We start from the raw sequence: 123,563 nt of genomic DNA on the forward strand, positions 1-123,563 counted from the left end.
AAGCCTATAGCAGTAAAACTATAAAGGTGGCTGAGAGTAACATGAGTCACTAGTTATAATTTTTGTCAAAAAGAAAAGTTTTAAGCCTAGTCTTAAAAGTAGACAGGGTGTCTGCCTCACGGACCAAAACTGGGAGTTGGTTCCACAGGAGAGGAGCCTGATAGCTAAAGGATCTGCCTCCCATTCTACTTTTAGAGACTCTAGGAACCACCAGCAGACCTGCGGTCTGAGAGCGAAGTGCTCTGTTAGGAACATACGGGGTAATCAGAGCTCTGATATATGATGGAGTTTGATTATGAAGGGCTTTATACGTTAGAAGAAGAATTTTAAATTCTATTCTTGATTTAACAGGAAGCCAATGAAGGGAAGCTAAAATTGGAGAAATATGATCCCTCTTGTTGATTTTCATCAGAACTCTTGCTGCAGCATTTTGGATCAGCTGAAGGCTTTGAACTGCATTTTGTGGAATTCCTGATAGTAAAGAATTACAATAGTCCAGCCTTGAAGTAACAAATACATGGACCAGTTTTTCAGCATCACTCCTGGACAGAATGTTTCTAATTTTGGCAATATTCCGGAGGTGAAAAAAGGAAACTCTGGAAACCTGTTTAATATGGGATTTAAATGACATGTCTTGGTCAAAAATAACACCAAGATTTTTTTACTTTATTACCAGAGGCCAGTTTAATGCCACCCAGATTAAGTGATTGGTTAAGAAGTTTATTTTTTGAGGACTCTGGCCCAAAGATTAAAACTTCGGTCTTGTCAGAATTTAGATGCAGGAAATTTAAAGTCATCCAGCTTTTGATGTCATCAAGACATGACTGCAGTCGAAGTAATTGATTGGATTCATCAGGATTTATGGATAAATATAGCTGAGTATCATCAGCATAACAGTGGAAATTAATCCCATGCTGTCTGATAATTTTGCCTATCGGAAGCATATATATAGTAAATAGAATTGGTCCAAGGACTGAACCCTGTGGTACTCCACAAGTGACCCTAGAGTTTGAGGAAGATTTATTATTAACATGAACAAATTGGAATCTGTCTGACAGATAAGATTTAAACCAGCCTAATGCTTTCCCCTTAATCCCTACAGTATGTTCAAGTCTTTGTAGGAGAATATTGTGATCAACTGTATCAAACGCAGCACTGAGATCTAACAGGACAAGTATAGACACAAGTCCATTATCTGAGGCCATGAGAATATCATTAGTGACCTTCACCAGAGCTGTTTCAGTGCTATGATGAGCTCTGAAGCCTGACTGAAACTCCTCAAGTAGGTCATTACTTTGTAAATGTTCACAAAGTTGATTAGCAACTACTTTCTCAAGAATTTTAGATAAGAAAAGAAGATTAGATATAGGTCTGTAATTTACTAACTCATCTTGATCAAGAGAAGGTTTCTTAAGTAAAGGTTTAATAACAGCTACTTTCAAAACCTGTGGTACATATCCATTTACTAAGGATAGATTAATCATGTCTAAAATAGTGCCACTGATCAAAGGGAATATGTCCTTAAACAACTTGGTTGGGATTGGGTCTAACATACAGGTAGAAGGTTTAGATGAAGCTAAAATTTTAGATAGCTCAGAAAGCTCTACTGCTTTTTAAACAGTTCAAACACTGCGCAGATTCTAAAGATTCCTCCAATGCTGCCTCACTTACTGAGGACGAGGTAATCATGTTTGGGAGGATGCCAATTATTTTATTTTTAATGGCATCAATTTTATTTATGAAGAATCCCATAAAATCATTACTACTGAGAGCTAAGGGAATGGATGGATCAACAGAGCTGTGGCTCTGGGTAAGTTTGGCAACTGTACTAAAGAGAAATCTAGGATTATTTTTATTCTCTTCAATTAATGATGAAAAATATGCTGCTCTAACTCTGCAGAGGGTCTTGTTATACAACAATAGTCTGTCCCTCCAGATTAAGTAGGATTCCTCTTGGTGTGTAGAGCGCCATTTTCTCTCCAATTTCCTAACATTGTGCTTCAAGGAACGCAGCTCTGAATTAAACCAAGGAGCCAGCTTCCTGTGAATAATCACCTTCTTTTTCAAGGGAGCTACATTGTCTAATGCAGAACGCAATGAGGAAGTCACATTGTTAGCAAAGGTATCGATTTGTGAATGGGAAGAAACAGCAATGCTGCCATCTACAGGGCATTTCTGCAATACTGAGGATATTAAGAAGGGGACAGACTCTTTAAGTTTTGATACAGCATTATCCGATAAAAATCTACTATAATGGAACCCTCTTTTGGGGGTGGAGAATTCAGTTAGATTAAACTCAAATGTTATTAAAAAATGATCAGACAGGACAGGGTTGTGAGGAAATACTGTTAATTCTTCACAATCAATGCCATATGTCAGCACAGGATGACTCATTTTGACAAGATTTTGGTCACAAATGTAAATGTTTCAAAAAAAGTTGTAAGCATATTATCCACTGACAAAATTGTGTACAAAATCCAATATGAAATGAGCAACTAAAATATCACAAACTAACTGCCCCGTATTTGTTCCCTGAAATGATCTGTATAATAAAATTAATCTTGTTTTTTGTTTTTTTCCAAGTAGCTAGAATAAGACAGGGTTTACTGTCTGCACCCCGTCATCCCTCAGCATTGAATAATGAACCACTCTCTGGTGATTTATTGTTTAAAAACCATTTATTTATCGCACAGAACTTTTGTCCTGCTCTATGTAGGATTTGAAACCAGCAGGCCAGTCGGTCCCAAGGGACCGACTGGCCTGCTGCTTTCCCTTGGCGGCCATGATGGATGGTGTAGAAGAACAGGACGTGTTCCCGGAAAGTTGAGCATCTTGCAGCAGGTTAAACAGTATTCAAAAGGTAGTTGCTTCAGAGGCTTTCAGTATGACAGACAGCCAGATGGAAGCTGCGGAACAACACTTCTTTTTATGCAGAGGTGTAAAAATGTCTTTGTTCTTAGATGAAGTATGATAATTGTGCACTGATGCAAAATTCAACACATAATTACTGTAAAGCATTAAAAACTGAGGGTTTTTTACTCCACGACAAAAACTGCTTAGTACACTTCATATAGCTACAGACACAAACCTACAGTAAAAAAAGAGCTTTATGTGGTCACTACTGAAGGGAAACCACAGAATGAGTCATGAAATGATTAACACATGTATTAGAAAAGATTCATCAGATCAGTCATGATAACCAGTACTGATTTTTTTCCAAAATAAGAGGATTTTTTTTTTTAATTAATTTGATAATAAGGATTTTCAATCACATTTAATCATTGTTCAGGCACATAGTGTTGTTTTTTTACACTTTCACATAAAAAGGAAATCTCTTGTCTTAGTTAAATTGGAAGAAAGGTTCTTTAAGGGGGCATCTCAAACACATTAGTGTGCTTCTTCCTGTCTTTGATCAGTCCTGTGATGGACTGGTGAGCTGTCAAAGGTGTACCTCACCTCAAGCTCTCACCCAACGACTGCTGGACATAGGTATCAACAGACATATGCAACGTACTGAAATAAAGTTTGCTTCCATGGCTTTTTGACTTTGATTAGGTTTTATAACTAGGCATGGTGTCAGCTCACAGTTGTTTAGGGTTCTGTAAAAGATAGTCTTCACTGTTGAAGCTACAGCAAACACATGGTGCTCAGCTGCCATTCATTTCCCATTAAGTCATATGATGCACATTTTGACGAACTGTTTTTATTTATTGTCTAAACAGGATCAAATTGTGAGTGAAAATAAAACCAACAATTATAACTGTCATTAGGCCTTGTTGTCAAAGGTCCATTTCTCAGGATTAAAGGACTTATACACAACATATCTATTAGAACAAACAGATAGAACCACAAAAATAATAGTCTGAAAGAAATGGAAATAATTCAGTATCCCTGTTCTATTTATTATTACTATTATTATTAGGCCCGAGCAGCGAAGCGCTGCGAAGGCCTATTGTTTTTTCTGTGTTGTTTCTTATTATTATTTTTATTCTGCCCCCCTAAAGAGGGGCCTTTTTGGGGGCTTTATCATACTCAAAAACTCACCAAACTTTGCAGGTGCATGGTGACTGTTTAAAAATTTTGTATTTTAAGGTCGTCACAAAAATCAAAAGAAAAATGCCTCAACGGCGCCACCTAGCAATTTTCAAAGGACCCTTTGCTATTCACTTACTTCATCGTAGAGACATGAGATTTGGTACAGTGGTAGAGCTCACCAAGACGCTCAGAATTTACAATTAATGTCATAGTGCAAATATCACAGGAAGTCGGCCATTTTAGATTGAATGTCTGATTTTGACCCCATTTTTGACGTGTACAGCAGTGGTATTTGATCGAACTCCTCCTAGAGATTTTGAGCGAGTGGCTTGAAACTCGGTCAGTCTGATCATAAGGCATGGCCAATTAAAAGTTATCAAAACGGTGAGTTTTTGAGCTTGTTGAAGGGGCATTAGCAGGGGTCAAAGTTCACCTACTCGCCACAAAAAATAAAACTGTTATATCTCCTACACAGAAACACACAGAGACACCAAACTTTCTGTGATTGATCATCATCGGGTCTTCTTTAATATCCAATGGTCAAAGGATGACATCACTTAGGCCACGCCCCCTGACAACAGGAAGTGTCATGTTTTGCTGTAAACGGTCGCTATGTTACCCCTCTGAGCTAATCAACATGAAACTATGTCCAGAGAGAGAAGACATGTTGTTGTGTTGTGGATTCCAGCCCCAAGTGGATTTGATGGAGCAGGAGAGCGTGGCGGCGTGGTGAAGTGTCCTCAAACGCTGCTGCCATATGTTTGGCTCTGAATTCCACATTTTTGGGCCGAGCTGCTTAAAACTCACTTGGATGCATCCTTATCCACCCCCCAACAGGAATCCATAACAAACTTTGGTGGGCATGACCTAATGCCTCAACGGCGCCACCTAGCAATTTTCAAAGGACCCTTTGCTATTGACTTACTTCATCATAGAGACATGAGATTTGGTACAGTGGTAGAGCTCACCAAGACGCTCAGAATTTATAATTAATGTCATAGTGCAAATATCACAGGAAGTCGGCCATTTTAGATTGAAGGTCTGATTTTGACCCCATTTCTGACGTTTACAGCATTGGTATTTGATCGAACTCCTCCTAGAGATTTTGAGCGAGCGGCTTGAAACTCGGGCAGTCTGATCATAAGGCATTGCCAATTAAAAGTTATCAAAACGGTGAGTTTTTGAGCATGCTGAAGGGGCGTGAGCAGGGGTCAAAGTTCACCTACTCGCCATGAAACACAAAACTGTTATATTTCATACACAAAAACTCACAGAGCCACCAAACTTTCAGTAGTTGATCACCACTAGGTCTCCTACAATATCCAATGGTAAAATGATGACATTGCTTAGGCCACGCCCCCTGACAACAGGAAGTGTCATGTTTTATTGTTAACAGTCGCTATGTTACCCCTTTGAGCTAATCAACATGAAACTGTGTCCACAGACAGAAGACATGTTGCTGTGTTGTAGATTCCAGGCCCAACTGGATTCCATGTAGCAGTGCGGCGTGGCGGTGTGGCGAAGTCACCTGAAACACCGCTGCCATATGTCCAGACTTCCATAGGATATTGACAAATTTAATAAAAAGTAACTTAAAATTACCTTAAAAGGACAACATTTTTAAAAGTCAAAAGGCTTATTTAATGCTTTGAGAACATCTCTTCTATTCGGCTACAAAATCAACCAAAACAGGATGATCTTTTAAGCTATAAGACCATTTTTAAGATGTCAACACATAGATTTTAAACTGGTGGGTCGCCGCTGCCTCCGGTGGCCAAATGCATCGCTGCATCAACTGATCTGCACCAGTTTAATCTCGTCATGGCAAAATTATTTTTTCTCTTCATGTGTGGCCCTAGTACTCCATCATAAGAACACCGCTGTCGTTACCGCGGGTCCTGGGGGGGAAAAAAAAAACGCTGCTCCTGGGGGGAATTTTTGATTATGCTCACGCATAGATGTGTAATACTTCTAATTGCAATTCAGACAGGCGCAGACTGCACCGTGCAGTTCATTTTAAAGAGGCAGTTTTGGCGCATATTCCGATAGAAATGGGCTGCGGGGAGCCTAAGTGTGTTGTTGTGGGCGTGTTTACCCGCTGCAGGTAACCGCTGTGAAACAATCAGAAAGATTTCCCCGATTAATAACATCTTTATGGGGCGCTAGACTTATTGTTACTATGTGCTGCTTTACCAGTTCTCTCTCTCTCGCTCGCTTGCTCGTCATCGGACAAAAATCAAACTGCTTCGTGTTTGTATTTGAAATTGTGCGTCAGACTCAGATTTAGAAGTGTTGTTACGACGTTTGAGCTGTAACTGCAACCGTTATATATATCTTGTAACTTTACTGAATTTGCAGCTTAAGAAGATTGGGTTTGACAGACAACACCAACTGTCCCCCCAATCCAGTGCACACAATACCACAACAGACCTCATCACGCTCTACAGTACATCAAGAAAACTAAATCAACTAAAACAAGTTCACAAGTGCACTTGAAATGAAGTTAATCCATATTTGTGTGTCAGGGTGTCTAAGCACTCTCCAGAATTTGACATCTCAGCAGAACCTGTAATAATTATAGAAAGTAACGTTATAGTTGTTCTGCCTTTTGTTAAGACAGCAAGGAATTCATGTCGTGAATACATTACATAAATAAGATATTAATTAATTCTTAGTCAGAGGAAATCCATGGTAAAAACAGTTAGAAACGTTTTGGGTTCATATTTAATCAGAGTGAGACATCACAACTTTGTTAGATCTCTATGTGAATTACGTCAGATAGTGAGTGCTCTCACATTAAAAAAAGATCTTTGACGTATTTTGCTCTGGTTAAAAGCTGCTTTTCAGCTATGAAGCTAGGGAAACTGCTAATGTTGAAGTTGAATTTGTTCTACATGCTTCTGCCTTGGAAAAATATTTGTCTTTTTACAAAAACAATGTTTAAAGCCAGATTTGGGAACAAAGGTTATTCAGACAACGCAAGAAAAGGAAGCTTTGTGTGGGGAACTTTTGTCCTAGCTGTCTAGCTGCATATGGCCCCAGGACAGCACAATAGTTTTCTTGAAGTATAATTTTGGAAAAGTAGAAACGAGTATTAATTTCAAAAGGTAGGTAAAAAAGGAAAAAACTTTTTACAAAATCTTAAAATGTTGGATATTCGTTATTTTCATCTTGCTGTGAAAATTGGTGAAATATTATAATTTTTGATGCTTAGATATAAAATTGCAAGGCAATTACTAAAATTGCCTTTTGTTGAAAATGTTTTTTGGCATGCCATACTTTACATTTATAGGTAGCCTAGATGTGCATAATAAAAGAGTGGAACTAAAAGCTGGTCTAAATTTTTTATGGAGCTTTAACTTGCTAAGAGTAATAACGTTAGATGACTATATCTTTAAAATGAGATAACTGTCTCAAAAAATGTGATAGTTTACTTGGTCTGAAGAGATGATGCAATTCAATGTTATTTATATAGCGCGCCAATTCATGAAATATGTCATCTCAAGGCACTTTACAACGTCAAAATCAATCAGATTATACAGATTGGGTCAGATTATACACATTGGTCAAAAAAATCCTATATAAGGGAACCAGTTCATTGCATCAAAGTCTTGAAAAGTAGCATTCTCTCTTGAAGAAGCGTAGAGCTACAGGGAGAGTCGTCTGCATTGTCCATGGCTTTGCAGCAATCCTACCTACTGAGCAAGCATGAAGCGACAGCAGGAAAAAAAACTCCCCATTAACGGGAAGGAAAAACCTCCAGCAGAACCGGGCTCGGTATGAACGGTCATCTGCCTCGACAGACTGGGGGTTACAGAAGACAGAGCAGAGACACAACAAGACAGACAAAAAAGCACAGAAGTTCTACATTAGATAGTAGTAGCGGGTGATCTGTCTTCCCTGGATGATGCCACAGCTAACAGAACGCCAGACCAGGTGTGCCTACTATGAAGAAAAAAGAAAAATCAGAAAGTTAAAAGCTGAAATTACAACAGTCATTCAAAATTGAAGAACAATAGACCCTGATGTCCTGCAGTAGCCTAAACCTATAGCAGCATAACTATAGAGGTAGCTCAGGGTAACATGAGCCACTCTAACTATAAGCTTTTTAAAAAAAGGAAAGTCCCAAGAGCCAGCTTCTAGTGGAGAAGTTCAAGTATCTTGGGGTCTTGATCACGAATGAGGGGAAGATGGAGCGGGAGATCGACAGGCGGATTGGTGCGGCGTCTGCTGTGAAGCGGGCGCTGTACCGGTCCGTTGTGGTGAATCTGCACCAGATTTTTTGTGAGTCGTGGGGGAGCGCTGCCGAACACGTTCGTGTAAATCGCCCAGTGGACGGGCGGGCAAAATGCGTGACAGCATCTGCGGTGGCGGGCGGACGGCGGTGCGCAAATCCCAGCGGTTGCCAATAGGCCAGAGCGGCGCTTTGCTGCGAGGGCCGCTCATCACCGCTTGCGGTTTTAATTATTATTATTATTATTATTATTATTATTATTATTATTATTATCATTATCATTATCATTATCATTATTATTATTATTATTATTACATGCTTCAGACTAGCTGATAGCTTTGCCAAGCCCTGAGATAACACTGTCTTCATTCTCCAAGACTTTTTGTATGGGGTTGTTTTTGCAGGCCAGATTTCCCACCTCAGTAAATGTGTTAGGTACTGTAATTATATGTGGCTCTACCTAGTTGACTTTACTCTGATTGGCTACAACCATATTTGGAAAACTGGTCCAACACACCCCCACATGCCCCTGTTCCCTCTATCCACGCCTCTCTTCTTGGTGCAACACTCCATCACAAATCCATTATTATGGTATTAAGCCTAGTGGAAGTATTTGTGTTGCAGGATGTCGGCCAGTTGATGGCAAGCTGACCAAAGGTTTTAACCTGGCAGCGCCATTCATCATCCACACAGTGGGACCGAAGTCCACGGTCCACTACGGCAGTGCAGCAAACTCACCGCTGCTGTTCAGACAATGCTGATAAGTTGAGATGAGAAAGCATTTAGAAATTAAATAAACCTCCGGGTACTGAAGTTTTTTTCAAAATCAGTTTGTTTGAAAACGTTCAGGAAACAGCTTCAGTAAAGTGTGCTGAACATATAAACATAACACAGTCTCATATTAGACCACGGTGAAGTTAGTTTTAGGTTGGATATTAGACACTCGCGTTACATGGCTTCGGCAGCGAGGGAGCAGACAGCCCCAGATCAGCCTCCCTGTATCGGAATATCCAATATCCAACCTAAAACTACAGCAGTTCAAACTGGGGTTATAATTGTGTGGTACCTCCTCATAAATGAACTTAAGCCACTCTGATTCTCTCATCCTTTGGGAGTAAGTGGAAACTTTCATCCATTTCTATGCACCCTTGGACATAACAGCTCCCCTTTTTAGTAGCCATCCTCTGCTTGAGTGGAGCAGTCAGACATGCTAGCATGACTCATGCCCATAGCTCTCAACTCTCACGCATTGACCGTGTGACACACGCATTTCACTAACTCCACACGCTCACACGCAACACATGGCATTTCACACGCAAACATGGAATTTCTCCCGCATAAAAATCACAAAGCCCGTCTGGGCTGCGGACCACAAAACTCCGCCTTCTGCTGAGCTGTTTCGGCTTCTTTCACAGCTTGTGGCCATCAGTAATTCCTGCTGCAGTTTGTGTTAACAGAGCAGCAGGAAGAGTGATCAGAGTTATGAATAATTTTAGTCTTAACCAGCGGTGAAAGTGAGCCGGTAAGGTCCTGTACCGCGTACACAGGAGGGGAGGAGGCGGGGGGAGAGCTGCTGCCAGATGACCGGTTCATTCAGAACCAGTCATGACTGCACGCAGGATCATAAAACAGTTCTGCTAACCAGATGCAGTTTAAAACGCCACTTAGTCTGTTTATAAGTTTCGTTTTTATTAATTCTGCATTTTTTAACTACATGCACCGTATTTCTGTGCCTCAGCGCTTGCTCCTCTCCCCCCTCCTTTCCCTCGGAGCAGGTGCTTTTATCACCGTTCACCATTCAAAACGTGAATCACTACGTTTAATTCCCTCACATCGGTAGCAACGTCTGCCAGTTAAAGTCAATAGGAGAGCTGTAGCTGTATTTCATGCTATTTTATTTTTAACAACATAGAATCAGTGGCGCTTCAGTGGGCTGCTGCCTTGCGCTTTAATTCAGATGCGCACTTTTAAGGGTAATTTTAAAGAACTTGTAACATCAGGGGCTTCATCTCAGATCTGTCAGTACCCCTATTGCCTTTAGGAGCCCTTTACAGTAATTAGTTATGCATTTTCCCCGCTGTTTATCCCTCGCACGCAGCGCACGGGGGTAAAATCCGCCCACCTCACCGCCCAGAGCGCACTGACGAGAGCAATAGAAATTCGTCTGATCAGCGCGGCGACTGACTGAGAAACCTGTCGCTGTGAAAGGTGATAATGGTTATAAACTGTAACAGTCTAGAAGTGCATTGAGCTGAAAAGAGGGAGACATCAGCAGCTGGATCGTGCGTAAAGACGCAGCGTGAACCTCTGTGTGCTTCAGTGTTTCTGCTGTGCTGAGGGGAAATTGTTGACCATAAAGGCTTGATGAAACTCAGCCTGATTCACCAATCAGGTTATAGATTTACAATGATAAACAACCCATAGATGAATGTGTAACAGTGTAATAATTTGGTCAATAACTTAAAACTACTTAATTTTATTCAGTATTATTTGAACAATTGTGTATTTTTTTATGTCTTAATCCATTAACTGAACAATAAAGTATTAATACGTCTCTTTCTCTTTTTAACACAAGTAATACATGTCTACTTCATTGTCTGGGGGATAAAAATGAGATGGAGGTGACTCCACCGGCTCTTCCAGGGTCTGGTTAGCCCCGCCCCCAAAACAAGCCCCGCCCCCAAATTAGCATAATCTCACTCTTAACTTTTGATAAAAGTTGAGAGGTCTGCTCATGCCATTAATTAGCTGCCCAATGTATCGGCTGAGGGGAGGAGGGAAAGGGAATGGGGGAAGACTGTTTGCTTGTTGGTTTGCTCGAATTGGAGAATATGAATTATGTAGAAAGATAACCTTTGTGGGGCTGCACAGTTGTGCAGTAGGTAGCGCTGTTGCCTTGCAGCAAGAAGGTCTGACCTTGGGTCTTTCTGCATGGTGTGGGTTCTCTCCGGGTACTCCGGCTTCCTCCCACAGTCAAAAAAACATGACTGTTATGTTCAGACCAGCTGACAGCTTTACCAGAACCGGGGACAACACAGTCTTTTTGGGCCACCCCTCTACACCTGCCGCCACCACTCACACACACACACACACACACACAAACACACACACACACACACACACACACACACAAAAACACACACACACACACACACACACACACACACACACACACACCAAAAAAGTCAACTTAACTGTATACTTCAGTTTTTAAAAAATATTTACTAATAAAATCCCTCAAGCCTTTGGAGTCGTCGTCTCTTTTTCTCTTTTCTGTCCACCTGTGATTCTTAGTTTGCAGCGGAACAAACTTTTAAAGTTGCAGCCAGCCGTTTTCCTAATGGTCAAACCATTTTATGTTGAGGTGGGGGGAGATCTAATGGTAACCTGACTCTCGCCAGCTGTATGTCGCTCCGCCTAGCTTCACTCACATACATCTGGGACACCGCCATAGGAATTGCCTTTATTGAAGGCTGGGCCTTATCAAAAATCCTTGCATATGATTGGATAAGCCACTTGTCAGTCATCTTTATCAACGTGCTATTTCAACCACTCACACCGAAGCTAACCCGTGACGCTGTGAGAGCGACACAGGAAAAAACAAAACTTTTTTTTTTATGTGTTTGCGGCTCTAGTGGCATGAGTTTTATTGACAGTGAGCTGACAGGAAGAGAGGGGAAGACAGGCGGTAAAGCGCCGCGGGTCGGAGTCGATCCCGGGCCGACCGCGTTGACGACTAAAGGCGTCCTAATATGGTTTGCGCTAACCGCTCTGCCGCTGGCGCGCCCCAGAAAACAAAACTTGCCAAATCCGGTCGGGAAAAGGGCAAAAACATAGTTTCCACCAACAAAAACCTTCAGAGCCGTTCTCTGATGTTCTTTTAATGAAACAAAATTAGGTAGATTGGACAACACGGAAGAAATAGCAGCATCAATGTTAACGCTTGCTTCCTCCATGCAAGCCGCCATTTCTATCTGAATCAAAACAGTCTAATGTCACGGTCGCTTCTCCACTACGTCACATCTATGTTATTGGCCTGGCTTAAAGGAACAATGTTTTGATCACCCGAATGAGGGTGAGAGTTAAGGTGACGATTGCCCGGAATTAATCTTATAGCTGTGTTGTAAGTTTTTGAGAGTTGGAACCTAAGGCCTCCTCCCATGTTTAAGGTTGTTTTTTCTATTTTAACGTAGATGGCTTCCTTCACGCCCCTTTCAAACCATCTGTCTTTTTTTCCCAAAATGTGAACATTTTGGTCCTCAAAGGAGTGTCCTTTGTCCTTAAGGACGCATGGCTCAACACAGGAGAGCTACCTCCTCGGGACAAGACTCTGCTGTCCACTTTAAGGACAAAGGACACCTTAACTCTTACCCTCATTCGGGTGATCAAAACATTGTTCCTTTAAGCCAGGCCAATAACAACCCTAACGACTCCTCGTTACAGAGGAGTGGACCAGTTTTGGTCCAATCTGCTGGCTTAATGGCTGTAACGACCGCCCATTACTAAGGGGTGGACCTGTTTCGGTTGAATTTGCATGTTATCTAAGCCATTACAAGGCTTTTGTTTTGGTAATGGTATAAAGCTCGTTACTCCACATTACTCCAGACTTTTTTAATTGAGAAAGCTTCCTGGAGAGGAAGCGAAACGTCTTCACTACGGAAAACAAGTCCAGTTGCTTTGTTTTTAATTTTTTTGGAATGACCATGACCTGAATGACTGAGAATCTTCACCAGCAAATAACTTAATACCACCTTTACAGATGAACATTCACTGAAAAGAAGCATAGGAGCAGTGTTCAAACTGTTCTACCATGGTTTAGATGGGAAGAGAAGTATTGTAGGAGTTATCTTGAAGGAGGAGTTTGTCAGGAATCTTCTGGAGGAGAATAAAGTGTCACACAGAATGATGAGTTAGAGCTAGAAATAGATGTGTTCATAGGTGTGTGAATTTTGACGTAAACGCTGCATATGGTAATGAAACATTCTTCCCTGTGATTCCAAACTGTGACCACCAGACCAGCAACTCAGAGAACAATTTCCCTGATGGAAATGAGAATAAACCCACATGCAAGTGCAAAAATAAATCATAAGCCAAGTACAGCCTGAACAAGCGAAGATAAACATATCCAGAAAGATGACACAGAAAGAACCTACATCAGATTTACAGGAGGATTCACCCCAGATCTCAGCAGCACAAAAAGAGGATTCCCCTTTAATTCCCACAGCGAATCCAAAACCGCCATCCCCACAGACATCAGTCCAGGCCGCACCCACCTCCCCTTATCCACATGCTGTCTCATAAAAAACAACATCAGCTACCATAACTATGCAGATGACACACAGCTCTACATCACCATGTCATCAGGTGACTATGAACCCATTCAAGCACTGAGTAAATGCTTAGAAGAAATCAATGCATGGATGTGTCAAATTTTCCCTCAATTGAATAAAAACTAAAAAGTAATAGTTTTTGGACCGATAGAGGAGTAATCAAAAGTTAGCACACAGCTTCCGTTGCTTCAGCTAGAAACCACCGATCAGGCATGAAATATGGGAGTAGTGATGGACTCAGACCTGAACCTCCAAAAGCATCCAATCACAATTACTGTCATGAGTTGGGTTTTGTTTTCAGACTTTTTGTTCATTCCCCACTCTGTTAAGTAACCTCCCAGCCAACACTCAACACCTTTATTAGATCCAGGGATTGAAGGTAGGCTTTAGATTGATTGGGTAAGGTGTAATGCGTCTCTTCCTGTTTTCACTGCTGCATTCTGTGTGGTGTTCCAAACGCCACCGACTTGATCCTTAATTCTCTTTAACATCTCTGTTATTCTAACAATACATATTTTCTGTTTCTGCACTTTCCAATTGGGAACTCTTAATGTTTCACATGATTTTACTCAGCATGGTATGGGGTCACTAGCTTAGCATTAGCACCTGTTGCTTCTCTAAGTCTGTGTCAGATGTTCAGATATTCCTTTCCTTTCTTTTCATAGTGTATTTAGTTTTAATTGTATAATTAAATGGTATTGTAATGAAAAACTTATTGGCCTGTTTATAAATTATCTACATTAATATAGCTCTCAACTTCTATGGAAAGTTAAGCATGAGATTATGTAAAAATTTCGGAAGTAGAGGTTTGACTTGTGTGGAAAAGTAAGAGAGGAGTGTCTACACTTTATTGTTCAGATTGTGGGTTAAAACAGAAAATTACACAAAATTGTTCTCCCACAATCGTTTGGCTTGATGGGTTGAGTAGTTGTCTTACAATTGGAAGGTTTTGAGTTTGATTCCAGCTTCCCCTTGTCACATGTCGATGTGCCCCTGGGCAAGGCACTTAACCCTGTGTTGCCTACTGAGCTGCGTATCGGTGTATGAATGTGTGCTCGTTAGTGAAAGTGATTGGGTAAAATGTACATAGCTCTAGTGTACAGCACTATGAGTGGTCAGTAGGACTGGAAAAGCGCTATATAAGTTCTGTGCATTTAATATTGCACCTTCTCAACAAGTAAACGGCTCTGTGGTCATTTCCAGATTTCTGATGAAAATACAGTTTGCTCTGATGCTCTTGTCTGCTGCAAATAAAACTCCACCTTCCTGAATCCATTCCAACTGTCTGCTCTATTCTTGTAACATAAGTTTTGTTTCCAAATGTGACAAATAATCACTGAATAAAGTTTAGACCAAAATTATTCATAACTGATTGCTGTTTCTTTGCGGCCCTGTTAAGACAAACAGCAGCAGGAATTACTGATGGCCAGCTGTTTTGGGTGTGAAAGAAGCAGAAATAGCTCTGTAGAAGGCCGTGTTTAAAATGAGCTCTGAACGAAACAGTACTGTACACGGATCATCCACAGCTCATATGGGTTATGGTATTTTTTTGCGAGAGGAATGCCATGTATGGCGTGTGTGCGTGTGCCGTCAGGGAAATGCGTGTGTCTCATGGCCATTGCGTGAGAGTTGAGAGCCCTGTACATTAACTGACAATGTCAAAAAATGTCATAGAAAAAAAATATATATACTTTGTAATATTGTACTTATTGTATATATAAATACTTATATTGTATATTCAGTTATTCACCACTTATCCTAGCTGCTACAAACAGATAACAGGTAGCTGTAAATGACGGTGTCTTGGTAAGATCGGGCTGTGGTCGGTGGGAAAAACACACTGACTACGTTATGAGCCCGCTGCCACCGCAGCAGGTCAGCAGAGCTGTGCTGCTCTGAAAAACTCAGGGGCACATTTTCAAAGTAGGCTCACTCTTGATGAAGTAACTGCACTGATGTCCACTTTCTTGTATGAAAACATATTAAAAAATGTTTATGCCAAATTCATATAGGTATAAAGACCATAAATTTCTGCACTCAATTATCCCTTTACTGCTGCTGGTGGTACAATGCATTGGGAGGCAGCTAGCCGGCCCACATCTGCTGAAGGATACGTTGATGCATCCTTGATAAAATGCAAGAAGCAAGAACGCATCCGGGCACTTTGAGCATACTTGCTTTGATGCGTACTCAGGGTTGGGCCACCAATGATGACATTTCACAAAGACAAGGGTACACAAGTACAGAAAAGTACTCATATTGCAAAACAGCCCAAGTTTTCACTTCAGCTTCTGCAGCTGAAGTGAAACCTTCAGCTACAGGCAGGGGCACACCAATAAAAACATGCACACTTGGGCTACACTGACCAATGGAAAGGCATTTTCTAACGTCCACTCTGACCAATAAAAAATGGCTGTTTTCTCCTCCCTTTAGATGGTGCCCCTCAAGTTTGGAGACAAAAAATGCATAGAATGTTATCTTTAAAAAGCAATTTGAAAGTAATGCAATTTGTAAAACTTGGCCTAGAAAAGGCTTAACTTCTGCATACACATTGTAGTTTATATAAACTTGTTTTTGACAGAAGTATTTCAAAGTTGCAGCTATATTGGAAAAAAATGTCTCTCATAGGTCTGGAGTTCTGGCGTTTTTAATGTTCTATCTGAACTGAGATGATTAACAGCCGGTTCAGGTCCCAGTTTTACAAAATGGCCTTAATGTCTAGTTTAGGTAACATGCCATTAGTTCTTCTCAGTTCACTTATCTTTAGGGTTAGGGTCAGGGTTTATTAATTCAGAAGTAAGTTCAGTTGGTAAATCAATCTTCCTAAAACTGACTGGTAATGATCCACATGATGAATATCTGTGGCACATAACAGGGGTAAAAGTGGAAGAAAAGGGAGGCAGGAAAACTCAGAGGAAGGGAAGTGAGGCCTCATCTGTGGCCAGGACAAATGGCTGGGCCTGTCTTAGTGGAGAGTTGGGACCGCTGACTCAGTCCTTAGCTAACCTTCAGCAAACCGATCCAACCTGGATATTAATCATCAGTAGGCAGCATCATCTCTGTGCTGATCCAGGTACGTCTCAGAGGAAGAGACTGCAACGATTGCTGTCCACAGAGACCTGGGAGACTGCTTTTTACCCATCATGCCATCCTGCTCCTCTGTGGCACTGGCATTATTAGCCCATTTACTTTAACACCTCCCCCCTTTTCTGAATCCTTGAGCACTCCTTAATGTTACTCTGTCCTTGTCCTTCAGCCCGTCCTTTCTCATGTCACATGACTTGCCTGCTATTACAGCGAGGAGCTTTCAGGTCTTTACAAAATTGTGATATGAAAAACTAAACTCAAGAGCATAAAAAACATCATCTTGTTAAAAAACTATTAGGCCAACATGTTAAAGCTACAATATCTGTAGATTTAAATTTGAGTTACACTTGCTTTAATAATAAACTACTAATAATATAATTATAATTGTTCTTTACCTTTCAGGTAGTTTAACAAATGTCCTCAGTTATTGCCTTTTTAAACCTTACAGTTAGTCTCTTTGCTCATTCCTCACATGCAAAGAACCTCTAGCTTAGTCATTTTTTATGGCTTCGGTGCTACAACTTCAGTAACCCAGGAAAGAGCTCTGGAGGCTGTGGAGACCAGTGATGGAGCTTCTTGGGAGGCTGTAGATGCAGTCAGTGGCTCTGAGGACTTTAACAAGTGGAATCAGACAATGCTGAGGTAGCCAGTGAGAAGTCAGATTGTCCTCAGTTCCTTTGTATCAGTCAGGAATCACAACTACATGCACACCCTCTTAAAAGAACTCAAGCCTCTTATACCCTAGCCAAGAAAACTATGAGGACGCACCAAAAATTTGCTTTTGGGTATTCCTGCTTTGCAAGTGTGATACATAAGAAAAATTCAACACGTACGTGTAAACATTTGAAGTTTCAACAAGTGATGCTCATATGTGTGCATAGAAAAGAAACAACTGCCAGGTCAAAATTAATTCCTGACAACACCAATCTGGAGATTTTGGGTGAATGCCACATAACTTTACTTTTAAGGTGAGCAGCTTAAATCCAAAGAGTCAAGGAAATGGTTTGTTCTTACTTAGCCTGTAATTTTTAAACAATTGTTCTCTCTTTTAACAGACAACAAGATAGTATTTAATGTTCCAATGCATGGAATTTGGTGTATTATGAAACCTATCTTTAAACCTGTTTAGGCTGATGACTTTGAGTACAATCTTAGTTTACAACCAAAATAAATTTAGCAACGAAAGATGGTTTGGTCTGGCACATCCAAACAGTGTCTAGGACAAGTAGTAAAGAGTATTTCCTTAGCCTTAACTAAGCTAAAACAGCACTGGCCAGATTAAAGCAGGTCTTAGTACCGTTACTGTCTTCCTTAGGTCTATTCCATGTGGCAACAGTGTCAAACGCCCATTTGACCGTTTTAGCTCACCAGTGGGACAAGTTCAGCTGAAAACAATATGCACAGAAAACAGAAGAAGCTAAAACAGCAACAATTGCGGTTAAGAGAAAATATGAAAATTGGAGCTTTGATGTATCCCAAACATCCAGTTCCCAACACAACATATATGTATATATTGTCTTCTGGCTTATTTAGACGTATCTGTGAAATCACTTACATGCTCTACTTACTGCTCCAACAAGATTGTTGTTTTAACTGGTAAATTGCATGTACTTGTGTAGCGCCTTATTAAATCTAACGACCCCAAGGCACTTTACACTAGAGTCAGTCGTTCACCCATTCACACAGACATTCACACCCTGACCGTGTTTAGCTATGTTTGTAGCCACAGCTGCCCTGGTGCAGACTGACAGAAGCGAGACTGCCATACATTAGTGCCACGAGGCCATCTGACCACTGCCAGCATGCAATGCCCAAGGACACAATGACTGAGACGGTGGGAGCTGGGGATCGAGCCAGTTACAGGACAAACTGCGAAGCTCTTGCACCACTGTCACCTACAAAGTAAAATGGGATCCTTTACAACCGAGTAGACAAACAGGTGGGGCAAAATTATCAGGTGGGATAAAATTATCGACGTGTGTTTGTGACAATTTAATGTAATTTACTTAGGACTTTATTGCAATGGCATGGAACTGAAAAAACTGACTAGATTTTACTCAGACTGTTTAAAAGCATTCTACAATTACTAAAACTTTAGTAAACTCAATGTTAAAATTAGTCTTCTTGTTTGTCCTGTAATCCACCAGTTACAGGACAAACTCAATACCTCCAGTGTCACTAAAAGAGAAGGCAAATGCCATGGTTTTAAGGTGTTTGGCTCACATGCAGGACACAATCGATAGGCAAAGAGCAGATTTAAGATGTTTATTTAAGACACTCAGGTGAAAAGAGGAGAACGAGGGGACGAATCACGATGTGGCAGCTCCAGTGAGAGAGGTGACGCCAAGACTTGCTCGATCACAAAGCGTGCGAACCGGGCTGGGGAGAGTGGAGCAAAGTAGAACTCAGCAGGGCTCTCTTCGATGTGGTAACCAGGTGACCGAGTGACAGGTAAGCTGGTAGATGTCTGCTCTTGTACGTGGGCGGGGAGCCCGAGCAGCACCACTACGGCGGCAGGCAGGAGGAGCAGCTGGAAGAACCAGGGTGAGTCCAGAAGAACCAGGGCGAATCCAGGAAGGGGGGTCTCTCGCCCGGCTTGGTAAAACCAAGGGAGTAAGAGGGTAGACACTAGAGCAAAATCTGAGCAGGCAGGGATTCAGGGAGCTGGTCTTCAATGCACGGAACCAACCCAGGTGAGCAAATCCAACAACACGACGAACTGGAGAAGGCAGGAGACAAAGTTAGATCCAAAACGGGGATTTCAAAACCTCACAGGTACGAAGTTCGGGTGACAGATCTTTGGCCACAATGAGGTAACACTCTGGTGTCTTTCAGCTGTCAGAGCACTCCTGCCAGAGAAAAGCAGCCGTAACGAGCCGCAGGTGCGGGCCATGCCCACCTGTCAACAACAATCACCTGTCACAGAGAGAGAGAAGAGAGAGCCAGGAGCACTGGCAGAGAGCTGCACAGCACTGCCTGCAGAATCCTGACAGCAAAATACTAGAATTCTTTCAAATTATTTTCAGCCGGAGCTCAGACAGCTTGCTTTAAGCAGCTAGTTTCATTTTCAGTGTATACTCACCAAGTACACCGAAAGTATAATGCCCTCTTTTTGAATCCAAGATTTCTTCCAAGATGCAGTCTTTTACTCAGCAAGTGAGATCAAGGTGTTCATGCACATTTACTCCCCAATGCAACTTGTTGAGGGCTGTGGGTAAAGAGAAAAAGAAAGCTGCTGTGCGCCACAACTTTGTAGCTCTATGACATCTTTTGGATTCCAGTTGTGAAACTCTTCCATCCTGGTAACTTTCATGAAAATGGCATAAGATGTGCATTCATGTTACCAGTCTTTTGCTCTTTGGTGAAGTTCAGTCCTCTCTCTGCTCTTTCACCCACTTCTTGTACACCTGAACAGGGTGGATGGCTCTCCATTTCTCAAGCTCGGGTCCTCTACCAGAGAATGGGGAGCTTGAAAATCCTTTGTAGTATCTCAGCTGTTCCTGAGATTGTGCTCTTCTGGACTGAAATGTCTGATGTTTCCCTCAGTATCAGTTGGAGCCTCTTCTCCAGAGTGGGGGTTACTGCCCTGAGGGCTCCGATGATCACAGGCACCACTGTATGTGGAGATGTATGTAGTGCCCTGTACATACATACTATATATATATATACACACTCACCGGCCACTTTATTAGGTACCCCATGCTAGTAACGGGTTGGACCCCCTTTTGCCTTCAGAACTGCCTCAATTCTTCGTGGCATAGATTCAACAAGGTGCTGGAAGCATTCCTCAGGGAGTTTGGTCCATATTGACATGATGGCATCACACAGTTGCCGCAGATTTGTCGGCTGCACATCCATGATGCGAATCTCCCGTTCCACCACATCCCAAAGATGCTCTATTGGATTGAGATCTGGTGACTGTGGAGGCCATTTGAGTACAGCGAACTCATTGTCATGTTCAAGAAACCAGTCTGAGATGATTCCAGCTTTATGACATGGCGCATTATCCTGCTGAAAGTAGCCATCATGGGTTGGGTACATTGTGGTCATAAAGGGATGGACATGGTCAGCAACAATACTCAGGTAGGCTGTGGCGTTGCAACAATGCTCAATTGGTACCAAGGGGCCCAAAGAGTGCCAAGAAAATATTCCCCACACCATGATACCACCACCAGCAGCCTGAACCGTTGATACAAGGCAGGATGGATCCATGCTTTCATGTTGTAGACGCCAAATTCTGACCCTACCATCCGACTGTCGCAGCAAAAATCGAGACTCATCAGACCAGGCAACGTTTTTCCAATCTTCTATTGTCCAATTTCGATGAGCTAGTGCAAATTGTAGCCTCAGTTTCCTGTTCTTAGCTAAAAGGAGTGGCACCCGATGTGGTCTTCTGCTGCTGTAGCCCATCTGCCTCAAAGTTTGACGTACAGTGCGTTCAGAGATGCTCTTCTGCCCACCTTGGTTGTAACGGGTGGTTATTTGAGTCACTGTTGCCCTTCTATCAGCTCGAACCAGTCTGGCCATTCTCCTCTGACCTCTGGCATCAAGAAGGCATTTCCGCCCACAGAACTGCTGCTCACTGGATGTTTTTTCTTTTTCGGACCATTCTCTGTAAACCCTAGAGATGGTTGTGCGTGAAAATCCCAGTAGATTAGCAGTTTCTTAAATACTCAGACCAGCCCTTCTGGCACCAACAATCATGCCACGTTCAAAGTCACTCAAATCACCTTTCTTCCCCATACTGATGCTCGGTTTGAACTGCAGGAGATTCTCTTGACCATGTCTACATGCCTAAATGCACTGAGTTGCCGCCATGTGATTGGCGAGCAGTTGGACAGGTGTACCTAATAAAGTGGTCGGTGAGTGTATATATATATATATATATATATATATATATATATATATATATATATATATATATATATATATATATATATATATATAAACAGGGAGTATATACCAAGGTAGAGTGGCGTGATGAGAAAGAAGACAGGTGGAAGTATAATCAAATTAAGTCATTAATGATAAAGGTAAAGAGCTGAGGGAAAGAGAGAATACTAAGCTGGGGCTGACAGGGAGAAACACAAGAGGAAATCCGACTGTCATGATGCAGCCTGATGGCTGCACTCTGGACATTTCCTGCCTCCTCCTTTCCCAGCGCAGCCCTGATTAGGATCACCTGTCAGGCTGCAATTAACTATGACTGGCTCCACCTGTTCACACCTCTTTATATACTCACCTAAGTCTGTTCCTTGTTGCTGGCTTGTCTTCAGTCATCCGAACATCAAGCCTGTCTAGTTCCTGTCCGTCTCCAGATCCTGCTCTGTCTGCTCCGGGCCGTTCTCGTCAGCCAGCTCCTGCACCCTACAACTCCATACAGGTAAACTGACTCTGGTTCTCATCATTCACTACCCGCTGTTGCAATAAACTCTCGAAGCCAGCTCTGTGTGTGCGTGCTGTGTCCGGGTTCATCCAAGACAAATCATGACACTGACCAAATAAATAAGAGAACCTTATGAGGTAACCAAAATATATAAAAATTGTTCACAAGTGTAAGAACTAATAAACAAACACTAAAGGAAAAATAACTACAGCAAGCATGCTCCCGAGGGCTGTTTCTCCCGAGGGCTGCATTATAGCATTTAGTCAAGTACTATTATTATTTTAACATTATTATGGTAGCCTGTACTATTATCCATGTGGGTATTGTCGTTATTCAATTGTGTTTTTGAGGATTGCTGTTGTTCTAAGTTTGACAGAAAGACCTTTAATAGAATATTGCATGTGTTTAGGGGATAAGATAAATGCCTGATAAAGAAGCAAAGGTATTGTCAATCAAGTCAGGCAGGTGTTACAACATTTTGCATGACCCATCAGAATCAGTTATTCTAGAGGGTGCTGTTTTGCTGACTCCTCCAGAACAAGTGCTACCCCTCAAGTGCTCAGACTCGATATTCAATCTCACACCCCCAAAAGGAAAAAACTATACAAACCATAAGGCCCGGTGACTTAATCGCTGTTAAGGAAAGTAATATGTAGTAATCGGATATTACATCTTTTATCATGAATAGGTAATTTCATTGCATATCTGTCATGGTGCAGCCTTGCCTGTTGCACCATGGACATTTCAGGGCACTTTCAGCCTCCCATACAGCTCCAGATCCCATGCTCTACTAATCACCTACACCTGTCAGCCACTATCAGCCAGCACTCAGCACACCTGTCAGCCTCCCTATTTAAGCTCCCTGCTTTCAGTCCTCCCCTGTCGGTTCGTTCTGTTGGTTACTGTTTTCATCTGCTCATTACTGCTTGCCTACCTTTTCCTTGCCAGCCTGAATTTCCTTCGTCCCCGGTCCTGCAAGAATTCACTTTGATGTTCTACTGTTTATCCAGTCCTGCAAGTATTCACTCTGATGTTCTGCTGTTACTCCGGTCCTTCAAGTATTCACCCTGACGCTCTGCTGTTGCTCGGTACTGCAAGTATTCACCTGCCGAACTGCCAGTTCCTGCCATCGCCATCCTCCAGCCCGGTACAGACTGTTGGTTTATCGATCCTCCACTATCTACAACCTTCAATAAACTCTTTAAACTAAGCTCTGCTTGTGTGTGGTTGTGTTCGGGTTCATATAAATCATGACAATATCAGGTATCCTACATGAAGTTCTTTCAATTTGTTCACATTCTATGCTTAATGTTTTAAACACAATGTTTGTATCAATCATTAGTTCCCCTAATAAAATGTGTTATGAGGTGAACATTGTTTTGCAAAGGCTTACTGGTGACAAAGTTTCTTCCCTCTGCAGCAGTGGTCTCAAACTCATATCCTGGAGGGCCGGTGTCCTGCAGCTTTTAGATCTGTCCCTTGCCCTACACACCCAAATCAAATTCAGTCAAGCTCTTCAAATGAGCTCATATTTGAATCAGGTGTGCTGAAGCAGAGACATGCCTGAATTGCTTTAAGGAGCTAAAAGATATTTACTGTAAAATCAACCTAGATCATTCTTGTTTGTCATCTTGGATGGAAGTAAAATTCCCTATAAACAATCGCTCCTCTCCTTTCAAAACTAGAGGAACTACTTCGGTTCAGAGTGTAGCCTGTGTTTACTTCCTGGTTCCATGCAATGTGGAATGATAGTTCCCAGGCTTCCCAACACAGAGCACAGCATTTGGCATTTTATCTTAACAAAAGGGCAGCAGTCTGCTAACATGGAAGCCAGTTGGAGAAGCAGACCAGAAATAGATCAGAATTCAATATCATATACCTATACTGTATGAATAAAATTCACAACAGCAACACACCATTTAAAAAAAGCATATTAGATTGTTGTTAGAATGTGCAGGTCAGCTGGCTGGTGTCCTCACAGACATTTGTAACACCTGGCTGGACCAAGCCAAAGTGCCAGCATGATTCAAGTCTGCCTCCATCATTCCGGTGCCCAAGAAACCTCAAGTCACCTCATTTAATGACTACCAGCCTGTTGCACTGACTCCCATCATGATGAAGTGCCTTGAAAGGCTGGTAAAAGAACACATTGTCTCCAGACTCCCCCTGACATTCAAGAGAACGAAGGAGATCATCGTCGACTTCAGGAAGAACCGGCCTCACCACACTCCACTGCTCATCAACAGCTCAGCTGTGGAGGTGGTTAACAGTACCAAATTCCTGGGGGTGCACATCACAGACAACCTCATTTGGTCTGTGAACACCACGTCACTGAGGGCACAGAACCGCTTTTACTTCCTGCGAAGGATGAGGAGAGCCGACCTGCCCCCGCCCATCCTCACAGCCTTCTACAGAAGCACCATAGAGAGCATTCTGACCAGCTGTCTCTCTGTGTGATGTGGAGGCTGCAGAGCCTCCGACTGGAGGAGCGTGAGAAGAATGGAGAGGACAGCAGAAGGGATCATCGGTGCTCCTCTTCCCTCCATAAAGGACATTTCATCTTAGCACTGCATGTCCTGAGCCCGTGACATCATCAGTGACCCCTCACACCCCCCACCATGGACTGTTCTCCCTGGTGCCCTCTGGGAAGAAGCTTTGCAGCATCCGCTGCAGGTCCACCAAGTTCTGCAACAGCTTTTACCCTGCTGCCATCAGACTGTTGAACTGTTGAAGTCTAAACAGGGCTCTGCATCACACATGCACAGAACTGAATTTTAAGGCCATTTCACATCATTATTTTTCACTGTCAACGCTGCTGAACTTTTATTATCCATTTAAATTTAAAAGTACACAACTGAACATTTACTGCACTTTTGCACCATTATTATTTTGCACTGCCAACATTGAACTTTTCAAATTAATGCCTTTTTGCACCATTATTTTGCACTATAAACATGGTGGAACATTCTTCTGCACCCTTAAAACAACGTTTTCTCCTGCACTTTTACATCCTTATCACTGTTGGACTTTATATTGTAATGTTATTTTTATTTCAATTGCAATCTCATTACATTGTCGTAAGCTGTATGCAACGACATTTCGTTTTGTATGCACTCTATGCATACAAAATGACAATAAAGTTTGTCTAAGTGTCTAAGTTGTGTTTGGCAAGCTGTTGGACCGATTTAAGCCACAAGATGTCAGTATTACTTATAGCTCCTTTAAACCTGGCCTTAGATAGTTGCATGTCCTGAGCCTGGTTTGGCCTTTGAGAAACGGATAGTCAGGAGGCACTGATCACAATTAAGTCAAGCCTGGCTTTATCTCTTATCCTGGATTTCCAAATTCTGCTCTTGTGAAACAGCCCTCTGGTACATCACAAGATCAAGACACAAACATGCATAGTTCATGACACAGTCCTTGGAATTGGTGTTCTGCGATTCAGTCCAACATAACTGAATCAAATGGCTGAGACACTTATTTTTAAGATATCTCCTCATCAAGTTCTAGAGTCCGGCTAATGACCCCACCATTTGACTCGTGTGTTAGTGTAGCACACGAACATTGACATCTAGTGCTCTGGTATCCCTGGATTTGATGGCTAATGACATAAAAGTCCATGGCTATTTATAACAAAGGTCATAGTAAGTCAACGTACATAAACATAACCTTTCCAAAAGCCAAATGGAACATCCTAAATATATCTGGCTGTAGTAACAAGCTGTTAGGAAGCTACTGCTCTTTAAAACAAAACAACAAATATAGCTGTTTCACTAAACATCCATATGCTATTGTAGTTGTGGAAGACCAAAGTAGGAGGTAGGCTAGACAATCTTAAACAGTAGATTAGTAAAATGGAAAACTTCCAGGGATTAAAGATCAGGGACTCTCACCCTAACTGGCAGGTAAACCCATGGATTTAAAAAAAGGCTGACTAAACTGATAGCTATTTAAGCTGGGGTGGTGATAACTGAATAAGAGATGGATCATCAGGAACTAACAAATGTAATGGTCAAAAACACTGTTTAAACTCTCAGCAGGAGAAATGGTGGGATAACAATAAGTGAACAGAATATGGCTGGACATGAAGACTACCAAAACACATGTGCTATGGCTTAAGCAAACATTCAACTCTGCGATACTACTTGTTTTACATGGGAACTCATTATTTTTGCCCACCACAAAGATTTCTTAGAGAAAAACATAATTCTATTTATATAAAAACTAATGCATATCAGACACAGAAAGTTAATTAAATATCATTAAAAAGTAAACCCATAATTATTCCCTGCCAAGAAAAAAGAACAAAACAAACCTTGTGTAAGAATCATTGAACAGTAATAGCTTTACTTTGTTAGAGTTACAATTTGTAGATTTTTTGGATAGAGACCTTTATACTTGGACACAGACGTAAATTGCTCATATAGAAACAATAGCTTAGCATTTGGTGTCAAACTGTTTAATTTATTAAAATTCAACCAGCCGACTGCATTTCTACCAGTTATGACAAAGTTATGATGAATCTTTTCGGTTTTCAAAAATAAAACAGAAAACTCTGTGACTGTGACTTTTTGAAAGCAATGGCATAAACAATCTTGATTTACTCAGCTCAGACCTTGATTTTACCCCAAAATAAAACACTTCTAATTAAGGAGTGTGGTCTGTTGACCAAAGATTTAACTTATATGATAGGTTAAATCCTTGGCCAACAAATAATATTGCTTTTTTAAAGGCCAACATCAATATTAAAACATCAGCGTAGCCAATAGCTGATATTACATGCTATTTTTTGTGTTAAGCTCTTAAGTCAGGATACAAACTTTACCAGTTTCATTGTTTCTGAAATATTTATGTACTAATAGTGAGTTGAAGAGAGAGGAGCTGCCTGCAGCGATACCTTCTTTATCTCTGTGTCCCTCTAGACATCTGGTGGTGCAGACAGTTTAAGTGACCCACATGCATTTTGTTTACAGATCTGCTCAGCTTCACACAGCCTCAGATCAGTTAGAGCTTTTTGCTCCGTGATGTTCTATGATGTCTATGCTGTATTCCTCACAAACACATCCAGGGTCTCACCATCCTTAGGATCTCAACCACAGTTTTAAGGAAAACAAAAAGAAAAATATTGGAATATTTATCAGTGGCTCTGATATGTTGGGCTACCTCTGTTCATTCATGAAACCAGGCATCGTCACTGTGATGTTATATATCCCAGTCGGCTTGAATAGCCCAGCTGAAACAAAGAGCTTCATTTGTCATCATACAGATACGTGTTTAATCATGAACACGTTCTGATTCAGTCCATTCTTTCACAGCCGGACCTTTGTGAAGTAAAATTTTGACGAAAAATCTATTAAAAGCCTTTTAAACTTGTTTCTGAGCATTGTAAACCCTTTTTTGTTATGTAAGGAATTATTATATGGTTCCAGATCTTAATGCAGTTATAAACCTTAATATGGATTTGATTTGTCAACCTGATACATAAATCACACAAACTTTATGTCAGCCCTCAACTGGCTTCTGCCAGAGGTTTGGCTAGATATTTGACTACATCATCAGAATTAAGCCAGTAACATAATCATCTTTTTTTCCTTCATTCCAACATTTATTTAAAAAAAATCAGTCCTCTGTATTTAACCCATCCCGTAGGAAGCAATGGGCTGTCACTTTGCAGCTCCCGGGGAGCATTCTGGAGCTAAGGGTCTTGCTCAGGAACCCAGAGTAAGAGACGGTGGGATTGGAATGGGTAACTTGCAGCCTTCCTAAGACGCAAGCGACCTGCTCTAACCACTAGGTCAGCACTCCCCATGAATCAGACAGGTTCATTAAAACTAGTTGGTTTCCTGTCAAGTATTCAGGTTTTAGGGATAGTTCATTAATTTTCAGCACGGTTGTGGTCAGAGTCATTCTGGTAGCTCAATGTCAGTCTGCTTTAATGGTTCCAAGTCAGTTTTGTCATGAGTTTTGGATCTATATCCTGTTAGCAATCAGCTTGTGCCCAAGGTTTAACACAAGTTACTGGAACGGCGATTTCATTGTCCACACTGAAGCTGGTTTAACATCAACTGAGAGGGATTGGTCCAAGAAAGAAGTGTCTGCTCCATAACTGACATTTTCAGGTTTGAATTAATTTTGCAACTCCCTGATTTTATTTGGAGAAAAAAAGTGTAAGAGTCAGATGAGACAAGATTTGATATTTTTCCAGGATGACAAGAAGAATGTTTAGAGGAGTCAAGGTCAGGCCTTTAAAACTATGAACACTACCAACTCTCAAGCCTGGTGGTCACATCTTGTTGAGGATTTGTTTTGTTGCCAGTGATACTGGTGTATTGCAGTAGAGGGCATAATTAAAATGGACTACCTCTAAGTTTTTGAATTTCCCCTCAAATTCTCCTCATAGATGGTTAAAACCTGGACACAGGTGGTTGTTCTAACAGGACAATGATTACAAACACATATCCAAACTGAGTTTGGAATGGATAGAAGAGGGTGACCTTGAGCTTCTGGACTGGTCTTGACCTCAACCCAAGAGATTTATATGGACTATGGTTAAAAATCATGTCCATGTTTGAAAATCAGATTCACTAATTCTGATTGGTGTATCACACATTCCATCTGAATGAGGCCAAAAGCTCACTGTAGTTTTCAAAAAGCATGTGATTTCTGAACAACTTGCTAAGTAACCTTTAACCAGACGCTGGTGGGGATGTTTGCATGTATAAGAGTCTTACTGTCAACATTTCGACATAATCTGCCATAAATTCAGATTTGCAGCTCAGATTATACTTTAAAAAAATCACCACAGTTGTTTGTCATTTATCAGTTGACTGTGAATAAAGCATGCTCCTCTGTGCTTGCGCGTAGTCTGTGTTTCTCTAAGACCGCAAGAATCTAGAGCACATAGCAGTATAAAATGTCATGGGAACCAGACTGTGTGGGCAATTTACTAAATTACATCTTTTCTTTGCTTTCACAATGTTCTCCTTTCTCTAATAACTCTATAAATGTCTCATCACTGCTTCTGGTCATTTTTTGACACGACAAAGAAAAAAATCCATTCATTGGACTTCATCAAATCTCCTGGTAAATGAAATAAAGTCACTGTTTCCTCCGGGCTGTAGACACCATAATTCAACCAAGCATGAAACAGAAGTCCAGACACCTTGCTCCTTGGCTCTGATGGTGGCTCACAATTAGTCTGCAGGAATTAACCTCAACTGGCACCGGTTTCTTCTCAAGGGAAGGGCAACCAATCAACATCACAGACCATTCTTTGCTGTCCTCCTTGTCACTGTCAGGAAACCTGGAGAAAAAGAAGCAGCATTAGGGGGGAATCACTCACCATGTTTGAAGGGATAAAATTGGCAATACTCTATACTAGTATACTTTTGTTTTATTGGTGTAGGACAGGGGTTCCCAAACTCTTTTAGCCGCGCACCCCCTTCAGTGTCCCAACCGGCTTGGCGCACACCCCCAACCCCCAAGAAGAAAAAAATCTGTTGCAGTTACATAGATACAACCATCATAAAAAAAGTTGTGGGAATAAAATTAGAACATAATTTAAATTAAATTGTAATAAAGTTGCGACATCCACAACAGAATCCTGAGGATTTTGCAGGTGCATCAGTGGCTCAGCCTGGAGCAAGAGAAAGAAAGAGACGCTCAGATCGGTCACACCTCCACAACCTGAAACGTCTCTGAAGCAAGGAATTAAACTCTGATGATCTACCTATGTGTGTTCTCGCTTAGTTTTTTTCGTGCACCAGCTTCTTAATCTGAGTCTGACTCACGATTTACGTCGCAAAATACAAACACGAGGAACTTTGATTTGTGTCCGATGACGAGCGAGCGAGAGAGAGAGAGAGAGCTTTGATAGAGCAGACCACAGTAACAATAACAGAGCGCTCCATAAATATGTTATTATTCAGAGAAATAAAAACTTTGACAGCGGTTACATTCAGCAGGTAAACACGCCCATAACAACACACCTAATGTCCCCTCAGCCCTAACGCCGGTTAGCCCCAGTCTGAATACGCGCTAAAACCGCATCTGTAAAATGAACTGTGCCTGTCTGAATCACAATGACACGTATTGCAGCTCTGTGCGTGAGCATAGTCAAGAAATCACGTCTACCACTCCACCCCCCCCCCCCCCCCACACACACACACACACACACACACCCGCTGCAGCGGAGGCTGCAGCGGGTGTGGGCGAGTAATGCGCTTAAGTGCTTGAAGAGGTTCAGAGTCACGGCACCATGAGCAGCGCAGTTTGTAGGCGCTTCGCGATCGGAAGAGAGACTGTGTCGCTCGATTTAATCTTGTAAATAAAACTTTCGGCCCCAATTCAATTGTCCTTCTACTGACGTACACGACGTGAAGCTAGGAAAGAGCCGGAGAGACATTTATCACTGACATTGACATTTGTCATTGGTTTGCAATTCACTCGTCTGTTGCCTCCAATTCCCTGATTTCAGCCAATGGGGTACCGCGCACGTGACGTCACCGTCTCAAGAGCAACGCCCCTTTTGCCGCTTAGGTAGGGCATACAGGAGAGAACGCATACAGGAGAGAACGCACGGATAACGGATATGACCGACTTTACAGCCGTTAAACTTTCCCAAGACGATGTCCCAGGCACACGGTTTACTGGTCGCACTGTCGAAGAACACACCAACCTTCAGCTCAAACGATGGCTTGAGTGTCGAGGGCTTAAAAAGACTGGAAAACTGGCCGAGTTGATGAACGGTAAGCTTTGTTTTTTTTTTCCTGCGCGGCGATCATGGCAGCGTCGGCCGTTTTTTTTGTTGTTGTTTGCAATCACCGTCCAGGAATGGGTATATGTTTAATGTTTGTCTCATTTGAAATGTTTTTGAGTAAGCTATCCTGGTAGCAGGCTATCATGTTAGCGCCTGCTACCATGATAGCCTATATGCTGTCATGGTAGCAGGCGCTACTTTATTAACATGTCGGCCACCAAAATACTCTTACCTTGACTTGATGTCGCTGGAATTGGGTCAGGATGTTCTTCGGTTGTGCCCTTTCCTCCGACAAAATGCTTGCTACATATGTACTTGAATTTGGTAACTTTTTCCGGGTTGAACTGTTGTGTAGGCCGACCGCCCCGGTCCCAGCGCACACATTTCTTCTTGGCAGTCTTGAAGAAAACATCCTTCATATGCGGCCGATCAGCGTACCTCGAGTCGCTGTTGCACGTTCCATAGCAACAATGTTTAAAAACCATGGTCTTAGATTTGGAAAAAGCAGTCGTTTTACCGAGTAAAAGCAAGGGTAACGCACAGCTCTTTTACAGCAAAACAGCGACGGGTTTCCGGAGTTTGCCCCACTGCCTACCACGTGATGTGACGTCATCGTGACGTTGTGTTTCTAAAAATAGCTCGCGCGCGGTACCCCATTGAGCATATTTGTGAGAATGAATGAAGTAGATGGCACAAGTTGGGTGCGCATATGAAGCACCACGCGTAGAAGAAGATAAATTTATCTTAAAATGAAGCGTAGAACAAGACTTTTAAAAATAAATAGATTTTGATGTCAATACATTTTATTTATTTATAAAAGTTGCTGTTTAATCTTAATTTTCACAAAGGAAATGTTTATTTACACGTCTTTATGGTGTGGGGAAAAAACAAACTGCCATTACAGATTTCAGCTCGCGCACCCCAGGGTGCAAGAAGCGGATTTCAAACAATGCTCCTTTCTCTTAGCAACATATTATGAGAGCATGTTAACTGTTTTTTGTTTTTTTGGTTTGTTTTTTTAAACTTGCTGGCAAGTTCTCCCTCCCCAAGCTAATTCCTTCAAATAAGAAAGCTCTGAGCTGATTTCCAACTCTGTTAAAGATCGATGATCGGATGCTAAGTGGACTCTGGTACTAGAAAATCTAAGGGGCTTTTCAGAGAAGACAAAGGGATCCTCATTTTTTTCCAGCCGACTAAATGCGGTTTTCAAAATTTTTGCTTCCTGAACTGAAGTAAAACTGTGCCACCCCGAGACCCAACATATGTGCTGCTTGTGTCTCCAAATCCAATCTGAGAAACCTTTCCAGTGAGCATAAGACAGCTATACGTAAATTCATTGTTATTATTATTATTATACATTTTTTTGTTACATTTTCTAGCTTGGATAGAATAAAGTAGGTTTTAGAAGGAGGACGGTCCTAAACCGTCACGGTATGCTTGATGTATTGCGCTGTTGCCACAGACTATGAGCCAAGCTTAATGCAAATTGCGGATGTGAAGTGTTTCAGTGTTTTCGTTTAAGGCAGCTAAAGGAACCTGCTGACCATAAGTCTGTCAATAGTACAATTTTACATGTCTTGAATGTACTTGAAATAGCCCCGGAACTGAATCCAGGGCCTGTAGAGTCACAAATACTTTGTATTCCTTGCCCCTGTTGTCAGGAACTGATCTAGTGAACCCGAATTCAGCCACTCACAGAGCCACATTTTAAGAGTTTTATTGAAGGATGATGGGTTGTGGATGATGGTAACCAGAGGGCTGTACCAGGCTGGAGCAGGTGGGAGATGACGGCAGGAGCAGGCGGACGTGATGGAGACAGGCGGCGAAGCCAATAATGGGGGCAGGACGATGACGGAAGAGGGAAGAAGGCCGGCGCAGGGAAGGTAGACAGAAGGGAGAATGATGACGAAGACTTTCCGGCGGGGATGATCAGACTGAGGAGGGTTTATGTAGGTTGGTGGACTGAGTAACCTTAATTAGAGGCAGGAGGTGGAAGTGATCTGGGAAAGTCTAGAAGTGTCCAGAGAGAGGAAGGCCAAAAACTGAACCCTGACATCACCCACTCCTCAAGGGCGGCTCCCAGACGACCTCAAAAAAAGGAAAACGACAAGTCCAAAATCCAAAAAAGTACAAGCCGGACAGGGTGGGCAGAGGGAGGCTCAGGAAGGAGGGCTAGAGTCCAACACAAAACAACCCAGACGGGGCGAACGGAGGGAGGCTTGGGATGGTGGGCCAAAGTCAAAATGAACAAAAGATCAGGTGGCCGACCCGGAGGTAGACACCCGGAAGAGCTCAGTAACCCGCTGGGGACCATTGAGAGGTTCGGGAGTCGACTGAGGAGCGCTGGAGAGCTCAGGTGACCACTGGGGAGCTCTGGAGACAACTGGGGGAGCTCAGGAGATGACTGAAGACCAGAAGGAGGCCCAGAGGGCGACCCCGACGAGGTAGAGTCTGAGGCGGCCAGCAGCGGAGCAGGGCCTCAGGAGGCCGGCGAAGCAGTAGGGCTCTTGGCGGCCGGCAGCGGTGACTCCATCCACTTTAAGAAATAGATGGAGTCAGCAAATTCAAGTGCATATGCTAGTTTTGTTGTCACTCAGGAAATAGTGAGGCAAGGGAAGCCGTTCCCAGATGGAGAATATATAAAGGAATCTTTCATTAAGATTTCAGAACATCTATTCACGGACATTAAAAACAAGAGGGATATGCCCCTTGCTGCAAAGACTGTTAAGGACAGAACCATAAAAATGGCAGAAGACATCACCAGACAGCAAATTAAATACATCAATTCAGCTGTGGCTTACTCAATTGCTTGTGATGAATCTAAAGACAAAGGTGATATTGAACAAATAGCGCTGTTCTGCCGGTATGTAAACTCTACTGGGCCACTAGAAGAAATTATCGAGTTTATACCACTAAAAGGCCAAACACGGGGGGAGGACATCTGTGAGGCTGTCTAGATAAACACCACCTACATGGTGTCGTGGCTACAGAGTATGACAGGAGCGCACAAGTGCTTTGTGGCTTTACTGCAGAAGTCGCTGGACAGACAGTTGCTGACTTTTCACTGCATCCTGCACTAAGAGGCACTGTGTGCACAAATATTTCCTCCAGATTGCACAGAAGTAATGAACGTTGTCATTGAGATGGTGAACAAAATAACAGCGAAAGGTTTAAATCACTGTCAGTTCCGTTCGTTACTGGAGGAGCTGGAAAGCACCTATTCTGGTCTCCTGCTGCACAACAAAGTCCGGTGCCTGTCCAGAGGCAACGTGCTGAAACTCTTTCCGGCGTGTCTAGAAGAAGTGAAAACCTTCCTGTGGTAGCAAAGGGCTCTCATTTCCTGAGCAGAAACAGCAAGACTGGATGGAAAGGGTACACTTCTTGGCAGACATGACAGCGCTGAACACAGCTCTTCAGGATAAAGGACACACAGCCCTGCACATGTTGGAGGAGTTTTTTGCCATTCGAGCGCAAGTTGACAGTGCTTGCCAGAGATTTACAGAAAGGTACACTGTCACACTTACCCAGTTTGAGAGAGTTCAGAGAAGCTCACATGATGAATTTGGAATATTTACATTCTGCAGTGATCGCAATGCAAACATCATTCGGGAAACGATTCAGTGAGTTCAGAGAGGAAAAAAAAACATTATCCTTCCCTGTCACTCCTCTAAGCCTCAATCCATCCATTTTGAATATGACAGCATTTCCGGGGTGAGTCCACCTGATCTTGAGATGGAACTGGCTGACATAGCCGACAAAGACATGTTGGTGTTCAAGCACAAGCGCTTGACAGCGGACCTTGAAGATGTTTCACGTCGGAAGGCTGGGGTGAAACACAGGAAAATATCACACCATTTGTGATATTTTCAATCACAAATGGTGTGATATTGAAAACCTCCCCAAACCAGACAAACTTTTGTTCAAAACTTGAATGCTATCCCCAACATTTATGTCACCATGAAAAAGTATGCACTTGGAGACCTGTTGATCTTTGGATCCACATATGTGTGTGAGCAGGTGTTCTCAAACATGATCTTTATTAAAAACAAACACCGCACACACCTCACAGATGACAGCTTACAATCCTGTGTGAAGATGAAGGTGACCGCATACAGCCCCGATGTGCAGACGCTGTGCGCTGAGGTGCAGGAGCAGAAATCACATTGACCAAGTATGATCAGTATTTTATTTTCTATTATTTTGCATATATTCATTTTTTTATTGTTCAGTAAAATAGACATTTTATTATTCAGGTTGACGGCTGACTGCACAGCGGCAGTAAAAGGATGACAGCACGCAGAGAGGACGGCAATCTGTTTGCTGCCAGTGGATAATTTAAGTTTGGCATTATTTTTTTTCCATTACTACAAGGACTCAAATAGACATTGAGTATTTTACTTAACCTTCAACCCAACGTCTATTTTTCGGAGTTAAAAATGTTTCGTTGCATGCAGAAATGTTATTTCATTTTCTCTGTAGTCGTTCATTGATTTCATAAATGTAACACTGTATAGTTTGTTTATACATAGCACAAAGACAAAAAAAAAACCTGTTATATGCAGTGTTATTTCATTTCAAACTTCAGAATGAGAATCAGAATCAGATATACTTTAATAATCCCAGAGGGAAATTACTGTTTCAGTACAACCGCCATCCGTACAACTGGGGAGACGATTTACTGAGGCCATACTGCCACAGGGCGCTACCTGTCATGATTTTAGGTTCTGTCTTAGTTTTGAATTATGGAATAGTTTGAGTTTTGTTGTGGTTTGATTTTGTTCTTCGTGTTATACTATCTGTTAGGGTTCTGTAAGCTTTTAGCTCAGTTCTGTTCACCTGCCAGCTCACTCCCCTGTCAGCAGTCACCAACCTATCAGTTCACTTCTCTGTCAGTCACTTCCCTGCCTCTGATTAGTTCCAGCTGTTTCCCTGTAATTAGTTTTCACTCCATTTCACCTGTGCACTTCACTAAATAGTTCTGCCTCAGTCTTTAGTTCTCCGCCAGATCATTAACGAGCCTTCGGTGAGTTTTGTTCAGCGTTCTTATTCTGATAACCTGTTGATATTACCCGGATTGCCTTTTTGACTTCTGAGCCAGTCTGACCCCTGAACCTGATTTTCCTGCCCTGTACTATTGATTACCTGTTTCTCTGACCTGGACCTGCCTTAGGATATTTGGAGTTTTTGCCTTAGCCTTGACTGTACTTTTGCCTGTTTTGGACTGCCTTTCGTGTACCGGATTTTGGACTGCCATTTTGACCATTGAGCCTTGCCTGTCCCTGTTTTATTATTAAATCCTGTTTTTTTTTGCTTATACCTCGCTTGTTTGGTTTGAATACTGGGTTTGCCTGATTCTAGTTAATAACAGAATGATCTGGCCCACCTAAAACCTATCGCCAAACGAGCTTGTAGAGGTTTTTTTTTTTTTTCTCTCCCCTTAAATTTTTTGCCTTTTTTTCCCCCCCTCCACAAACTATGGCTTTGGAGGGTTCCAGATTGGCGTTCTGTCCCCCTGGTGTCGGTCCCAGATGCCATCTCTCCAGTAGCCGCAGCAGCAGTGACTCGCTGCCTGCTCGGAGCCTACGCTTGGGAGGGCTGTTTTTAACAAATTCAGGTTCTGCTCAGAATAGTAGGGATCACTCACCCAGCGACACCGCTGTCGGCTCTGCCCATGGGTTTTATCCTGACCCAACTTTGTTTTTGGAGGTCGAAGCGGAGGTGGTGCGGGATCTTCGCCCGGATCTTTTTCTCTCTCTCCCTCCGGAAGAGGAGATGCAGGGAACGCTGTGGGCTCCGCCGATCGCCGCTCTACCGAAAGAGTTAAACCTCCAGCAAGTCCTGCCGTCCTGCCGTCGGAGGAGGGGACGGAAACCTGTGGGTCGCGCCCTCACCCGTTCTGTTCGACCGACAGGCGAGCCAGTACCGCGCCCGTCCGTTGCCACTTCCTGCCCAGTGGATCGGAGTCCGGTGCTCCCCAGAGCTGAGCAGCCCACAGCGCCTCCTGGTGGCGCCCGTGATGCTGAGGATCTGGCTCTGGAGAACCAGATAAGAACTTTTGCCCCTATTATTAAACACCTTAGGGAGGCTCTTTTCAGGCAGTATTCAGAGGAGCTGGAGGCTAAATTAAAGGAGGTTGAGGGGCACTATAGAGCAGCTCTCCAGGCTTTCTATAGTAGACTCGATCCTGTCCCCAAGGGTCCAGCCGACGCCTCGGCACCTGCACCTGTCCCAGAGGACCTGCCCTCTACCTCAGCTCCAGTGCCGGCTTCCGGCAGCTTTAAAGCAGCACAGTCTCCGCAGCCGGCCCAAGACGCTGCAACCCGGGAGGGTCCGCAGCTGGCCCAAGACGCTGCAACCCGGGAGGGTCCGCAGCTGGCCCAAGACGCTGCAACCCGGGAGGGTCCGCAGCCGGCCCAAGACGCTGCAACCCAGGAGGGCCCGCCGCCAGTCTGCGACGCTTGGACCCAGGAGGGTCTGCCGCCAGTCTGTGACGTGGGAACCCAGGAGGGTCCGCAGTCGGCCCAAGACGCTGCAACCCAGGAGGGTCCGCAGCCGGCCCAAGACGCTGCAACCCAGGGGGGTCCGCAGCCGGCCCAAGACGCTGCAACCCAGGAGGGTCCGCAGCCGGCCCAAGACTCTGCAACCCAGGAGGGTCCGCAGCCAGCCCAAGACGCTGCAACCCAGGAGGGTCTGCCGCCAGTCTGCGACGTGGGAACCCAGGAGGGTCTACCACTGGTCCACAAGGAGGGGGTTCAGACGAGCCCTCTTGCAGGCCGCAACGACAAGCGGCGTCGTGGCCCTCGTCCAGACGACAAGCGGCGTCGTGGCCCTCGTCCAGACGACAAGCGGCGTCGCGGCCCTCGTCCAAACGACAAGCTCCGTTGGGGGTCTCGTCCAGACGACAAGCTCCGTCGGGGTTCGCGCCGAGAAGACAAGCACCCAGAGCACCATGGAGACTGGGAGATCTCCAGACATCTTCTGAAGCTCTTACCCCCTCACCTTTGGCTTGACAGCCAATTTCCCAAGTAGCTGACCAAGCTCTCTGTGTCGGAGGTTCTGGAAGGGTTACTGATGAGGTTCTGGGTGTTAAAGGGTCTGGGAGCATCTGAAGCCTGTAGCCAGGTCCCGTCTGAACCTGAAGCCTATAGCCAGGTCCCGTCTGAACCTGAAGCCTGTAGCCAGGTCCCGTCTGAACCTGAACCTGAAGCCTGTAGCCAGGTCCCGTCTGAACCTGAACCTGAAGCCTGTAGCCAGGTCCCGTCTGAACCTGAACCTGAAGCGTGTAGCCAGGGGCCGTCTGAACCTGAAGCCTGTAGCCAGGGGCCGTCTGAACCTGAAGCCTGTAGCCAGGGGCCGTCTGAACCTGAAGCCTGTAGCCAGGGGCCGTCTGAACCTGAAGCCTGTAGCCAGGGGCCGTCTGAACCTGAAGCCTGTAGCCAGGAGCCGTCTGAACCTGAAGCCTGTAGCCAGGGGCCGTCTGAACTCTGTAGCCAGGCTCCTCCTGAACTCTGTAGCCAGGCGCCTCCTGAACTCTGTAGCCAGGTGCCTCCTGAACTCTGTAGCCAGGCGCCTCCTGAACTCTTTAGCCAGGCGCCTCCTGAACTCTTTAGCCAGGCGTCTCTTCTAGCTCTTAGTCCGGCGCTGTCTCTAGCCTTTAGTCCGGCGCCAGGCTCTGTTCTCTCTCTCTCCAGGCGTCGGTTCCTGAGGGTCCTGTTCTGCCGATGGCCTCCGAGGTTTCTGCTCCGCCGACGGCCTCCGAGAGACCTGCTCCGCCGCCGGTCTCAGAGGTTGCTGCTCCGCCGCCGGTCTCCGAGAGACATGCTCCGCCGCCGGCCTATGAGAGACCTGCTCCGCCACCGGCCGCCGGACATCTTTGCTAACCGGTCCTACAGGACACCCGCCGGATTACCTGTCTCTCAGGGGTCGTCCGCCGGGACGTCCGCCGGAGAACCTGACACGCCGAGGCCGTCCTTCGGGACGTCCGCCGGAGAACCTGACTCGTCGGGGCCATCCTCCTGGACGCCCGCCGGAGAACCTGACTTGTCGGGGCCGTCCTCCTGGACGCCCGCCTGAGAACTTGACTCATCTTGCTTTGTTTTAGTTTGTATTTGGACATTTGTTTGACTCTAGCCCTCCGTCCTGCACCTCCCTCCACCCACCCGATCTAGTCTTTCTTCTTTGTCTTGCTTTAGGCCGTCTGGAATCCGGCCTTAAGGAGGGGGTTCTGTCATGATTTTAGGTTCTGTCTTAGTTTTGAATTATGGAATAGTTTGAGTTTTGTTGTGGTTTGATTTTGTTCTTTGTGTTATACTATCTGTTAGGGTTCTGTAAGCTTTTAGCTCAGTTCTGTTCACCTGCCAGCTCACCTCCCTGTTTTTACCCTATTAGCTTGTCACTCCCCTGTCAGCAGTCACCAACCTATCAGTTCACTTCTCTGTCAGTCACTTCCCTGCCTCTGATTAGTTCCAGCTGTTTCCCTGTAATTAGTTTTCACTCCATTTCACCTGTGCACTTCACTATATAGTTCTGCCTCAGTCTTTAGTTCTCCACCAGATCATTAACGAGCCTTCGGTGAGTTTTGTTCAGCGTTCTTGTTCTGATAACCTGTTGATATTACCCGGATTGCCTTTTTGACTTCTGAGCCAGCCTGACCCCTGAACCTGATTTTCCTGCCCTGTACTATTGATTACCTGTTTCTCTGACCTGGACCTGCCTTAGGATATTTGGAGTTTTTGCCTTAGCCTTGACTGTACTTTTGCCTGTTTTGGACTGCCTTTCGTGTACCGGATTTTGGACTGCCATTTTGACCATTGAGCCTTGCCTGTCCCTGTTTTATTATTAAATCCTGTTTTTTGCTTATACCTCGCTTGTTTGGTTTGAATACTGGGTTTGCCTGATTCTAGTTCATAACACTACCATTATTCTGTTGACAGATAGGCGCCACAATAGGGGGAGGAAAAAACACATATTTCAAACTTTATCTTAATACAGAATACAGTCTGAGATATCAAAAACCTCGGCACGAGAAGCACAAATAAGACGTGACGCATAAAAGCAGAAAGGTAAACATTGGAGACTAGTCGCATGTAAGTTCATCTATTTTTGTGAGCATCAGTTATGTGTGTCTGTTTGGGTGAAGTGTTTATATTTCCGTGAACACTCTCTAGAGGCTATTGTCCTTGATGTTATCAGCTGACCAACCATTCAGAAAGCATCCGCAGATGTCAGCGGGGGAGGAGGGAGCAGGGGATAGCTCTAAGCACTCTATGCTATAACAATCCGGGAGTGTTAGAGATAAGCTGCACTGACATTCCCGTCAGCTTTAAGTCTTTGCTGGCTCCAAATGGCAAATCCAATATTTCAAATTTGTTGGGCTTTTCCGCGTTTCACTTCCAGATTTTATCCCATCTCCCCTTGAGTTCAACTACCAAGCCAGTCTGTGTACCAGCACATCCAGCTTTTCGGCTCTGCTCCTACAACATCCGGGTCTGTTCGTTCAACGCCTTAGTGATCGCGTCATATGCAGCTGGTAGACTGATCAAGGCCAAATGGCTACCGACGTCCGCTGTATTTGCTGATACATCAAAAATCCAGCAAACCCATTAAGTAGAAATTCAAGTATCACGAATCCAAACATGTGTACGTCTCCATGTCCAGCACTGACAAAGTCGAAAGACACACCGCTTTACATCCAAGAATATAGGGTGTATCCCATGAGATGAGTCAAATTGAGACAGGAAGGGTCCCCCTTTCGCTACCTACCAGTCAAAAAAATGTGATCAATAGCATTGCGAGACCAGTTTACCAGATCCATTGTTTTCAGAGTTCGGGTGAAATGAAGTGCTTAGCAAGACAAGACATAGTAGCAGAAGCAGGAGAGGGGGGAGGGTGGGTGAAGAGCTGGAAGAGAGACAGAACAGAAAGGATTTTGTGGCTCCCAGTGTTTTCTTTACTGTGTGAAACACAGACATATATACGTAGACGCCTCATTGGGCACATGTTTGCACGTCGACGTCACCGCCATATTGTATGTGGCAGAGAGTAGTGAAATTTATATAGATTAATTGATAGAGATTGGTAAAACAGAGAGCTATTGTTTGATGTTTCTCGATATAGATGTGTGTATATAGATTTTGAGGTATTATAAAAAAATAGGTGTGTATTAATATATAACTATATGTCCAGATTATATATATATATATATATATATATATATATATATATATATATATATATATATATATATATATAGAGAGAGAGAGAGAGAGAGAGAGAGAGAGACAGAGAGAGAGAGAGAGAGAGAGCCCAATAATCAGCCCTTGTCGCCGCTTTTTATGTACCAGAGAGTATGAAGAAAGGCCAGATGTATTCTTCTCAAGATGTCCCAGGAATACACCAAGTCTGCCAAACATTGCTGCACTCCAGCCCCCGATTACCAAGTAGGTCAGAAGGTCAGGCTTCCCACTGAGGACTTACCCCTCCTAGTGGAGAATCGCAAGCTGGCTCATCATTTTATGTGGCCATTTCCTATTTTTAAGGTGGTGAACTGAGTGACTGTAAGACTCCAACTTCCATGTTCTATGAGAATCCAGTCCAGTTTTCTCCAGTACCGTTTTGAGCCTTCCTTGATACCACCCAATTCATTGATGGCAAGCCCATCATTACTGTCCGCCGCCTCCTCTTTTACCAGAAGAAGGGGTCGTGGAGTTCATTACCTGGTATAATAGAAAGGATATGGACTGCGGGAATGTTCATGGATTCCAGCCCCGTTCATTCTTGACTCTTATTAAAGATTTCCATCGTCATCACCCCGATCAACCCAGAGGTTCGTCAAGAGCAGGACCTTGGGGGTAACCCTGGCTGTTACTCTATTCAGGTGTATAGAGTAACGTGTGATTAAGTTAATTGACTGCACCTGTTTACCTGTCTTTATATTCTGGTTTCCGACAGTTTAATGCTGTCCGACTATTGAAAGCCTTGATGAGTAAGTTTTACCATTTTTAAGAGCCTGCCTTGCCAAGATCATGACCTCATTTTTGTTTCTGGATTTCCCTGTTTTTGCATTTTCTTGGTGTGTACCTATGGAATACATTTGCTACAATGCTTTGGTTTAAAATATGTGGTGAAACTAAAAGTGCACCTCCCAGCTTAGTTAAAAAATTCCACAGAAACTTACAAGCGTAAAAACAAAAGCTCTGATGACATCTGAAAGCCACGTCTTTGTTAACAATAAAACATCTGCTTGTTGACACAAACTTGGCTGATTTTCTGAGCATCCTAAAGAAGAAAATAGTTTTACCACACTTTGCTGCTCTATAGTGCCAGATACAGTTTTCATTTATCAGCATATGTGTGTAGGTTGTCTCATTTTCAGTGGTACAAGCCACAGCTGGGAGTAAAGTGGTAAGCAGGCGGCCTTGTTTCCGACATAATTGTTTTGTGATGAATTGCAGCTGGTGATGAGACACAGGCTCTGTTACTATTTATTTCACATCTATATTACAACAAGCTCAAAGCAGTCCCATTAATATTAGAAAACTTCCCTCATTTTTAATGTTGTTTTCTTTTGTTCTTCCAACGGGGTGGTTTGAAGAAGGAAGTTTTTTATTATTATTTATTTTTTGGCTTATTTCTTGGTTTAAATAGTATGCCTTTTGTTTGTTTTTATGTTCTTTGTCCTCACTGGAAATAGTTGGATATGTTTAAATTAATTTTCATAGTAAAAAGGGAATAAAATGATGAATTTGGTTTCATATTTATACATTCCAATTGGTGCTACATTAAAGGGCTATTTCACTGTTTTTTGTTTAGACATCTAGACTGCATTTCCATTTCAAACTCCAAAATACCTGGACTGGACCAGTATAGCCTTACTTAGGTTGTTCTACAGTAGACAAGTCTAGCACAAACTGTGCAATTTCATCACCATACTGGACTCGAACATGTCACACTATGCTACCGCAATAGGAACTTCTGTTACACTGCATTAAAGATCCCAATGTGCACAACGTGTTGCTACAGCAGATTCCCATCATCCATCCATGTTGTTACACTTATCTGACATTGGATTGAGGGGGTAACAGGTCCAAGAGGGACACCCAGTCAACTCTTAACCTGGTGACACATTCCAGCCATCCCGAGCTACAGGGGATATATAAGGCCCTTTTACACTACACGTTTTTAACCGAGCTGAGCCGAGACCAGTCCGAGCTTGGATCAGTTAACCAAGCTGAGACGACTGTTCACACACCACACTATCCCGGTTCCTTGGTTGCACCTCGCCTCCTAGTGACGATCTGCGGTACTGCTGCTGTCTGGGATTGAAGGCGGGACCGATCAAATCAAAATGGCAGCACCGGTAACATTCAGGATGTTATGGTTAGACAGAGTCGGCTTTTGAGACGTGGATAAGACAAACAAACGTCTAATAAGGATTTACAGACGCAGGAAACAACGACAGAAGCTGAGGTTCATCACACTGCTAAGCAGAATCATCACTGGAAACCGTGTGGCACGGTAAGGAAGCTAGTATTATTATGAATGTCTGAAATTTGTCTGAATGGAGTGTGAATCGGGACGTGCAGCCAGACACGCCGGAAAAACCGTGGACAGTCAGCTGACTGTAAAGGCATGACGCGGTCTGCTCATGCGCTCTTCGTTATCAGATAACGGGATAAAAAAACCAGTCCGAGACCTGCTCAGGAACTGGTCTGCAGTTAGCGCGGTCCGGTTATGTTTAGCGCGGTCCGGTTCAGTCTGCTGACCGTTTAAACACAAGAGTTATCTCGGTTACCGAGCTCGGACTGGTCTCGGCTCGGTTAAAAATGTGTAGTGTAAACGGGCCTAAACATTTAGGTTTAATGTATTGCCAGAAAACTTAATGAAGACAACAAGAATGGGAGTGGTGCAGAAGCGGGAGTCATTCGGGATGGGAGTGGGAGTAATTTTACCAGGAGTAGGATGGGACAGGACTTTTTTTTCTACTCTGGCCCGGTATAGGGACGGGACACAATTTTTTTCTGTGCGAGTTGGATTGGACAGGAGTGAAAATCCAATCCCGTGTCACCCTCTATTTTAAACTACAATCAGTCATTCACAACCTGACGTTGGTGAGCTATGTATGTAGCCACAGCTGCCCTGTGGCAGACTGACAGAGGTGAGGCTGCTACACAACCAGGCCCCCTGACCACCGCCATGCTGCTTCTCTTGACTAATTTTACTTTTTATTACTGCTTCAGTCCTGTTGCTACTTCTATAATGCCATGGGCTAACACAGCCTTAATATGTTGTTTCAACTGTTGTTTAATTCATTGTTTATAAAACTTTGTTTCTTTTAGGGTGCCACTGGCAAACAGGACAACAGATGAAATCTAGTGTTTGGCTAATTGCATGTTACTGGTGTACTGACATCAATATGCACTGTCCTGATAAATACAGTAAATAAATAAGCTGACTGTTGACTAATGAGTGAAAGCAGTGTTAAAGCAGGTCTATATGACATAACAGGCCCCCTGCTGGACATATACACATACAATTTGCTTACCAGGAAAACATTTGTTTCTGCACCACCTCAACCACCCAGGGACATACACCAGGATCCTTTTTGTGAACTTTAGCTTGGCCATCAACACCGTTAACCCAGTTATCGTCCACCACAAGCTTACCCACAGTACCGGTGTCTGTCAGTGGATTACCTGCTTCCTGACTGACTGATACGGCTCATCTTCCGTACAAGAACTATTAGTACTGGGGCCCCCTAAGTGTGCATTCAAGCTGCACACATCCTCTCTCTGCACCTTACCGGATCGGCCGGTGAAGCCCCTGAAGTTTGCAGATGACGCCACTGTCTTTAGTCTTGTCCAGGACAATGACGGAAAGGAGGTGGATTTTCAGTCTTACCTTCAGGTCAGTACTTAAAAAAAAAACAGCCACTTTGCAATAAAACAAAATGAGCATATTGCACTACCTCAACCTGCTTTTATTTTTGTTATTTTCTTTATATACAAATGGTTGTACATATACTTACGTGTGCATACTGTTCCTTCTATCCTTTAAAGTTTACATATTTATACCAAATGTCTGTACGCTGTCAGCACTTGTTGTTTGTGCACACAATCTTGGCCTGTCATTGATATGTTTGCTTTTCTTCAAAACATGCACTAGCTGTTTAGCTAGTGTCAAAATATTTTTTTTTTATCAACAATACACAAAATATTGAAAGTAGTTTGTATTGATGAGATTAGGCCTTTAAAGCATTGTTGTTGTATTGGATTCTATTAAATCCCCCCCAGCATAAAGAATGGCCAGCACATGTTCAACTTAAGTTTATTTTGTCCTGGACTGTGAAAGGATCTTAAGTTCAGAAAAGTGTCAGCACAGAAGCTAAATGAAAGCAAAGCTCATTCTACGTAAATTGGTTTAATAATATTCCAGTTAATTACAAACAAAATGTGATTACATGTGAAGCAGAACAAAGTTGTAACATTTGAGTCAAACCATTTTAGACTGAAATGAACTTTTGCAATAGCTAGAACGATAAGGTTTAGATAGAGGTACAGAGTCTGTGAATGAATCAAATCTTGAACTTTATATGACCAGACAATTTTGAGAAGAATTACATCATGGAAAACTATCAGTCAAACTGGCTACAAATATTCAGCTGCACAGACAATAGTAGCGCTTAAAGAGGTTTGGCTGATGAAAAGTGCTGCTTGAAGAGGACCCAGAATCACTGGTAACAATTATCTAATCATCACACAGGAACTGATGGTCATCTTCCTCTAAAGATGTTATTATGCATTTAAACCGAGGGCAAGATTACATCTTTGATTGAAATTGAGCACAGATGGGGGAAAAGAGGAGAATTTTCCAACAAATACCTCATTGATTCATCATCAATAATTTCAGGTAGCCAATAAGAACATGGTGGGGGCTCTGGGACCTAGTGCAGGCCCTGCGACACTGTGACTTGGTCGGAGAATCACACTACCCTACATTTCACCCTATGCCTTCTTGGCCAGGAGGCTGCTGCTCCTGTGCTTCACTGACAACCTACCTCTCTACCATATGGCTGCCCTGGGGCAGCTGTGGCTTTCCGAAACTAAGTCCACTGTTATGCAATTACACCTATTAGATTATGAATATTATTAATTATAGTTGGAAATTGTAATTGAATAATATATCATTCAAAATCAAAGGATAGCTAGAATGAAAATTCTTTCAAATGGTTGTGATCAAGGGCTATACGTTTGCAATGATTAGCACTGACAATTGGTTTATTAATGAAGATTTATTAAGCATTTATTATTAACTTATTTATACTGGAAAAGGGTTATCTAACCAGGTACTGACTGAGTTAGACTTGTCCAGCAAACGTTGACAACTTTAATCATAATTGCAATTCAAGTTTTAATCATTACTCCTTTATCACAAGCCAATGAAAATGTCTCAGTTTATTCAGGTATTAACTCTTAAAGACCATTCAATTCCTGACTCAAAATAATCACAAACAATTTCGCTAATTGGTTTTTATTAAACTGATAATTCCCTGTTACAGTAATTATTCTACTTAATAAACTACTAGAAAACATTACTCACTACCGAATAGAACATGGAAAAGAAAACAAATGAAAATAAAAGTCAATCAAAATTGATTAATTGAGAGGTAGCAGTGTATAATCACTTCACACTTATTTTCTTAATTTAAATAGCAGCAATTCACAACACACGTCATCACAAGGCACTTTACAATGTCAATTGAATAAAATCATACAGATTGGTCAAAAAAAGTCCTATCTAAGAAACCCCCATCTTAACAAGTAGCATTCACTCCTCCTGAAAGCACTTAGAGCCACAGGGACAGTCGTCTGCATTGTCCATGGCTTTGCAGCAGTCCCTCATATTGAGCAAGCATGAAGCAGCAGTGGAAAGAAAAACTCCCCTTTAACGGAAAGGAAAGACCTCCAGCAGAACCAGGCTCAGTGTGAACGGTCATCTGCCTCAACTGCTTGGGGGTTAGAGCATTTTCTTCATGAAATAATGAAAGACGGCAAAATAAATATAGGAAATTTATGCAATCACGGCACTGAGCAACATATATTTTCTTCCTTTTCTCTTTGACAAACATTATTTTGATTTATTTTTTCTTGTGGGTGGTAAATTTTTTCCTCTTAGAGGAGTCTTAATGTACAAAGTTTGAAAAACACTGGTTTACTGTTTCCATTGAAACCGCTGGACTTTTGTTACAACATTACGCATTCATTTAAATCAGCCATTTTCCTATTAGGTAAGTGAACAATGTCATTAATAGAAACAATACATTCTGGTTTCTGTGCTCACACAAGAGCAGTATTTATGTAGTTCAAAATATTGAATTTATGCGCCTCCCATTTACTGTGATTAGTGGCAATGTTTAGATGATAACTCTCGAGGAGGTGAATTTAAACCATATCAAGAGGAGTACTTCATATTTGGACCCAGCCGTTTTTCCAATCTATTTAGAGCTTTGCTTGATCAGACCCTCAGGGCATAAACTCTGATGTATACTATATCTGATGATACAGCAGAATGAGATATCTAAATATAGTAAGACACCACTGGATTAAGTATGTGGAAGCACTTTTTTATGAAATACATTCAGTCAGAATAATCAGATATACTTTAATAATCCCAGAGGGAAATTACTGTAAAAATAATTTGGGCTTGATGTTCTGGAACGATCCTGGAACCACAATGAGTCATGTATACTGAAAACAGGAAACTGCTGGAACACCAGAGAAGTACGTTTTTGATCAACATTGACTGAGACAAGAAAGAAGCTCCTGCTTTAAAACGAGACTTCTGAAAATTAGTTTTATGGTCAAAGTAGACTTTTTTAGACAGTTTTGTGCCATGGGCGATTAAAGCCATGATGGGTTGGAGATGTTCCAGACTGGGTGCTTGTTAGAGTCCTTCTCCTGTGACATTTCTGAGGCTATCTGATGAGGTGGAATAGGATAAAGACCCTCTTTGGTGCAGTGCAATTCTGCTGCCGTTGGCTTTTGTGGGTGACTGGCCACCGGGTTGCCCTGTTTGCAGGACTGACCTGCTCTGGGTGGCGCTGTGTAGGGCTTTTGGTACAGTGCACCTCTACCTCTCTGTTCTGTGGGATGCTCTACTTCTCTGTGTCTGTGACTTGGCTACCCTGCTGGGCTGCACAGGGGCCTCCAGGAGATGAGGTTCCCTACCCTTTGCTACTCTTGGGGTTGAACATGACTAACCTTAAACCTAACTCACACCTTAGTCCTAAACCTAACCCCTAACCAAGCACTCCCCTGCTTTGGTCCCCATGAGGAGCATTCAGTCCCCCCAGTACAGTGGTTTTTGGTCCCCATAATGTAACAAAGAACAATAACACACACACACACACACACACACACACACACACACACACACACACACACACAATAATACAAAAGGCTGAATATAGTGCAAGTTTTGTGAATTGACTTATCAAGACTTGAGTGCCTAAAATGACCCCTGACCTAACTTCTTCAAAAACATGTAAGCAGCTGCGTTCAGGGAGAATGCGGTTTCACTCTACCCTGGTTAATCAAGGTCAACACTTGCGTGTTTTCTGTGTGAGCCTGTAAATGTTTGGGTTTCAGATGCTTGTATTACATCTGCTCTGGTCAACCGAAATAGCAGAGTGTAAGAAGGAGAGCTTCCCTGGAACATGTAAACAATCAGCTTCACCATATGGTGTATGCCTTAAATGCCATGAGAGGATGTGTGAAAAAAGCCATGGAGAGGATGCATAACTGAACAGATTTTTTTGTCATTATTTACAGAAGGTAAAAAAACAATGTCTCATCTTCTGTCTATGGGACATTGATGACAACTTTCTACACAAATCAACATTTGCCAAAACATGAAAAAACACAGAAAATGTCATAATTAACAGTTGAGGCCCAAGATGGAACTTCATAGATTGGATGGATGTCATGTTCTTTGGTTTCAACAGAAGCTGATAGAACGAAACTAGAGAAAAGCAGTACAAGATTATTCGTAAATCTTACTGAAAATGGTCTTGTGGACTGTTTCTCATGGTCACATTCTCCTGTCTGAATCATACATTCATTGCAACGAAATTGTATCCTTCTGATCCTCACGAGCCATTACTTTCATGCTTTTATACTGAATCAAATTGAAGCTGGGGAACTTTGAGAAAAAAAAGACAATATTTCTAAACTGAAAAGGACTGAATTAGCTGACCATGACCTTGATAAGGATGGTCGTGCAGATGTGTGTAAAGCTCAGTATACATTAATAACAGCAAAAGTTGACAGGTGTAAATTATTTCTCTCAGGCACAATTCTCTTCTCACCGTGGTAGTCTTCACTCTGCCTCCTGGTTGTGTACAGGTCCAGCCTGACTGATTGACCAGGAGGTTGCAACTCTCATCATCCAAACATGGAGCCATCTCGCACCACTGTCGACTACTGATGATATGAACTGTGGAGAAAAAGAACAGAAAGGTGAGCTTATTCATTTTCGCTCCTTAACTGTAATCTTTTCACACATATCCTGATGTCACAAATGTTCAAACACAGAGAAAATCATATATTTATTTAAAGTTAAACCTAAAATGATTCATACCCCTGAAACATATTAGGTTTAAAATTATTTTCATTCAACCAAGTACTTTGTTTCTGATAGGAAGCAGTGCGTTTGTAAGAATGTAAAATATTATTTGAAATAGTGCTGTCAAGCAATTAAAAATTTTAATCGCGATTAATCACATAATTTCAATAGTTAACTCGAGATTAATCGCATATTTTATCTTTTTATTTCTTAAAGCCTATTTGGGCATTTTAATGTGCAATTTTGCAATAAATGACACTAGTAAAAAACATGCTTGTTCGTGCTCCCAGTTTTAAACACACTTGAGAACAACATGCAACAACACAACATCTGAGTGGGCGTAGGGAGGATCGGGGTCTTTTCCACACCCCCGTTCTCCGATTGCGGCACGGAGTCTGGGGCCTGGAGGAGAAGCGGGCCACAGGGTCCGGGGTCTTGGCGGGTGGTTGCTGTGGGGTCCGGGTGGCTTGCCGGGGCTGGGGCTGATGCCTCTGCTCTCCCCAAAAAGCGGTGGGGGGAAGGGGTGGCTAGGGTAGGAGGGAGAGGGAGTGGGCTTATTAGGTATTTAGGGGGGAGGGGGGTTCTAGTTGGGTGGCCTGAGCTACCTCTATAGCATAACACTATAGAGGTAGCTCAGGGTAACATAAGCCACTCCAACTATAAGCTTAGTCAAAAAGGAAAGTTTTAAGATTAGTCTTAAAAGTAGACGGGGTGTCTGCCTCACGGACCAAAACTGTGAGTTGGTTCCACAGAAGAGGAGCCTGATAGCTAAAGGATCCGCCTCCCATTCTACTTTTAGAGACTCTAGGAACCACCAGCAGACCTGGAGTCTGAGAGCAAAGTGCTCTGTTAGGAACATACGGGGTAATCAGAGCTCTGATATATGATGGAGCTTGATTATTAAGGGCTTTATATGTTAGAAGAAGAATTTTAAATTCTATTCTTGATCTAACAGGAAGCCAATGGAGGGAAGCTAAAATTGGAGAAATATGATCCCGCTTGTTGATTTTCATCAGAACCTTGCTGCAGCATTTTGGATCAGCTGAAGGCTTTAAACTGCATTTTGTGGACTTCCTGATAGTAAAGAATTACAATAGTCCAGCCTTGAAGTAACAAATGCATGGACTAGTTTTTCAGCATCACCCCTGGACAGAATGTTTCTAATTTTGGTGATATTCCTGAGGTGAAAAAAAGGAAACTCTGGAAACCTGTTTAATATGGGATTTAAATGACATGTCCGTCCGTCTTCTTCCGCTTATCCGGGGTTGGGTCGCGGGGGTAGCAGCTTCAGTAGGGAGGCCCAGACGTCCCTCTCCCCAGCCACTTGGGCCAACTCCTCCGGAGGAATCCCAAGGCGTTCCCAGACGTGCCCGGAACACCTCACCAGGGAGGCGTCCAGGAGGCATCCTGACCAGATGCCCGAGCCACCTCAACTGGCTCCTCTCGACGTGGAGGAGCAGCGGCTCTACTCTGAGTCCTCCCCGGATGACTGAGCTCCTCACCCTATCTCTAAGGGAGAGCCCACTCGGCTGCGAACCGCTCCATTGAGAGCTGTAGATCACGCCCTGATGAAGCCAATAGGACTATGTCATCTGCGAATAGCAGAGACGCAATCCTAAGGCCACCAAAACGGATCCCCTCAACACCTTTGCTGCACCTAGAAATTCTGTCCATAAAAGTTATGAACAGAATCGGTGACAAAGGGCAACCTTGTCGGAGTCCAACTCTCACTGGAAACGAGTCCGACTTAATGCCGGCAATGCGGACCAGACTCTGACACAGGTCATACAGAGACCTGACAGCCCTTATTAAACGGTACGGTACGCCATACTCCCGGAGAACCCCCCACAGGATCCCTCGGGGGATACGGTCAAATGCCTTCTCCAGATCCACAAAGCACATGTAGACTGGTTGGGCAAACTCCCATGCCCCCTCCAGAACCCTGCTGAGGGTATAGAGCTGGTCCAGTGTTCCATGGCCAGGACGGAAACCGCACTGCTCTTCCTGAATCCGAGATTCGACTATCCGACAGACCCTCCTTTCTAGAACCCCTGAATAGACCTTACCAGGGAGGCTTTAGAGTGTGATTCCTCTGTAGTTGGAACACACCCTCCTGTCCCCCTTTTTAAATAGGGGAACCACCACCCCAGTCTGCCAATCCAGGGGAACTGCCCCCGATGTCCACGCAATGCTGCAGAACATCCAGAGCCCCACAACATCCAGAGCCTTAAGGTACTCAGGGCGAATCTCATCCACCCCCGGGGCCTTGAACCGAGGAGCTTTTTAACAACCTCGGCAACCTCAGCACCAGAGATGGGAGAACCCGACCCAGAGTCCTCAGGCTCTGCTTCCGCAATGGAAGACGTGTTGGTGGGATTAAGGAGGTCTTCGAAGTATTCCGCCCACCGAAACACAACGTCCCGAGTCGAGGTCAGCAGCACACCACCCCCACTATAAACAGTGTTGGTACTGCACTGCTTCCCCCTCCTGAGACGCCGGAGAGTGGACCAGAATCGCTTCGAAGCCGTATGGAAGTCTTCCTCCATGGCCTCTCCGAACTCTTCCCACGCCCGAGTTTTTGCCTCGGCGACCAGCCGAGCCGCCTGCCGCTTCGACTGCCGGTACACATCAGCTGCTTCCGGAGTCCCACAGGCCAAAAAAGCCCGGTAGGACTCCTTCTTCAGCTTGACGGCTTCCCTCACCGCTGGTGTCCAACAGCAGGTTCGAGGGTTGCCTCCGCGACATGCACCGACAACCTTGTGGCCACAGCTTCGACTAGCCGCCTCAACAATAGAGGCGCGGAACATGGTCCATTCAGACTCAATGTCCCCCGCCTCCCTCGGGACGTGTTTAAAGTTCTCCCAGAGGTGGGAGTTAAAGCTCCTTCTCACAGAGGACTCTGCCAGACGTTCCCAGCAAACCCTCACAGTACGTTTGGGCCTGCCCAGTCGGACCGGCTTCCTCCCCCGCCATCGGAGCCAAGCACAGAAGTCCAACAACAAAACACCACTTGAGTTCAGACCAGGTGGGCCATTCCTCCCAACCATGCCCCTCCAGGTCCCACTGTCATTGCCCACGTGAGCGTTGAAGTCCCCCGGCAAAACGAGGGAGTCCCCAGGAGGGGCACTCTCCAGTACCCCTTCAAAGGACTCCAAAACGGGTGGGTAATCTGAACTGCTGTTTGGCGCTTAAGCGCAAACAACAGTCAAAACCCGTCCCCCCACACAAATGCGAAGGGAGGCCACCCTCTCGTTCTCAGGGGAAAACCCCAACATGCAGGCACCGAGATGGGGGGCAACAAGTATGCCCACCCCAGCTCGGTGCCTCTAACCAGGGGCAACTCCAGAGTGGAAGAATGTCCAGCCCCTCTCAAGGACACTGGTTCCAGAGCCATGGGTGCGTCGAGGTGAGTCCGACTATCTCTAGTCGGAACCTCTCAACCTCGCGCACAAGCTCAGGCTCCTTCCACTCCAGAGAGGTGACATTCCACGTCCCAAGAGCCAGCTTCTGCAGCCGAGGATCGGAACGCCAAGGTCCCCGCCCTCTACTGCTACCCGTTACACAATGCACCCGACCCCTTTGGCAGTGATGGGCAGTAGCGCCGCTACATGTAGCGAAGCTATTAGTTAAACTACATTTTCCAGTAGCTTGACCGTAGCGTCGCTGCTTTATGAATCAAGTAACTTTCCTGTAGTGACGTTATTTTTTTGATCAAGTAGCGACGAAGCGTCCACAAACGCTACAAAATCCAGGACATAACTAAGAAATGAAACCAGGTTTGCTATTTTGAAACAACATTCAGAGTGAACAATCAATCTGAGTTGTTGGTTGGACATGTTCATGCGCGAGCTTCTACTTTACCTCTCCTGTCTGTATCTATCAAAACATGCGCATGCATGTGGCAGTGAAACTTATGGCAAGCCGATTAGGCAAATACTCGCCCTTACAATAACGTGCAGTTCCAACCCGTATTTTCCGCGAGTGCGCGTTTTTTACGTCACCGCGCGTTTCCAGCCAAAACACGCGGTGACGTAAAAAATGCGCGGTGACGTAAAAAATGTGCGCTCGCGTAAAATACGTGCGGTGGCGTTAATAACGTTTGGTGGCGTTTTTTGCATATTATATTATCAGGAGGTTGTCTTTTATGTGCTCAGCCACTAGATTTAAAGGTGTTTTACCCAATAAGAACACTGCAGCACCAGACACAACCAGGAGGTCCTTGATCGTTGGGGAAAGGCAGAAAGAAGATGCACCTTCCTTTCTGATCCTGTCTAAATCCTGCTTAGTTCAATAATAAAGTCTGATATTACACAAAACTCACTCTGCTTGTTCTCCCTACTTATGCCCTTGGTGCAGAAGATAAATTAAATCTTTAACAGAAATGTTATTATTAATTCTGAAAATATTATCATGTGAATATAAATACAAAGCATACAGAAAATGCAGCTTTATTAAGTGACCTGGTTTATTTTATTTAGCTTTTAATTTCTTTTCAACATTTAGTTCTACTACTTGGCTTGTGCTTTGGTAGTTTCATGTTTAAAATGACAAAAGAAATATGAAAAAGCTTATGGTGCATCTTCTTTCTGCCTTTCCCCAACGACCAGGGACCTCCTGGTTGTGTCTGGTGCTGCAGTGTGTTCTTATTGGGTAAAACACCTTTAAATCTAGTGGCTGAGCACATAAAAGACAACCTCCTGATAATATAATATGCAAAAGCGCCACCAAAAGTTATTAACGCCACCGCACGTACTAGGCCAATAACCTTTTTGTTTTATTTCTAGCAGTAATTACTTCAGTTTGTATTTTATTATGCTGCTCATAAAGCAATGTCTACACTGTGTTAGGTCATTGGCTGATCTTTAATAAATGTTTTAACCAGTGTATCAGACTCATGTTGAATTGATCTGACATTAGGTTGGTACAACGTGAAGTAGCTTCTGATGTAGTTAAGCTACTTTTAACACATTTGTGTAACTTAGCTTGCTATATTTCTATAGGTGGTAGCTTTTGTGTAGTGAAGCTTAATTTATTGTTGAGTAACTGATAGCTTAGCTCACTACACTGGACAAGTAGCTTGCCCAACACTGCCCTTTGGCCCCTCCGACAGGTGGTGAGCTCATCGGAAGGGGGACCCATGTCGCCTCTTCGGGCTGAGCCCGGCCGGGCTCCATGGGCAAAAGCCCAGCCACCAGACGCTCGGCAACGTGCCCCACCTCCAGGCCTGGCTCCAGAGTGGGGCCCCGGTGACCCGCGTCCGGGCGAGGGAACACGAGATTCAATAATTGTATTCATCATAAGGGGCATTTTGGGCTGCGCTCTGTCTGCGCTTTTGTCTGTAAATGACATGTCTTGGTCGAAAATAACACCAAGATTTTTTACTTCATTACCAGAGGCCAAGTTAATGCAATCCAGATTAAGTGATTGATTAAGAAGTCTATTTTTTGAGGACTCTGCTACAAAGATTACAACTTCTTGTCAGAATTTAAGTGCAGGAAATTTAAAGTCATCCAGCTTTTGATGTCATCAAGACATGACTGCAGTCGAAGTAACTGATTGGACTCATCAGGATTTATGGATAAATATATCTGAGTGTCATCAGCCTAACAGTGGAACTTAATCCCATGCTGTCTGATAATTTTTCCAACCGGAAGCATATATATAGTAAAGAGAATTGGTCCAAGGACTGAACCCTGTGGTACTCCACAGGTGACCCTAGAGTTTGAGGAAGATTTATTATTAACATGAACAAACTGGAATCTGTCCGACAGATAAGATTTAAACCAGCCTAATGCTTTCCCCTTAATCCCTACAGTATGCTCAAGTCGTTGTAGGAGAATATTGTGATAAACCGTGTCAAATGTAGCACTGAGATCTAACAGGACAAGTATAGACACAAGTCCATTATCTGAGGCCATGAGAATATCATTGGTGATGTTCACCAGAGCTGTTTCAGTGCAATGATGAGCTCTGAAGCCTGACTGAAACTCCTCAAGTAGGTCATTACTTTGTAAATGTTCACAAAGTTGATTAGCAACTACTTTCTCAAGAATTTTAGATAAGAAAAGAAGATTAGATATAGGTCTGTAATTTACTAACTCATCTTGATCAAAAGATGGTTTCTTAAGTAAAGGTTTGATAATAGCTACTTTAAAAGCCTGTGGTACATATCCATTTACCAAGGATAGATTAATCTTGTCTAAAATAGTGCCACAGATCAGAGGGAATATCTCTTTAAACAACTTGGTTGGGATCGGGTCTAACATACAGGTAGAAGGTTTAGATGAAGCTAAAATTTTAGATAGCTCAGAAAGCTCTACTGCGTCTAAACAGTTCAGACACTGCGCAGGTTCTAAAGATTCCTCCAACGCTGCCTCACTTACTGAGGACGAGGTAATCATGTTTGGGAGCATGCTAATTATTTTATTTTTAATGGAATCAATTTTATGCCCATTCCTATTTCTTTTTGTATTTTTTTGTTATTGTTTTTGATCCATTGTATATATGAAGATTCACTGTATATAACTGAATGCACCTTCCCTACTCTGCACCTTCTTGTATGAGCCGATGTGACGAGTGAATTTCTCCATTGTGAGATCAATAAAGACTATCTTATCTTATCTTTATTTATGAAGAATCCTATAAAATCATTACTGCTTAGAATTAAGGGAATGGATGGATCAACGGAGCTGTGACTCTGGGTAAGTTTGGCAACTGTACTGAAGAGAAATCTAGGATTATTTTTGTTGTCCTCAATTAATGATCAAAAATATGCTGCTCTAACTCTGCGAAGGGTCTTGTTATACAACAATAGACTGTCCCTCCAGATTAGGTAGGATTCCTCTTGGTGTGTAGAGCGCCATTTTCTCTCCAATTTCCTAACATTGTGCTTCAAGGAACGCAGCTCTGAATTAAACCAGGGAGTCAGCCTCCTGTGAATAATCACCTTCTTTTTCAAGGGAGCTACATTGTCTAATGCAGAACGCAATGACAAAGTCACACCGTTAACAAAGACATCTATTTGTGAATGGGAAGAAACAACATTGTTGCTATCTGCAGGGTATTTCTGCAATACTGACGATATTAAGAGGGGGACAGACTCTTTAAAGTTTGGTGCAGCATTGTCCGATAAAGATCTACTATAATGGAACCCTCTTTTGGTGGTGGAGAACCCAGTTAGATTAAACTCAAATGTTATTAAAAATGATCAGATAGGACAGGGTTGTGAGGAAATACTGTTAATTCTTCACAATCAATGCCATATGTCAGCACAAGGTCTAAAGTATGGAGCCAAGAGTGCGTCGGTTTATGCACATTTTTAGCAAAACCAATTGAATCTAGGATAGTTTTAAAGGCTACACTAAGGTTATCACATTCAGTGTCAACATGAATGTTGAAATCCCCCACTATGATAACCTTGTCAGTGTTTATCACCAAATCAGAGACAAAGTCTGACAACTGATCCAAAAACTGAGAGTAAGGGCCTGGTGGACAATACAAAACAACAAACAGAAGAGGTTTTATTGCTTTGGAATTTGGATGAGGGAAACTGAGGGTTAAATGCTCAAAAGAACTGTAGTTATTAATTGGCATGGGACTAATTAATAAATCAGACTGAAAGATGGTTGCCACTCCTCCTCCTCTTCCCACAGATCTGGGAATGTGGAAATTTTAATAATTGGAGGGAGTTGACTCATTTATACTAACGTAGTCCTCTTGTAGCCAGGTTTCTGTGAGACAAAATAATTCAATCTGATTATCAAAAATCAATTCATTAACTAACAAAGTCTTTGGAGGGAGAGACCTTATATTTAATAGACCACATTTAATTGTTTTATTTTTTGGTTCAAGGTGAGCCGTATTGATTTTTATTAGATTTTTAGGATTTGTTCCTTTTAGATCAGTTTTTGATCTGTTAAGTTTTGGTCGTGGGAAAGACACCGTCTCAATAGGGTAATGGGTGGGTAACAGTACAGAAGCTGCAGAGAGGTGTGTTAAACTACGGCTCTGCTTCCTGGTCTGGACCCTGGGTTGTCAGCATTTAGGAGAACTATGAAATCCGGCCAGATTCCTAGAAAGAAGAGCAGCACCATCCAAAGTGGGATGGACGCCGGATCAGACCAGGTTTTCCCCAGAAAGTTCGTCAGGTATCAATGTAGCCCACGTCGTTTTCAGGACACCACCTAGACAACCAGCGGTTGAATGATGACATGCGGCTAAACATGTCATCACTGGTCAGATCAGGCAGGGGACCAGAGAAAATTATGGAGTCCGACATTGTTTTAGCAAAATTACACACCGAAGCAACACCAACTTTAGTGACCTCCGATCGGCGTGACCGGGTGTCATTACCGCCAGCGTGAATAACAATCTTACTGTATTTACGCTTATCCTTAGCCAGCAGTTTCAGGTAAGATTCTATGTCGCCGTTCTGGCCCCTGGCAGGCGTTTAACTATGTGTCTCTAGTGCATGGGTTAAAGCAAAAATAATCAGTTTGACTGAAAATTTTTTCGAGTCAGCCCATATATTCCCAGGACCATTGAAATAATGTCACATTAGTTACCTCATTTGCTTATTGTGCGAAGTCAACTTTAACCAAATCTGGTAGTTTTACAATATGCAATGACCATTCTTGTAACTCTCCCACCATTCAGCTTTAGAGCCTTGCCATCATACTGGACAGCCCTCTCCTTCACTACAGCACCTTACTGGCTGTAAGCTGTTCAAATAATTGCCTGAAAATTCAATGGCGCTGGCAGTTTTCGACAAAATTGTAAGAAAATGCCACAATATTGAAAGAGCTTTTTCAGTATGGGATATGCGGAGAGCGCAAAAATAGCATACTTGAAGAATGCTTAAGAAATTTGCAAAGAATTTCGGATTTACTTTCTGCCGACCAGTGTTGGGGGGTAACGCGTTATAAGAAACGCGTTAGAGTACTCTAATTAGTTTTTTTCAGTAACGAGTAACGTTACTGAACTAACGCGTTAGTTTTGCAAATTCAGTAATCAGTAACTCCGTTATTTTCCAAAATAAGCACTCGTTACTCCGTTACTTTAAGAATGTCCCTCGATAAGGAAAGTGAAGTCCCTGCTTTTCTGCATTTAGTCAGATGCGGCTGCTTGCGTCTGTACCCTGCTCTTTGCCTCTGTGTGTGTGTGTGTGTGTGTGTGTGTGCGCGCGCGCACCTGTGTGTGTAAGCTACTTGTGTTTGTACCCCGGCAAGATGACCGAGAAGACAGCGTTTGATTCTTGGAGGTACATTATTTTGAGTTAAACAGCGAAAAGGACAAGAACATGGGTCCGGCAACACCGATGCGTCGGCGCATGAGTTGAGCTCGTAGAGCAAAACCTGTGTCGATGCGCGTGTGAGCTACATGGCCGATACAGGAACTGTTTTGAACTGACTGAAGCGCCAAACTGTTTATGTTCCTTCTAAACTGCGCGCGTGTGCATTCTCGCACAGCATCTGGATTCAGCGCGCACAGCAAAGTTATGCTGCACAGTTGTTTTAGAAAAAACGGCTGATCTACACTGAGTAGAAAGCTGCAACTCTGAGCATTGTCAGCCAGGCCCGTATTAAGACAATGTAGAGCCCCTGGGCACTATACCTCAAAGCCCCCCCCCCCCCCCCCCCCCCCCCCCCCTTACCCGTGCTGTCCTCCGGTCAAAAACATCAGACATAATCAAGGGGATTTCTTTACTAATTACTAACTTACACAACTACATGTAGGCATATGAGCAGTGAGAAATATTCAAATATCTCTTTTTAAAATGTTGAAATAAAAAAAATCTTGATTTATTTATCATTTATCATTATTGTGACATCAGTGTTCACAAAACGAATAATGCATGGTCTTTCAACAATTTCAAGTAAATAATATAACAATTTATGAAAAATATCTTTTTAAAGCATGTGTCATGTGGTGCCCCCCCATGGTTGGTGCCCCTGGGCACTGGCCCACTGAGCCTTATGGATAATCCGGCCCTGTTCTCAGCATGTCTGTTTTCAGAACAGATGATATTAGTCAGGTAACTAAACACAGCGCCCGACCGACCATTGAACGTGAGCATGAAATAAAATTCCGATCACTGGAACGCAAATAACGTGATTCCCCATGTCAATGACAGGAAATAAGTTTGGAATTGCACATGTCCTGCGAGTAGAATTAGAAATATTTAAAGAAGGCATATGGACAATATTAAACCATGAGAAACAATGCCGTTGCTGCTGAAAACCGCAAGAGAAAATTTTTGAAAAAGTCAATGCATGCGCGATATGAAAGTTATGTGAGGGGGAATTAAAGCTGCTTTCACCACACTTCACTGTTCAACACAAAAGGGGGAGTATGTGTGTGTGTGTGTGGGGGGGGGGGGGGGGGGGTTGCATTGAAATGACATGGCAGCTAAAAATTTGTAAAAAATAAAAATAAAAAAGCCAGAAACGAAAAAGTAACGCAATAGTTACTTTTACTGGTAACTAGTTACTTTTATAGTTGAGTAACTCAGTTAGTAACTCAGTTACTTTTTGGGAGACGTAACTAGTAACTATAACTAATTACTTTTTCAAAGTAACTTGCCCAACACTGCTGCCGACACACACAATGCACTGAAAAACGGCTTAGGGAAGCTGAAAGCGCTACTATCGACTCATGTCCAAGCTGGAAATAAGAAATATTCCTCAGCCCGGGCCAGTTCAGTTAATAACCAGATGCAGTTTATATACTGTGGTAAAGCTATCTGCCTCTTCGGAAATTATGGTAAAGCCAGCTAGCTCTTGATTTTGAAATGCTAGACGGCACAATGCTTTACAGCATCCTCCTTTAGCTCCTCTGAAAACAAAACCGCACGCCTCCGGTGTAGGTACCTGGGGTCCGTTCTTCGTACGTTGCTTAAAACATCCAAGATCAAATGAGACTGTGGCCAAAGAATGCCCACAGTTTTTCTCCCAGCAGAACAAGAGCTTTTAAAAGAAGGTTATGCCGAATTTGAGTCAATTAAAACGACAGGTAACACCTCAAAGTCTGCTACAACCAGGAGAGAGGGCTGGCAAAAAATAGCAGACAAATTAATGCGTAAATACTGTCCATGGTAGATGTTTCTATCACTTTCTACAGTATGTATTTTTGCATTTTAATAATTTCATAAGTACTTTGTTCACTTATGTCAGAGCTTCCATGGGAGCCACTAGAACATAGGGAAAAAAGAGAAGTACAAGAATATTCTACAAAATGATAGCCTTTAATTATTATACTGTATTTTAAAAAGCAACTTCTTCCTCTTTTTTAAAAGCCACTGTTAAATTATGTGTTTGTCTGTTTTTAATAGCCACCAATAAGAAGGCTGAAAAAAATCGGGTTCAATTTACTTTTACATGTTTAACCCTTTCTCTTTTTTCTTTTTTTTTTCACAAAATGACTCAAGGTACCATCTGTTCCCTATATTAACGGCATCTTCAACAAAAGAAAAAGTATTTTGACCTGAAAAAAAAATACAAATTAAGAAGAGAAATTGAACTCCACAACGTGAAAAGGAGAAAAACTGCACTAGAGATCGAGTTGCTTCAAAAGGACCTTCAGAGTAAATTCTAATACACCATTTTACACAGTAGTATTGCTGACTTTACATAACTATCTCTTACTGCAGGCAAAAGATGACTTGCTGACTTTTCTTTATAAATAATTGTTTAAATAAAACAACAGGATCAAAGCATTATTTGTTTTGTCTTTTATTGAACATTAAAAAAATGGTGTTCCGCAATTCTGTCCCTTCCTCTGCCACTAGGTGGTCCAAGTGCACTGGCTAGACACAGACTTCCCTATCTCCTCCGCTACGATCTAATCCTGTTTACATGAAATAAACCTGCTCGGGAGCAGGCTCAACTTTGCGCACATGTTGCTATGACAGCAAGTCCGGGATGAGTTTCGAAGAACCAAACGATCCAAGATCATGCCAAATCGTCAACAATGAAATCCAGCTAACTGAGTTAGCGACGTACGAAGAACGGACCCCAGATCGACTCAGGTAGTCAAATCGGCTCGGGGGGGGGGGGGGGGGGGGGGGGGGGGGGTGGCTGGGGGACCTGCGCTTCCCGATTACGTCATTATTTATTATTATTAACATCATTTTGGAATGCTTCTGTGGTAGGCTGACAATTTAATCGGCAATTTTGCAGGATCAAAATTACATCTTATTTCCTTCCTCCAATTTAAAAAAAAAAAGTTGTGAAGGGAAACTAAACCATAAACTCTTTTCATTTTTAATAAAAGTCTGCAGCCATTTTATCACGGCATTCATCACTTTAAAATCAATAACGTGTATTCCTCCTTTTTCTACTGATATTACTATGTCATTCTTTCTGATCACATGTTTTTTATTATTCCAGATGTAATTGTGACAATATTCTTCCACAGATTGAGCCAACTGTCAAATATTTGTTGATCTTTTTGTAAAATGGCTTGAATATTTGTTCTGTCATTTTCAGTGTGGTCCTTGTTAATCCTTATACCTAAATATTTTACCTAATTTTTATCAATTAAAGTGGGTTGATTATTTTGAATTGTCAAGATTTCATATTTTTCTAAGTTCATCATTAAGCATGAAGCTTTTGAGAAAAAGGAAACCGCTAAATTAACTAAATAAAATTGATTCGTTACAAATGCAGACCGCCGGCTCAATGTAGTTTGTTTGAGTGGCGTTGCCATAATGCGACGTCATCGGGAGGCGCAAGGCCCATGGAGAATTTTGTGACGTCATCGGGAGGCGCAGGGACCATGGAGAATGTCTTCGTAAAATTGTCCGTTTACATACCGCAATCCCGCTCTCGAAAAAAACCTACACCCCGCTATAATTACTTTAGTAAGTTGTCCAGACCAATCACAATGTTTTGCGTAATTGTGCAGACGTTAAACCAATCATGTATAATGACGTCATCAGAAGGCTCAGGGCCCCGAGTCGATCTGACCACCCGAGTCAATCTGGTACCTACACCGGTTCATGTGTGATGACATATGGCAAGCCGTTTCGTAATTCAAGATATCCGTAATGTCATTTTGACTTGTCAGAATGTCAATTTAAGATATCTTAAATGGAAAAGCTGAATAATTCAAGATATTTTATATATTTTTACTAGTCAAAACTGCATTTCGCCTATCCAAAAATACATTTAAGATGTCTTGAATTATGGTGCCATTTGAGATATCTTTAATTAGAATTATGACTAGTCAAAGCTAAATTTAAGATATCTTGAATTGTAATTTTGACTAGTCGTAATTTAATTGTAGGTATCTGAAATAAGTATTTCAGATAGTCAGTAATTCGTTCGAGATATCTTGAATTGACGTCTCCATACAACTCAATGGTAAATCTGATGTCATTTCGACTAGTCAGAATGTAATTAGAGATATCTCGAATAGGTATTTTAACTAGTCAAAATTCAATCAGAGATATCTTAAATCGCAAAAACGTCTAGTCATAAAACAATTTGAGATATCTCGAATGTAAGGGTGGGACAAGCAAATTTATGTTGAAACGGATTGCCATAAGGCTAGCGCCCTTTTATTACACCAAAAAAGCAAACCGTGTGAAACACGAGGAGTTCCCAAGTGCGATGTGCAGCTACAGAGAATGTTTTAAAAGTGCTTATGTGTTAGAAACAGATGTTACAGCAAAGAGATTAAAGATAAAAGCGAGAGAGTCTGGAGCAACACACCGTAGTCCACACTGTGAAAACAGGAAGTGACACAATATGCCTTATCGCAAACAGGAAGTGACGAGCATCCAATCCTCCAATGTGTGTTAGATTAAAGAGAAGGATAAAAATGTATTCCACCATGCCATTTTTAGTATTGGAGTAAAAACAGATAATTTCAAATTAGGGCTGTCAGTTTTTTTACGCGATTAACGCGTGTTAAAAAAATTGTGGCCGTTGATGATCTAACAAAGTTAACATGTTAATAACGCGTTAAAACTGAAAGCCCTAATTTGAAATTATCTGTTTTTACTCCAATACTAAAAATGACATGGTGGAATACATTTTTATCTGTGAAAAAATATGTTTTGGCATTACAGCAATCAAACCCTATGAACAATTGTTAGCAGCTTTCTGCATGTTTCCCAGGGTATTTTAAAGATACATCTTTGGTGATGAATGTCAGAAAGTTTGGAGCAAAAAATAAAAAGGTTTAAATAATAAAGCAAAAACTGGTTTCCCTATTACATCAGAGCCAACACAGGGATTTTAGTCAGTGTACATTCTCACACTTCACATAACAGTGTCAAAGAATTCCCAATATTCTAATACATGTGAATTTGTAAATCAAGATTCATATCATTGGTGTCTATGTGAAAAATCCAACCCATCCAAACCAAGTTTGTGTTTTACGCCAATCATCTGGCAGTCATCTTCATCTCCATCTTCCGGCACTTCTGATTTCCATGGATATTTCAGCCGAACTTCCCAAAAATCACATACAATGCCTTTCAGCAGAACAACGATCTCTCCTCATACAAGGAACATTGTAACACACGTTTGGGTAAGCTTGACAGAACATCGTTACTCACACCAGGAAGTTTTTTTTTTTTTATCTAAACTGTACTTTGGACAGGACTATGTGCGGTTTTGAATATAATTTGTTTTATTTTCTCAAAAATTAAACAAAACATTATATTCTCTTAAATGGGCTCCAAGTATGTAAGTTGAAAGAGCTCCTTGCCATCGCCCTAATATTTCGCTCCTTCCAGAGATTATTATTGTCATTCCTGGTGGCCCACCAGGCTTATAAAATGGTGAGGGAAACCCTGCAAATATCCAAAAAACTTTTTCAGTTCTGGTCATAGATTGAAAATTTTATGCTTAACATTAATTGTTCAGACAGCGACACCAATAGGGCTTACCATTCTATGCTGAACTGTAAAGAAAGCCATGAGGACACATTTAAATTCTATGTTTCAGGGTTTTAAGTGTTATGCTATGATAATGCCATGATGAATAATTGATCTCAGATTGAATTTTTAGAGTGGAAGAGTTTAACAAAGAAATTCCACTCTGGCTGCAACATGAGACCCTCAAGGCTTGGACAGCCCTTCTTCCCTCTCCTCTTCTTCCACACTCCTCCATCATCAGACGACCAGCACTCCTCTGGGGGGGGGGGGGGGGGGGGGGGGGGGTCTAGTCCCTCAGCAGACATGTGCAGGAGCCATGCATGAGGCCTGGAGGAGGCCACAAGCTGAGTGAGAATGAGCCCTTCTGAAACTCAGTTCCTCCCTGGCATAGGGAGAAACTGCCAGCCGATTCAAAGATAAGTCTCTCACTTTTGCTTAAAACAGATGCCGAAGTGAAGGAGTCCGTCTATGCCAGCTATGTTTTGCTTTCTCAGCGGACCCCTGATGGAGCTGGTTTCCAGGCAACGCAGAGCTGAAAGCCAGCAGCAGAGCCCATGTTTAATGCTCACGAGGAGAATCTGCTTAGATCGGACTGCAACCGGGTCAAAAAACGCGGCAGGGACCAGGCCTCCGACCCCGACCACGCTGTTAGCTCATGCTGCAGAGCTGAACGCTAGCCGCCAACAACAACCAACAACTTCCCTCCTTCAACACTCCTTCTGTGGATGGCCAAACTGGACAGAACTGACATGAGACAAAAGACAGGTTTGGGCAGCAAGCTGAGGGTGAAGTTAAAAGGTTTATTGGGAAATGTTTTGTAAACCATGGTGTTTAGAACAAAAGGGCTCGCGCTAGCCAAACTGCTATTAGCCTTGCTAACATTTGGTTTCGGACAGTTCAAAAGGAGTTCGTTTTAAAGCATAAAGCGTAACTGTTCTCCTCGCCATCTTTCGATGGTGGCATAAGCCTTATCCCCGCATTACTATCGAATATTAATGTTGGTAAAGGCAATTGTGATAAATTTATGTCGTAACCTCTTTGCTACAGCGACCCCTAGCTCCCGGAGGTAGAATCGCATAAACAAAGGCAAGCGATTCTAAATTAAAGGAATACTATGCAACATTTTTCAGTTAATTAATGTGTTCCATACCGTTTTGGATGATTAAATGATTATAATTTATTTTTATTTTTTTTAATGTTGGCGAGACGCTACCACGGCGGCCGCCTCCCCTCGCCAGGATAGCGCTGCGGGAAACCCTGATGTTTATACTTTCACTGTGTAAGTCATTGTTTGTACTGCCGGGTTTTTTTTACCTTTCGTTGCGTTCGCCTGTCTGCTAAGCTCAAAACAACCACGCCTGGCTTGACGGAGAAACCAGAACAGCTGAGCATCTTTATGACAGTGCACTTTTACTTTCGCCCTCTGGGGGGAGCCTTGCTGGAAAATCAACCCCGGTTGCATAATATACCTTTAAATGATTTTACAGGACAAACCGGTTCTCAGAATATTATTTCAACAAACAACGTTTTGTTTAACTTTGGCTTTACATTGTGAATGGGTTGAAACACATGACAAATGTCTTTTTTTTAACTCCATTCCATGCTTTTTGGAATCAGATCTTCAGTGAACAAGGATTCACTGAAGTATTCTGTTTATGATCAACCACTCTTGTTGTGTGTTTTGTTTTTTTGCATGTAAATAGTTACTTAGCTTAGCTTCTTTTTATCTTCATTTTGCTTAGTAGTTTAGTTAAGTTTCACTTGCCTAGTAGAGAGGATTTATTAATCGAAATATTGTGTTAATTCAGGTAAACAGCATTACATCAGTGTTTCCCGCAGCACTATCTTGGCGAAAACCCCCCAAAGTTTTAATTCATTGCCAGGCCCAGGCAATACTGGGCAGTCATCCACGCAAAACTGGTTCCGGCCGACAACTCACCACCTCGCCTAAGCAAATTCCTGCGGGAAACACAGATTACATAGTGATGTTCTCTGGATGTTCATTTTATTTCTGTTATTAAATTCTTGAACTTGAAAAGAAGTTGTCACTCCTTTGTTCTATTTGTGTGCAGGTTTTGCTGTTAAAAGATCGCTAGTGCTCCAATTCATCCCTTTCAACCATTGTCTTGATATCAGCTTAAGAGCTGATCATCACCAGACAATACTTAACAGACAGAGAGTTATTTATGAAACATTAAATAACTTTAAACAGTGTATAATTGCACAACATAATATTGGTTATTGCAAGACTGGATTGTAATTGTTTGATAGGACTGAAAGCTTTACCTCTTTAGTGTTGATTTTTCATGTTTATTATGAATTACTTTTTGAACTTCTTTTCCAAACAATCTGTCTTCCCTGTCCAAAAGTCAAATGTTACCGTCCTCAAAAAAATTTACCCTTAACCTGAGATGCAGGTGAATGGTTAAGTCTTGACATGGTGAGCTGGTATACCATTTGTTTGGAAATCAGCAGTTTAACTGATATGCATTTTATGAGTGAAATCAGGGTTGTTAACCTTGAGGAGGATTGCCCTTCAATGTTTTACTGATCTTTTCAATCAATTTGAAAACAGAATCAAAAACTTCTGCCAATTAATGTTTTAAGTTGCACAAGTTATTGTGTTATGGGGGAGAACAAAACGCTGACATGTTTTATCAGTGGATCAATGAGAAGAATGGATGAAAGTGTTTTTCAAGTGTTCAAATATAGAAGCTAGAGGTACTGCACATTTTATAAAGGAGATGCAGTGGATTAATTGCATGTTTCAGTAAACACCTGAACACCTGCAAGCTCTGCATCACTGCCCTGATATATTAAGAAGCCGCAATGCAGATCCATCCGCCACCGTTCACAACTACGCATTTATCCAAAAGTGTGGGGGCCATTTTGTAATGGTGTTATTCATCAAAGATAGCATCCAGAAGGAAGGATGTTGTTTTGTCCCTTGAGGATGACACAATTGGATGACGAATAAAAGATGGAATGAGGTAGAGAGGAGGTGAAGAAGAAAAAAGAAATTAAGACAGGAAAGGATTCTATTTTTATTCCCTTTAAAAAGGAGCTAGAAGCTTTTATTCACCTAAGAAAAAACAGTGTAACATAACAAATAGCAAAATATTTTTTTGTCTTTACTGTTCTTTAAACAGCTTCCTTTTCTTTGACTTTTATTTTTTCTTTGCAGTCACTGAATTCTTTCTTCTCTGTATCTGGGATGTAAGAGGTAACATGTTGATGCATACTACTGACCACAAAAAGCCCTAAAAGATGAACTGTAAATTATGTAACCCCTGGTAATTGGAGGCAGTTTCAGGCCTTGAACACACATGGCCAGGTTTTTATAAAAACAAATCTCCCCCACCTCATTTTTAGAAATGATATACACATAGGATCGTTTTTAGAAAAGTTTTCATCCACACAAACCCCTATAAATCCACCACTGAGTGTTGTTTTAAACATGTCAGACACATAGGGGGCAGTGTACTGCAAAGCTAAACCTGTGTCAGTCAGACAGAATCCTTCAAAATAAAAGCGATGTTTAATGGCGTTTTGACTCCCAAATAGGGTAGTTCATTGTTATTGTTTTGATGCGGGTTTTTCGCGCATGCGCGCCGGACTGGTAGGCAAAAGGCGAACACAATGGCGAACGCAAACAAAGAAACTGACGAGTTCTCCGCGTATTTTTCTTCTTTAGATAACAGACTACAAGATCGTTTTAAGAGTAAGTTGATGGTTGATGGTATCAGATTGCCAGATCCACACAGCAAAAGCCTGAAGGGATGGAACGAGTCTGTGAAATGCTGGCCAAGGGTTCCGTACTGCGACATACAGCTACCTTATAAACACGGCAGGCCAGTACAGACGAGAGAGCATGAAAGCCCCTGAAACCACTGGATGGCTACAATTATTTTATATCAGGAAAAAGGCTCCAGCAACGCCCGCAACGCCATGAGGGATTAAGCGGTCAGAAAATGGATGGATGGATGGATGTTGTTCACACATGTTTGTGTAACAGCACAAAGCGGCGTCGGACACAGGCCGCGTCTCAGCAGAGGCCCGGTAGTTTAAAAAAAACATTTTTCACTACGGATTATTTAGGTGTTTTTGTCTTGTTAAAATGGGTGGCGGTGTCGGCGACATTGCAGCGTAAACACAGAAGTACTAGCGCCCGTGAACAGCTAGCAGCAGCTAGCAGCAGCTAGCAGCAGCTAGCAGCAGCAGCTAGCAGCAGCTAGCAGCAGCTAGCAGCAGCGGCTTCTCCGTGTAGTGTTTACGCCCGCAGCCCCTGAACGGGCGGAGCAGCCACTGTCTGCTCCACCGCCGTTGTCTGAAGCAGCAGCGGCCGCTGCTGCTTCAGACAACGGCTGCTGCTGCTACCGCTTCTCCAGCCCGTGTAGCGATCGCCACCTCCCCTCCGCCGCTATTTAAGTAGAACAATGACTAGAGCAGAATTAAGTTGTATTTACCAGAGATGGAAGTGTAGACTGCAAATTCTGTTGTAGTATGATGGCTCCCCCAGTCCATTGGGAGTGTCTGCCTGCGCTCTTTTTATTGAAAATATCCATTTCTTTCTTCGTCCTTCCTCCTTCGGTAAACGACAGAAACGTACATCCAACTATTTGGAATGCCTCTCTGTGCAACCGGGAGCACAACAAGTCGTAGGCATTGTTTAGATTCCAAAAATAAACAAACTAAAAGTACGCTCTAAATCACCCGTTTTGTCATGTAGTAGACGAGAACAGTACTGTTTTTTGCCTACCTGCGGGACCCGGATGTAGCGCTGACGTCACGCGGGACGTCACGTGTGAACTACCCTATACATCTAATGGGTACTGCAGCAGTGGTCGTCATGATAAGTGCTGTCCGAATAGTGCAGTCAGTAAGGAAGGAGGTAGGAAAAGGAGCCTGTAAGCTTTCTTTCACAGCTAATTTAGCATAGGAACCTTGAGATGTCCCTTGTGGGCGCTAAGGAGTTATAAGGAATCCTACAATGTTTTACTTGACATGAAATAAAAGCATAGCCCACCTCAAAAAATGTTCGGATAGAAGACAGCACAGCAGTCTGAAGATCCTTTCATCTCCACAATACAGTTCTTACTGTTTACCCCACGAAAAGTCAAAGAACAGGACTTAGGAGCTATATTTAGAGGTATTCTGATGGAGCCTATGCCTCTGTATTGAGTGAGAGAGTTGGTGTTAAACAGCTGACCTCAAAGTACTCTTTCTCCTTTGAACATCAACGTATTGGGGCAGCTGGGCTTGCAAAAACAAACAAAAAGTGTCTGAACTAACTGTAATGTTTATATTGTTCCACGTTGCTTTTACCTTGAAGTCTCGATACCAAGGTGAAAACAGGAAATGCTGTGCAGTGCCGAGGTAACATCAGTTGGAAAGAAATGACCACAGATGCCATTGATTAGCAGTGGATTTGTCCAGTTTAACACTGATGAGACACATATTGTAAACAATCAATCATAACACAAATGTAGAAATCAGCACCTCATCATTATTTTTGTAGTCCACTGTATGGCCAAGTCTATAACAATGGCAACACATGTGACGTCAGAGCCACATTATTTGTCACAGACTGTGATGTGCCAAACCCTAAAAGTCTGTCTGGTCATGTTCACAAGCAGGCTCTGAGTTTTTAGAAATCTCCATTTTGGCCAGAGTTTTCAGAATCATTTCTTTTTAGAGATGTAACAAGAATGTTACATGTGGATGAAAGGCTTAACGGCATAAAAATGTTTTAGTATTCCCAGATATCCGGCTACGTGTGGGGCCACTGTGGCTTAATGGGTTGAGTAGTAGAGGACCAGAGAGTGCGTCCAAAAGAGTAATAGATTAAAAGATCTGAGCTGTGTTAGGGGGCCTGTCCATTAAAAGCTCTAAAAGTCAAAACTAATATTTTAAAATCAATTCTAAATTTGACATGTAACCAATGTAAAGAAAATAAAACTGGTGTGTGATGTGAGCCCTTCTGTTTGTTCCTGTTAAAAACCTTGCTGCAGCGTTCTGGACCAACTGGAGACGAGTGACAGCTGATTTGTTAAAACAAATAAAAAGAGAGTTACTATAATCTAAATGAGAAGAAATAAAACCATGAGTAATCCTCTCCAGGTCCGATTTGGAAATTATTGCCCTCAATTTAGAGATATTTCTCAAGTGATAAAAGCAATTTTAATTAGAAGTTTTGAATGGGACTCCACGGACATCGACACCAAGGTTCCTTAAACTGGGTAGTGATTAGAAGCCCAGGGAACCAAGGTGTTGTTTGATCACAGAAACTTTCTGTTCTGGGGCAATGATCGGAGTTTCAGTCTTACTGGAGTTCAAATGAAGACATTTATTGGTAAGCCAGTCCTTAATACAAGCAATACAATTTAATAGGCCATCTAACATGTTTAACTCGGATTCATTAAAGGAGCAGTACAATTAAATATCATCAGCATTTAAATGGTATGACACATTTTTAAAGCTGCCAATAATTTCCCCAAGGGGGCTGATGTATAAAAGAAACACAAGTGGGCCTAGGACCGAGTCCTGAGGAATACCATACAAAAGAGGTAGGACTTCAGACATAACATTATTCACAAACATAGAAAACGTTCTGTAGTTCAAATAGGAAGAAAACCACAGAACAGTACTGGAAAATCCTAACTCATTTTGTAGTCGATGTAACAGAACTTTATGGTCGACCATGTCAAAAGCCGAAGACAGATTCATTAGAACCAATACAGCGTACTGACCTGTTTAAGTTCCTGACATATGCAGGATATTTAGATGTTTCTGATAGCGCTGCTTTGTTTTGTGGCAAGAAGAGGAAAACCAGCAAAGCACCTGTATGACCAGGGTACTATTTTCAAAGTAGCAGTGAAGGAGCTTCAAAAAACTTTTAAAGATTGTATGACACCAATTTATTTGATTCAATATGTGTTAGGGAATGGCTGACCTTTAATTACCTCTGATAAAATTATCATATGGAATACCATAATCCAAATGCGCTTAAGTAAAATGCAAGTAAAGGATAAACTACTAGACTGGCTGAGCCCCAAGTTAAAGTGAATTGGACAAATATGAGGAAAACATTTGGATCTGGATCACCACATTCTCAGCTGTTTCTCTTGAGTCCTCAATGGATCTTTCTAGTGCAAACTCTTCGATATCTCAATCAGTGCAGCCTTTAGAAAGTAGCAAGCATCATACCATCAACACAGGTCGGTTTGGTTCGTGTCGTCCCAGCAATCTGTCCTTTCCTACAGGCACAGCGGGCTGTCTGACGGGCAATAGTCCTCCGGGGCTGGCTGCTGTCTCGGTCCAGAGTTATAATCTCACAGGTTCCTGCCACCAGCCGACCTGAGTGGGCACATTTAAAGATTAGAAAATTATCTGAATGCTGAAAAACTCAGTGGGCTTGAGTTAATAAGTTCATGAAGCAACAGACCTGATTCTAACAGTGAAGTTGGATACAAATTTCTTTTAAACATGAGTCAATGTTAAGTTAGTACATAAATGTGATTTACACATAGATGTTTTGTCTATGTTTATACCATGAGTACTAGGCTAAACAGTTTTACTGTTGCTCCTACCATTATTCAAGGGGGGCATCGCCCCTTCCCCTCACCAACACAATGGCCCACCCTGCCATATATATCAGGGCATATAGTTAATAACTAAACAGCTGTACATGTACACAGATCATTTCATCAGTGTTTTCTAAATAGCGCTAGATCACTACCTTTAGCTCTCTCTGTGCAGATACAAAGTTATATTTGTTCCACCAAATTGAGCAAGCAGTCACCAATCTCAGCAAGCATTCAGTGTAATGCCACAGACAGAGGACCCAAAAATTTAGCTGAATACAGTGAGCGTTTTAGGAGTTCAAATAAATTATCTAGTGGGAAGCAAGAAACTGCCCAGACCACTCTCAGGAATCACCGTGAGTAGGAGCTAGATGTTAGTGGCTGCTGAGGATTCAATGAATGTCCGATGCCAGAATGATAGAAAAAAAGCCACTAGCCTATTCGGAATTCATGTGGGTCCGATCTGTGGTTTCTTCAACTCCGTTTGGATCCGGAATGTGACAGCCAAAACAGTGATCATGTAACAAAAGACAGTGCTATGGCTGCAGAATGCAGCTTTAATCTCAGCACTAGGCAGAATCACTGAGACTTCAGGGGGATCGATATGACAGGCATGGGGTCATGCATGTGAAGGCAGATGCAGGCAGACAAATCCGTGGGCTAGGCAATTTTGTGCCATTATGCACAGTTTTAAGTTATATAATGTTTAATAAATAACTTTCAGTCTGTTAGGTAGTGTCCGGTGAATATCAGCACACACAGCTGATATTAGGACAATAGCTGTCGCTGGAAGAGCGGGTCCATTCGACTCCATCTCATTTTTATCTGACCAGACATGGAAGTAGATGTATTACTTTTGTTAGAAGGTGAAAGAGAAGTGTCAACACGTTATTGTTCATTTAGTGTGTTAAAACAGAATAAAAACACAACTGTTCAAATGTACAAATAATACTGAATAAAGTAATAGTTTTAAGTTATTGTCAGTATTATTACACTCCTTTTTTAATGGAGAACTGCTTTTTTTATTTTATTAAAGAGAACCACTCATGCAGAGTGCCTCGAGGCTCCATTCTTGGCCTCTTCTCTCTTTACCCAGTCCTTTGGGAGTCAGTCATAAGAAACCAGTGTTTAGCATTCTTTTTTAGGCAGAAGACTTGCTTTTTATGACACTAAAAAGGAAAATAGTTGCTCTAAAGATAAAATATCAGTATCGACCTGGGACCTTAAAGCCTATATTAAGAGAATTGCCACAAGCAAGCAAATAATTTCCTTCTCAACACGTAAAAATTAAAAAAAGAAAACAAGGTTTTAGGACTTAAAAGGAACCATGAAACGGTAAACAGCTTGTACTTGTATAGCGCTTTATCAAGTCCCACGACCCCAAAGCACACTACAGTTAGTCATTCACCCATTCACATTCACACACAAATTCACACCCTTATGGTGAGCTATGTTAGCAGCCACAGCTGCCCTGGGGCAGGCTGACAGAAGTGAGGCTGCCATACATAAGCACCACCTGGCACCCTGACCACTGCCAACAGACTGTCTTCGCTAAGGACACAACAACTGAGACAGTTGAAGCAGGGGATCGAACCGGCAACCCACCAGTTACAGGACAAACTCCCTGACTATTATGCCACTGTTGTCCCAAATGCAGTTGTTTGAAACCTCTCAGAAAGAGGGAAGCTGGGCAAAATAGGTCAAGCAAATCAGGCTTATCTGTTGATTGGATTGAGCCCAACTTCTTTGATGGTTCTGTGTGTCATTCTGTCCAGGAAGGAGTCTCTTGTCATAATCTGGCATATAAAGCAGTTGATAGCATTTAAATGCAGGCAATGTAATTAAATTCAGCACTCAGTTTTGAGCAGTTTGCACACTTTTTGCATCAGGTATCATTTATAATAAATGAAAAACACATTTATAATAAATGAAGTTTAAAGGTACTTGTATTGCATCTTACAGTATCGGTAAGGAATTACACTTAAATAAGCATTGCTAAATCAATAAGGAATGTCACATTCATTTTCTTAAAAAAAAATTGCTTCATGCTTGCTCAATATGAGGGATTTCTGCAAAGACTTGGATAATGCAGACGACTCTCCCTGTGGCTCTAAGCGCTTTCAGGAGTGAATGCTGCTGTTCAAGATTTGATGCAATCTACTGGGTTTCCTTAGATAGGAATTTTTTTTTACCAATCTGTATAATCTGATTGAATTTGACTTTGGAAAGTGCCTTGAGATGACATGTTTGTCAATGTTGATAGCATGCAGATGTTTTATTCTTGTTTTATAGAATCCATCCTTATGTTGCGGAAAGTGCCTCCGCTGTATGTGATGATAGCGCAGTTTGTGGTGTGTACGCTAGAGGGGGGGGGCGCTGTGTGCTGCATGAACGGAAATGTTGGGAGCGAGCGAGGAAGGGACGGTGTGTGTGGGACAAACAAAGAGTGTGTGTAGCGGACGACCAGTGCAGCGGTTAAGGAAAAGGTTGTGCAGTTGTCGACTGTTGGCTGGCCCTATTAAAGAGTTGACTTCCCACCATATTCGTGCCACCGCTTGGTTTATGTGCAAGACGTTTGACGGAGTTAACCCCGAAGTAAAGTCCACTTCGGCCCTGGAGGAAGAACTCCCCTGTGTCCTCCGACCACGGTCAGAAGACTGAGCAGGAACGGTTAACACTGGCGACCACGAAGGGACCTCTGCGTCTTGCTGGACAAGTGGTGAGTTTGGAGTAAGAGAGAAAGAAGCAGCTAGCAATAAAGCCGAGAGACTGCATTAGCCCGTTGCCGAACGACCGCAAGATGGACGCCGCCGCTCGCCAGCCCCCTAAAGACTATGGGCTCGAAACAGATTATTCCAACCCGTTTATGACATTGGATATGTCTTCCGAGGGTGCTGAGTGTAGAAAGGCTACTGAAGATGCGACGGTGGTGAAAGGTGAACATTTCAACCCTTTTCTCTGTGATGAACGCTGTTTTGGCTCGCATGCTAAAGGAGGGGACTTGTTTGCACCGCGCTACGGCTCCGCTCAGCCACAGTTTAGCTCTACGAACCCATTCGTTGCTGCTGAATGTGAAAGTTATGCCCGTGGAGGGAATGCAGTCGGCGGGACGCATTACTACGCAGCCCCCGCGTTTCAAATGAAAAGTAATTACACGGACTCCAACCCGTTCGCCCCGGCTCATGTACGAAACTTTGTGCACAGCACGCCGGCCCCATTTAACCCTGTGGTATTTCCCGCAGTGCAATGTACACCCGAACTGGATGAAACGATAAGCTATAAGCAAACCCCTGCACGGCCCCAGCCCCGCTTAAAAGCTGATAAACCCTGTTTCGTGTTGCGGCAACCCTTGTCCGACAGTGAGGAGGATGGAGATCCTAGAGAGAGGGTCCCTACTTTACGGCCGGGCCAATACGACGGTACCACACCGTGGAAAGAATTTCTGCACAGGTTCGAAAGCTGCGCCGAAGCGAACCATTGGTCTGAAAAGACAATGACAGTGCAGCTGAAATTCTGCCTGGTTGGCACAGCGGGGGCCATTGTCCACAGAAATCCTCGCTCTTCCAAGTGGGATTACCGCCGCCTGGTGGACGAACTGGAAATTGCTTACGGTCCATCCTCTGATCATGCCGCTGCAGTGGCAGTAGAACTGAGGCAGCGAGTACGGAAACACGAAGAGGCCTTACATACATTCAGAGATGATATTTATGGGAAGGTGGCGGTGGCTTATGGTGACAGGGCTGAAGTCGAACAGGACTCCATCGCTGTCGAAGTTTTCACCAATGGTCTGGGTGATGCAGAAATAGTCCAGAAATTATTAGAGCAACGACCACCCACACTCGCCCGTGCATATGAAATAGCTCATGCCCATGAAACCACAAGAAGGGCTGCAGCTTATGTCGCCGGTGCCATGCAGCCAGGAGCCCGCAACATGGTGGAACGACGGCCCCGAACTGCTGTAGTTAGAGCCAATGACGAACATGAAAGAGTTATTAAAGCTACACCTGTGACAAGTTCTTCACCAAACTGGGTTGCCACACACATTCCCTCAGCCTTTAATAACCGCAAAAATGTGACAAAAGGGAAGGTTCGCTGCCATAACTGTCAAGGTTGGGGTCATATACAGAAGCAGTGCCCCTCTCCCCACAAGACCACAAAGGGTTTGATATCTGGCGGTTCCCCCTGTGACACCCAAGAATCCACTGTGCTCCACCTGAAAAGCCAAAGCCAGGAAATGAGTATCCGCATGCGACTCTATGAAGTGGAGGTGTGCGCTCTGTTGGACAGTGGGGCGCGGAGAAATGTGCTACCGTTGCACTGTTATAATTCCATCCATCCTGATGTGAGACCTCAGCTGTGTCCATCAATTGTTGAGACTTTATTGGGGGTCGGACCTGTAGATGTGCCAGTGCTGGGTGAGACCCAGATACCTGTCAGCATCAACAACCGTCAGGTGGATGTGGATTTTCTTGTAGCAGATATAGCAAGGTTAGAAGTGCTGCTGGGCCATCCTTTCCTCGCACAAGCTGAAGCCCGTCTTGATTTCGGCAGACACCGCATTATCCTGTTTGGTGAAGAAGTCCCCCACTACCAACCTGATTCCAACCTGAAGTCGCATGCAGTGAAAATATCTAGAACCGTGATGGTGGAACCAGGACAGGAGTATGTTGTGAGGGGCAGCGTGCAGCTAAGTGGGACAGCCTGCAGTGACATGATACTTAGCCCTACTAAAGGTTTTATTGAGAAGCACAAAGTACTCCTCGCTAGAGTCTTAGTTCATCCCCAGAGGTCTAAAACGGTCCCTCTTCGCCTCTTTAATCTGGGCAATAACGCTGTGACCATTAAAGAAGGATCCCTGGTTGGTCTCCTCCAGCCAGCTGAAGCCTTGCAGCCTCCCTGTGCCTCACCAGCCACAGACTCGCCAGCCAGCGTTCCAGTGGTCCCTTTGCACCTTGAGGAGCTTTATGCTCAGAGCTCTAAAAACCTCAATGAGGGTGAGTGCCTCCAACTTAAACAGTTGCTCTCTACTTATGGACATGTGTTCTCCACAGGGCCTGCTGATCTGGGCCGGACCAATCTCGTCCAGCACGATGTTGTACTTCGTCCAGGTGCCCCGATAAAACAACCTCCACGTAGAATGGCGAAAGAGAAGCAGCAATTCGCCGACCGGCAGATACATGACAGCCTGCAGGACGGTCTCGCCCAACGCAGCCACAGCAGCTGGGCCTCACCCATAATTATGGTACGCAAGAAGGATGGGACATACCGGCTCTGCATTGATTACAGGGCTCTCAATGAGCGAACCGTACCGGACGCTTATCCCCTGCCCCGTATCCAGGATACGCTGGATACACTGTCTACTGCCAGATGGTTCAGCACGTTGGACCTTACCTCGGGTTACTGGCAGGTGGAGTTGACGCCAAGAGCACGCAAAGCCACAGCATTCTGCGCCAGGACGGGTCTCTTTGAGTGGAATGTCATGCCGTTTGGGTTATGTAACGCCCCTGCAACGTTCCAGCGGCTGATGGACCGCGTTTTGGCTGGCATGCAGTGGGAGACCTGTTTGGTCTACCTGGATGACATCATCGTGCTGGCAAGGGATGTGTCGGAGATGCTGCAGCGGCTGGGCCAGGTGTTTTATAGACTGCAACAAGCTAATCTGAAACTAAAACCTGCCAAATGCTGCCTTTTCCGTCGGGAGGTGGCCTACCTAGGTCACATAGTGTCTGAGCGTGGTGTAGCTACGGACCCCAGCAAGGTCCAAAAAGTCAGAATGTGGCCCACACCGTCATCCATCCAGGAGGTCCGACGTTTCATCGGTTTGGCATCATACTATCGCCGATTTGTGAAGGACTTTGCATCCATTGCTGAACCCCTTCATAACCTAACTAAGAAAAATGCTCGCTTCCAATGGCATGCCGAGCACCAGGCTGCTTTCAACAAGTTAAAGTGCCTCCTCACCTCGGCCCCCATTCTTGGCTATCCCATGGACTGCAGGGAAATGATACTCGACACTGATGCAAGTGACACCGGCATTGATGCTGTACTGTCACAAATCCAGGGGGGTGTGGAAAGGGTGTTGGCTTATGGCAGTCGCAAGTTGCTAAAGCCGGAACAAAACTACTGCACAACAAGACGTGAACTTCTGGCCATAGTGGAGTTCACCTCCCATTTTCGTCAGTATCTTCTCGGCCGGCCGTTTAAGGTGCGTACGGATCATAGTAGTCTGCGCTGGCTGACCAAAATGAGAGAGCCAGAAGGACAGTTGGCTCGATGGCTGGAAAAACTGGCTGAATATGACTTTGAGATTATCCACCGTCCGGGTCGACAGCACACGAATGCCGACAGCCTCTCCAGGAGACCCTGCCGCCAGTCCTGCCCATGTAAAGTGCAGGACCCCTCGACACCACCCAAAACCATCACCCATCAAGCTGTCCAGTGCGATTTGAACTCTAACATCAGCTCCCTGTTGCTGAGTTCAGTGGGGGTGGAGGACCAACCTTCCACCACAGAGGTTTGTCCAGTGGGGGTAAGTCAAAACACCCTTACAACAGCTACCGAGACTTTAGACCAAAACATTTCCACTGACACAGACAGAATGCATGCCAATGTTCAAACTGATGGATGCATGGTGAAATTGACAGAGAAAATATATGTGGCTGAGACTGTTGACACGGCTTCTTTGTTTCATGGCTGGACCATGGAGGAGCTGAGCCAGGCCCAGGATGCTGATGTGGACATTGCACCCATACGCAGCTGGATGAAGGCCGATGACAAACGCCCCCCGTGGTCTGTGGTCTCGCCATGCAGCCCGGCCACTAAGACGTACTGGACTCAATGGAAACGACTTTACTTCAGGGATGGAGTTCTGGTCCGTCGGTTCTATTGCCTTGACGACATCCAATTCTACCCACAGATTGTGCTGCCACGTAAACTACAACTCGACGTGATGAGACAGATGCATGAGGGGCCAGTGGGTGGACATTTTGGTGTAGAGCGGACCCTGACCAGATTAAGAACCCGATACTACTGGTACCACATGAGGGAGGATGTTGCCCTTTGGTGTAAGACCTGTACCAGCTGTGCGTCACGGGCTCGACCCCAGAAGACACCGCAAGCCCCTATGGGAACAGTCCAGGTAGGAGCTCCTATGGAGCGCATTGCGTTGGACATAATGGGACCACTTAATGAGACGGAGCGTGGAAACCGCTATGTGCTTGTGATACAAGATTACTTCACAAAGTGGACTGAAGCATTTCCTATTCCGAACGAGCGAGCTGTGACCGTTGCCGGTATCGTAGCTAGTGAGTGGGTGTGCCGCTATGGAATACCTCAAGCGCTTCACAGCGACCAGGGACGCAATTTTGAGTCTGAGGTGTTCCAAGGGATGTGCAGTTTGTTTGGGATAGACAAGACTCACACAACACCATTCAGGCCGCAGTCAGACGGTCAGGTCGAGCGTTTCAACGCCACCCTCCAAAAGATCCTGGCAACCACAGCAGCACGGTGCCATTGGGATTGGGACCTAATGATTCCTTATGCTGTTATGGCGTACAGGTCAACCAAACATAGTGCTACAGGTTTCACTCCAAACTTTATGATGTTAGGCCGAGAAGTAAGTGAACCAGTGGACCTCGTCGCAGGTTTACCCCCTGATCCGGAACACCAACCCACTGCTCCAGAGTATGTGCAGCAGATGCGGGAACGTTTGGAGTTGGCCCACCAAATCGCTAGAGAAGCCCTGGGGGACTCGGTCACACGTGCAAAGAGACAGTACGACAAAAACTGCTGCCACACACAGTACAGAGTTGGAGCCCCTGTGTGGTATCTTATTAAAGGAACACGTCATGTCAAGAATAAAGTCAAAAAGTTCCTCCCAGCATATGAAGGCCCATTCTTCGTCCTGGGCCAACTGGATGACCTAGTTTACCGGATACAGAAAAACCCTAGGTCCAAGGTGAAAGTCGTCCACCATGATCAGCTAAAGCATTACCGCAGTCGGGAGCCTCTGGACAACGGATGGGCCCTGGATCAGAGTCGACACTGGGAACCAACAGAGGTTCTACCACCAGCCTTAGAAGGGGACTCTGCAGACTGTTACCTGGATTTACAGGGTTTGTTCTCTGATGTAACCAGTGGAGGTGCTGACGGTTCCCTGTTGCCTACCTCAACTGCAAAGAATCCCAGTCCGGGTGTATTTGTCCCATCCTCCCCTTCCCATGTCAACTCTGAGGATGGTGGGGGTGCGGTGGGATATTCACCTCCTCTGGGTCCGCCGTTCCGACGATCTAGGCGCCAGCGTAGAGCACCAGACCGGTACGGCTCATGGATTGTTCCAAGTAAGACCATGGACTCAGTTTAAGGTTCCAGGAGTTGGTTAAAACGGTTCGTACTGACCACCTGTATCTGTTTTCTTTATTACTGTTCAGTTGTCCGTACTGCAGAGAAAATTTAACTTCAGAGCAAATGGTTTGTTTCACGGGCATGATTGCTGTTTGTTTTTTTTATATCTGATGGGGTTCAGTTAGTGTCCTGCCTGGTCGTCCTGGATGTCGCTGAGTAGTTTCTCTCCCCCTCTATTGCATGTAAAGCTTAATGTGGCACATGAGGTTCGCCTTGAACGGGTTAAAAACATCACTGAGATATGTGGTTTGATGCTACACTCCACCTATATGTACGGACGATTGTCACAGTTTTTTCTTTTCCTCTTATAGTGATGGGATTGTGTAACAGTTTTATGCGCCGCAATGCTGGAGTGGAATTATTTCTTAATTGCCATCCAGAGTGGGGGTAGTGTTGCGGAAAGTGCCTCCGCTGTATGTGATGATAGCGCAGTTTGTGGTGTGTACGCTAGAGGGGGGGGGGCGCTGTGTGCTGCATGAACGGAAATGTTGGGAGCGAGCGAGGAAGGGACGGTGTGTGTGGGACAAACAAAGAGTGTGTGTAGCGGACGACCAGTGCAGCGGTTAAGGAAAAGGTTGTGCAGTTGTCGACTGTTGGCTGGCCCTATTAAAGAGTTGACTTCCCACCATATTCGTGCCACCGCTTGGTTTATGTGCAAGACGTTTGACGGAGTTAACCCCGAAGTAAAGTCCACTTCGGCCCTGGAGGAAGAACTCCCCTGTGTCCTCCGACCACGGTCAGAAGACTGAGCAGGAACGGTTAACACTTAACTTTTTACTTTATTTGTTGGTTTGGCTCCATTTCCCACACAAACAAAAATAAACTGCAACTAAATGTAGGAAATCACCAATCGCAAAGTCTTACCGCAATTTTTGGACTTTTTCTTCTTCTTCTTGGCCAAAAACTTTAAGGCGTGCCTAACCACCACCAACTGGTATGGAGTGTAGGTTGCCAAGATTTACATTGCCAAGTGTATACTTTAAAATCAAATTCCATGAATCGATGTTGTATTTCTGACATTTTAATTTAATTCATTTCAATTTTATTTATATAGCGCCAACTCATGAAACATTTTAGTTTAACATTGATTATCGATCCCTCCTCCCAACAGTATTCACATTACTTTGTACTATGCTTTTTTATACTAACCAGGGTCAAATTAAGTTTTGTATGCCCCCCCACCCTCCAATCCGCTCACCATTTGACCACCAACAGTTGAGTTTGAACTGTAAGCCCCACCACAACTGTTTTTTTGCAACGAGAAACCCTTGATATGCACAAGGCTAAACAAGCGCCTCTGGCATAATCCGCTGGAGGAAACAAAGCTTCTTCAAAGGACTTTTCTGCACTTTCTTTTACATGAATGACTACGTCTCAGATAAATTATATTTTCCTATGTACTTACATGCATGCCATGTTGTTCTGTTTACATACCCTGTCTGGAACACATTGGAGTAGTTTTGCTGCTTAGCAAAGGCTAAATAAAAAACCATTTGTTTTAACCAGACAAAAATAAACTCAGGTATAGTTCCTTTAATTTTTTTATTAATGTGCCCTCCTTTCTGCCCCATCTTCTAGTTATTATATCTCTTACTGTATTTTTGGTTCTATAAAACCATCTTCTTTTCCTTTCTCCATCCTTTCTTCAACTCTTGTTTAATGATACTTTTTGCCTCTGATTTACTAACAATATCTTTAAAGTTGGGCGGCAACAGTGTATCAATAAATTTAAATTTTAAAAGTGTTGGCAACAAATTTCATTACCAATTCATTGTGTTGCTCGATTATATGGAGGACCAGCTCTACCATATTTAAAAATTAATACAGAAATAAATAAATGCTCAAAAAATAAATATGCATACAATTAATTGCCACCAAAAACACAATAAACAAATAAATGTTGGAAGAAATTAAATTACACAGTGAGACATAAATGTATATATCTCTTTTAATTAGCTACTTTATTTATTACTTACTTTTTTAGGTATTTATCTATGTGCATATTATGATATTTTTGTCTGTTTTATTCTTTCTTTGTATTTTTTTGCCCTATTTATTTCTCCAATGCTATTTATTTCTGTTTGTCCTTTTTACATTTCTGTCTGTCCTTTCTACATTTCTGTCTGTCGTTTTTACATTTCTGTTTGTCGATTTTACATTTCTGTCTCTCGTTTTTACATTTCTGTATGCTATTCTGCCTCATTATGCAAATGAGGAGGGGCAGGGTCCTAAGGGGTCAACTTCTGCCCATTGGTTAGTTAGCATTTTACTGCATCCCTCAAATCTACATTGGACCGATGTTATGCCGAAAAGTACATGCCTGCCGAGATATGCATTCCCTGTCGCGGGATACTGCATATCGATGAGAAAAACGAATTCAAATATGACCATGGGAGCTACTTGTTCTTATATTAATAATATAAAAATGATTCAAAATACCTCTCGTGGGAAAAAAAACTGTGGTTATTTGGCAGATTCATTTACAAAAGTACGGGTGTTATGAACAACATTAAATCCAAAGATTTTGTCTGAGGTATGGCTGATTTATTTGTTGTGGTCTCTTGTCATTCACACACAACAATAAACTGACAGCCGACGTGAGTTTTGAAACTGCAAAGTTTGTCTTAAGGGGAAAATCAAACGTGCATCTACACAGCACAGCCTTCACAGACCAGTGTGATGCATTCCCGAGCGTCAGAAAGCTATGGTGCATTCAGGAGCATGGGACATTTCAAACAAGACGTTTACAAGCAAAGAGGCACAAAACGGAACAGAACTTAACTCATACAATAATGTATTTATCCAGAAACAGTGTGGGCTTTCTTACAATACTGAATGCTCTATAATGGTATTTCTGTTATTTTTTGATTATGCACATCTGCTAACTTTTTATTCTAAAAAATTATAATATTACAGCAGCAAATTAACAGTTTTTCAAAAGCCTGTTTAAAAGCTCCAAATGGGGCTTCAGATCATACAGCGACAATTGCGCTGTCATTGTTTTACAGGGCAGAATTTGCATTTGCTGAACCTTGTCCTTTAACTACAGATGGATATACAGGAATATAGTCACACCCCCCAACAGCCACAACGCCCAAGCCATGAGCCCCTGGGGCTCCCCACCCCCCAGCAGAGCCCATGACAGAGCCACAGGGGCCCAGGCTCCCCGAAGCAGCCACCAGGAGCAAGCCAACGCCTGTCCGAGCACCTAGCCCCAGACATTGAGGACCACCAACGCACCAGCGGGCCAAGGTGCCAGCCACCGGAGGAGAGCAGGATGAGGGGGATTGGCTCCCCACTTAATGGACACCTCACATATCACAGGAGAGGGGGCAGTCCAAACCCAACCTGACATAAAGTCAAACAGAAAACCAGGTACACAATCACATTCACACATTCCCACCCTAGTGACCCTGAGTCAAGCATACACTCTTACCCACAAAACCACCACACACATCCTATACTCCCAGGTTCACGTGCCAGCACCCTAGAGGGGTATCCAGCCCCCAGACCTGGAAGGTAAACCCCATCATCGGGATTGGGGGATGGTGGGCCCACAATCAAACGCTGACCAACCATAACCATACTCTGGCCCTAACCCCACACCCCGATCCAAGCCCAGACAACCGACAGGCCCATCCACCCGGAGATGCGGCCAACATGAACTGAACAGGGCGGCCAACCAGAGCCCACCCCACGAACCCTGAGACGCTGCCTCCCTCACACCCTACCCTTCATAAACCAGGGGAGAGTAGAAGTTCCAGCTCCAGCCGACCCCTCCGGATGGCAATTTGAGAACAGGGTTGTGAGAACTGCTTACTCAAGAATTGGTATAAAACGGGTTAAGGAGATGTAACGCCATCTACAAAAGCCTAACCCTAACCCATCCGGTTTTATCCGGAGTCCGGATAAAAAAGACACTGATACGGCTTCTCAGTTCTGTTTGTTTTTCAATTCAATTCAATTCAATTCAATTTTATTTATATAGCGCCAAATCATGAAACATGTCATCTCAAGGCACTTTACAAAGTCAAGTTCAATCATATTATACAGATTGGGTCAGATTATACAGATTGGTCAAAAATGTCCTATATAAGGAAACCAGTTGATTGCATCAAAGTCCCGACAAGCAGCATTCACTCCTGGGGAACCGTAGAGCCACAGGGAGAGTCATCTGCATTGTACATGGCTTTGCTGCAATCCCTCATACTGAGCAAGCATGAAGCGACAGTGGGAAGAAAAACCACCCATTAACGGGAAGGAAAAACCTCCGGCAGAACCGGGCTCAGTATGAACGGTCATCTGCCTCGACCGACTGGGGTTACAGAAGACAGAACAGAGACACAACAAGAGAGACAAAAAAGCACAGAAGCACACATTGATCTAGTAATCTGTTCTACATTAGATGGTAGTAGCGGGTGAGCCGTCTTCTCTGGATGATGTCACAGTTAACAGAACGCCAGACCAGGTGTACCTACTATGAAGAGAAAAGAGAGAGAACAGAAAGTTAAAGCAGAAATGACAACACATAATGCATAATTGAAGAACAGTAGAACTCAATAGAGTGAGAAAATTAGATCCTGATATACTCCAGTAGCCTAAGCCTATAGCAGTAAAACTATAAAGGTAGCTGAGAGTAACATGAGCCACTAGTTATAATTTTTGTCAAAAAGAAAAGTTTTAAGCCTAGTCTTAAAAGTAGACAGGGTGTCTGCCTCACGGACCAAAACTGGGAGTTGGTTCCACAGGAGAGGAGCCTGATAGCTAAAGGATCTGCCTCCCATTCTACTTTTAGAGACTCTAGGAACCACCAGCAGACCTGCAGTCTGAGAGCGAAGTGCTCTGTTAGGAACATAAGGGGTAATCAGAGCTCTGATATATGATGGAGTTTGATTATTAAGGGCTTTATACGTTAGAAGAAGAATTTCAAATTCTATTCTTGATTTAACAGGAAGCCAATGAAGGGAAGCTAAAATTGGAGAAATATGATCCCTCTTGTTGATTTTCATCAGAACTCTTGCTGCAGCATTTTGGATCAGCTGAAGGCTTTGAACTGCATTTTGTGGACTTCCTGATAGTAAAGAATTACAATAGTCCAGCCTTAAAGTAACAAATGCATGGACCAGTTTTTCAGCATCACTCCTGGACAGAATGTTTCTAATTTTGCCGATATTCCGGAGGTGAAAAAAGGAAACTCTGGAAACCTGTTTAATATGGGATTTAAATGACATGTCTTGGTCAAAAATAACACCAAGATTTTTTACTTTATTACCAGAGGCCAGGTTAATGCCACCCAGATTAAGTGATTGGTTAAGAAGTTTATTTTTTGAGGACTCTGGCTCTTCCTATCTTTGTGAAGCAGAATTCACCTAGCGTTGGATTGTTCACCCACTAATAGGGAACGTGAGCTGGGTTTAGACCGTCGTGAGACAGGTTAGTTTTACCCTACTGATAATGTGTTGTTGCAAAAGTAATTCTGTTGCCACTCACTGGACCTGAATAGTACTGCAGTTTTCAACACAACTTTGCCAAAACTTTGCAAATGGAAACAGAAAAAAACAAAGAGCCCCAGACTTTGGTTTACCTGGGAAACCAAATCCTGGGGCTTTAAATCCTTTGGCTTGTAATTGAAAAGGGGCTATGGTCTCAATTCAGTGGTTCCTAATAATGTTTCAAGACCAAATGTTCTCAGTGATTGCTGTGATGTATGTGTTTAGTTCAAACACATTTATTCACAAAAATCCAAATTGTGTCAAGCTGGTTCTATACCAGGATACATTAGTAGTGAACTCAGTTGGTTCTGCAAAGAAACGCAAGGTTTTGGCTGTGTACTTCTCTCTACTCAACATTTCCCCCTATGCCCGGTCAAATGCTGATCATATGCAACTAGTTTTACTGTAGAACTGGGGCTCTTAAATGTTTGCGCCCCACTTTTAAGAAAGAAAAAATTTCATTCTACATGTACTGAAATCATTATTGTAATAAGAACAGCACCAATAACATTTAAAGTTCTCTAAGTTATGGTAAAGGTATCTGTGAATTGTCCGCTACAGTTAATGTAAAATATAATGGATGTGTCATGATTTGTCTTAGATGAACCCAGAGAGAGTACGCACACACAGAACTGGTTTTGAGAGTTTATTGTAAACAGTGGGTAGTGGATGATGAGAACCAGAGTCTGTTACCGGACAGGAGTTGAAGGGTGCAGGAGCTGGCTGACAGGAACAGAGCAGGGAGAAATCCGGAGGAGCTGGGCTGCTGCAGAACCAGGACTGTAGACCAGAGGATAATGAAGATGAAGAAGCAAAATCCAGCAGCGCAGCAAACAGGTACTTAGCTTGGCAGACGAGGAGCGAGACGTGACGGGCAAGGACTGGAACAGACAGGCTTGGTGTTTACGGAGACAGAAGCGAACTGACTTGACCGGCGTGGTGTTGGATTGACTGAAGCAGACTGGACCTGACAGGCTTGGCGGTATTGATCATAGACATCATATACGTAGACGTCCCATTGGACACTGCCGGCCGCTAAGCTGACGTGCCTACAGGGCGGCCATCTTGGGTCAGACCACAGATCAGACAGCTGCTGTCAGAATGAAAAGGACCCAGCTCAGATCTCATTTTAATCATATGTTCACAATGCTGGTGACCTTTCAGTCAGATTACACATAATGATTTAGTTATATATTTTGCAGTTATATATTAATATAATAAACACACATAAATTATACACACATCTCTCTCTCGCTCTCTCTCTCTCCTCTCTCTCTCTCTCTCTCTCTCTCTCTCTCTCTCTCTCTGTCTATATATATATATATATATATATATATATATATATATATATATATATATATATATATATATATATATATATATATATATTAGGGCTGGGCAAGTTAACGCGTGAATTTCGCGTTAATTCATTACACTATTAACGGCGATATTTATTTTATCGCGCATTAACGCATGTTGCTCACATGCTTTCAGTCAGTGTCAGTCAGCAGGCGCGCTGACTGCAGCGCGCTGTCACGGCAGCACTCTCCCGCTCCCCCTCCCCTCTCGTACATGGCTCAGCGGCGCCAGCCAATCAGCACGCAGGCTCAGCCTGGCCCGCCCACTTAGCTCTCACACAAACTTAACAAAGAAACAGCTGAGAGAGACCGCAGCAGCGAAAAAACATGAACAGAGGAAGTAGCACCGTTTGGCTTTATTTTAATACCGTAAATGAAATTAAGCTGTATGTTTTGTAAAAAGCCGGTTCATTTCAGTGGAAACACAACAAATTTATCTAAGCACGTTAAAAAAACATTAAAACGTCGAGCCACAGAAATGGAGAGAGGAGACGAAACTTCTCTCACTGCCCCGACAGACCCACAGACTGACGTCTCTGACTGAGGCGTTTCAGTCCTCCAGGGAACATCCAGGTAGATCAGTGGATGGATGGATGGATGGATGGATGGATGGATGGATGGATGGATGGATGGATGGATGGATGGATGGATGTTACTGGAGCCCACACATAACATGTAATTAAGACCTTGAAAGAACCCAGTACATATATTCAAAAGTGTTATTTAAGATAAGATAACATTAGCTAATCCTTTTTTTATCCCACGACGGGGAAATTTATAGGATTAAAGCAACAGGCAGGTGCACACAACACAGACAAAATTACATAAGGATTGAAATATATAAGAGGTGGATTAGCGAAAAAACACTGAACATAACATTATTATTATTATTATTATTATTATTATTATTATTATTATTATTATTACTATTATTATTACTATTATTATTATTATTATTTAATTGTAATAATAAAATAAAAACCACAAAACCCAAAAGGTCAACAGTTTCATGATACATCAAGCTTAGTGACTGGCTAATATACAGCAGGTCAAAAAAGACCATATTTTGGCTGCAGTGCTTGCTGTTCTCTTATGAAGAAAAGATCAACTAGTGCACTAAATTCAATAGATGGGTTGAAAATATCCAGTATAAAATAAGTGCTACAAATGTTACAACACTTTTGTTCATATGGCAGCAGAACATTAAAATAAAAGTGCTCTTTACACTACTTTTGAATTCATTCTTGGAATTTGTAAATACAATGCGATTAATCGCGATTAATCGCGATTAATCAGGGCGATTAATCGCGATTAAATATTTTAATCGTTGCCCAGCCCTAATATATATATATATATATATATATATATATATATATATATATATATATATACACGGTGTGTGTGTTTTGTCGCGTTGATCGCGCGACAAAACACACACACCGTTCCCTAATGTTTTTTCCCCCGCCGTGTTCTCCGGACTGGGTTTCTTTTACCCTCGGCGTTTTCCGTAGTTTCAAGAGTGCTAGAAAACTGTAGCAAAACAGACCCACGCTGCGTGAGCGCAAAGTTTCTTTTACCCTCGGACACATGCGACTCTGGGCTTCTTTTTTCTAAAAGCGCTTGTAAATTTCATGAGTCACGGGTTGCGGTTTTTTTGGGCAGGTTTCTGAAAGTGAAATCACTTATTTGGGCTCTAAAATAAGTGCCGAAATAGGGGTTATTATGAGGCTTGCCTGCACTACATTAGAGTGTATCCAGCTGAAATATCACTCCGCCCTAGGAGCAGACGATAGTAAAGGCAGACAGAGCAACTCTGCACGTATTTTCTGCAGTTTACGGTGCAATAACCGGTGATAACTGCTGCAAGTAGATTACTTGGTGCAGATCACTATTTTATCAGACATTGGTTCTGAAGATGAGCTTTTACACGCTGATAACATTGCAGAAACCCCAACCCATAAACCGCACTTTAATGCTTATTAATTTATTGTCTCTGTATTTGACAAACTAAGGCTGAATCACGTTGCCAAACGAAGTACCTGGAGTTACTAATCAGTTGCTAAACAGTCTCTTTCAAGGGTATTAAGCTCCTGTCCCAGTTGCAAGCAAAGTGTAAGACTGGAATGACCTGGAAATTTAAAACCTTTTTCCAGGGTTAAACTCTAAGAATATGGATAGAAACAGCAAGCAAAAATATTCAAATAAATTATTGTTGTTGGTGTAAAAGCTCAGAATTAGATGTGTGTGTGAGACAGAGAGAGAGAGAGAGAAAGAGAGAGAGCGAGAGGGAGAGAGAGAGAGAGAGAGAGAAGAAATTAACAAAACTTATGACTTTATTGAAATGTACAATTTTTATTAATTTATATATTTATGCATAATACCATGTCTATCTTTGTTTAAGAGGCAAAAAAAAATATATCGGCATGAAAACAGGTATTTATTTACACATTTGTTTAAACACTGTGTAAACATCAGGGCGTCATGATTAGTCATATAGCCATTATAGTCCAGAGTTTAACATTTGGCACCAGGATGTTTTCATTCCAATTCTGAAAAGTGCTTGAAAAATAACAAAATAAAAATATTTTTTGTACAAGCATGTATTTTATTAGTGTCATTTATTGCAAAATTGCATATTAAAATGCCCAAACAGACTATTACACTGTCAGAAATAAAAGGATAAAATATGCGATTAATTTGCGATTAATCTCGAGTTAACTATCGACATTATGCGATTAATCGCGATTAAAATTATTAATCGTTTGACAGCACTAATATATATATATATATATATATATATATATATATATATATATATATATATATATATATATATATATATATACAAAAAACAGATACTCAGTGACCATCTGACACTTTTTAAGAGTACGTGATGACAACAGCACTTATCTACATAGGAGCAAAACTATATACAGACAAGTGAAATCAGAGGTGCCAATAACAGCATTTAAAAATTATATAATACAGGAGGGAAAGAAATCAACAAAAAATTAATATTGAATCTTAGAATCAAAGAGATTACAAAATCATAGCAAAAACAATATATATTATTGCTTATATTGTTTATATTATTTTAAACAATATATATATATATATCCTCAGTCACATCTCTCAGAAATCAGGGTGTTTAATGTACTTCTCTCTGCCTCCATGCCTGCTACCCATTAGCACATATTGTGTTTATGCCGGGAAAAACTGTAACTGTAAATCATGAGGATTATCTATCATAAATCTTACTTATGGAAGGTAATTGCCCGGGATGTGGTTTGTAGTGTCCTTTTATTTGCGTACCCATAAGCGGAGTAAAAACCGGGCATCCTGGGACGGAGCTCTGGAAGTTTGTTAACTGTCAATACAAAATCAAAATTATTTATTAAGTTCTCGCCCCGCCCTCTTTATCGAGCATGCATCAGAGCAGACTTGTGCGTTCTTCAGACTGACCGCTTTCCCAGAATGCACCGCGGCAAGATAATTTTTAGGCTTTTTAGAAATTAAAAATGTTGTTTTAAAAAAATTTTCAATACGATTTATTGTGGTGTAGTATATAAATAGTTTTGAATGTTAAAGAAATGCTAAAGAACTGTGCGTCTCATGACGTCACAAGTACGCTTCCGTTCCAATACACCATACGTGCTGCGTGCTCGCGTTCTCGTCAAGTCCGATCTTCCTGTGTTCTCGCCAAGACTGGACTTGACGAGAACGCGAGTCCGTACTCGCGTTCTCGTGAATTGAGAAACGGCCGATGTCTATGGTATTGATGACTGAAGACTTCTTCTTCTTTAGGTTTTAACGGCAGCTTGCATGCATCGTTATTGCATTACTGCCATCTATGGGATGCTTATATATCTTTTAAATCCTCATCATGATCCCAGAATTTTTTTAAAAATGGAAAATCTTCTTCTTCCCCTTAGTACTATTTAACTTTTCAACCACATTCTCAAATTTCAATTCCCCATTAACACGTAATTCTGTTTTTAATAATGTTCTTTGATTTACATATTTTCTGCAACTAATAAAAACGCGTTCCATTGTTTCTACATTTCCACACCAACAAAAAAAACAGTAAGATGTTTCCCCATCTTAAAAAGAGTGCCATTTAAAAAACTGTGACCCGTTCTTATTCTATTTATGATTATCTCCTCCGTCCTGTTTATTCCTCTAATCCTTGTTACAGCAACTGTTTTTTGTATCCTATACAACTGCCTTCCATTTATTTAATTATCCCACCTAATTTTCCATATATTCTTGCTTTCTGTCCAAACTATACTTTTGCCTTCAGATTTTGATAACTTTACTGGCATATCAATGTCTTCTTTTTTAATAGCCTCCTTAGCCAACTTATCTGCTCTGTCATTTCCCAAAATGCCTAAATGAGTCCAAAATAATATTACATTTTTATTTTGTTCACATATTCTATAATAAACAGCCATAATCTCATATAATATATTTTGAAGATTATTGGTACATTCCTTTTCTATACTTAATAATGCAAATAATGAATCACTACAAATTATTATTTTATTTATATTAGTATCCTCCACCCATTCTAAAGCTAATATAGCACATAATTCTACTGCATATATACTGATATAATTAGATGTTCTTTTCGAAATATTAATCTTTTAATTCAGGAATCACTACTGCTACACTAGTTGCTCCATTATTTTGGATTTTTTGAACCATCAATATAAATTTGCAAATAATAATTATATTTAATCTGTATTTGATTATAAAATTCTTGGCAGATATCTATAATATTTCTTTTCTTCATATTTAATAGTGATCTATCTATATTAATACATTTCCATATCCATGTAGGTCTCAAATCCCACAATATTGTTGGACTGAATTCTTTGTTACTTCGACTGCAGCCATGTCTTGATGACATCAAAAGCTGGAAGACTTTAAATTTCCTGCACTTAAATTCTGACAAGACAGAAGTTGTAATCTTTGGACCAGTGTCCTCAAAAAAAAAAACTTCTTAATCAATCACTTAATCTGGATGGCATTAACTTGGCCTCTAGTAATAAAGTAAAAAATCTTGGTGTTGTTTTCGACTAAGACATGTCATTTAAATCCCATATTAAACAGGTTTCCAGAGTTTCCTTTTTTCACCTCAGGAATATCACCAAAATTAGAAACATTCTGTCCAGGAGTGATGCTGAAAAACTAGTCCATGCATTTGTTACTTCAAGGCTGGACTATTGTAATTCTTTACTATCAGGAAGTCCACAAAATGCACTTCAGCTGATCCAAAATGCTGCGGCAAGAGTTCTGATGAAAATCAACAAGAGGGATCATATTTCTCCTATTTTAGCTTCCCTTCATTGGCTTCCTGTTAAATCAAGAATATAATTTAAAATTCTTCTTCTAACGCATAAAGCCCTTAATAATCAAACTCCATCATATATCAGAGCTCTGATTACCCCGTATGTTCCTAACAGAGCACTTCGCTCTCAGACTGCAGGTCTGCTGGTGATTCCTAGAGTCTCTAAAAGTAGAATGGGAGGCAGATCCTTTAGCTATCAGGCTCCTCTCCTGTGGAACCAACTCCTAGTTTTGGTCCGTGAGGCAGACACCCTGTCTACTTTTAAGACTAATCTTAAAACTTTCCTTTTTGACAAAGCTTATAGTTAGAGTGGCTTATGTTACCCTGAGCTACCTCTATTGTTATGCTGCTATAGGCTTAGGCTACTGGAGGACATCAGGGTATATTTTACTCACTCTACTGATTTCTACTGTTCTCCAGTTTTGCATTGCATTACATTGAAATGACTGTTGTCATTTCAGCTTTTAACTTTTTGCTCTCTCTCTTTTCTTCATAGTAGGTACACCTGGTCTGACGTTCTGTTAACTGTGACCTTATCCTAGGGAAGACAGATCACCCCCTATTACCATCTAATGTAGAACAGATTACTAGATCAATGTGTGCTTCTGTGCTTTTTTGTCTCTCTTGTTGTGTCTCTGCTCTGTCTTCTGTAACCCCCAGTCTGTCGAGGCAGATGACCGTTCATACTAAGCCAGGTTCTGCTGGAGGTTTTTCCTTCCCTTTAATGGGTGTTTTTTCTTTCCACTGTCACTTCATGCTTGCTCAACATGAAGGATTGCTGCAAAGCCATGTACAATGCAGACGACTCTCCCTGTAGCTCTACGCTTCTCCAGGAGTGAACGCTGCTTGTCGGGACTTTGAAGCAATCAACTGGTTCCCTTATATAGGACATTTTTGACCAATCTGTATAATATGATTGATTTTGACTTTGTAAAGTGCCTTGAGATGACATGTTTCATGAATTGCACAACAATTCATGAAACATGGCAGGTGGAGTGAGATCAGACTGATTAGGGCCTAACAGGTGTGACTGATTGCTAAGGGAGTGGAGGGTGCGCTGAGTGAGAGGAGGAGGAACTGAAAAATAACAGAGAAAAAGCCAGACCAAAACTAAACCATGACAGGATGCTCCACTTACTATACTGGTTTTGCAAAAGAGAATTTGCTGTCATTGACATAATCATTTGTGATTTTTAAGTAAGAGTTTAAATATTTGATGTTCACAATTTCAAAGGTGTTACACAAAATACTTTGTAGGAAATCTAGGGTGGACATCATTGTTTTACATTTAGGAATTTTAATAAATCAGTGCATTGTGTATTAAGCTTGCAAAATAGAATGATTTAAAGCTGTATCACCTTTTATTTATACCTAAAAAATATTTGTATCCATGAAATGAGGTAGTAGTTGATAGTTCAAACTGTGGTTTGAATCACAGAATGAACCATGGTGATCATATTTCATGAGGTAAACCCTTTAATAAAAGCATGTAACAGATTCATCTTAAAATATGTAGTAAAACAGTGTTTATAAAGAGTAAAATAATTTATTCAAACAGTGAATTATTTTAGAAAACATGAACTCTAAAATCAACAGAGCTGACACTCTTTTACTGGTTTCACTACAATATTTACAGGGAGGCTTTCTGATAAAAATTAAACTGTAAAGCATTCTGGGCATTTTTAGAGTAAAATTGTATTTTATTATTTCAAGATTAATTTATTATTTTGAATTTACAGTGAAGAAAATGTACGCTTTGTGGCACAAACTTTATTTTAAAGGCAGTTTTCATGTTCATTTCAATGGAAAACGTAGTTTGTTTTTTAAGTTAAAACATTTTCTTCTACAGTTAAAATATTGACACCAGCACCATTTTTAGCCATAAAATCAACAATAACAATACTTTCTAAAACTGTGAAAGAAGAAAATGTTTTACCTATAATTCTATGTTTTTTTTGTTTTGTTTTATACAGTGTATGAAAGAAATAGGTAAAAATATTTGATCAAAGAAGAAGCAAGTTATGTTTAGATTTTCTGTTTTCCTCTGTGCAGTAACCATAGAGAAGCATCTCTGCTGTGTAACTCTCCTCGCAGACTGTTAGCTTGGTTTTGTTGTAATTATAAGAACTTTTTTTTAACGCTAATGAAGTGCAGTATTGAGGACATGGTTCTCTGCAACAGCAGAGTGTTGATCTTCTGAACCAAGCACAAGTAATCTTTGTCTAGCTCACTAAATGGGTCGAAAACATTTCTCTCACTTAACTAGGTTATGTATTTACAAAGACTCTGTCTTTCTCCCACAATCCAAGAACATGACTGTTAGATTAATTGGTCTCTTTAAATTGCCCTTAGGTGTTAGTGTGTACATACATAGTTGTTTGTCCTGCTGTCTCTGTGTTGCCCTTTGATGGGCTGGCAGCGTCCAGGGTCTTACAAATGACTGCTGCTGGAGATAGACACCAGCCTATCATCATCATCCCTAGTTGATACAGATCGCCAAGCTTATCTAGACTTACCTAGATAAGATCTGTGACATCATTTTTTTAAGAACTCCGTCTGACAGCTGTTGGCAACAGGCGGAATATAGAAAATGACTTTGTGTTATCAGAACAGCTTCAAATACTTCCCACGACAGATACAAAGGGACACATGCTTGCAATGAAACATCCTGGAGCAGAAGGTTTTGTTTCAAGTAGAAAGTGACCAAACCTGGAGGCAAGGCACACTGGGACATACCTATTCGAGCACATCTGGCCGCTGCTCGTTTAGCTCTTTAATCATCTCAGATCTCGGTGATGCACTGAGCGGGTCTTGGGAACATTTGGAAGTTTCTTTATAGTTTGCTGTGTGCTGATGATTTGTAACTCTGCTGCACGTTGTCATCTGTTTTCAACTAATTCTATAAAGAAATTATAATTGGCTATACGTGGGATTGGAGAATTTGTGTCGGCTGTTTGGTCAGTATGGGATGTAAATATCTGCTGGTTGGCGGGGTCATTGAAACGGGGACTGGGGTTCGATTCCCGGTTGCGGCTGTAAGGGGCATCCAGCATAAAATCTCCGCCAAGCCTGTGTGAAAGTTATTGCCTTCCTGTGGTGAATAAGAGAGGAGAACTGAGTAGAAAACAGAACCGTACCTTCTCTTAGCAGGTGGTTGTGCAGAAGCAGGAAGCCGACCACAGCGGCAGTCAGAGCCCAAGCCAACCGGAGGAGCAGCATCACGGAGACCCGGAGGAGAAACGTCCTAGCCGGGAGGACTAGATCCGCGCTCTGCTGCGTCTGTCTCAGGACCATGCAATAATTCCGATCCGAGCCAGGTTAGGATTGAAACCACTCGTCAATGGTAGCGGCTGAAGTAGCCAAGGAACTATTTAAAAGTGATCCTTAGTGGTCCGTTGTACCACGTTCTTCTGAAAAACACATTCAATCCAAAGAAGAAGTTCGACAACTCTCTACTGAGGACCTACACATCAGTCCGCTTCTCATGTGGATCGGTGTAAATCCACCGGGAGATCAGAAGAGTCGGCTCCGAGGATGCTGATGCTGAAGCATGTTTCACCACTGAAAACTCACAGACAGCTGCTGCGGCTCTTTCCATGTCTCTGACGTCACTGACTGACGTCACACAGGTTCGCTTAAAAGCCGGCAACCTCTGGAATTCATACCGGGGCACAGTGGGATGTTATGCTGCCAGAATGGGGGTCCGAACGCCAGACTGCATGCGTTTAAAAAGCAGATGCATGATGTAGGATACAAATAACACAAAAAGTTGGCCAATCATTTACATCTGATAACCTAAAGCCTCTCCTTAGGTTCCAGTAAAAAATTTTTTTCCAAATTTATTAAAATCTTGAATTTATTAAATTCTTGTAAAAAAGTTACCGAACCAGCAGTTTCATAATATGAACCTTTTAGAGTTTAGTGGGAGTCTTCTAACCCTCAATGGCATGGAGTTGCACTGAGATAAAGTATTTTGGCCCACACACTCCTTTTATTTTCAGAAAAACTTCACATTAAAGTTTTTATATCTTGCTCTTGTAAGCTTTCCAAAATCAACTATAGACATGTATATAACCAGGGGCGATGCTAGCCACTTCAGTGTCCTGGAGGACAACTGCCTTCTTCCGACGCAATTCTGAGCAGACTAGATCACATTTAACACAACACACACAGCTGGAAATATCCTAAGATTATATTGAAAGTCATCCCGATAGTCGGGGCCTGTAGGAGGCAGAAGATTGGGACGAAAATCACAGAATTAACCGGAAGCATAAACCGCAGTGTCATATACAGCTGATCTGAACACGGAAGTTCACTCGTGATGCCAGACTTAACAACCGGACTGGAGCAGCTTGCTCCAGTCCGGTTGTTACCTTAAAACCTTAAGACACTTGCTTTAAGGTTTCTAAAATGAAACATTCACAAAAACATAGAATAAAGGTGTTAGAAAGCTACTATTTTAACTACTAAAACAACACTACACAGTCTTCTTCAGTTGATGCTATCTTGTTCTATTCTAGAATTCCCTATGTCTGTCACACCGAACTGTCACTATTCACCCTGCAGTTCATCAGCACTGAAGGGTACTAAAAGTATGGGTGGACACCCCAAATCTTCACAGAAGGACAATAAATATACTCAATGCACCCAGTATTGTATGTTTACACATTTAAATGACATGTAATAAATTGTCTTATTCGAATCACTGCTTGTGGTAAAATATTACTCTGTCTCTGGAGCTTAATCATGTCTAAATAGTTATCCAGACTGTGTCGCTTTAGGCACTGCTATGTTTTCACCACTGACAGTAAGAAGTTACATAAATAGCAACTAAGTATTCACCTCGACTGTTCCAGAGGCTCAGACTGATATTTCCTGCCAATCTGCAGCTTCTTCAACCCCACACAATAGGCTCCACTGTAGGCGTGGGACTTCCACAAGCGCACCCACGTCACCTGGGGGTGCCACAGCCCGCTCAGTGCCACCATCTTCATCATCTTCACTTTGTGCTCAGTCTACATTCTTCTTCCTTTCATCTACAGCTTTGGCTCTATCAACAGCCCCATCAAGTTCTTAATCTAGACTCCTGGCTCCATCCTCTTCATTAGCCCTGGGGCTCCTAACTTTTTTGTGGGTTCCTGACTGGCTTCTTGTAGGAGCCCTGCAGCAGTAATAAGTCTCCTGACTTCCGGTGGAAACCTCAGCTCCTGTTCTCATCCCTGAGGGTACAGTGGATGCCTCAACTCCTACCCATGTTCCTGAACTCAGCGAGGATGGGGTACAGGCGGACCCGCTTCCTGCCAAGTCTCCAGAGCTCCGCTATGGGTTCCAGTAACTTGGCCGCCATCCTCCAGTGTTCCGCTGTGGTTTGCAGCAGTCCGGCTAGCGTCATCCAGACCTCCACCATTCCATTGGACTATCAACTGCCAGTTGGAGCTCTGCAGCGGGCTCCAGGGATCCAGTCTTCAGACCCCTGCTCCTGGGTCCACCCTGCAGGTACCAGGTTCAGATTCCTGCCTGCAGGGATAAAGGCGGCTAGGATGCCTAGATGACAGCACTTGTGAAAAGCACAGAAAGGATTAGAAACACTTTATTTTACTCTATATAGGTGCACATTGATGCATAATAACTAGTGATACTTCAGGTTCTCCATTATATAATGAATGAAAAAAGAACAGGGTTTGTTTGACTTTAATACTGAGTGTATCTGAATTTCCTGTATTGTATGACATGTTGAAGATTTTTATTGCCGTGGAAACGGAGCTCTTTAACAAGCCTGAACTCCCCAAGGTTCTCTCTGGACCTGAAGGTTTAGTGCACCCATAGCCTCTTCTTCCTTGCTGCTCGTTTCCTTCTAGGCTAGTACTAGCACTTTGCTGCTGACAAAAAACAAATGACTAGACCCACCAACCCAGCCAGTACAGCGCCGACCAAGCAGCGCAGCACTGCGCAAATGCGCTGAACTCTGCAGCAACTGCAATGAAGAGTGCATCCTGTCTGAAAGGGCCTTAATGCAAATGAAAAATTTATAGTGCTTCTCTATTGTGTGCAGTGTGTGCGTTGCAATGAAATTTCGCTCAAAATGTACATTTTTAATGTGCAGTTTAATGACAATAAAGTCTATCAACGACTATGTCTATAAACATCTCAAGGCACTTTGTACAGTGCCTTGAGATGACATGTTTCATGATTTGGCGCTATATAAATAAAATTGAATTGAATTGAATTGACAAAATTTACATTCCAACATTTATATTGCATCAAATATAGCTGGCATTAGAGAGGCACTGCAGTTGCGTAGTCACTTTGGCATGAATTAAATAATTCACAATGGCTATTTAGGTGACGGCTGGGAGCCAATCAAACTCAGCAGACAATTTGCTTTTGTCCAGTCCCAATAACGGCTATCTTTGCTTCATTCCTGTGAATGTGGGTCCAACAAAAATAAAGGAACTGCAGGCTATGGAATGTAGAGATGTAGAATATCTGGTGGACAGAAAGCCAAGCCGAATTATTTTGAGTGCAACTGATGAGAAAGAAATCATGGAGATCGTGAGAAATTGTAAAAATAAAACCTCTACTGACTGCAACGATATAGCTATGATAACTGTAAAAAGCACTATTGAAGGGATTTCAAAACCACTAACCCACATCCATAATTTGTCCTTTAAAGCAGGTAAAATTCCTAATAAAATGAAAATTGCAAAAGTGGTGGCATTGCTTCAAACTGGAGATGGACATAAATTTGCAAATCACCGGTCTATATAACACGCCACCAATTCTCAAATATATTGGAAAAACTATTTACCGACAGATTGGACAAATGTAAAAAACACAATCTAACTGCAGAAAGATAGTATGGATTTAGAGCCAATATAGCAACATAAAATTATTAGAGGAAATCACAAATAATAATAATGATAATAATAGCAATGCATTTTATTTAAAAAAAGCTCCTTTCAGAACACTCAAGGACACTGTACAGAACAAGCAGAACAACAAAGATAAAACTGCAAACAATAAAAGTTACAATGAACCAGCAATCGCAGAGACTATGTACTTTTGAACAGATGGCTTTTGATTTTAGACTTGAACTGGTAGAGGCTGTCGGTATTCCAGAGGTCTGGGGGGAGAGAGGTCCAGAGTTTGAGAGCAGAGCTTTCTTCCGGTCTACTTCCCATAGTGCTGAGGCAGGAAAGAGGAACAGCGAGGAACAGTGAAGTGAATAGGAGAGAAGGATCTAAGGTAGCGGGAGGGTGTAGCAATGTGAAGGGTAGTAGGAGGTAGCGAGGTTGTGGATGGCCCTCAATGTGTAAAATAGGATTTTGAATTATATTCTGGATCTAACAAGGAGAGATGAAATGAGGGGATTTTAATAATAATGCAAGCTGCTGAATTCTGAACCACTTGTAAAAATTTGAAGGATTTTTTGAAGAAGGCCAAACAAAAGAGAGTTACAGTAATCAATGCAGGAGGTGACAAGGCTATGGATGAGAACGGATGCACAGTGAGTGGAAAGGGAAGGTGATTAATGCTGCATAGATGAAAATAGTAAGAATGGGTGATGTTATTGATGTGAGAGGTAAAGGATAGGTTGCTATCGAGGATGACACCCAGACTTTTACCCTGAGATGTACCTGAGGTAGACTAATGAACCATCTAATGAAAGGGAGTAATGGTCAGCTTTGGGTTGAGCTGGGTCAAAAGCTACTTAAAGCCATGCTAAGTCATTCTCAAGTGGCACTCCCCCTACAGGGCCGTGTTTTAAATAGCACTGTTGCAAATACTCGCTCCCTCCCCGTGCCCTCCACACCCAAAAGCTACAGCGCTCTGTCACTCAAAGCAGAGCGATGGAGAGAAAGTGAGAGATGTGTCTATGCTGACCAATAGACCTGGCGGCTCACTGTGAGACCAGTATCACAGGTAAATTTATTTTAGCGCTTGTTTATTTAGGAAAGAGAGGGGGCAAGGAGGAGAGAGAGAGAGACAGAGAGAGAGACAGAGACAAAGAGATTTGTGTATGCAAACGAATAGTGGAGTCACCGGCTGGCTTGCTGTCTGTAGCTCAGCAGAAGTGGTTCTATATATAACTAGTGGCTTAGTTTGTTGCCCAAATAAGAGACTTCACAGTCAAAAACAAGCCCGATAAACCGCAACCTGCAACTCATGAAATTTCCAAGTGACTTAATAAAAAACAAGCCAGGCGTTGCTTATAATAAGCAGACTTAGTAACAGTTATTGATCACTGCGGACTTACATTGGGCTGCCGTAAAGCTGTTTGTCTTACCGTGGGAACGACAACAGAGCCACAAGACTGCCTCCAGGGCGGCAGCATGGAAAGTTGTGGTTTTCCAGACAGAGACAATAAGCAGAGATGGCAGACCCCTCATTTCTCTGATAAACACTCGGATTACCATTGCAGGGACTTAGAAGAAGATATGTTAAGGTAAAAATGTTTCTTAGTGCACCTTTAATGAACAGCCAAATAAATGAACACAAATCAGCACACAGGGAAATCACATGCGGAGTACCACAGGGGTCAGTATTAGGGCTAACATTGTTTGTGATGTAAATAAATGATATATGTAGCATATCACAATTATGGCAATGCATATTGTTTGCAGATGATACAAATATCTTATGATCCAAAAAAAAAGTGTGTACACACACACACTAAAACTAAACCAGGTCAACTAAAAATTGAAAATACCCCAATAGAAAGAGTAAATGAAATTAAAATTCTTGGTGCAATCCTAGATCACAAAATCCGATGGAAACCTCATGAAAGTTATGTAAAAGTAAACTATGCAAAATGCACAGCAATTCTTGCAAGAATAAACCATAATATGGATCCTTAATGACTATATTTTTACTAATCAGTGCTTTTACAGTGGTTTTTTGAAGTGTTTATAGAATGAGGAAGTAGTGATGAGGATGATGGGTTGAAAAGGGATGTTGATGATAGGATGAAGAGGAAATAAGGGGATGGGACAAAGAGGAGGAAGAGGGATGAGTTCAGAAGGGTTTCAGTCAGGGTAACGGTTAGGGTGGGGTCAAAAGAACATAACAGACTGTAATGGTTGGGTGAATTGGAAATAAGTAGGCTGCTGGGTAATCAGAGGTGTGAGGCATGGCCTTGCTCCTGACCTTAAATTAACATATCAACTTAATTTCTCTAAGAAGGACCGTGCCACAAAGACATCAGATTAAAAGGTTTATTGAAGAAAGGGGTTGAAGGGATGGATGAACAGGAAGTGATGATTGAAGTACTTGCGAAAGTATAAAGCATAAAGTCGGACATTTAAGATATTGATACCTATTATTTATTCTGCTTCATTTACAACTGATGTCCTCTTAGTAGTTCAGGCTGTAACTGTGTTTTGTGTAACCAAAGAATGGGCATTATGCATCAAGCCTAGTGATATATTACTTCTGTTTCCTTTAATTTACTTGCTCCTGCACAGTAAAGGGAACATAATAACTCCTTGCAGACCATTATGATCTGCCTAATGCTGCTCTACCTCTGACTTTAAAGCTCACCCATAAATCCAGCAGCAAGTGAACCTTCAGAGACACTGGCTGAATAATGTGGCAATTAGATGATAAAGAGGGATAGCAGTGGGACTAGACTAGAGTGTGGAGGGAGGAACCTCATCTTTACTCACAGGTTAAGCTACGATGAGAGACTTAACCTAAATACAATACCCAAAGCCACCTGAGGGATCTGAGCGGAAAGATACAGAGATGAGATTCCTTTATTGTTAACGCACACACAGAGCATACTTAACAAGATTCAGGTGTGCTCCACAAATGGTGCCCAGTTAGGAATCCCCCCACCCCCACCCCCAAAGTGCTGCACATTTCACATTGCTAACTTCCCTTCACAGTGTTAAGTAGAGGGCTATGTACTCACACCAGTAACAATCCTGAAAGTTACTCGCCAAATACTGGCTGGTATCCAGCTTGTTTCATTGAAAGTTGTCGCCGGCACAATTCTTTGCTATATGAAGTTTAAAGGCATACTATGCAACATTTTTCAGTTAATTAATGTGTTCCATACCGTTTTGGATGATTAAATGAGTCATTTCAGGTTGAACAAAGGTTTTCTCGGCCGCCCTGGGGGTCTGTGGGGGAAATACCGCACTTGCAATTGCAAGAGCTCACGGCCCGCACACACAGAAGTCTCGCTTTACGGCGAGAACTCCATGTGTTTTTGCCCTGCCATTCACTATATGCACGCGCGAAAGCAACAACAAAGAACTGTGTGTTAACGTCAAATAAACATGCAAGCATATCGAGTTTTATTATTATTATTATTATTATTATATATATATATTTTTTTTTATGTTGGCGAGACGCTACCGCGGCGGCGGCTTGGCGAGGCGGTGGCGGTAGCGTCTCGCCAACATAAAAAATAAAAAATAAAAAATAATAAAACTGGCGAGGCGGCGGCGGCGGCCGCGGCTTGGCGAGGCGAGGCGGCGACGGCCGCGGCTTGGCGAGGCGAGGCGGCGACAGCGGCCGCCTCGCCAAGATAGCGCTGCGGGAAGCTTGATGTTCATACCTTCACTGTGTTAGTCATTGTTTGTACTGCCGTTTTTTCCACTTTTCGTTGCGTTCGCCTGTCTGCTAAGCTCAAAACAACCGCGCCTGGCTTGATGGAGAAACAAGAACAGCTGAGCATCTTTATGACAGTGCACTTTTACTTTCACCCTCTGGGGGGAGCCTCACTAGAAAATCAACCCCGGTTGCATAGTATACCTTTAAAAATTGATTAAATTGATGGACAAACTATCACCTTTTAGGATTTAAGTATTACACAGATTGTTTCTCAGAACTTCTTTCCCCCTGTAAGTTACTGACTTAATAGATGGAAGCACATTACAGATGTTTGCAGTAGACTGTATCACAAACCTGATAAGGCAAGGCAAGTCTATTTGTATCGCACATTTCAGTACAAGGACAACACAAAGTCATTTACGTGAAGAAAACATAGGAAAAAAAAAACAGAATAACAGCAAGTGAAAAAAAAAGTTGGAATAAAATCTAGATAAATGAAATCAAAATAAAACAGGAAAATGTAAACTAAAAGGAAATATTAACGATTTTAAAAACAGTTGGACTACAAACTTGAACTAATAATGATTCAGTAAAACAGTTTAGCTAGAACAGTCAAAGCCAATCCTAAACAAATGAGTTTTCAGTCTTGATTTAAAGGAACTCAGGCTTTCAGCACTTTTAGTGGAGCATAGGAACTAAATGCAGCTTCACCATGTTTGGTTCTTGGTATGCAGAGTAGGCTGGAGCCAGAAGGCCTTAGTGGTCTGGAGGGTTGATACACTGATAACAAGTATGTGATGTATTTAGGTGCTAAGCCATTCAGGGATTTATAGACTAACAGAAGTATTTTAAAGTCTATTCTCTGAGATACAGGAAGCCAGTGTAAGGACTTTAGAACTGGGGTGATGTGCTCTACTTTCTTAGTCTTAGTGAGGACGCGGGCAGCAGCGTTCTGGATCAGCTGCAGCTGTCTGATCCACTTTTTAGGCAGACCTGTGAAAACATTGTTGCAGTAATCGATTTGACTAAAAATAAATGCATGGATTAGTTTTTCCAGATCCTGCTGAGACATTAGTCCTTTAATCCTGGAAATGTTCTTCAGGTGATCGAAGACTGACTTTGCAATTGTCTTTAGATGCTTTTGGAAGTCCAGTTCTGAGTCCATCACTACACCCAGTTTTCGGGCCTGATCAATACTTGCTGAACCAACTGAAGCTGTGTGCTAACTTTTGATCGCTCCTCTATTGATCCAAAAATAATTACTTCAGTTTTGTTTTTATTCAATTGAAAAAAACCTTTCGCACACCCATGCATTGATTTCTTCTAAGCATTTACTCAGCACTTGAATGTTTCAATCACCTGGTGACATGGTGATGTAGAGCTGTGTGCCGTCTGCATAGTTATGGTGGCTGATGTTGTTGTTTATGGTCTTAACTAGAGGGAGCATGTAGATATTGAATAGGAGGAGACCCAGGATGGACCCTTGGGGAACCCCACATGTGATTTTTGTCATCTCTGATGTAAAGTTACCTACTGACACAAAAACAGAATGGCGTGATCGACAGTATCAAATGCTGCACTGAGGTCCAATAGTACCAGCACTGTGGTTCTTCCACAGTCTGTATTGATATGGATGTCATTAAACACCTTAATAAGGGCGGTCTCTGTACTGTGGTGAGCATGGAAACCTGACTGGAAAACATCAAAGCGGTTGGTCGTTGTTAAGAAGGAGTTTAATTGTTGAAACACAGCTTTTTCAATAATCTTACTGATAAAGGGGAGGTTTGAGATGGGCCTGTTGTTCTACAGAAGAAGTTTGCCCAAATTGTTCATTTTCAGCAGTGGTTTTATCATTGCTGTTTTTAGGGACTGGGGGAAAACACCTGACAGATGGAACATGTTTATTGTCTGAGTCAAATCAGATGCTATGACAGGCAAAACTTTCTTAAAGAAAGCTGTGGGTAGAACATCAAGGCTGCAGGAGGGGGAAATTAGCTGGTGAACAATTTCTTCTAAGGTTTTGTAGTTTATTTGGCTGAATTGGGACATTTTGTCAAGATCAGTTCTAGTTGGAGACAACTTTGGCACTGAACTTGATATGGATGTACAGACTAATCCTCTGATCTTTTGGATTTTCTCAGTAAAGAAATTAGCAAATTCACTAAGGCTCTGGTGGAGTGAAGTTTAGATGCCACGGACACAGGAGGATTTGTTAACTTGTCAACTGTGGCAAATAAGGCACAAGCATTATTACAGTTTTTGTTCATAATCTCATAGAAAAGCATCCCCTTGCATTTTTCAGTTGTAGGTTAGATTTGTAAAGTCTCCTTTTATAGATGTCGTAGTGAACCTGGAGTCTAGTCTTTCTCCATCTGTGTTCAGCTTGTCGACACTCCCTTTTTTCACTTCTAACTGCTGGAGCGCTATTGTGCAATTTGGTGCAAAAATATAAGGTGAAATAACAAAACTCCCTGCGTAATATTAGCTCACATTATGTATTATTCACTGCACATTTCTGGTATTACCATAGTAAACACAGGGTTGAAAGATATTGTAGAAGGATATTGTAGAGATTAACTAAAATGATAAACCATTTTCAGGAGCTCCGAGACCCACCTACTGGGCAGGGGATGGAGGCTGGTGGTGTGACTGCTGCCACCTGGCAGTGGTGTGAGCTGCTTGATGCTGCATTCCAGGGCCAGCACAATATCAGTACGCCCCTGGTTGTGGCTGGGTTAGAGTCATGGGTCTTCTGGATGGGCAGCAGCTGAAGGAGGAGGACGATGGTGGCCCTGTTTAGCCTAAAGGCTGGTTTCAGGTCCCCTTCATTAAGAAATATTTGGAGGATTGGCACAGAGGTGTTTATCCTCATATTTTGTTGGTGTTTCTTCCTGTGAATAAAAAATGCCAAATGTTACCATAATTGATTTTTCAATTCTCACCTTTTCACAGCATAAACCTATACCTGGTTAACATGCAGATTAATATAGTTCTTAAGAAACAAAAAGTAAAATGTATAGTGCTGTAAAACTAGTCAAGTATACTAAATGTAACAAAAGGCTTCCCTTCTCTGATATTAACTATATTGTTTTTATAATGTAAAGATTCTCATTGAAAGAGGTATTGATTATTTTTGCCATTTCACTGAAAGATTGAACTGAACAAACTGCACATAAGTTATAGATTAATCACTGTAAAGGTGGGCAGACATAGAAATGACTTTTCCCTTCTTAATGATCAGTGCGGTTTAAAGATACAGCGGGATGAGGCCTTGGCATGGAGATGACAGATGAAATGTGGTGCAACAAAGTAGCTTGACTCTGCTGCCATACTGTTACTAATTTGTTAAAATTGTGTTTTCATTTTAATGATTTATAGAGAAATAGTCACAATTTCAACCTTATCACTTGCTTAACACCATCCTTAATGTTTTTTTTAAAGACAAAAGTAGGAAATAGACTGTAATTCTTAAAATGCCTACCAGTTGGCACAGATGGGCTAGCAAAGCCTGCCTTCTGAGCCTCCTCTGCCACTCCATGCTCGGATTTGCCTCCTGTTCAGCCTCGTGGTAAAGCTGACCAATGACCAGAGCAACAGCAATATTGCTCATATTGCTCATTTTGCTTCTACAAGGTGCTGATTGTTTTAAAAATGTATTTGCCTCTACAACTACCAAACCAACAACTACGACCAGTACAACTCCCAACAAAGAAATTCCCGCCATTGCTGGTTTTATACCCACAATTCTGTAATTTTTTTAAAATATTTTTTAGATATTAAAAATATAGTTTTAAAAATGTTTTAAATAAGATATGATGGTGTAGCGTATAAATAGTTTTGAATGTTGAAAAAAGGCTAAAGAACTGTGCGTGTGGTGACGTCATAAGTACACGAGTACGCTTCTGTTCCAATACATAGAGATACATTAAAATGCTGCTAACATTGTCTTCATGTTTAAATGCAGCATTTACTTAAAGAAAGGAGACTGATCGATTACTTCGAATACAAATGGCTGCAGTCAGACGGACCAAGTGCAAAAAGACGAAGTAGAAATAGACAAAGTGGAAAAAGGAGAGAAGGAAAAAAAAAGGGCAGGCGAAAATTCTGTGGGTAAAAAAACTGGCACAGGGGCTGAAATAAATCATTGTTTCAGAAATAGAAGGATGTTAAAATAAAATGAAAATAAATATTTATTGTGGAGTAAAATCATGCTTTAAAAATGTAATGGTGTAAATCAGTATGAAACAAAAACAAAAACATATTTTAAAAATGTTGGTGTGAATAAATATGAAACAATAAAAAGGGTTGCGGTGGAAAGCCGTAACAACAAAACCCCACTTGCAATAAATACACAAACACAAAATAAAGACTTAAAAAAAATATACAGCAGAAAATAATTGGGTTAAAAATAAGTCAGCATAAAAGCAAGATGAAAAGTAAAAATAAAAGTAAGTTAAAATATATATTTTTAGATCAATAATTGATCAATTGTTGAAGAAATATCTTTTTATAATTTTTTCACATTTAATGGCACACAAATTCATGTTATTAGCTACTTTTTCAAGCAACTTTATACTATTAAGTCCTTTGTTTATTTCTGTATGTCTTTTTAATTATGGCAGGATTGGTCCTCCATACTGACCTGTCTTTTTCTTGGATTTGCACAATATAAGCAGCTCCCCAAGCTAGAGGGAAGACCAATTTGGGATTTTCCAGTCTGGGAGTGGAAATGGCCCGAGTTGGTCTTTAATGGAGCAACATTCATGTCCAGCTCTTTAGTCTCAATAATGTGTGTTCCACTGCCGGTAGCAGTGGGCACATATACCAGCAATCCTATTGTGAGGAGCAGTTTGCGTATATGGACCCAACTTCATGAACACTTTGGTCTTGTACAAGCCTTGGTGTCCATGCCCATAGCCTCCAACTTCCTCTTCAAACCATCTCTTATAGATACAACCTTTCTTACCTGGTCTAGAAAGGCATAAAATGTGTGGGGGACCTCTTTGTAGAAGGGACATTTGTTCCTTTTGATCATTTGGTAAGGGAATTTGAAACAAACTCAAATTCTTTCAAGTACCTACAGGTCCAGGATTTTGTATGTGCTTATTTTCCTACATTTGCTTCAAAACCGGAGGCTTGCCCTCTTGATGAATGCCTGATACTCAAACCTGGGCGGCCAGGAGGTGGGTGTGTCCCAGTTACTATATATAATGTAATTCAAGCCATAAAGTTTCCATCTCTTATGCCTTTAAAGATACAGCGGGATGAGGCCTTGGGCATGGAGATGACAGATGAAATCTGGCAAAGGGATATACATAAAATATATACATCGTCTATATGTGATAAACACAAACACATTAATACAATGTAAGGTCTTTAATCACCTGGAGCTCTCTAGGATCAAACCGGCTAAAATGTCTCCTACTGTTGATCCAAAGTGCATTCGCTATCACCAAGCACCTGCCTCTTTGGCTAATATGTATTTGTCATGTCTCGGAGTGGTCACATTCTAGTCAGAGATCTTCAATACACTTACATATATTTGTAAAGAGAGGATTGATCCGGAGCCTATCAAGGCTATATTTGGGTGGTGCACACTAATAGTACGATCTGAAAAAGCCAATCCCATTCGATAGCATTTTCTACATTATTAGAACGTTGATTAATTCTTACTAATTGTAGAACCCTCTTACTCCCAAAACATTCACGCTGGGTGCGTGACATTATGTCATTCCTCCAGCTTGAAGCAATAAGAAGTACAATCCAAAAAGCAGCTGAAAAGTTTCGGATGATATGACAAAATATGCAAATTCCCTGGAGTAGAACTAATTTGTCCTCGTCTCTGCCCTGTTCTCTCCTCCTGCTTTTTAAAGTTTATTTATTATTTTATTCATCTATTTTTTTTTTTTTTTTTACTTTCCTGAGTCTGACTGTCCTAGTAATTCTCTAGACACCACCTCGTGGTGCAAAGGGGGATGGTAAGACCTTGTTAGAAGAGGTCCAGTTTGAAGATTAACGAACCCCTGTCTGACAGGAAGACATAGGTGGACTTGCTGTTTTACTTGTTTGTTGGTTTCTGTAATTAAAACAATAACAACACTTTGAAATAAAACCATCTCCAGATAATTACAGCATACAGAAAGATGTTGAGCAGAGCCAATGAAGAGAATTTTCCAAGTAACTGTCAGACTGGTTCATAACTTTATCCACTGGCCTCCACTTTGGCCCCATTATCTGTGAAAAAAATCCTTTCAGGTAAATGGACCAGGAGCTCTTAGCAAGCTCGCTGTTTTTCTGACAAGAACAAGGAACATGCAGATGTTTGAGCATCAAACTTCATGTTATCTGCAGCTGCTTCCTAAAAGAATCAACAGCAATGCAAATATAGAGGTAACACATTCCACATTTATGCTTACTTGTTGAGCAACTAAAAACTGTGGAACAGAAGAAAAATTACCTGTATTGTCCCTCAGTGGGGAAAATCACGTGTCCCACCAGGAACGTGAAAGGCAAATCAAAGCTTGCAGATACACAGAGTAAGAGTAATAAATATAAAAACAATAAAATATGATCAGTAGACTGATGTACGGACAAATGTGAGACAATTAGAAAACAAATACTGTACAGTTATTAGTTGCTAGCATGATTAATAACCTAAATAAGTGTGCAATTAAGCATGGGGACCTCAAGAAATGTGCAAAACGTGTATATATTTATGTATAAAAACCACCAGCAGACAGTTTACAAGAATAAAAAAGACTGTGCAACATAAGATCACCTCTACAGCAGAATATGGACGGGGAGGTATGCAGGATGAAGAAAAGCATTAGGCTCAAGAAGAAAACCAAAGACTGGAGAAAACAGATGTTTGAAACTGAAATGTGAACTATTATTGTTACAGGTTAGTTTTCTGTTGTAGGAATTCTAAACAATAACTGACTTCCTAGACTTGTTGAATGAGGAGACGGTGAAGTGATGAAGAAACAGAGCAGAGATCACATAGATGGAAAGTAATCGCACCCCTCGGTTCGGCCACCAGCCCCTCTGCCCTGTTTCTGTCTCTCCTCTGTCTCTTGGCTCCCCTAACACCCGACTGTGGCCTTGGCCTGAGACAAAACATAGACAGTGATATCCCAGACATTCATTATCTGCACAGTTAAACAAACATCTGGCCTTGGCAATCAGCAGGTACTGTGGAGCAGCCGCTCCCGTGTCTCCAGCGCTCACATGTTGGAGTGGCGTAAGGCCATAGTGACTTCAGAATAATATTCCAATAACATTTTCTGATACATAAGAGTTATTATTTCTATTCTTAATTAATCCCAGATATTGTAAAGCCATTTTTGATTTAACTATTCCTTCTAACCACACAGAGAAGGCAAGTAAACAGAGCATCATTAAAGGGTTTCATCACCAAGTTATGCATCTTCTTTTTTTGCTAATAATAATGTGGTGTATAGGGAATTGTCCTATGCCTCAGACATCTACAAATACAAGTCATAGTTGCGTGACTTTACTTTTTCACACTTTATTAAAGTTTTGATGTTTTGTGGACTTAACATGATGCTAAATAGTAGATGAGAGCTAAAAGTTCCCATATGTGTCAAACAAAGAATTTAAGTCAAGTACATGTTTTTGTAGCCATTTAGCAAAATAAGCTGAAGATGAGCACAACCTTATAACCTTCCAGTCTTCCAGTATCAAGTGTTGCTCAGGTGAAACTTGAAATCCTAATGAGGCAGAGCTGGAAAAGCTTCAGGACAATCAGATGGTGGGCAGGGCTTGAGTTCAAGTCTACAAAGCCGCCTCCTGCAGTAATCAACTTGTTTCAGACACAGGAAACAGGAGGTGGAAAAAAAAAATAAGAAAAATTAAAAAGTGATGATATTAATTAGGATAGCTTTTTGCCTATTTGGTGGCACTTTAGCTGCTGCAGTTCAGAATTTAAATCCGCATCTCTTTAGCCCAACTGACAGGATGAAACAGCAGAGACCACACCAACCCAGGTTTCAACAGCCACCAGGTAAGTGGGACTCACTATCGGCACTGAACCTGTTGAGTTTAGCATTGTTTTAATGGCTGGATGTCTGATGAGGCTGTGTGTTGACTAGCAAATGTTTAAAAGTTGCAAAACTGACTGAAGTCATTAGCCTGTTTATTGTTTATGATATATATTAAAGCTAAGTGTATCAAATCTTTGGAAAAATGTAGAAAGTGCATTGCATATGATGTAACTGTGGCATGGACCTTTATGATGGGGCATTTTACATGTTTCATGTTTGGGCAGGAGAGTACAAACTGGCTTGGTTTAGGAACTTATAGTTATCTAAATGTTGTTTGATGTGCAGCAATGAATATCCAAAGTAATCGGTCAGTCTCCTTTCTTTAAGTAAATGCTGCATAAAGCATGAAAACAATGTTAGCAACATTTCAAATGTTGGTTAGTGGGTCTCTGGGAGGCAGAGAAATGACAATTGGTTAAAAGAATAAGTACTAACACTACACTACAAAGTGACTAGTGAATTTCTGAGACTCTCTTATTTTGAAGTATAAAAAGCAAATTTTCAGTTATTGCGCTGTGTTCTTGTAGTCTGGTGACACAAACAGGGCAAAAGCTGACAACCAGTTTACTTTCCCCCTCAGCCATGAGGAAACTATCACTATTTTTAAATTGCTCACCCAGCAGTCTTTTGGACTTGGTAGAGGAAAAGCTGGAGACTGTGTGCAATAATATCACAGCTACCCTACCATAAGCCGTGTATGACAAGTTGGCATCTGCTTAAGAGCTTTCCATCTTTTAAACTGGAAAGGCATCTTCAGTTTTTCTAAAAGTCTTGACCTTTTTATTGGATTGATTAACCCTCAACTGGGTAATTTGATTATTGGTGTGCGAAACTTGACTAAAATTTGTGAAAATTAAAGAGACGGTAAATTAGTTATTCTCTAATGCATTGTTCTGATCTTGTCTAATAAACCTAGAATCATGTATAGTTTGATATTTTGAATCCAACTTTAGACTCCCAGTAACTACCAAACATGCAAATTTGGGAAGAGGAAGGAAAACTTGACAATCACACCTTTGAAATTAGAGATCATAGATTTCAAATAGTTAGAACTTAGAAACAAGCAAAGTTATATTGACACAGGGTTTATACTTTCATTTATACTCGGCCAAATATTCAATACACAACGGATAGCTACACACTGTATGGGTCAGTGTCATGCGTCTGTTCCTTATTCCTAAATCACTGTCAGACGTTGTTGAAAAGAGGGGGGGAACTCCAGAAATTTTAAAACTCAAATTTTAAAGTGTTAAACTAACTTTAAGAGCATAGTTTAAATTTTGCATTTAGATTTGACATGAATTAATTGATGCCACATCTCCCAGCTGTTCACCAGGTGACTCAAGAGTCCAGAGAACCTTTGGCTTGGCGGTATCCTGAACCACCTGCAGAGGAGGAGCCTCGATACCCTCCAAATTTTGAGCTGAAAATTCCAGAGCCAGTCCAGAGCGTCAGTGCCGTTTGTGGGGAGAGCTCAGTTCGAGTGGAGGCAAAGAAGGATCTGCTGGGGATCGGTAAACCTGTTCAGGCTGCAGATGTGACTCTGGGAGGATGCGCTGCTACCGGAGAAGATGCCAAAGCTCAAATCCTGATCTTCGAATCTGAACTGCATGGCTGTGGCAGTCAGTTACTGGTGGGGGTTCAATGTCAAATGTGCCGAAATCTTCTGTTAGATCTGTCTGTTTTTTTTGTTTTTGTTTTTTTTAATAATCAGAGGGCATGCACACTGCACAGTAAAGTTTGGTTGCATGATACACGCATATAAGTTTCTGTGACAGAAGCTATGTGGCTTAAGCATAGGGTCCAAAAGGGGTATTTGACGTTCAAAAATTCAATATCTTGTCTAAAGTAACTTTTTTTAAACCTTGCTAAAATGGCTTATTTTCAGAGCCAACAGAGTGGTAAAGACATCCTTCTAAAAACCACTTAATTCTCAAATGCCTTAGCAGGTTTTTTAAAGACCATTTTAACAACCTGTTGGTATTTTCATATTTGTATTACACCTCTTAAAGGGGACACAACACTTTTCAGTTCTCAGTGAAATCAACCCATTGTGGTCTAGTGCTTTAAGTGGCTTAAGTACTTTTAAATTTGACCCCTTAGCATTCTGTGACTTCTTTCCAGGGTATACTGAGACTTCATGATTCCCTAGCAGTCACTACCCACTCAGGACCTCCTCACAGTTCACATTTTATTTATTTTTTAACATGTCCTGTCTGGCTGTGTAGTGCTGAGAATTTTCTTAATGTCAGAGCGCAACAGATTTACTTTCACAAGTGGAGGACTACGCCTCTGCACAGTTTACAACTTAAAGCCCATTTGTTGGTTTAAAAAAATGTTGCCTGAAAGAGAATTTTCTGGCCCGCAACGCTTGCCGTACATTCAAATGGATGAAGATGTGTTAAAGGACAGAGGAAAGGTGGAGGAAATGATCATGGTGGTGATGTTGACCTGGCGTCAAGTGATGCATTAGCGATAGAACACGGGCTAACTTAAATGTTTAGTTTTCTCACCTCAGAAGACCTCACGCCTACACTGCAAAAACGGAACTAGAAATAAGTAAAATGTTCTTAAAATTATTGCATTTGTCCTTAATTCGAGCAGGTAAATAAGATTGTTTGCCAATGGAATAAGATTTTTGCACTTAAAATGGGAACAATCATCTCAATCATCTTATTTCAAGTGCAGGATATCTAATTATCTTATTTTAGGGATCAAAATACTCATTCCATTGGCAGATAATCTTATTTACCTGCTCAAATCAGGGAAAAATACACTAACTTCAAGAACATTTTACTTATTTTTAGATCCGTTTTTGCAGTGTATAAACAAGACCTGTGCTGTTGTATCGGCAGAGGGTTTTCCTCTTCTCCCATGCACCTGTACAACACTCTTTCAACTTGTCGCCAAATGGGGCAAAAATGCTGAAACTTGCACTGTTTTTTTTTTTTACCCCCCCCCGCCCCCCCCCCCAAGAGGTAGCGTGAACATTTTATTTCTGGAAATGAGGGTAAGAAATGCCCGGGTCACTTTGAATAACAGCACTTGTGTGAGACTCTTACCTGCTCTTCCGCTCCTCGGGAGGACCATGTGCAAAAAATATCCCAAATCCACTCTGGTCTTGTTTTGAGACCTTCCTCGTCTTAAACTTGTAAGACAGTTGGAAAATGGAGAGTTGCAAGATGCATAGTATTTGGTGAGAGCAGTGGAGCTACAATGAACAGCTAGCATCAAAGCTCACAGCATAATCACTAAAAGTGCACTTGCCCAAGCGGGAAACCAACAAGGACCATGCACGCACATTGGCATTGTAAATAAATGGCTTCATGACACTTTAAGTTCTGGCTCATGTAGAGTTTATTTAGAACTGGCTTTTGTTCTTTGTAAAACCAATAAACTATACATATTACCCATATTTCTTTCCCATATTGGTATGAAATTTAGGGATGTACTGGCACTTAACTTTTATTTTTTTCCACTTAAAGCACTAGGTCTATATAAAGTGGGATTACAATGTTTCAGTCTGAATGTCTCATTAATTTACCCCCACGTTCCCCCTTTTGCCCCTGTTCTGAGATGTATCTGAGAGCAGCTTGTGTTGGCAGTGTCTCTTTAAACACACCCCAGCCTTTCCATGTCAGTGTTCCACTCCACTTTGATCGGCCATTTTTGTAGTATGCTGGGGAAGGCGTCATGGACAACAGACTTATTCACTAGTGAGGGCTAAAAAGTGGATTTTGCATGACATGTCCCCGTTGAAAGAGATGGTGGTCCCGATACTGGTAAATTGGTCTTTAAGGGTAATTTCTACTTGAAAGGACTCTTAAATGTTTTAAGCACATCTATCCAGAGTAGTAATTATTATTGCAACAGGCTGGGAATTCAATGAAGAGGTGGGGGTGTATTTGTCGTTTTTTAATAATGCTCTATGCTTCCACCAGGTGGCTTCTCTTGCTGACAGCTGTAAAATGTTCAATTCTAGTATGTTTTTCATGTCTTTAGTGGTATAATCCTTGTAAGGCAATGTAAGCCGCTTACTGGACTCGCCATTGTCTTTGTTCATGTTCAAATTCAGAAGTGGCTTTATAGTGAAATGGCTGAATTGACTTAATACTAAAGCAGAAAGTTCAAGTTCATAGGTTTCGACTCACTGATTAAAACTTGTGCAAAAATCAAGCTCACTGAAACTTTGTTGCAGATGCATGAAGACACCATCACCTATGTGTTCACCCTACACTACACTCCCAGCCCACTGGGAGATAGCCCCATTGTTCGAGGGAGAGAGGTTTCTGTGAGCATTGAATGCCACTACCAAAGGTTAGCATTTGTCTTTATTAATTGATCCAGCCAACAGCAGATAAACTCGTATGATCTTCTTTCTGGCTTTTCCCCATTCCAGGAAGCATGATGTGAGCAGTGGGCTGCTTAAGCCAACCTGGACTCCGTTTAGTGGCAGTAAAAATTCCGAGGAAAGTCTTTACTTCTCCCTAACGCTGATGACTGGTGGGAATCTTTGTTTCACTTGATAGTGTTTCTCACACTTTTTTTTTTTTTTTTTTTTTCCTCCTCTTTGACCAAGAACACAACAGTGAGTTAAAATATTTTTAACTGTGTTTTCAGATGACTGGAGTTTCCCTCGTCCAGTTTCCCAATTCATCCTGGGAGACATGATGAAGTTTGAAGCCTCGGTCAAACAGTTTCATCATATTCCTCTTAGGGTAGTCGTGGATGTCTGTGTGGCAACCGTGGTCCCAAATGTTGACACTGTTCCTCGATACACATTCCTGGGGAACAGTGGGTAAGCATATTTTCCTGATGTACAAAAGTTATTATTTTCTTAGCTCCTGTTTTAATCTCAAATGATTTTGTTTGAATGTCCGAGTTTTATTGTGGGTCACACAATGGTTTATTAATGTATGTCTGCCAGTTTCCATCGCCTGCCAGTTTCCATGGTCAACGCAATTGGCCCAGGGTTTATTCTAGCTTTTCTCCTCAATTCCTGGATATGGGCACCTCGTCTAATCTTGAAATGCACCAAATGGATCTGGAAAAGGAATGGAAAGAGGCTCATTTGCACAGGGAGGCTTGGAGTCTGACCCTTGAAAGTGTAGCCCCTGACGAGGAACACTTGGTAGTTTGTGGCAAAAAAAATGCATTTGACACCTACTGACTGAACATTGTGGCTTTTAAAGTACATCTCAAAGTTATTTCAATAGTTATGCTCCTCTGCATCAAAGTATTCTTCCCTTCAGAATAGCCATAGACTTGAATTCTTCATCAGTTAGGTTCTGGTAGTCCTCATTTACCATATTTTTTTTAGACTATAAATTGCACTTTTTTTTCCATAGTTTGGCTGATTCTTTGACTTATCGTCGGGTGCAACTTGTATAACAATTTTAAATGGTAATTCATTTTAACCAACATGAATCAAGGATTAAACATTGTTTAGCTGCAAGTGGATGCTCTAGGCTTGTGAAAACTATATGCTGCTCCTGTACCACTTAAAAATTAATTGACACATTAATTTATAAACAAAGACTGAACAAGTTTGTATGTTTTGCTGTTTCAGTATACCTTCATGCAGCGGAGCGTCGCGTGGTGCAGCTCGAAAGGAGAGCCCAAATCACGACAGAACCCTGCTGTTGGGCTGTCTGTGAAGCTAATAACAGCTAGTGCTAGCTTAAAGGTCTGCTGTCCAGGTGGTTTAGAACTTTGAGAGCAGCATAAAGCTAGCGTGCATCAGCAAACAGCCATGTCATACTGTTAGCTTAGCACTAAGCACCGCTACGCTCACGGTCTAACTAAGGTGTAATTTTGACAACTTTCAGCATAACGCACCGTTACGCTGAAATGGCACTAACTTTTCAGGTTTACCTGACTTTCATTGAAGGTTTTAACTTTTTTTTTTTTTCTTCTAAAAATGCATTATCCTCCATCACCAAGCGTACTTTCTTTTTATAGAAGTCTGTAAATGATCAATATCTGTGTCCTTTTCCTGTTGAGGTAATTTCTGTTCTGTTTTACCCAACATGCAGCCATACATAATCAATGACTGTGGAGCTGTTTACCAATACCAAAGTGTTTTTTGGAGGGCAGGGGGCTTTTCTTTAAAGTTAATGGTGTGGTCTGCTGGTTCTGTATTCAGGTGTTTGTTCGACAGTCAGCTGACCGACTCTAGTTCACGTTTCCTTCCTCGCTCCCAGGATGACAAAGTACAGTTTGAGGTGGAGGCCTTCAGGTTTGATCAGGATGACAGCGGAGTGGTGAGACAAATGTCACTTTATTCTTCAGTTTTTGGCTTTGGATCAACTACTTACTGCCCCGTTGGTTTCTTCAGCTCTACATAACCTGCAGTCTGAGGGCCTTGCCAGCAGCTACACCGGTCAGTGCTACAAACAAGGATTGCTCATTTGCTGATGGGTAAGGTGACGTTAAACAAGTCTTATTGTAAAGATGTGCAAGAGATTGCAGTGAGCTACAAGGTGTTTGTTTTCTGACCAGGTGGAGGGAGTCTAGTGGCAGCCATCACGTCTGTTCCTGCTGCGATAGAAATTGTGGAAAAGTGGGTGGAATCAGTCTGACTGGAATGGGTAGGAACTTTTTAAAAGCAGACCAATTTTAGAATTTTTACACAAAGCACTACATATTTATTTTAAAAGCATTTTTAGTAAGATTGTGAAGACGTTTCTTTGTTACGAAGTAAAAAGTTGATGCTTCTGAAGCGTTTAAACTCTTTCCTGCATGTTAGAAGTTTCCCTGACATAATTGAACCAAATCAAGCTGAGCAGAACAGGCCAGGGCGTTGTTCCAAAACTGGCACCCAAACTTTTAATGTACAGTGTCTTAGCAAAAGGGTTCAACCTAGAACTTTTCAACTTTGGCAAAATTAATCCACACTATTTTTAATTAATACTTTTTTTTTTATCCAATTGTGATTTGAAGTTTCAGAATATGAAGTGCATAGTTGTGAAGTGGAAGGACAAGGTAAAACGATAAACTTACTGCTTTCTCTGTGACCTGCTGGTCCATTGGCTGGTGGTTCGACCTCTGACACAGGTGGCATGGCAAACATGGATGGTGCTCCGGTCAGATGAGACTGCCATTCAGCTTTCAGGCCTACATGCTAAATGCTGTGGCAGAAAACAATCGATGCACATTATCCTGAACCTTCCCCACATACCCACTGTTAAAACCTGGTGGTTGCAGCATCAGGCTGTGGGATACTGCTAGTTTCCTGCTTTAGCAAACTGATTTTCTTTTGGCATTTTGCAGAACTGGAACTAGAATGGGCTGTATCTAAACCATGCAGGGTAGTATGCCTAGGGGACCAGGGTTGAAAAGCTCCAGGATAATGGAGGTAAATACATGGCAATCATATTAGAAAACCATCCATGTTGGAGACTGTAGAAGGCTTACGACTGGAATGAAGGTTCACCTTCTCTTAACATTCTGCCAGAGCTGGAATGGTTTGGATCAAAGTAGAATAGCTCAGTCACTGTCTAGACCGAAATCTAATTGAGAATCTATTGCTTTTAGACGAGGGCAAGAAAAAGTTCTGTCAACATCTGCAAAGCTGGTGGAGAAATGCACCAGTAGATGAAGCCATAAAGATGACTCAAAACAGGGAAGGGTTTAAATATAAAAGCATGCAACACTGTAAAATGTAATATTTGTGAAGCATTGGGAAAACATGCATCATATTCCTTCCACTTCAAAACGATATACTACGTTTCTGGTCAATATAAGACATGTTGAGGTTGGTTGTAACGGGATCAAATGGGAAATTGCAATGGGTGTAAGGACTTTGGTAAGGCACTGTATAGTTGAGGTGTAGCAAAGATGGATAAAGGACAGAAAATACTAATTTTGCATCTTTAGAACGGTATTGTTTAAACAAATGCCAACATGATCCAGTGGTTCATAGAATACAAATGAGAGCTGTAAACCCATTTTCCCTGCTTGCAGATGTAATCTGTCAGAAATGACAAATGATGTCTTGAAAGTTCACTGAATTAAACATTCCAAACTAAGTCAGAACAATCATCCATTATTGGAATGGCAATTGTAAATGTTTGTTGCAGGTACACCACTGGAAGAAGAAACAACCGTGGGACCAGTCGTAGTCAAGGAGAGACCTCTGATAAGAAAATCTAAATATCAATAAAGACAGTTCAGATTTGAAGTTTTGGTTTTCTTTGACTGCAATATGTAAAAGCTATCCAGAGCCGCTTTATTTTTATAAACTTATTAGATACAAAAAAGTTCAATATTAACTGTTTACATGCAGAAGCAGACATAAGGGCTGGAAAATAAACAAATTTGTCCCAAAATGTGTAAAGCAAATTTGGGTGGTGGTGAAGACAAAATATGCAAGTAGACCTTGGAGTGAGGATACTTGTATACTTGGATGGCACCTGTTTCCCTCACTCACCCCCCCCCCCCCCCCCCCCCCCCAGTGAAATCCAATATACCTTGGTTCTGAATTTCTCAAATGACAATTTCAACTGCGTAATGCAATTAAACAAAACTTTTGGATTTCCTGAAATTGCATAACCACACTGAGATTTCAGTTCTCAAATTTACTGCATATATATTTAAAAAAACAAACAAAAAAAAAAAACGTTTAACATCTGCACACGTCCAAAAAAATGGAGGTAACTCCGTCTTGGCTTCAGCAACTAAACAAGTACATTATGGCAAGCAGCAGTGGAAAGACATTGTCAAACCCACAACTGGAGAGACGAGATGAATTTTATGTTGGACAGCATGAAAATGCTTAAGAGCAATAGGTTAAATTTAATCATTTTAGAACTAAAAAAAAAATGGTGATGTGAGGAACTAAAAGTATCTTTTTAGATGGAATCTGGTATGAGGTCCCATTCCATCTGTTTGTAGTCTCTTATTTACAAAGCAGGGCCGACCAGGCATGCATCTACATCCATGTGAGCAGTTGCCACTCATGGTTTAGCCCTGCCTGCTCATCAAATGCCACCACCGGTAGTGTAATAGCAAAATGGCAGAGCACAGCTGCAGGTCGAAATGTTCTCTTGCTACGAGCGCTATAGAGTTATGAGTTACTTACTGCTTCACTAAACATGTTTCTCCCAAAGGTGATGCTGTGTATTTATCCTTTGCAAATATGTGCATACCAGGAACCCTGCAACTTCCCTTACTGGCACAAAGAAGCATTAAGGTAATCCCACAATATTTTGCGCGACATGACTTAAAAGCACAGACTCCTCACGAAAATAAACTAAAATGTCTGCAGAGAAAGAGCGCGCACTTTGTAGTTCATTTTTGGAAAACTGTAGACCTTACACAAGGCCCTCATGCAATAAAGGTTATTAGTTAAAACTTCTTGCCTTACGTTTTGTTCAAAGATTTCAAATCAACCTGACGTCTTTAAGAGAATTTCGGGGGCTGAGCAAAGGTCAGCTAAACTGTTGAGACAGCTGCTCATTTCTAGCAGCAAATCTCTGCATATTTTGCTCATTAAACTTTATGCTTTCTAAACGGCAAACAATAGCTATGTAAGTGACTTCTAAGGCAGACTTCCCTGTTATGTCCCTGATATGTGGATCAAAGCCTCCTTGGCGATGTGACGTATCTGAGTTTATCAAAGGTGGGATCCCATGTCCTGTATGGGAAAGGGGTGGGGGCAGTGATCCATTAAGGCCTAGAAAATGCATCAAAGAGAAACTAACATAGTATGCAAGTAGGAGGGTATACCTAATCAGAGTGAATGGATCGAGTTCTAATACAAGACTAATGCTTGCCCTGCTGAGATGAGTGACTCCAGCCTTACCAAACTATGTCCTCCAAACAATTTGCTGATAAATTCCTTTGGTTCTGATGAGCAAGTCCACTCTTCAGACTAGATGAAAAGTCAAGGTCTGCTAAAGGGAAAACTATGGTTTAATCTTCCTAAACTGTCTCAAACTTAATTTTCTTTAGTAAAAGGTACAGTATTATAAGCTAACTTCTGCAAGTAAAATATTTCTCTTTTTATTGTCCTACAAAGGGAAAATGTCTCTTGCTGTATTCAATCCATCCCTTAGGGAGCAGTGTTTTAAGCAGAACATTTATCATTAGTAGTATAATCTATTAATAATGCTAGTATGACTGAGACATAAACAGCTTGTGCATAATAAAAACAAAAGTTTTATGGCTTTGAATATGAGGGTGAATGAGGTTAGGAGTGATGTTCACATCATCTTTCACAGATGTCGAAGCAGAAATGGATGACTTCACAGATAATTTCACTTCATACTGACATAAATGGATTTGTTGCTGCTCTGGTTGTCAATACTTAGAAACCAGTTCTATTCAGTTTGGTGCAGACGTGGTGTAACAGCTCCGCCTGCTGTTTCCATATAAAACTACAGGTTTATGATAAAACTGTAGGGAAGTGTTAATTCCTATTGTCTTCATATATATGAAAAGATTTTGCTTATTTTAAGTTGCCACAATACTGACAGTACTGCCTCTTTTGTCCTCCCCTGCAAGTTTTTGTTGATTTTCAAGCAGCAGTCAAACTCCACATTTTCAAAACAATTAACACACAGGCCTAAACAGTGGTACTCATGGTCAGTGACACATTTAGTTTGAAAAGGCTCTAACCGTGCCAAAAAAAAAAAAAAAACGTAAACCATGAATCAAAAGCAAGTATTGCTTTTAAACAACTCAACTTGCAAGTCAGAGTATGAGCTTTTCCTTCAATCGATACACAATGGAGAACAAAATCCAGCACTCCATGTGAATCAGTGTGCTATTGCTTTGCCATTTGTTATATTTCTACATATGCTGTCAAATGTTCCTTCGTGCAAAGAATTGGACTCAAATGATTTGATGTGAATTTTATTGATTACACTAAAAAAAATGTAAACTGTAGCTGAAAATTGCAGTGTGGTAAATATTACAGACAACATGGTAAATGTGATGCAAAATAAAATCTCAGAATAGGAAATGAAGAAAATAAAATAAGAAATATCTCCTTTTGATGGGTTATACAATGGGGTCACATAGCTTCATCACGCATGTCCTCACTTGCAATGCACAGAGGGAAAAGTCTTCCTGCATGCCTTATCCAACCTTAACAATCCTCTGCAACTAATTCTTGGGCAGCAGGAGTCATTGCATTCAGTATGGGCATCTGCTCATAGAGATGTTGATTATAAACTTACCTCCAATCACAGAACTCCTCTATGGAATTCAAAAATGGGGAATATGCTGGCAGGAAATGTATAACCATACGAGAGTGCACTGCAAATCACTCAATGACAAGGCGAGAGTCATCCTAGATAATGACAGTGGCATCCCAGGCCTCAACGGCCATCTCAGGTTGGACCAGCCTCTCATGAAGTATACTCAGGCATGTTATAAGGCGGTTGTATGCAACAGTGTTGTATGGACCAATAGTGGGGATATGGTATTAGAAACCATCACTGGAGATGATGGCACACATGGTTATGCTAGTGCCCCACTGGCCTGGAACTGTGACTGTGGTACTGCACCCAATGAGGTTTCCTTCCATGTCTCCTCACTTTACTGAGATTGAAGCTGGCTTCGTCAACATAAATGAAGACATGCTCTGTTTCAAGTTCTATTATTCTTTAAGTAGGCAAAATCACAATAAGTGACTTCAGTTGACAAACTGGATGATAAGATGGGAAAGGGGGGACTGAAAAAAACGCCTGCATCCTGCTCAGCACTAAAGATTTTCCCTCTACTATCAGATAATGGCAACCTTTGGATTCTATAAAGAATATGCGTGATAGGGAGGAGGAAACAATTGCAGAAAGCATATTACTGAACATATTTTTGTAAATTTTGTACAGCAATGTCACCTGTTCTCCAATGGGAGAATTCTGGCAATAGATGCAACAGTGTTTCGGTTCAGAAGAGGATGTGCTCTATATCCAATCTCTCAAAGTGAAAGGCAATGATTGATACCGTTAATATTACAACACACAAATTTCTTCTCAAACTGAGCCTGTCAAACTTACCCCTATACTTTCACTCTCATCTACCCTACTCATCTACCCTAGACCTCCATCCATGCTGTAAATAACAACCCAAATGAGACACTTTCAAAACCTGTAGGCTAGTTGCTAATTGAAGATTTATGTGAAGGAGTGTCGAACAGGCGCTTTAGTGATTTCATACTGACCTAAGTAGCTAATGGTTTGGAATAGTGGATTTGTGTTGGGTTACTACAGCGAAAACGATGGAGCTTGGACTGCTTGAATGACATCTGTAGGTCCGAAGGTGTCCCCTGTTCTGCTGAGAGTGATGATGAAAACTGAGCACATTCCAGTTTATTCAAGCTGGTCAAAACAATCAAGGAAAAGTGTAATGAGATGACAGCAGAACCAACAACACTTTCATGTTTTTAAGTACTGTATATAGTGTGAAAACTA

The 123,563-nt window shown here is 42.0% G+C and overlaps 2 protein-coding genes across 2 annotated transcripts; one reads left to right on the forward strand and one right to left on the reverse strand.

Annotated features, from left to right (window-relative positions):
- Positions 1-26,266: 26,266 nt before the first annotated feature.
- LOC105927018 (chemokine-like protein TAFA-5) lies at positions 26,267-96,072 on the reverse strand. The gene is made up of 4 exons (XM_036145685.1): positions 95,659-96,072; positions 71,542-71,691; positions 49,195-49,322; positions 26,267-29,375 (listed from the first exon to the last, which is right to left on the reverse strand). The coding sequence occupies exons 1-4, from the start codon at positions 95,813-95,815 to the stop codon at positions 29,367-29,369; spliced, it is 444 nt and encodes a 147-aa protein (XP_036001578.1). The 5' UTR covers positions 95,816-96,072; the 3' UTR covers positions 26,267-29,366.
- A 14,819-nt stretch (positions 96,073-110,891) lies between these two features.
- LOC105927044 (zona pellucida sperm-binding protein 3) lies at positions 110,892-119,366 on the forward strand. The gene is made up of 9 exons (XM_012863631.3): positions 110,892-111,104; positions 112,470-112,777; positions 115,343-115,461; positions 115,544-115,647; positions 115,765-115,942; positions 117,290-117,407; positions 117,482-117,564; positions 117,646-117,734; positions 119,226-119,366. The coding sequence occupies exons 1-9, from the start codon at positions 110,963-110,965 to the stop codon at positions 119,306-119,308; spliced, it is 1,224 nt and encodes a 407-aa protein (XP_012719085.2). The 5' UTR covers positions 110,892-110,962; the 3' UTR covers positions 119,309-119,366.
- Positions 119,367-123,563: the final 4,197 nt, after the last annotated feature.

Source organism: Fundulus heteroclitus, chromosome 2 (genome assembly GCF_011125445.2).
Source record: "Fundulus heteroclitus isolate FHET01 chromosome 2, MU-UCD_Fhet_4.1, whole genome shotgun sequence".
Taxonomy (NCBI): Eukaryota; Metazoa; Chordata; class Actinopteri; order Cyprinodontiformes; family Fundulidae; genus Fundulus; species Fundulus heteroclitus.

Coding starts and splice junctions, on each gene's coding strand:
- LOC105927018 (XM_036145685.1), bottom strand. CDS start 95,815: ATGGTCCTGAGACAGACGCAGCAGAGCGCGGATCTAGTCCTCCCGGCT. Junction 71,692..95,658: donor CAACCACCTGCTAAGAGAAG/GTACGGTTCTGT, acceptor GTGCCCACTCAG/GTCGGCTGGTGGCAGGAACC. Junction 49,323..71,541: donor CAAACCGACCTGTGTTGATG/GTATGATGCTTG, acceptor TTTTCTCCACAG/TTCATATCATCAGTAGTCGA.
- LOC105927044 (XM_012863631.3), top strand. CDS start 110,963: ATGATATTAATTAGGATAGCTTTTTGCCTATTTGGTGGCACTTTAGCT. Junction 115,462..115,543: donor ATTGAATGCCACTACCAAAG/GTTAGCATTTGT, acceptor TCCCCATTCCAG/GAAGCATGATGTGAGCAGTG. Junction 117,408..117,481: donor ATCAGGATGACAGCGGAGTG/GTGAGACAAATG, acceptor TGGTTTCTTCAG/CTCTACATAACCTGCAGTCT.